This window comes from Hemiscyllium ocellatum, chromosome 37, assembly GCF_020745735.1.
Source record: "Hemiscyllium ocellatum isolate sHemOce1 chromosome 37, sHemOce1.pat.X.cur, whole genome shotgun sequence".
In the NCBI taxonomy this organism is placed as follows: domain Eukaryota; kingdom Metazoa; phylum Chordata; class Chondrichthyes; order Orectolobiformes; family Hemiscylliidae; genus Hemiscyllium; species Hemiscyllium ocellatum.
The window spans coordinates 46,436,093-46,580,271 of NC_083437.1; the positions used below are offsets into that span (position 1 = coordinate 46,436,093).

General features: G+C 42.8%; 2 protein-coding genes across 3 annotated transcripts; one reads left to right on the forward strand and one right to left on the reverse strand.

The window, feature by feature from the left end:
* The first annotated feature begins 875 nt into the window (after window positions 1–875).
* On the forward strand, window positions 876–91,583 carry ddx19a (DEAD-box helicase 19a). The gene is made up of 12 exons (XM_060851854.1): window positions 876–973; window positions 1,709–1,760; window positions 5,749–5,847; window positions 38,234–38,369; window positions 63,014–63,106; window positions 63,205–63,307; window positions 64,970–65,084; window positions 71,404–71,581; window positions 72,012–72,249; window positions 74,775–74,937; window positions 79,403–79,594; window positions 89,021–91,583. The coding sequence occupies exons 1-12, from the start codon at window positions 917–919 to the stop codon at window positions 89,080–89,082; spliced, it is 1,488 nt and encodes a 495-aa protein (XP_060707837.1). The 5' UTR covers window positions 876–916; the 3' UTR covers window positions 89,083–91,583.
* Window positions 91,584–103,218: 11,635 nt separating this feature from the next.
* ubxn10 (UBX domain protein 10) lies at window positions 103,219–132,156 on the reverse strand. 2 transcript variants are annotated; one of them, XM_060851855.1, is made up of 2 exons: window positions 132,075–132,156; window positions 103,219–104,037 (listed from the first exon to the last, which is right to left on the reverse strand). In XM_060851855.1, the coding sequence occupies exon 2, from the start codon at window positions 104,020–104,022 to the stop codon at window positions 103,219–103,221; it is 804 nt and encodes a 267-aa protein (XP_060707838.1). In that variant the 5' UTR covers window positions 104,023–104,037; window positions 132,075–132,156. The 2 variants fall into 2 exon arrangements, with proteins under 2 accessions (XP_060707838.1, XP_060707839.1); XM_060851856.1 differs by lacking the exon at window positions 132,075–132,156 and adding an exon at window positions 131,406–131,495.
* Window positions 132,157–144,179: the final 12,023 nt, after the last annotated feature.

The window sequence follows — 144,179 nt, forward strand, 5'->3', positions numbered from 1 at the left end:
TAATTTCAGAGAAAGGGTCACTCGTTTAAGATAGAGTTAAAAATCACACAAAACCAAGGTATAGTCCAACGGGTTTAATCGGAAGCACACTAACTTTTGGAGGGATGCTCCTTCGTCAGGTGATAGTGGAGGGCTCAATCATAACACATCACACTGTAAATTTTTGCTATAAATTCTGTGTTACGATTGAGCCCTCCGCTGCCACCTGATGAAGGAGCATCGCTCAAAAGCTAGTGTACTTCCAGTTCAACCTGTTGGACTATAACCTGGTGTTGTGTGATTTTTAACTTTGTACACCCCAGTCCAACACAGGCACCTCCAAATCAAGTTTAAGATAGAGGAATTCTTTCCTTTCTCAAAGTGTAGTGAACCTCTGGAATTCTTTACTACTGTTGAGTCTGGGTTAGGTATATTCAAGTTAAAATGGACAAAATTTTAATCAGTAAGCGAAAACTCGGGATTATAAGGATAAGTCAGGATAGCAGTGTTGACGATCTCGTTGGATGTTAGTCCAGAGTCGATGGGCTGAATGGCCTCCTTCTGTTCCTGAGCCTTACGTTCTAATGCTCCCACTCCTTAACAAGGTGACTGAGGGCAGCGTTTAATTCCAGATGTAATAATTAATTGAGCTTACATTTCACCAGCTGCCTGTCTGGGCTACACTAGGACATGGAAATACTTTGGATTTCTAGACCAGTAACAATTCTATTCGAACCCCATCCTTACGGTTAATGTTTGGTTGGGATCGGTCTCGGTTTGTGTGAATGTTGTTAAGACTCAGTTAATTTTTTTAATGGTATCATGTTCCGTTGAGAATCGGAACGGAAATCGCGGACAGCGGCGGCAGCCCGGAGCTGCTAAAGGTCGGACCGCAGTCCGCGCCTGCGCGTTTCGGCCTTCACCTTGGCGGATAATCATGGCGACGGACTCGTGGGCGCTGGCGGTGGATCTGCAGGAGTCGGCGGCCGAGTCGGTGAGTGTCCCCCCTGCCCAGAGCAGAGAGGCTGGCTGCTGGGTGATTGGAGCCGGGCACTCGCCCCCTCCCTCAGTTAGTTTTGACCGAGCGTTAAGGGGCTCGAATTAAAGTGGGAGTGAGGCCTCAGTCAGATTAACCTGGTTTTATTCATCAGTGGCGCAGCCTCAGCGGGCCGAATGGCCTACAGTTTTCTTTTGAAGATCTTGACAAAGTGTTTAAAAGAGGAAAAGAAAGTAACTTTTTTACAGATGAAATTTCACTATGTTATTGTCTTTGGATCAGAAATAACAGGAACCCAAAACAAACATTGCTGGAAAAACTCAGATCAGGCAGCATCTGTGGAGAGAGAATCCGGGTTAATGTTTCCACTCTGATATGATTCTTCAGAATTGGTCATATAGGGATTAAAATATTCATTTCATTTGTCTCTAAACAAATGCTGCCAGAATTGCTGAATTCCTCCAGCATTTTCTGGATTTTTGTTTGTTTTCCACACTTGCAGTATTTTGCTTTAAGCAAGAGTCCAAACATTGATTGTGGTCCTTCACATTTTACTCCCCTCCATCTTGTCTATTAGCTGGATTTGTAACTTCATGAATATCTCTCTTTCATAGAACAAAAAAGGCACAGCGCAGAAGAGGCCCTTTGGCCCATGATGTTGTCGTTTGCACTTATAAGACTGAGGAAATTATCCAAATGTTCTTTAAAGAAGGTCTATTTTTCTTATTGCAGCTGAGCAACCTAAAGCTGAAAGAAGAAACTTCAAATGCTGAACCTAAAGAAGGTATGAAATTTTCTCGTGGTGTAAACATGCACTCCTGGTCAGTCAAATTTAGCAAGTGGCTATTAACTTAAACTTGTTAAACAATAAGATATTGTTCTAAATCTTTTAGTCTGGTTGCATGTTGTTTGCTTTTTTAATATTCCCACTGTTGGAAATTGAAAGTAAAATTATTAAAAGCATATATCAAGGTGCAGCACTTGATTTGTCATGCAAGTTTTCCAACTAAAATAACCCAGAAATCTGGTGTCTCTGGTTCCCAAGCGCAATTTGTTTCTTTATTCATTCATTGGCTGTGGCTTCACTGGCCAGGCCAGCATTTGTGCATCTCTAAGTATCCTTTATTGACTGATTTGCTAGACCATTTAAGGCAGTTAAGAGTTAACCACACTGCTGTTGGCCTGGAGTACGTGTAGGCCTGCTTGGGTAGAATAGATGTCCTTTCCTGAAGTGCTTTTACAAAAACCAGTGATAATTTCATAGCCACCATTACTGACACTGTTTTCCAGATTTATTAATTGAATTTAACTTCAGCTAGCTGCTGAGGAAGGATTTGAACCCATGTTCCTGAAGCCTGTGAATTAATACTGCCACTATCTTTTTGCCATAATAATGGATTATTAATGCAAAAAACAAAATGAGAATTGATAAACTAACGTATTCACATTTGTCCAGAATGGCTGACAGCTGCTTATGCAATTTCGGTGGTAGCTATTGTTACACTCCTTTGTCTGTTGGAAAGGTGGAAATTGGCCTGCTGTATGCAGAAATCAAATAGTTGTATAAGGATTTAACTATTAGGTGAAGAGAAGTTTGGGCAGAGAAGTTATCATTTAGAGGGTAGGAAATTGTACGTAGCAGTTATTGAGTGCTGAGAGATAAAAAGGCAATAGAAAGATTGTAAAGAATTTGTTGAGAAGTTTGAAATGGATGCCGAAGAGCTTGAAGCAGATGGAGGGTACTGTATATACAGCTTGATTGTAATTTGGATGACCATGGATTAAACAAAATAGAACTGTCAACTGGAAAAGGGCTAGGTATACAAGAGGGGAAATACTAGTATAGCAGTGAATTGCACGTTTTTTCAAGATAAATTAACAGAGAAGAATATAACTTTTTTTTAATGCAGTGTTTATCAGACTACAGCTGCGGGCTTTACAAATTATTTGTCACATTTTGTTAACTGTCATTGCAAAGGAAGGGCAAGAGGTTACTTAAGGGGAAAATAGTAATTTGGCAAGGAATGAAAGAGCTTTTTGATTTATTATTGTCACGTGTACAGTGGGAAGTACTATTTTGCATGTTAACGAGACACATCATACCTTGCATTATTACATCAGTTAATAGAACAGTGACAGCGAACATGTAGTGAAAGATCAACTCGAATATGAGGAGTCTGTTTGTAAGTCTGAACTTGTATAAATATATAAAAAGAAAAGGATGTCTGTAAACAAATATATAAGCCCTTTACAATCTGAAAGGGGGAGAATTGATAATGGAGAATAAAGGAATGGCAAAGCAATGAAAGAATTATTTTTGTTCTGTCTTCACTGAAGATACAAATTGATTTCCCAGAATTGGTCAAGTAGAAGCCTTTTGGAAAGGAGGAATATAAGGAAATTAATATTAATGAAAAGATAATGCTCAATAAATAAATAGAATTGAAAGATGATGAATTGTCAGAGCCTGATAATGTATTCCTCTTATACAGAAGGTGGTTATGGAATTAGTGGATGAGTTGATTGTTAACTTCCCAAATTCTGTAGATTGTGGAACAATCCCAACAGATTGGAGGATGGCAAGTGTAACTAGAGTATGTTTTTAAAAAAAAATGTAAACCGGGAACTGTGGACTGTTTGATCTATTATCAGAAGTATGAAAAATGCTGGAATGTGTTTTTAAAGGATGTGATAACAGGTCACAAAAAATACCAACCATAATACACAGTTATCATGAATTTATAAAAGGGAAATTGTGTTTAGCAACCTACTCAGTTTTTTTTAGTGTAATTGGAGAACCAGTGCATATGATCTATTTGGACATTGTTTTGTTTGTGGTAAAGTCCACATGAGAAGTTATGCACAATCAAAGGACATGAGATTAGTGATTAATTTGATTAGTAGACAGGGAATAGTAGGATTAGAAAATTCTTGTGGTGCACAATATCTCTAACTTTGAGCCAGGAGGCCTGTTCCAAGTCTATCTGTTCCAGGGGTGTGTGAGATAACATCTCTGAACAGGTTGACTGGAAAATAGTAAAAAAAAGTCATTTTCTGAATGGAAGGCAATGACAGGTGAGATACCTGAGGATTCACAATATATATCAATGATTGAATGAGGGAATCAAGTATATTTATTTCAAAGATTGATGACACAAACTAGGGAGTGAGAGAAGTAAGGAGGATGTAAAGAAGCTTCAGGGTGCTTTTGAAAAGGTGAATAAAGGGGTAAATATGTAGCAACTGCTGCCTAATGTGGTTACATTGTTTTCTACAGAGCTAGACAACAATGGCATAGTGATTGGGGAAAGGTACATCAGTCACTGAAAGTAGGCAGGCAGGTGCAGCAAGAAGCTGCTAAAGTAAATGGTGGGCTGTCCTTCATTGCAGGAGGATTTGAGGACAGGAGCAAGGAAGTCTTACTACAGCTATACAGGCCTTGGTGTGACCACAGCTGGAGTATTACATGCAATTTTCATCTATCGTAAGAGGAGGTAAACTTTCCACGGGAGTGGAGTGAAAGTTCACCAGACTGGAGAGGCAGATGTTTTGTATGAGGAGAGTGAGCCAACTTGGCCTGTACTGACTGGAATTCAGATGAATGAGTCAGTCAGAAGAATTGAAACATGTAGAAGTCTGACACAGAATACGGATATTTCACCTGGTTGGGAGTCACAAAGCAAGGTTACTTAGAGTATGTGACAAAATATTTTAGATTAAGATGGATAAAGTTCTTGCAAAGCAGTGAATCTGTGAAATTCTGTATCACAAAGCTGAGGCAGAGTCTTTGAATATATCGAAGAAATAGGTTCCTAAAACTCAAGGTGTCCTGGGATATATGGAGTGGTTGGGCTTAGTGTTGAGATAGAGGATTAACAATGATCAAAAGGAATAGCGAAATGGGCTTGAGGTCTAATGGCCGCCTTTTTGTTTTTTTAGAAACAAACAGCTGGAAAAACTCAACAGGTTTAGTGGCATATGTGGAGAGTAGGTAGAGTTAATGTTTGGGTTCAGAGTGACCCTTCTTAAGAACTGATGGTAGTTTGAAAAAGGTTGGTATTTATAGAAAATGGGGTTAGGGGAAGGAGTAGACAGTAGGTGGAAATAGAGTCCAATGAGAGAGAAAAACAGTTTGACAGAAGGCTGGAGAGGCTGTCAGGCTTGCTGCAGTTCTCCAGCAAAGCTCAGCGCAAGCTGGAAGAAAAGCATCTCATTTCCTATTTGTGAACTTTACAGCCTTCTGGACTCAATATAGAGTTCAACAATTTTAGGGCTTGAGCACCTTCCACAAAGTCCTTAACCCATCCCCCACACTTAGGCTGCTAACATGCATAACCCACTGTCAGCTACTGATAGTCCCCATTAGCTACTATTCATTCTCCCAAGCTGATCTTTATCCAGCCGTTTGTCCAACTGTTTTGTCTCTTCAGGCTCTATGTCCAACTATTGTTTACTCCTTCCCCTGTCCTCCCACCCCATATTCTGCATAAATACCAACCTTTCCCAAAACTACCATAAGTTTTGAAGAAGGGTCACTGAACCCAAAACGTAATTTGATTTTCTCTCCACAGGTACTGCCAGACCTGCTGAGTTTGTTCAGCAATTTGTCTGTTTGATTTCCAGCATCCGTAGTTCTTTCATTTTTTTTTGTTTGATGTCTTTCTGTTTCTCAGTAACTTATTACTGAGTTACTTGGATCATCATATAGAGCATATAAATTATTTGAGTCAGTATGAAAGCATCTGCCTTCACTTTAATTAATTCCATTTCAGCAACGGTAAAGCACGATCCATCTGACAAACTGGACAAAACTGCTAAACTCGACAAAAGTGGTGATAATTTGGAAGTCAAGCAAGAAGATGATGATAAAGGTACATCCTTAATTTAAGTTTTAAAGCTAAAGTTTTTTAAATATAAACCTGGAGTAATTGAGCAGTACTAGCTTTCTTTTTGTATGGCCAAAACACATTTTGAACCATTTGGATGTTAAAACATTTAAGATGCAAAACCAAATACCTGGGTCACACAGCTAACCTTTCTGCTGAGATTGATACAGTGGAAAGTATGTGAAAGCAACAATGTCTTTTTTTTTTCACTTCAGATTTCTTTTGTGGAAAGTCTCAATAATGTTGTCCCTCATTGGAAGTTTGGATCATATTCAGAAGAGAATTTCAATCACGATTCATACCTGTAGTCATTCAGCATAGAAGTAGGTCCTTCGATCCACCATGTCTATGCTGACCAAAAAATAGCAAACTGTGCTCATCCTGTTTAACCTGCACTTGATTCAGAGCCTAACCGTGTCCTGGCATTTTCAGTGCTCATCCAGATGCTGATTAAATGTTGCAAGAATACCTGCCTCATCCATCACACTCGGGCAGTGCATTCCATATTTCTACCACCCTCTGGGTGAAAAAAACTTTTCTTTAGATCTTCTGTAAACCACTTATTCCTTACTTTAAATTTGTGCCTTTTAGTCTTAGCCATAGGGAACATATTCTCACTATCTATGCTGCCTGTGCCCCTCATCATTTTGTATACCTTATCAGATCCCCTACTTAGCCTCCTCTGGGTTTGAGATGCTTGGAACAGTAGTCTCTCATAACTGAGACTTTTCATCCCAGGCAACATCCTGATAGATCACCTTTACATGCTGTCCAGTGCAAACACACCCTTCTGATAGTGTGGTGACCAGAGCTGCGTACTTAGCATTCCACAGTACTACTTTGCTCATTCGTTCTACGCTTCAGCTAATGAAGGTAACCATCCTGTACAACATCATCACCGTCCTGTCTACCTGCATTGGCACAGTCAAGGATCTCTGGAGTTATAGACCTTTGTTCCTCAGTACTCCATAGGGACCTACCATTGTGTATATTCTTCCCTTATTAGACTTTCCAAACTGCTTCACCTCACTTAACAGGATTAAATTCCATCTGCCATTTTCTGCTCAGTTTGCCAACTGATCAATGTTGGATTGTAATCTGAGACCATCCTCCTCCTCACTGACAGCATCATCAATGTTTGATTCATCTGCAAATTTTGTAATATACCTTTTACATTCTTGTCCACGTCTTCAATGTACACAACAGACAGCAAGGGTCTCAGCACTGATCCCTGTGGTACACTGTTGGTTACAAGCTTCCAATCTCTAAAGCAGCTCTCCAGAAACCTTTTGCCTCCTATTTGTAAGCCAATTTTGTATCCAACCTGTCAATTTGCTTTGAATTTAATAGGCTCTTACCTTTTGGATCAATCTTCCGTGTAGGACCTTGTCAAAGACTGTACTGAAGTCCATGCAAACCACATTAACTGCAATATCATCTTCAATATATTTAGTCACCGTTTTGAAAATGTCAATTAGACTGGATCTCCCTCAAAAAAAACTGTTCTGACTTGTCCTGTTCTTTTAACAGTAAAGCTCCTTTGGCATTGTCTCAATCGAACACTCCTCAGGAATGGGACTGCGTGGGCTTAGAAACAGTAATGTTTCTACTATTCTTTTAAGCTGCAAGTAAAGATGCCAAGACATTATCCCCATCAGATGCTCCCAAGACAGTCACAGTGCAGGGTAAATTATAGAGTAAATTTCCCTCTGCTCTTAAACTGAAAGTGAAGCTATCTTGACGCCGTTTCCATCAGACACGACTAGACAGGTAGAATAGATTAACCGGTTAGATGCTGATTAAAGAACGAAGAACTCTAGATAACTGGAGGTCATATGTTGAAGGTGAGGGGGGAAAGATTAAAAGGGACAACTTCTTCACGCAAGAGGAGGTGTGTGTATGGAATGAGCTGCCGGAAGAAGTGGTGGAGGCTGATACAATTGGAACAATCTGGATGGGTATATGAATAGGAACGGTTTAGAGGGATATGGGCCAAGTGCTGGCAAATGTGACTAGATTAGGTTGGGATATCTGGTCGGCATGGATGAGTTGGAATGAACGGTCTGTTTCTGTGCTGTACATCTGACTCGATAATGAGTAGGCTATTTGGCCCACCAAGACTGTACTGTCATGTAATGCTTTTCTCAACTGAAAACTTTGTCTCTATGTGGTCCATATACCTCTGTTCACTGCCTGCTTCTTGCTATTGTATACTCTTACCTCCATCTGGCAGCGCATTCCAGGCATTTACCAATTTGTGTATTTTTTTTAAAATTCCCTTCAAATCTCCTTTAAACTTGCACCCTTCTATCTTAAACCTATGCCCCTGAATAATTTACATTCCTACCCTGGGAAAAGGACTCTGACTATCCATTATATCCATGCCTTTTATTTTGTAAACTTTAATCAGATTGCCCCTCATCTACTGATGTTCAAATGAAGGCAACCAAGTTTGTCCAATCTCTCGTGATACCCTCCAAACCAGGCAACATCCTGGTAACAGTTTCTAAACCCTCAAAAGCCTCCATATCCTTCTAAAACTGCACATCATGTCCCAAATGTGGCCTAGCTAAAGTTCTACAGTTGCAACGTGACTTGCCAATTTTTATATGCTACGCCCTGACTGATGAAGGCAAGCATCCTATATGCCTTCTTAACCACCTCATCCCCTTCCATTGCCACTTTCTGGGAACTGTGGAACTGGACCAAGGTCCCTCCATATGTTGATGCAGCTAAGGGTTTTGCCATTTACTATATACTTCCATTCTACATTAGACCTTCCAAAATGCACACTCATGTTTGTCCGGATTAAACTCCATCTGTCATTTCTCTGCCCAAGTCTCCAGCCTATCTATCCCGGTTTTGTTTCACTTCTCTACCCACCTTACCAGCTCAGCAGGGGTCCCATGTCACTTACCTTTTTGTATCTGGCTGCCAAGAGCGGCCTTGGTAAAGTTCATCAATTCTCCTTTTTCACTTCATCGAAAACCTCAATCAAGTTTGAGATACAGCCTTCTCCACACAAAGCCATGCTGCCTACTGGTAATTAATCCATGTTTTCCCAAGGAATCTTCTCCATTAATTTCCTTACCACTGACGTAAGACCCACCAGTCTGGAACTACCCAGATTATGCCTATTGTTGTGGTTTTGTTCATCGAGCTGGGAATTTGTGTTGCAGACGTTTCGTCCCCTGTCTAGGTGACATCCTCAGTGGTTGGGAGCCTCCTGTGAAGCGCTTCTGTGACGTTTCCTCCGGCATTTATAATAATTTGTACCTGCCGCTTCCGGTTGTCAATTCCAGCTGTCCGCTGCAGTGGTCGGTATATTGGGTCCAGGTTGATTGAATCTGTGGATGAGTGCCATGCCTCTAGGAATTCCCTGGCTGAACTCTGTTTGGCTTGTCCTATAATAGTAGTGTTGTCCCAGTCGAACTCCTGTTGCTTGTCATCTGAGTGTGTGGCTACTAAGGATAGCTGGTCATGTCGTTTCGTGGCTAGTTGGTGTTCATGGATGAAGACAGCTAACGGTCCGCCTGTTTATCCTATGTAGTGTTTTGTGCAGTCCTTGCATGGGATTTTGTACACTACGTTGGTTTTGCTCCTGCTGGGTATCGGGTCCTTCGTCCTGGTGAGTTGTTGTCTGAGAGTGACTGTTGGTTTGTGTGTTGTTATGAGTCCTAATGGTCGCAGTAGTCTGGCTGTCAGTTCAGAAATGTTTTTGATGTATGGACGTGTGGCTAGTCCTTTGGGTTGTGGCATTTCCTCATTTTGTTATCTTTCCCTTCGGCATCTGTTGATGAAATTGCGGTGGTATCTGTTTTTGGCGAATACATTGTATAGGTGTTCTTCTTCCTCTTTTTGAAGTTTTGGTGTACTGCAGTGTGTTGTGGCCCTTTTTGAATAGTATCTTGATGCAACTTCTTTTGTGTGTGTGGGGTGGTTGCCTTCATAGTTTAGGACTTGGCTGTGTATGTGGTTTTCCTGTATACCTTTGTGGTGAATTCTCCGTTTGGTGTTCTCTGTACCATCATGTCTAGGAATGGGAGTTGGTTGTCCTTTTCTTCCTCTCTAGTGAATCTAGACAGCTCACAGACACGGAAAGAACAATACTGGCCAAGGGACTCAACTACAACCACAGGGACGCCAAGACAGCAGACTTACTAGTAGCACTAGAATGCACACTCAGGAACAATGGACTGACAGAAGAGACACAACAAACAGTGAGACAAAGTATCGTACCCCTGATAACAAGGAAAAGACAAACACATAACCTCAACACCAAGGAGAGGGAAGCACTAAAAGCACTAAGAATCAATAAGAACATAATCATTCTACCAGCAGACAAAGGCAGAATGACGGTCATCCTGAACAAAGCAGAGTATATCCAAAAAGCACAACAACTACTTGCAGATACCAACACCTACCAAAAGAGTGAGGTTGACCCCACCCCACAGCTCACCAATAGGATAAACAACACACTGAGGAACCTACAAAAATAGCGAACAGATAACCCCAGGTCTGACCTACAAAGATTGAAAGCAACAACTCCCCCAGATTCTATGGACTACTTAAAGTGCACAAACCAAACATGCCACCCAGACCCATAGTATCACTGCCAGGGACACCATCACACAAACTGGCTAAAGAATTACAACAGAAACTGAAACACCTGATCAGTGGATCCAGACAATCTTATACAATCAACACAGGAATTCTTGGACATCATCAGAAATATACACATAGACAAGGAAGAAACTATAGTCTCATTCGATGCAATGGCACTGTTCACCTCTATCGACAAAACCCTAGCCAGAGAAACAATAGCCAACCTGCTGGACGTACAGAACAGACAACAAGACGGGGGCCTATCAACAAAGACTGCATACTCAAACTATGGGACCTGTGCCTCACAACACACTTCACATTCAACAACCAAATATATGAACAAATCAATGGCACACCCATGGGCTCACCCATCTCTGGACTCATAGCAGAAGCAGTAATGCAAAGGTTAGAACAAACAGTCTTACTGCAAATTCAACCCAAACTCTGGGTCAGATATGTAGATGATACCTTTGTAATCATTAAAAACACAGAAATAGAGAACACACACCAGATCATCAACGCCACACTCACAGGATCTGATTCACTACAAAGGAAGAAAAGGACAACCAACTCCCATTCCTAGACGTGATGGTACAGAGAATACCAAACGGAGAATTCACCACAAAGGTATACAGAAAAACCGCACACACAGACCAAGTCCTGAACTACGAAAGCAACCACCCCAACACACACACAAGAAGTTGCATCAAGACACTATTCAAAAGGGCCACAACACACTGTAATACACCAGAACTGCAAAAAGCGGAAGAAGAACACCTCTACAATGTATTCGCCAAAAATGGATACCCGCGCAATTTCATCAACAGATGCCGAAGGGAAAGATAACGTAATGAGGACGTGCCACAACCCAAAGGACTAGCCACGTTACCATACATCAAAAACATTTCTGAACTGACAGCCAGACTACTGCGACCACTAGGACTCATAACAGCGCACAAACCAACAGCACTCTCAGACAATAACTCACCAGAACGAAGGACCCGATACCCAGCATAAGCAAAACCAATGTCGTGTACAAAATCCCATGCAAGGACTGCACAAAACATACATAGGACAAACAGGAAAACAGCTAATGATCTGTATCCATGAACACCAACTAGCCACGAAACGACATGACCAGCTATCCTTAGTAGCCACACACTCAGATGACAAGCAACATGAGTTCGACTGGGACAACACTACTATTATAGGACAAGCCAAATCAGAGAACAGCCAGGGAATTCCTAGAGGCATGGCACTCATCCACAGATTCAATCAATAAGCACATCGACCTGGACCCAATATACCGGCCACTGCAGCGGACAGCTGGAACTGACAACTGGAAGCGGCAGGTACAAATCATTATAAATGCCGGAGGAAACGTCACAGAAGCGCTTCACAGGGGGCTCCCAACCACTGAGAATGTCACCTAGACAGGGGACGAAACGTCTGCAACACAAATTCCCAGCTTGGCGAACAGAAACACAACAACGAGCACCCGAGCTACAAATCGTCTCCCAAACATTGAATTATGCCTATTGCCCTCCTTAAACAAAGGAACAAGGTTGGTTATTCTCAGGTCCTCTGGGGCCTCTGCTGTGATTAGAGGACACCGATTTCATACAAGACCCTGCAGTTTCCTCATCTGCCACCATCTGCATTCTGGGAGAGACCTGATCAGGTCTTTGAGACTTGTCTACTTTAATGCTTTTTAAAATAGCCAACACCGCTGGCTTTTGTTTAAATATTGACATGCCCCAGAATATCATCAAGAACCTCCCGAGGCTCACCACCCATTGTTCCCTTCTGCAGAGAATCCGTAGAATCTCTACAGTGTGGAAACCGGTCATTTGGCTAAACAAGTCCACACTGACTCTGAAGAGCATCCTACCAGACTCGCCCCCGATCCTTTCTCTGTAGCTCTGCATTTCCCATGGCTAATGCACCTAACCTATCCATCCCTGGATACTATAGGAAATTTAACATGGCCAATCCACATAACCTGAACTACTTTGGACTGTGGGAGGAAACCCACCACAGAGAATTGTGTAAAGTCCATGTCGCCAGAGTCTGGAATTGAACCTGGGTCCCTGGCACTGAGAGGCACAGTGCTAACCATCGTGCTGCCCTTCTCCTTTGTGAATACTGGCGCAAAGTATTGAAGGACCTGAGCCATTACCTGCAGCTCCACACACACATTCCCTCATTTGTCCTTGAGTGGATCTATATTTTCCAGAACTACCCTCAGCTCCTTGTATAATACACAGTTAGAATTCCCCTACTCCAAATTGTCAAAGTCATTTCATGGCCACATAATCACCCTCTTTATTCCTTGTTCAAGTTCTTTCCTGCTATCTTCGTACCATCTCTGGCTTTAGTTTCCCAAATCATTTATGCTTCCTTTTTCTTAATTAAGTTCTCAATTTCTTTTGTCATCCAAGATTCCCAAATCTTGCTATGCTCATCCTTTATTTTCACAGAAGTGTGCTCGTCCTGTACTGGCCTTTTAAAAAATTCCCATGTGCCAGATGTGGAGTTGCCTTCAAACAGTACCCCCAGTTCCTGCCTAATATTGTAGAGTTAGCCTTTCCCAGTTTAGTACTTTTACACGAGTACCATTCTTTATCCTTATCCATGAGGAACTAAAACTTATAGAATTAAGTCACTTCTCAGTATGCTTCCCCACTGAAGCTTGGATCACTTGGCTGGGCTCATTTCCCAATACCATGTCTAGTATGGCTCCTTCCCAAGCTGGATTACTTAATATATTGTTTCTTAAAAACTGTCCTGGGGACACAAACAAATTCCATCCCCCATCCAAGTCCCTGTGACTAAAGGAGTGCCACTCAATATAGGGGGAGTTCAAAGTTTGGGAGAAGATTTGTAGCTCGGGTGCTCGTTGTTGTGGTTCTGTCTGCCGAGCTGGGAGGTTTTGTTGCAAATGTTTCGTCTCCTTTCTAGGTGACATCCTCAGTGCTTGGGAGCCTCCTGTGAAGCGCTTCTGTGACGTTTCCTCCGGCATATATAGTGCCACTATAAATGCCGGAGGAAACATCACAGAAGCGCTTCACAGGAGGCTCCCAAGCACTGAGGATGTCACCTAGAAAGGAGACGAAACATTTGCAACAAAACCTCCCAGCTCAGCGGACAGAACCACAACATAGGGGGAGTTAAAATCACCTGTTACAACAACCTGCTTCACTTTTTCCATAATCTGGCAATCTGTCTCTTCCTCTATCAGGTGCTGACAATTGGGAGGCCTGTAGTGCAATCCCATCAAAGTAATTGCATTCTTCCTATCCCTGAGCTCGACACATTTGGCTTCACTAGATGAACCCTCCACAGTGTCCTCCCTCATTACAGCTGTGATATTTTCCCTTCTGGGTGATGTTGCTCCCCACCTCTGTTACATCCTATTGTATCATGCATAAACATTTTAAAATTTGGAACATTATGCTGCCACTCTTGACCCCCTCTCAACCAACTCTCTGTAATAGTGGCAACATCATAGTTCTATTTATTCATCCAAGCTCAAATTTATCTGCCGAACCTGACGTTGCATTAAAACCAATGCATTTCCGTCCTCAGTCCTGCTGTGATCAGTAACCTGTCCCTGTTCTTCCTCTTAGTATAAGATCATAATACATAGGAGTGGAAGTAAGGCCATTTGGCCCATCTAGTCCAATCTACCATTTAGTTATGGCTGATGGGCATTTCAACTCCGCTTACCCGCACTATCCCCATAGCTCTCAATTCCTTGCGAGATCAAGAATTTGTCACTCTCTGCCTTGAAGATATTTAATGTCCCGGCCTCCACTGTGCTCCGTGGCAATGAATTCCACAGGCCCACCACTTTCTGGCTGAAGAAGTGTCTCATTTCCGTTCTAAATTGACCCCCTCTAATTCTAAGACTATGCTCACTGGTCGTAGTCTCCCTGCCTAACAGAAACAACCTCCCAGCATCCATACTTTCTAAGACATGCATTATCTTGTAAGTTCCTGTTAGATCTCCCCTCAACCTTCTAAACTCTAAAGAAGACAAGCCCAGGATCCTCAGCTGTTCATTGGATGTTAGGTCTACCGTTCCAGGATCATTTGTGTGAATCTCTGCTGGACATGCTCCAGTGCCAGTTTGTCCTTCCTGAGGTGTGGGGCCCAAAACTGGACATAATATTCTATTATAAACTAGAGTTTTATAAAGTCTCAGAAGCACATCGCTGATTTTACATTCCTACCTTCTTGAGATAAATGACAACATTACATTTGCTTTCTTAATCACTGACTCAACCTGCAAGTTAACCTTTAGAGAATCCTGGACCAGCACTCCCAGATACCTTTGTACTTTAGCTTTGTGAATTTTCTCACTGTTTAGAAAATAGCCCATGTCTGTATTCTTTTTTCCAAAGTGCAACACCTCACATTTGCTCACATTGAATTTCATCAGCCATTTCCTGGACCACTATCTAAATCTTTCTGTATTCTGCCCACCACCTCCGTACTACCTGCCTGTCTACCTAGTTTTGTATCATCGGCAAATTTCACCAGAATGCCCTCCGTTCCTTCATCCAGATCATTAATAGATAAAGTGAACAGCTGTGGCCCCAATACTGAACCCTGCTGGACACCACTTGTCACCAGCCACCATTCCGATAAACGAATCTTTTATCCCAACACTCTGCCTTCTGTCAGACAGCCAATCCTCAATCCATGCCAGTAGCTCACTTCGAACACCATAAGCCCTCACCTTACTCAGCAGCCTCCTGCAAGGGACCTTATCAAAGGCCTTTTGGAAGTCTAGACAGATAACATCCACAGGGCTTCCGGCCTAATCATCTTGTTATCTCTTCAAAGAATGTAACAGATTTGTCAGGCACAACCTGGGTGGCATAGTGGCTCAGGGGTTAGCACTGCTGCCTCACAGCACCATGGACCCTGGTTCAATTCCAGCCTCTGGCGACTGTCTGCGTGGAGTTTGCACAACCTCCCCATGTCTGCATGGGCTTCCTCCCACAGTCCAAAGATGTGCAGGTCAGGTGAATTGGCCATGCTAAACTGCCCATAGTGATAGGTGCATAAGTAGGGGTTTGGGTCTGTGTGGGTTACTCTTCGGATGGTTGGTATGGCCTTGTTGGGCCGAAAGGCCTGTTTCCGCCCTATAGGGAATCTAATCTAGGAGGTAAAAACAATGACTGCCGATGCTGGAAACCAGATTCTGGAGTAGTGGTGCTGGAAGAGAATAGCAGTTCAGGCAGCATCCAAGGTGCAGCGAAATGGATGTTTCGGGCAAAAGCCCTTCATCAGGAATAAAGGCAGAGAGCCTGAAGCGTGGAGAGATAAGCTAGAGGAAGGTGGGGGTGGGAGAGTACAATGGGTGAGTGGGGGAGGGGATGAAGGTGATAGGTCAGGGAGGAGTGGGTGGAAAAGGAGGTAGGCAGGTAGGACAAGATGTGGACAGTGCTGAGCTGGAAGTTTGGAACTAGGATGAGGTGGGGGAAGGGGAAATGAGGAAACTGTTGAAGTCCACAATGATGCCCTGGGGTTGAAATGTTCCAAGGCGGAAGATGAGGCGTTCTTCCTCCAGGCCTCTGGTGGTGAGGGAGCGGCGGTGAAGAAGGCCCAGGACCTCCATGTCCTTGGCAGAGTGGGAGGGGGAGTTGAAATGTTGGGCTAAGGGGCGGTGTAGTTGATTGGTACGGGTGTCCCGGAGATGTTCCCTAAAGCGCTCTGCTAGGAGGTGCCTAGTCTCCCCAATGTAGAGGAGACCACATCGGGAGCAACGGATACAATAAATAATATTAGTGGATGTGGAGGTAAAACTTTGGATGTGGAAGGCTCCTTTTGGGCCTTGGATAGAGGTCAGGGAGGAGGCGTGGGTACAGGTTTTGCAGTTCCTGCGGTGGAAGGGGAAAGTGCCAGGATGGGAGGGTGGGTTGTAGGGGGGCGTGGACCTGACCAGGTAGTCACAGAGGGAACGGTCTTTGCGGAAGACGGAAAGAGATGGGGATGGAAATATATCCCTGGTGGTGGGATCTTTTTGGAGGTGGCGGAAATGTCGGCGGATGATTTGGTTTATGCGAAGGTTTGTAGGGTGGAAGGTGAGCACCAAGGGCGTTCTGTCCTTGTTACGGTTTGAGGGGTGGGGTCGGAGGGCGGAGGTGCGGGATGTGGACGAGATGCATTGGAGGGCATCTTTAACCATGTGGAAAGGAAAATTGTGGTCTCTAAAGAAGGAGGCCATCTGGTGTGTTTTATGGTGGAACTGTTCCTCCTGGGAGCAGATATGGCGGAGGAGTTGGGAATACGGGATGGCATTTTTGCAAGAGGTAGGGTGGGAAGAGGTGTAATCCAGGTAGCTGTGAGAGTCGGTGGGTTTGTAAAAAATGTCACTGTCAAGTCGGTCGTCATTAATGGAGATGGAGAGGCCCAGGAAGGGGAGGGAGGTGTCAGAGATGGTCCAGATAAATTTAAGGTCAGGGTGAAATGTGTTGGTGAAGTTGATGAATTGCTCAACCTCCTCGCGGGGAGGTGGCGCCAATGCAGTCATCATTGCAGCGGAGGAAGAGGTGGAGAGTGGTGCCGGTGTAATTACGTAAGATCAATTGTTCTATGTAGCCAACAAAGAGACAGGCATAGCTGGGGCCTATATGTGTGCCCATGGCTACCCCTTTGGTCTGGAGGAAGTGGGAGGATTCAAAGGTGAAATTGTTAAGGGTGAGGACCAGTTCGGCCAAACAAATGAGCGTGTCGGTGGAAGGGTACTGTTGGCGACATCTGGAGAGGAAAAAATGGAGGGCTTGGAGGCCCTGGTCATGGCGGATGGAGGTGTAGAGGGATTGGATATCCATGGTGAAGATGAGGCGTTGGGGGCCGGGGAAACGGAAGTCTTGGAGGATGTGGAGGTGTCTCGAGCGTATGTGGGGAGTTCCTGGACTAGGGGGAATAGGACAGTTTCGAGGTAGGAACAGATGAGTTCAGTGGGGCAGGAGCATGCTGAGACAATGGGTCGGCCAGGGTGGTCAGGCCTGTGGATCTTGGGAAGGAGGTAGGACCGGGCAGTGCGGGGTTCCCAGACTGAGGTTGGAAGCTGTGGGTGGGAGATCTCCTGAGGTGATGACGTTCTGAATGGTCTGGAAGATGATGGTTTGGTGACGGGGGGGGGGGTCATGGTTGAGGGGGCAGTAGGAAGAGGTGTCCGCGAGTTGACGTTTGGCTTCAGCGGTGTAGAGGTCAGTGTGCCAGACTATCACTGCGCCCCCTTTATCCGCTGGCTTGATGGTGTGGTTGGGATTGGAGCAGAGGGATTGGAGGGCTGCGCATTGTGAGGGTGAGAGGTTAGAGTGGGGGATGGGGGGGTAGACTGGTTGAGGTGGTTAATGTCCCGACGGCACTTGGAAATGAGGTCGAGGGCAGGTAATCGGCCAACGCGGGGTGTCCAGGTGGATGCAGTGTGTTGGAGGTGGGTGGAGGGGTCCTCGGAAGGTGGATGGGAATCCTGATTGTGAAAGTAAGCTCAGAGGTGGAGGCGACGGAAGAATTGTTCGACGTCACGGCGTATATTAAATTCATTGATGTGTGGACAGAGGGGGATGAAGGTGAGTCCTTTGCTGAGGACTGATCGTTTGTCCTCAGTGAGGGGGAGGTCTGGGGGGATGGTGAAAACTCGGCAGGGCTGGGAGCTGGGATCTGGTGTGGGTGTGGAGCTGGGAGTGGGCGCGGAACCTGTAAGTGGAGTGGGTGTGATGGTGGGGGGAATGGGGGTGGAGTCATGAGCAGGGGTAGTGTTCCCCTCGGGGTTCTGGGGGGTGGGGATAGTGACAGTGGGGTCTGTGGGGGCATGTCAGCAGAATGCAGGTGAGTGGCGCTGGTGGGGGTGGAAGTGGTGGCATTAGGGATGACAGAAGTCACTGAGCGTGTAGCATCAGCGATGGTGTGAGGGGTGGAAGTGATGTCACATGTGATGCATGAGGAATTGTGAGGGGCGGAAGTGGTTGTGGGAGTGGCCGTGATGGGGGTGGAAGTGACATGAGGGTAGTAGCTGCATCAGCCGCATGGCTAATGGTGTCTGAGTCATATCCGAGGCCAGGGGAATCTTCTGGAATGTTTGAGGAGCACTGGTTATGGAGGCGGGTAGATATAAGTTTGTTGTACTTAGTTTTTGATGTTTGAGATGGAATTGAAATACTGTTTGTTGAGAGAATGAATTCTCCTGAGGATGTGGGTCCTTTGCAATTCTGAGAGAGTGTGGCCCTCAGCTGAGGCAGGGCTGACTGTAGAGAGGTTAGGTGCCGGCGCATTGCTGCAAGCGTGGTGCGGAGGATCTTGAAGGAGAACTGTTGCTGGTGTTTTTGAATCTGTAGTCTGTACTGTTTGTCCTGTTCAGGTCCGAACTCTGCTGGTTTAAAGGTGGTCTGGAGTCCGTGTGGGATGAGTTGGTTACGGAGGCAGGCACTGAGGAAGCAAATGTGGCTGTGGTAGTGAGTTTGTTTCATGACATGGTTGAAGAGCTTCAGGGCAGAGGAAATGACCTGGGAGTTGCAGTGGGAGAGGGACTCCAAGATTCTTGTAGAGAGAGGAGGAAAACTTCTTCAAGGCAGGCATCCTTGCAAGAGGATTCACGGTAGAGTTAAAATCGACAAGGTAAAAACAATGACTGGAGATGCTGGAAACCAGATTCTGGATTAGTGGTTCTGGAAGAGCACAGCAGTTCAGGCAGCATCCAAAGTGCAGCGAAATCGACGTTTCGGGCAAAAGCCCTTCATCAGGAATAAAGGCAGTGAGCCTGAAGCGTGGAGAGATAAGCTAGAGGAGGGTCGGGGTGGGGAGAAAGTAGCATAGAGTACAATGGGTGAGTGGGGGAAGGGTTGAAGGTGATAGGTCAGGGAGGAGAGGGTGGAGTGGATAGGTGGAAAAGGAGATAGGCAGGTCGGACAAGTCCAGACAACTCATGGGGACAGTGCTGAGCTGGAAGTTTGGAAATAGGGTGAGGTGGGGGAAGGGGAAATGAGGAAGCCCTGGGGTTGAAGTGTTCCGAGGCAGAAGATGAGGCATTCTTCCTCCAGACGTCTGGTGAGGGAGCGGCGGTGAAGGAGGCCCAGGACCTCCATGTCCATGGCAGAGTGGGAGGGGGAGTTGAAATGTTGGGCCATGGGGCGGTGTGGTTGATTGGTACGGGTGTCCCGGAGATCAAACCTCCCCTTAAGTAAATCCATGCTGACTTGTTCTAATCCGATCCTGCACTTCCAAGAATTTAGAAATGAGATTTCATCCTTACTGATAGATTCCAGAATTTTACCAACGACCGAGGTTAGGCTAATCGGCCTATAATTTTCCATCTTTTGGCTTGATCCTTTCTTGAACAAGGGGGTTACAGCAACGATTTCCCAAACACCTGGGACTTTCCCTGACTCCAATGACTTTTGAAAGATCACAACCAACGCCTCCGCTTTTTCCTCAACTACCTCCCCCAGAATCCAAGGATGTAGCCCATCGGGGCCAGGAGATTTGTCAATTTTTAGACCTTTTAGCTTTTCTAGCACTTTCTTTTTTGTTATGGCTACCGTATTCAAACCAGCCCTTAACTCTTCTTAATTGTTGGGTATTACTTGTTTTCCACTTTGAAGACTGACACAAAGTATTTCATCTATTTCCTTATCTCCCAGCACTAGCCTTCCTGCATCAAATTGGAGCAGCCCAATGTCTACTTTTGCCTCTTGTTTGTTTCTTATGTATTGAAAGAAACTTTTACTATCATTTCTAATATTACTGGCTAGCCTACCTTCGCATTTGATCCTCTCTTTCCTTATTTCTCTCTTTGTTATTCTGTTTGTTTTTGTAGTCTTCCCAATCTTCTGATTTCCCAGTGCTCGTGACCATTTTATAGGCTCTCTTTTTCTATGATACATTTCTTCACTTCCTTTGTCAGCCATGGCTGTCTAATTCCCCCACCCCACCCCCGGATAATTTTTCTTTTCTTTAGGATGAACCTCTATACTGTGTCCTCAATTACACCCAGAAAGTTATGTCATTGTGGCCCTACTACCTTCCCTGCTAGGCTCTGCTTCTAGTCGATTTTTGTCAGATCTGCTCTGATGACCCTGTAATTATCTTTTATTTAACTTGAACATCATTACATCCGATTTTGCCTTCTCTTTCAAAACTGCAGACTGAATTTTATCATATTATGACCGCTGCCTCCTAAGTGTTCCCTTACTTTAAGATCTTTTATGAAGTCTAGCTCATTATGTAGCACTAAGGCCAGAATAGCCTGCTCCCATGTGGGCTCCATCACAAGCTGTTCCAAAAAGCTATCCTGTAAGCATTCCAAGAATTCCCTTTCTTTGGGTCCACTGGCCACATTATTCACCCAGTCCATTGCATATTGAAGTCCCCCATGATCACCGTGACCTTGCCTCTCTGACATGCCCTATCTATTTCCTGGTACATTTGTGCCCCTGGTCCTGACCACTGTAAGGAGGTCTGTACCTAACTCCCATTTTTTTTTTGCCTTTAGTTCCTCAACTCCACCCACACAGACTTCACATCCTCTGGCCCTATGTCATTCAGTGCCATACATTTAATTTCATTCTTAACTAACAAGGCAACCCTGCCCCCTCTGCCCACCTCCCTGTCTTTTCGATAAGTTGTAAATCCTTGGATGTTTAACTGCCAGTCCTGAAGCTTCTGCAATCACTTATGGTGCTTACCACATCATAATCATTCACAATGATTTATGCCTGTTAATTCACTATTTTGTAATGAATATTACGAGCATTCTGGTAAAGTGCCTTAATGCTAATTTTCTTATCCTCATGATTTCCAGCATCTGTAGTGATATGTCCTAAGTCATCCATCCTTTTTGCTTCATTCCTAATCTGTCTTGAACTTGAACCATGCATACATGCTGACCTGCTGCTTATCCTTCTACTTGACTCCATACTCCATGTTGCTTTCCCTTTCCCTTCCCCCGACTCAGAAATTTAAAGTCCTAGTGACCACCCTATTTATCCATTTCTCTAGAACACTGGATCCAGATTGGTTCAGGTGGATACCATCCTAAAAGTACAGATCCCCCCGGTTCCAAAACTGGTGCCAATGCCCCATGGAATGGAATCCCTCCTTCCCACACCAATCTCTTAGCCACATGTTAACTTCCCTAATTTTCTTATCCCTATGCCAATTAGCATGTGGCTTGGGCAGTAATCCAGAGATTATGACCCTCAAGGACCTGTTCTTCAGTTGCATTCCTAGTACTTGATAATCCCTACACACGTCCTCCTTCAAAGTTTGGGAGAAGATTTGTAGCTCGGGTGCTCGTTGTTGTGGTTATGTTCCCCGAGCTGGGAATTTGTGTTGCAAACGTCTCGTCCCCTGTCACGGTGACATCCTCAGTGCTTGGGAGCCTCCTGTGAAGGCTTCACAGCCGTGCCTATGTTTTTAGTCCCAACATGAACCACAACAACTGAATCTTCTCCTTCTGGCTCCAATATCCTGCACCTTGGCACTGGGAGGCAACACACCATGTGGGACTGCTGATCCAGCTCGCAAAGAATATTATCTATCTCCCTAATTATAGAATCCCTTATAACAACTACTTGTCTTTTTGTTCCCCCCTCTTGAATGATCTTCTGCACCATGGCGCCGTGGTCAGCTGGCTTATCCTTTCCACAGCCCTTTCCCCTCATCCATACAGGGAGCAAGAATCTCATATATGTTGGACAAGGTCAAGATTCCTCCACTCCTGAACTCAGAATTCCCCTACCTGCCTCACAGAGTCATACCCTGTTGTCCCTGATCACTAACTGAATTGAATTCTTAACCTACTGGGTGTGACTGCCTCCTGAAACAGAGTCCAGGTAACTCTTTCCCCCTCCCAGATGTGCCGCAGTGTTTGAAGCTCAGATTCCAGATCATCAATTCTGATCCGGAGATCTTCCAGCAACCGATGCTTGCTGCAGTGTGGTCACAGCCTTTCACTGGCCCTAGAGGAAGATGGCCCAGTGATAATATCACTGGACTGTTAATCCAGAGGCCCCATTTTGATTCCTGCTATGGTAGGTGGTGGAATTTAAATACAATAAAAAATCTGGAATTAAGAGTCTAATTATGACTATGAATTCATTGTAGATTGTCAGGAAAACCCCATTTGGACTAATACCCTGTAGGGAGGGAAACTGCCATCCTTAACTGGTCAGGCCTACCTGTCACTCCAGGCCCCACAATTCAATGTGGTTGACTTTTAACTGCCCATATTGAGAATAGATGCAGGTCTAGCCAGTGGTGTCCTCTTGCCATGAATGATTTTTTAAAGAAGTCCCTGACTCCTCTTCAGACATTTCACTTGCTGACTGACTGCTGTTGTTCATGCCCCCCTGCCACACTAGTTTGAACCTTCCTGAGTGACACTAGCAAACCTCCCTGTCAGGATGTTGGTGCCCCTCCAGTTTAAGTGCAACCTGTCTTTTTTTGTACGGGTGTTCCCTTTCCTGAAAGGCATCCTAATGATCCACATACCTGAAATCCTCCCTCATCTCCATTCTTTAGCTATGTATTTAACTTCTATTCTGAGCTGTGTTGTCATGTGACCCAGGAAGTAATTCTGCGATTACAACTCTAAAGGTCTTGCTTTTCAATTTACTACCTAACTCCCTGTGCAAGACCTTATCTCTCTTTTTAACTATGCCAACCAATATGGACTACAGTCTCCAGCTGGTCTCTACTAACTTGAATAAAGTAAAGTTGACTCAATCTTCATCCTGATCAGTACCCACCTTTCTAAGTGTTGATTAATCTTGTCCCTCGACATTTTTTCCAATAATTTCCCTAACACTGATGGCAGGCATACTGCTCTGTAATTAATTGGCCTATCCCTATTGCCCTTCTTGAACAAACGAACTACATAAGCTATCCCCCAGTATCTGGTGTGTCACATGTGGCCAGTGAAATGTTAAATAATCTCTGCCAGGACTCGGCAGTCTCTTCAGTTTCCTTCCCTAGCCTGGGAACATCTCATCAGGCCCTGGGGATTTTTGCACTTTTATTCCGATAAAACATCTGACACCACATCCTTCTATAACTTAACATTGTTTTAGAACCTCCAACTGAAATCTCTGGGTACAGTGTTTTCCTCCTTTGTGACTTTGGGTAATGTCTAAAAAGAATATTTCTCATGTCCTCTGGTTCCTTGCAAAAATCCCCCCCCCACCAAAATCTCTAACAGGCCCTATTCTCCCTGCTAATCCTCTTAATGTACTCAAACTGTCGTGGAGTTGCTTCATTCTGTCTACCTGAAGTATTGGTGGCTCCTCTCTGACTTTTTTTAAAACCAACCCCATCACGCATTCTATACTTTTGACAGGCTTCCCGATTTTTAATGCACTATACCTGACATATGCTTCCTTTTCCTTTATCAACTTTATATTCCTTGACATGCAGGGTTCTCTGGACTTGTCCTTGCCTCTTAGAGGAACGTACTGGCCCTGAATTCTCACCATACTACCGTTAAAACCTCTCACTATCCAAATGTAGATTTCCCTGCAAGTAGCTGCGCCCAGTCTGTTTTCCAGATGCTGTCTAATCTTATTGAAATTGGCTCTTCGCCCAATTTTACACACTTTTGTGTTGTCCTTCTCCCTTTTCATAATGACTTTGAAACTTACCGTTATGGTCACTATCCCCAAAATGCTGACTCACCGATACTTAACTGCTTGACAGTATATTCCCTTGGATTAGGTCGAGCAATGACCTATCTCTCGTAGAACTACACATACATACTGGCACAAAAAAGCTTCCTGGATGTACTTTAAAAATTCCACTATGTCTAATCCTTTCAGACTAAGGCGATCACAGTTAATGTTAGCAAAGTCAAAACTCCCTGCAGCTATAACCCTATTTCTCTTGTACCTTTTGTGTTTTGCCTACATATCTGCTTCTGTCTCCTGTCTGGCTGCTGGGGAACCCATAGTATAATCCCAGCAAGGTGATCACCCCTTTTATTTCTCAGCTCTATCCAAATGCTCTCATATGTACAGCCTTCCAGGGAATCCTCCATCATTACTGCAGTGATGATTTAATTTGTCAATAATGCAATAGCCACACCACTCTTGGATTTCTTCTCGTGCTTCCCTCCCACCCCTCCTTGTCTGTGCTTCTACTAATCCATTCCCAAGTGTTGATTGATGCTTTTAAGCTCTTAGCTTCATCTGTTTTGCCGGTCAGCTCCTTGTATTAAAATATACGCACTTTAGCTTTGCAGACCTTCTGTATGCCTTATCTTGCCTATGTCTTCTCCACTGCCTGAATTGTCCTATTAACCCTCCTATGTCTGAATGGACCTTGCTCCTGAATTTTCTCTTTGCCTATCCCCTTTCAAATTAGTTTAAAACCTCCCTGACAGCACAAGTAAAACTCTCAGCAAAGTTCAGGTACAATCCATCGAGCTTACATAGGTCCTCCTAGCCCAAATGTCCCAGTGATCCAGAAATCCAAAGCCCCTATCTTTTGAGCTGACCTTTTAGCAATCTGTGTTCATCTGACCTGTCTTTGTATTCCTGTGCTCAGCATATGGCACTGAAGGTAATCCAGGGATTACAACCTTAATAGCCTTATCAAGGTTATGTTGTTTTCCTTAATTTGCATTTGGCCTTTCATGTTTCGACTTTTGGAATTTTTTTTAATACAATTCAGTTGAATTTAATCAATTTTTATTTCTTAATCTGAAATTGTTTTTAGCACCTTTTTCAAACAAAAACATTTCTTTGTTTCTAGGGGCAAACTTGTTTTCAAAGTCATTACCACTACCATCTGAGAAGCCTTCAGCTGTTTAGCCTGATCAGTTGCATTCTGCTGCTTTTATTTAAAATATTTTAATTGCAGACATTTGTCTTGTACCCTTAAGCATGCCTTCATTTTGCAGCATATATGTTTAATGGCTGATATCTAGAAGAATAATTTGTGATGACTCCTGGGATTAAGCTGATAACTTATTGCTGTATTTTGCTCTCCTATGTTTTCTCCAATTTGGAAGTCAATAAAGGACACGCTACGTAAGACTGCGGCTTGGTTTTTAGGATGTCAAGTGAACTTTACTGACTCAATTGTTGCATTTCCTCCTGTAGGAGAACAATACAATATCATGCTTTATTTTAGAGTCATCGTGTACGAAAACAGGCCCTTCGGCCCAGCTCGTCCATGCTGGCCACATATGCTTGGTGCATATCCCTCTAACCCCTTCTTGTTCTGTACCCATGTGGTTGCCTTTTAAATTTTGTAATTGTACCAGTCTCCTCCACTTCCACTGGAAGCTTATTCCATATATTTACCACCCTTTCGTGAAAAAGTTGCCCTTTAAGTTCCTTTTTAAATTTTTCCCCCCTTTACCTAAACCTATGCCCATTAGTTCTGGAGTCGCCCAACCCAGGGGAAAGATCTTGTTTATTTACCCGATCCATAACCCCTTCGGATTTTATCAACCTCTGTAAGGTCACCCATTAGCTCCCGACACACCAGGGAAAATAACCCCAGTTTATTCAGCCTCTGTAACTCAAACCCTACTCAATCCTGGCAACATCCTTGTAAACCTTTTCTGAACCCTTTCAAGTTTCACAACATCCTTCCAATGGGAAGAAAACCATATTTGCACACAATATTCCAAAAGTGGCCTAACCACAATCCTGTATAGCCACAACATGACCTCCCAACTCTAAAACTCATTTTTCTATCTGCCATATCCTACTCCACAGTAAACACTATACCTCCAATTTTGGTGTCATCTGCCAACTTACTAACTATGTTCAAATCCAATTTGTTTATATAAATGACAAGTAGAGGACCCAGCACCGATCCTTGTGGCACTCCACCGGTCACAGGCCTCCAGTCTGAAGAACAACCCTCCACCACCACCCTCTGTTTTCTACCAGTGAGCCAGTTCTGTATCCAAATGGCTAGTTCTGCCTGTCTTCCGTGTGATCTAACCTTGCTCACCAGTCTACAATGAGGATTCTTATGGATCACTTCTGCTGTTCTGCTCTCATCAATCCTGTTTGTTACTACTTCAAAAACTCAATCAAGTTATTGAGACACTGTTTCCCACGTCCAAAGCCGTATTGACTATCCCAAATGAGTTCCTGCCTTTCCAGGTACATGTAAATCCTGTCCTTCAGGATTCCCTCCAACATCTTGCCCACCTCCAATATCAGGCTCACTGGTATACAGTTCCTTGACTTTTCATTACCTCTTTTATTAAATAGTGGCACCAAGTTAGCCGGTGTCTCTTTGGGCACCTCACCTGTAGCTATCAGTGAAACAAATATCTCAGAAATGGGCCCAGCAATAACTTCCCTAGCTTCTGATAGAGTTCTAGGATATGACTGATCTGGTCCTGGGAATTTATCCACCTTTGTGTTTTAAGATGTACAACATCGTCACCTCTTTAATATGGATATGTTTCAAGATTTTATTATTTATTTCCCTATTTTTTCTATCTGCCATATCCTACTCCACAGTAAACACTGATGCACAATACTCATTTATTATCTACCCCATCTCTTGCAGTTCCATGCATAGGCAGCAGTCTTGCTGACCTTTAAAGGGGCCCTATTCGATCTCTAGTTACTCTTGTTCTTAATGTATTTGTACAGTCTCTTTTGGATTCTCTTTAACCCTAATGGTCAAAGTTTTTTTATGTGCCCTTTTTGCCCTCCTGATTCCGTTTTGAAGTATACTCCCATTGCCTTTATACTCTTCTCGGGATTCATACGATCTCTGCTGTCTATACTTTACATATGGTTCCTTCTTATTCTTGACCAAAACCTCAATTTCTCTAGTCATACAATATTCCCTATACCTATCATCCAACAGGAACATACCATCTCTGGATTTATTTTATCTCACTTTTTAAAGGCTTCCCATTTTCCAGCTGTCCCTTTACTAGTAAACTTTTATTGTCAATCAAGTTTTGAAAGTTCTTCCCTAATGCTTTCAAAATTGGCCTTCCTCCAATTTAATCTTTAACTTTTATATCCAGTCTATCTTTTCCATCACCATATTTTAAAACTAATGTGATCACTGGCCCTAAGTGCACCCCCACTGACACCTCAGTCACCTGCCCTCTCATTTCTGAAGAATGGGTCAAGTTTTGTACCATCTCTAGTATGTACATGCACATACTGAATCTCAATTTTCTTGTGCACAGTTAACAAATTTCTCTCCATCCAAACCCATAACATTGTGTCTTTGGAAAGTTAAAATCCCTTAGTATAACCACTCTTATTTTTACAGATAACTGTGATCTCCTTACAAATTTGTTTCTCAATTACCTGCTGACTACTGGGAGGTCTATAGTACAATCCCAATAAGGTGATCAACCCTTTCTTATTTCTCCGTTCCACCCAAATACCTTCTCTGGATGTATTCCCAGGAAAATACTCCCCAAGTACCTCCATAATATTGGCATTGATCCCGTGTGGCTTGAGGGTCCCAAGGTAGAAGATGAGGCGTTCTTCCTCCAGGTATTGGATGGCTAGAGTTTGGCGGTGGAGGGGACCCAGGACTTGCTTGTCCTTGGCGTGAGAGGTAGAGTTGAAGTGTTTGGCCACAGGACAGTGGGATTGTTTAGTTTTCGACTGTAGTATCTACACCCTGGGACATGAAGCTGCAAGTCCTGTCCATTCCTGAGCCTTATCTCAGTAATTGTTATGATATCCCAGTCCTGTGCTCCCAACCATGCCCTTAGTTTGTCTGCCTTACATATAGGCCTCTTAAATTAAACTGCATTTATTTCAATCTATCAATCCTGCCTTGTTCTTTGCTTCGTTGTGTACATTATATACCTCTGGTCTTCCTGCAGTAGTGAGAGTGATACTTTAATTAGGGACTGCCATAGTTTTAAGGGCTTAGGTAGAGAGGAATTTAAGTGTGAACAAGAAAATTTTGAGTCAGTGTGTGGATGTACTGAGTAGAGAGAGTGCAAAACCTGACCTACTGTTGGGAAATAAGGCAGGCTAGGTGACTGAGGTGTCAGTGGGCGAACACTTGGGGGCCAGTGGCAATAAATCTGTTAATTTTAAAATAGTAATGAAAAAGATAGATCGGATTTAAAAGTTGAATTTCTAAATTGGAGGAACGCCAATTTTGAAGGTGTTAGGCAAGAACTTTCAAAAGGATATTATTAAATTGGAGAGGTTCAGAAAAGATTTAAGGATGTTGCTTGGACTGGAGGGTTTGAATTGTAAGGAGAGGCTGAATAGGCTGGGACTTTTTTCAGTGGAGCAGAGGAGGTTGTGGGATGACCTTATTGAGGTTTATAAAATCATGAGGGACATAGATAAATCGCAAAGGTCTTTTCCCTAGAGTTGGGGAGTTCAAAACCAAGGGACTTATTTTTAAGCTGAGAGGAGAAAGATTTAAAAGGTAACTGAGGAGTAACTTTTTCATACATAGGGTGGTTCATATTTGGAACTGCCTGAGGAAGTGTCAATGCAGCTACAGTTACAACATTTAAAAGGCATTTGGATAGGTAAATGAAGTGTAAGGATTTATAGGAATATAAACCAAATGGGGCTAGTTTAGTTTGGGAGACTTGGTTGGCATGGACAAGTTGGACTGAAGGTGCTGTATGAGTCCATGACTGTAAGGACTGAGAAGAATGAAATGCCCGTAGTTACCAAAGGCAGTTAAGGGTAGCCAATTGAAAAAGGAAGGGAAGCAAAATGTTGGAAACTAGTGATATGACAGATGATTAGGAATTTTGAGAACCAGCAGCAGATGACCTAAAAGCTAATAAAGAGGGAGTAATAGATTATGAAAATAAATTGGTAAGAAATATAAAAACAAAGAGCTTCTATGAATTTGTAAAGAGAGTACTACACATAGTTGCACACCTTTTTATACGGTTTCATGGATCCGGACTATTTCCTAGGGCAGAAATGGTTAACACGAGAGGTCATAGTTTTAAGCTGGTTGGAGGAAAGTATAGAAGGGATGTCAGAGGCGGGTTCTTTACGCAGAGTTGAGAGCATGGAATGCATTGCCAGCAGCAGTTGTGGAAGCAAGGTCATTGGGGACATTTAAGAGACTGCTGGACATGCAAATGGCCACAGAAATTTGAGAGTACATACATGAGGATCAATGGCCAGCACAATGTGGGCTGAAGGGCCTGTTCTGTGCTGTACTGTTCTGTTATATGTTCTCTATGTTCAGGCATGTTAAGCCCTTGGTATCTGCTTATAAGCCTGAGTTTGACTTGGCGCACATACTTAAGAGTTAACAAAGCAAGTGTTGATCCTACAGAAAACAATCTGGAGAATTACTGTTGAGAATAGTGAGATGGCAGATGAATGGAAATTTTGCATCGGTCTTCCATAGTGAGGATATAAGAAGCATGCTGGAAATACTGTTAAATCAGGACTTGAAAAAGTGGGAGGGCCTCAAGTCTAGTTACCAGTGAAGTAGTACTGAGTAAATGAATTTCATCAGTGTTTTTTCTTTTTAAAAAAAAGTACTGTGATAGTGTATTTTACTTTTCCAAAACTTAAGTTTAAGGAAGGTTCTGTTTAGATTGGAAAATAATTCTTGTAACTTTATTATTCAAAAAGGGAGACAAATCTGGAAACTACAGGCCTCCTTGAATTGGCTACCCCATGATGCCCTGAGGGAGGGAATTCTAGGATTATGGTCCAGTGACCATGAAGGAACAGGGATATATTTCCAAGTCAGGTTGGTGAGTGTCTTGGAAGGCAATTTGCAGGTCATGATGTTCCCATGTATCTTCAGCCCTTGTCTTGCTAGATGGAGTAACCGTGTGTTTGGAAGGTGGTGAATTTCTGCAATGCATCTTGTAGGCAATACACACTGCTGCTGATTGGCCGTGATTGAAGGGGGTTGGGCGCAAATGCGAGTCATGTGGATTGCTTTATCATGGATGGTGTCAAACTTTGTGTTGTTGGAGTATTTGCCCAGCTAAGTGGGGGTATTCCATCACTGGTGACTTGTGCCTTGTAGGTGATGGAAAGGTTTTGGGGAGTTGAGGTGGGTTACTTGCCACAGAGTTCTGAGCCTCTAACCTACTCTTGAAGTCACTAATTATATGGCTAGTCAAGTTGAATTTCTTGTCAATAGTAAACCCCAATGATGTTGTTGATTGTTAGATTTGGTGATAGTAACACCATTGAATGTCAAGGTGCAGAATCTGGACTCAATGAGTTAAACTATAGGCAAGGAAACAATCTGTTATTAACCTAGTACCAGCCTCATTCAGTATCAGTACTCCTTGTTGTGCAACACTTGAAGAAAACAGAGGCTGGCATGGGTGCAAAATTCCCTCTGGGAGAGGGATTTCATTGTTGTTAAGTGTGACTTGACAGTAGCGTTACTGATTGAGTTGGTCAGGTCCTAAAAGATATAGCAAAGGGCAGACAACATTTATCTGGATGCCTGATATTTGCTGCAGACATGTGTCAACCCCCATCTGTATACTGTCCCACTGAATTCCTTATTACATCCCAACTTTGAGAAGCCTTCCTGTATGATGGTGTCATGATCCACCATCTCACATCTGTCCTTAAGCCTATCCACCACAAATCTCTGTTGGAAAGTTGCAAAAGCTGAGACTTCTGCACTTGCAGTCACAATTTGCTGCCCCCAAGCACTGCCCAAATCAGATTATCCAGTGCGAAGAGGTATGATTGCTTCCCCTCTCTCTGCATCACAATGTTTCTTGTTCAGCATCCAGCTCATTATGGGCTAGATGGGTGCTTGCTAATATTTTTTTCAACTGTTGCAAAACATCAGTTTTTATATTCCAATCCCCTTGCAAAAACAAAATTACAGTTCTTAATCACTTGCTATATAGTGGTTCAGTGGTTAGCACTGCTGCCTCACAACACCAGGGAGCCGGGTTAGATTCCCGCCTTGGATCTGTGTGGAGTTTGCACATTCTCCCGGTGTCTGCGTGGGTTTCCTCCGGGTGCTCCGGTTTCCTCCCACAATCTAAAGATGTGCAGGTTAGGTGAATTGGCCATGCTAAGTTGCCCATAGTGTTAGGTGTGCTAGTCAGGGTAATTATGGGGTAGGGGAATGTGGCTGTGTGGGTTACCCTTTGCAAGGTTGGTGTGGACTTGTTGGGCTGAAGGGCTTGTTTCCATACTGTAGGGAATCTAATCTAATCTATACTTTGAATCATGCATCACGCCATTCCTATCTCTTCGTAATTCAGTTCTATAATCACTCCAGTTATGGACCCCTTACTTAAGGAAAGATGTTGTTTAATTCAAGGCAGTTCAGAGAAAGTTCACTAGAATTATCCTTTGTATGGAGGGATTGCCTTATGAGTAAAGGCTGGACAAATTTGGACTCTACTCACTAGGATTTAGAAGAATGAGAGGTGGTCTCATGGAAACATTTACCACCTATCAAATTTTTACCCACGCGTTTACCTATCTTTGCTTCACAATTTACATTCCTCCCTATTTTTAATCAGCAAATTTACCACTTACACCTTCTCTTCATCCAACACATTTATACAAATTGCAAATTTGAGATCCTAAAATTGTGACATACCATTTGTCATATTCTGCTAGCCTGAACCATAACATGTCCATGCACACCATATCTGATTCCAATTGGCCATGTTAGTATCTTATCTTACATGTGAGCTTTTATTTCCTGGAGTTACGATTGATTTCGCACCTTAAGTACATTTTGGCAGTCCCGAATGTCTGCCTTTGTCTTGCTTAATTAACAGTGCTGCTTTCCACCATTTTTTCGAGCTTTGTATCCTTCCTAAATGTAGTGTGAACTTTGTCGTCTTGTAGCTACATTTCTAATGGATGCCAGTTTATGCATGTTAATTTCTACTTGCGCTGTTGATTTGTGCACTGTTACAAATGTTGCATACATTCAAATGAAGAGGCTTTATTTCTGTCTTTTTATGTAATTTCCAACCACCTTCATGGTGCACTTTTTAAAAGTTTTCATACTCTTGTTCTTTCTTAGCATACTCTAATCATCACTTCTCTCCCCTCCTTTCTCTCAGAAATAGATGTTGCATGCATTATTGACATCATTGGTATTAAACATCGCAATGATTCAGGGGTTTATTTTCTCTGAACAGACTTCTGTGTCAGGTCAATTTCTAGACTTTCTGAATAGCTATCTTGCACTTTACATATTTATCAATGGGAATTCATCTTCATAAGGAAATGTTTTAAAAACTTTGTTAATGGGTCTGCAAACCTGAAATTTATTCTTTGGTGTCACGTACTTAATTCCATGGAGTAGCAAGCAAACATTGTACTTGACCTTATTTTGGTATAGCTTAATACACTTTATTTGTATAAGAACTGTATGCGATCACTTATGAGGCAGTAATGCAAGTGTAAAAGACATGGATAAATATTGTAACAAAAGGTAAAGATGCCGTTAGTCCCAGAGGACCATAGCCTTGTGCTCTCATTGGAGAGAGATGATTAGTGGTCAGTTTAACCTGATGGTCACATCGTCTCAGGCAAGACTGAGGAGGCAGGACCTTCATAATAACCTCGGCTGGTGCAGGAATTCAACCTGTGTTCTTGGCATCACTATGTATTGCAAATCAGCCATTCAACCAATAGAGCTAATTGACAAAGCAAACACATGACGCACCTTAAACAAAAACACAATTTCTGGAGAAACTCAATGTAAGCATCTATGGTGAGAAAATAGAGTTAATATTTTAGGTCCAGAGACCCTAAACAGCACAGCCACGTGATGCGTATTCTGCATTTTTCTCTTCCTCCATTTTGTGTACTACTGCAGAAGATAGCTCTTATTTGGGTACAGTTCCACATGTGCTGATGTTTTCCAGTATCTCAGCAGATGGATGAGCCTTGAGTATCAGTAAATTACATCGCAACCCCGTCCTGTTCAGTTTTCTTGTAATATTCTTATGAGAGTCATTAAAGACATTATGTTTTTGTCCCTTTCCACAAAATGAGGGAATGTTTGTTGTCTGCAGGACAATTTTGGGCATTACAGTTGCTCGTTGGCTAGCACTGCTGCCTCACAGCGCCAGGAACCCAGGTTTGATTCCAAGCTTGGGCAACTGCCTGTGTGGAGTTTGCATATGTTCCCAGTGGGTTTCCGTTGGGCGTTCTGGTTTCCTCCCACTTTCCAGAAATGTGCAGGTTAGGTGGATTGGCCATGCTAAATTGTCCTTGATTGATAAAGTCTGTAGCCTTAGAACTTGTCCTTATACATTTAGACTAAAATGTAATACTGAATTGTAGAACACATTTGCTGCACACCAAAAAAAAAGCCAACAGGCAGGGAGGGTTAGGCCACAAAAAGGGATAACCCAAGTTATGCAGAAGATAAAAACATCAGTTCTCATCAAGTGATAACCGATGCTGTAAGGCAATTAAGAAGTTTTGCCTTAACATCAATGAATCTATGTAAACAGGACACAGCAATAACATTCACAGCTGTTTAATTCTGACCTCAACACGAAACTCTGTATCATCAAAAGCCTTGTAATTAATGGTCAGGTCCTAACAATTATAATGGATTCTTATTACTTGTTTGTAGGTTTGCTCGCTGAGCTGGAAGGTTAATTTTCAGACCTTTCGTCACCATACTAGGTAACATCTTCAGTGAGCCTCCAGCTGAAGCACTGGTGGTGTAGCCCACTTTCTATTTATATGTTTGGTTTTCCTTCGGTTGGTGATGTCATTTCCTGTGGTGACGTTATTCCCTATGGTGATGTGATTTCCTGTTCTTTTTCTCAGTGGGTGGTAAAAGAGATCCAAATCGATGTGTTTGTTGTTAGAGTTCCAGTTGGAATGCCTTGCTTCTCGGAATTCTTGTGCATGTCTCTGTTTGGCTTGTCCTAGGATGGATGTGGTTATCCCAGTCGAAGTGGTGTCCTTCCTCATCTGTATGAGGATACTAGTGAGAGTGGGTCATGTCATTTTGTGGCTAGTTGGTGTTCATGTATCCTGGTGGCTAGGTTTCTGCCTATTTGTCCAATTTAGTGTTTGTTGCAGTCATTGCAAGGAATTTTGTAAATGACATTAGTTTTGCTTGTTGCCTGTATAAGGTTTTTCACATTCATTAGCTACTGTTTTAGTGTGTTGGTGGGTTTGTGGGCTACCATGATGTCAAGGGGTCTGAGTAGTTTGGCAGTCATTTCTGAAATGCCTTTGATGTAGGGGAGAGTGGCTAGGGTTTCTGGGATGTGTTTTGTCTGCTTGATTGGGTTTGTTACTGAGAAATAGGACTGTGTTCATTGTGTACCTTTTTTTTTGCATATACTGTATAGGTGATTTTTCTCTGCTCTGCATAGTTCCTCTGCAGTGCAGTGTGTGGTGGCTCGTTGAAATAATTTTGTAATGCAGCTTAATTTGTGGATTTTGGGATGATTGCTTCTGTAGTTCAATATTTGGTCCGTACGTGTTGTTTTCTTGTAGATGCTAGTTTGAAATTCCCCATTGGCTGTTTGCGCTACTGCGACATCTAGGAATGGTAGTTTGTTGTTGTTTTCCTCCTCTTTAGTGAATTTTATGCCAGTAAGGATATTATTAATGGTCTTGAAAGTTTCCTCTAATTTGTTTCGTTTCGTGATGACAAATATGTCACCCACGTAGCGGACCCAAAGTTTGGCCTGGAGGGTTGGCAGAGCTGTTTGTTAGAGTCTCTTCATTTCTGCCTCTGCTGAAAACCCTGATATCAGAGATCCCATGGGTATTCCGTTGGTTTGTTTATAGGTTCTGTTGTTCAATGTGAAGTGGGTGGTAAAGCATAGGCCCACTAGCTTAACGATACTGTCCTTGCTGATGAAGTTGGTGGTGTTTGGTGTATGTGTCTTTGGTTCTTCTAATAGTGTAGTCAGTGTTCCTTTGGCCAGGTTGATGTTGATGGATGTGGGCAGGGCTGTTACATCAAAGGAGACCATTATTTCATTCTCTTCTATCTTGGTGTCTTTGGTCTTCAGAAATTCTTGGGCGGAGTGGATGGAGTGGCGTGAGTCTTCTACTAAGTGTTTTAGTCTTTGGTGTAGCTCCTTGGCCAATTTGTAAGTAGGTGTTCCAGGTAGCCAGACTATGGATCTGAGTGAGGGTGGGGGGCTCCTGGTTTATGAATTTTTGGTAATCCGTAGAAGCATGGTGTGTTGGATCTGCCTGGTTTCATTTTTAGGACATCGGGCTTATTTATTTCTCCAGATTTTTGAAGTTTTTTTTGAGTAGGGCTGCGATTCAGTTCTCTCATTGTGGGGTCAGGTCTATTGCTACTTGGTTTCTGCAAGTAGCGCATTCGCTTTCTCAATGTAGTCTTTGATTTAAAATGACTGTCAAGCATCCTTTGTCTGCAGGTAGGATCACAGTGTTTTTATTTTTTTTAGTCTTTCTAGAACTTTCCTTTCTTGTGTATTGTGTGCTTCCTTCCTTTTTCCTGCTTAATGTTGGTCTGACTGTCTGTCTGATGGTTTGCTGGGTTTCTTCTGTGATTTGAGTGTCTTTCAGTGTGGTTTCTAATGCTGCTAAGAAATCTTTCTTGTCCGCATCCTGGAAGTTGTAATTTAATCCTCTTTCAGTGGCTGTTAAGGGTTGGTCAGATGATTTTGTTTTTAAATCCATGCTACTGTGTTGTCGGTGTTTGTTATTTTGTGTAAGTTTGTGTAGTTTTTTTCTGCAGGTCAGGCTTTTTCATTTTCTGTGTTTGTTGCTGTCTAAATCTATGACTTTTTGTATTGTCTGTCTATTCATGGTCTGTTGCAGTACTGAGTGCTTCATCTGGAGGCCCACTGAAGATGTTACCTAGTATGGTGAGGAAATGTCTGAAAATGAACCTTCCAGCTCAGCGAGCAAACCTAAACCTGAGCTACAAATCTTCTTAAAACTCACTAATTGTTATTACCCTTGCAAGCTAGGCAGAAGCAGAGGGACAAATATTTTTCTGTTAAAAGTTGCTGACTTGAGAGTTCAAAAGGACATGAGAGAGAGACCATTTTAGTGCTGAGACTGCGGAAGCCAGTAGAAAATTTACTCTTTGTGCTTGCTTGCTATGGATTGAATTTAGTCGAATTTTGAGACTTTATGATGGTTTTGAGTTGCCATTACTGGTTATGAAATGCAAACTCTGTGAAAAGTAATATTGATGGAGCTTTAACTTGCTGTTCTTGTTTAACCATGACTGCCCCACTGTCAATTCTAACTAATCAGATCTTGTGTCTTATTTGAATTGGAATTGCAACTCTGAAAAGAAAGTATGTTTAATTCGAGACTAATGGATCAGTTTAAATACAACCTTACAGTAAAATCTCAGCCTCAGGTACAGAATGCTTCTGTACTTAAGATTAAAAGCAGGAGTCTGTTTCTAGCTTAAAATTATTCTAAACCTAGCATTGAAGAGATTCTGATACAATCTGTCGGGAAGCCATTTTATGGTCAAAAGTTTGCCTCCTTGCTAAGAAGTCATTTTGTTAAAAAAAACGGTATCTGACATGCAAGCTGTGCAAGGTTACCATATGAACTCTTCCAATTAATTCAGACTGGCACCTCTTTATGATAGGATCTTGCCAGTAGACACCTAACTCAGCTGGATTTGTTTTTCCCACCTGATGAATGGCTCACAGCCTGTAGGAATGATCAGCCAAGCATGCACAGACCTGTCTATTAACTTCTTTATGAATTATCTTTCACTGTTATCTGTCTAATTAAGAACATGTAGTGTTTTTGCAAACCTTTTGTATAAAGGAAGCCATTTTATGTCAGAACAGCAGAGTAGCCTGCTAGGGCTTTTGAAGAGCTGATATCCTACTCTCCTGGGTTATTAGAACCTAGTTAGCCTGGCGTATAGGTATCAGTGTTATGTTGTAACAGTGGTGTTATTGGTAAATAAAGGGGAAGACCAAAATTAAACTAAACTGTCTATAAAAGGTTTTATTATTCCCGACTGCCAAAGAGTATGATTTCTGGGACAAACCAAGACAGGCTTACATGTTGAGTCTTTTAGGTGGATTAGCAATTGTAAATGCAGGCTTATGGAGATAAGTTAAGGGTTTGGGTGGGATGCTACTTGGAGGGTCTGTGCAAACTCTGGCCACATGGCTTGCTTCCTACGTTACAGGGATTTTGTGATTCTAATTTTGGGAAACTTCATTATCTCCCCTTTTATTTCACACACCTCTAGAAGCATTCTGCACTTTCCTGACATTTGGCTTGTCAAAATCTAGGTTGAGTTAGCTCGAGTTGTACTGCAATAATAATGATTTACTCAATTTTCTTTGTAAGTATAAATGCTAAGATGGATTAGAAAAATTATGTGCAACTGATTTTGGTGTGTATTCAACTCATCACTGGAATAGGCAGATTTATAACAGTGTCCCCAGGCAGTAGCAGTGGTAATGTAACTGGAGTAGCAATCCAGAGGCTTGGACTGGTGCCCTGATGATGAGTTGAAATCCCTGCATATCAAGTTGAGGAATTCAGTTAGCTAATAAATCTGGAATGAATGCTGGTCTCATTAGTAATGATTCATCTGCTTCAGTCATATTTGTTGGGGGAACCAATCATTTACCTTTAACCGGTCTAGTCTTCATGTGACTCCTGTCTCAGAGTAACATGGTTGACACTTAACTGGCCAAGTAAACCACTCCATAGTAATTGTGTTTCCCATAGCGTTTAGAAAACTGTGCTTAAGTTTTCAATTTCTTTTCTGATGTGAGAAAACATTAACTTTTGTAATAATTGTGCTCCAAATTGACGATGTAGTGATTGATATGTTTTTATTTCTGTAGAAGATAAGGCTGCCCAGTCTCTGTTGAATAAGCTAATCCGCAGTAATCTGGTTCAATCGACGCATCAAGTTGAAGTACTCCAGAGAGATCCAAATTCCCCTCTCTACTCTGTGAAGTCATTTGAAGAACTACATTTGTAAGCATTTTTTTCTCTTGTATTACTGTTTAGGTTTATGTTATGCCAGTACAGTCCATTCCAGATATAAATATCTATATCTAATTCAAGTTACCAAAAACATCCTATATACTGTTACAAAAATACTAAAAGCATTGCTTGGACGATTTAAGGTTTGAAGGATTGTGATTAAATTGTATTTCAAGTTTTATAGACATGTCTGGAGTGGTATCTGTGCTGTAATGTTCTGCATTCATTTAGTAGGGTTCTGGTGGATTGTGTGGGAATTTTTACTGGAAGTGAGAACATCAGAGACATGAGGCTCTCCCCTTCTGAGAACAATCACTGCAAGTGTAGTGGAAGAAAAATTAATCCAGTTCTTCACTTTATGAATTACTGCTGGTGATCCAATTGGTTGAAGGTTCCAACTTTCTGTCTAAACTATTCAAGAAGTTGAGTGGTCTGCAGCCTGCCATCCACTGATGTGAGCTTCAGAAAGATTCCATCAAACCTTCAAAACAATGATCAGCGCATAGCATCAAAAATATCTTTATCAGAGGAAGGTTACATGAATGATCTCTGGGGTGAAGAGCTTGCTGTATGGGTCCATACTTGATGGATATTGAAAGGATGAGGGGGTATCTGACAGAAACTTGCAGAATACTGAGGGACCTGGATGGAGTGGACATAGAGATGTTTCTCAGTAATAGGGACTAGGACCTGAGAGCACATTCTCCAAGTGAAGGGATGACTCTCTTAGAACTCGGAGGAGGAGGAGGAATTTCTCCAGAAGCAGTAATTAATCTATGGAGCTCATATCCACAGAGGGCTGTAGAGGCAGAGTCATTGAGTGTATTTAAATGAAAAGTTCTTGATTAGTATGGGAATCAAGGATTGCGAGACAATGGGGTTGAGAAACACATCAGCCGTGATTGATCAGCAGAGACAAAATAAACTGCAGATGCTGGAATCCAAAGTAGTTAGGCAGGAGGGTGGAAGAACGCAGCAAGCCAGGCAGCATCAGGAAGTGCAGAAGTTGATGTTTGGGGTGTAACCATTCTTCAGGACTGGGGGTTGGGTGTGGGGGAGTTGTAGATACAGGGGTGGGGCAGGCGCAGGGTAGTGAAGTAGGTATAGGTGAGGACAGGTAGAGGGTATGACCTGTTTGGTCACTGGGAGGAATGAATCTGGTTGGTGGCAGGGAACAGTGGAAGAGATTCAGGGAGAGAGGTTATTTGAAATTGGAGAATTCAGTGTTGACGCCTCTGGGCTGCAGGGTGCCCAGGCGGAATAGGAGTTGTGGTGTGTTTTAACAATGGAGGAGGTCAAGGATGGTCATGTCAGAAAGGGAATGGTTGGGGAAATTGAAATGGGCAGTGGCTGGGAGGTCTGGTTGGCCACTGTGGACACGGCTGCTATACTCGGTGAGCCGTCCCTTAAGATTACGCTCGGTCTCCCCAGTGTGGTCTTCTCTACATCGTGAGTATCTGATACGGGAAACTAGGTTGGAAGAGAGGCAGGTGAGTGTCCTTCTCACCTGTTTGGCGCCCTGGATGGGCGTGAGGAGCATGACTTCCTGGCAGGTTTTGCATGTTTTCTGATTGCAGGGGAAGGTACCTGGGGGTTCGATGACCGGGGTGGCATGAACCAAGGACTATCTGAGGGAATGGTCCTTGTAGAAGGCAGAGAGAGGTGGGGAGGGGGAAATGTTATTGCTGGTGGGGTCTATTTTAAGTTGGCTGAAGTGTTTGAGGGTGATATATTGGATGTGGAGATTGGTGGGTTGGTAAGTGAGGGCAAGGGGGACTCTGTCTTTATTGTATCTGGGGGGTTTAGAGCAGTGGAATGGGGAATGGAAGTGGTGCAGTGGAGAGCCGTCTGGATGACGGCAGGTGGGAAAGCACATTGTTCAAAACGGGTGGATATCCCTCCTGTCGTCATCCAGACAGTTCTCTGCCACACCACCTCAATTCCCCATTCCACTGCTCTAAACCTCCCCTCCCCCAAGTGCAATAAAGCGAGTCTCCCTTGTCTTCACCTACCACCCCACCAGTCTCCGCATTCAACACATCATCCTCAAATACTTCTGCCAACTCAAAATAGACCCCACCATAAGAACATCTTCCCCTCCCCACCCCCCTCTGCCTTCTGCAAGGACGCTTCTCTCCAACAGTCTTTTATTCACATTACCTCTGCCACCGAACCCCCAGGTACCTCCTGCAACCGGAAAAGATGCAAAACCTGCCAGTATACCACCCCACTTGCCTCCAAATCATCCTTCCATGTGAGACAGAGATTCACTGCCTCTCTTCCAACCGAGTTTGCTGCATCAGGTGCTCCTGATATAGTCTTCTGTACATTGGGGAGACTGAATGTAAACTTACAGAACGGCTCACTGAGCGTTGCAGCTGGGTCCACAGGGGCAGACCGGACTGCTTAGTCACCGCTCATTTTGATTCCCCTTCCCATTGTCCTTTTCTGCCATGACTATCCTCGGCCTCCTCCATTGCCAAAACAAACCACAGCTCCTACTGGAGGAACAACATCTTATCTTCTGCCTGGGCATCCTACAGCCTGGAGGACTCAACATTGAGTTCTCCTCCAATTGCAAATAACCTCCCTCCCAATGTCCGACTCCCTTCCCAGCCCATCCCTCTCCCTTCCACTGCTCGCTGTCACCAACAGGATTAATTCCTCCGATTGAAGGACGCTCACCTGCCTCTCTTCCAGCTCTTACCCTCTACCTGTCTTCACCTATCCCCACTTCATCACCCTGTGCCCAACACCCCCTTTTTCTGCAGCTCCCCACACACCATACCCCAGTCCTGAAGAAGGGTTACACCTGAAACGTCGACTTCTGCATCACAACATCCCTGGTCATCTAAAGTTCACTTAACTTGCCATACCTATTCATCATTCCCGCAGGAATGTGCCACTTCTGAACTCTTATTAGCGGTTGTTTGAAATACTCGCACATGTCCGATGTAGATTTGCCCTGAAACTGCAGCCTCCAATCAAAGTTCTCCAGTTTTAAATATAATTGTAGTATGCCTTCCACCAATTAAACACCTTAACCCAAGGACTGCTGTTATCCCTATCCATGAGTATCTTAAAACTCAGTTATGTGGTCACTACCTCTGAAATGCCACAACTCCACTTACCTGGCTGGGCTCATTTCTCAAAACCAAGTCCAGTATAACCCCTTCCTTGGGATGACTGTTTACATACTGTTAAGAATCCCTCCTGAATGCTCCTTAGAAATTCTGCTCCATCCAATCCCCTAGCACAGTGGGTCCTAGTCAATATAGTGGAAGTTTAAAATCACCCACCACAACAACCGCAGGGTGTTTTTATATCTTTGCAAAATCTGTCTACGTATTCTCCTCTATCTCCCACTGGCTGTTGGGGGGCCTATAGTATGCCCAGCATTGTGATTTCATGTTTCCTATTCCTGAGTTCTCGCTGCACAAGCCCTCTAATGTATCCTCCCTCAACTCAGCCATGAGATTCTCCTTTAATAGTATTGCAACTCCCCTACCCCTTTTACCTCCCTTTCTATCACACCTAAAACATCTAAATCCTGGGATATTCACCTGCCAATCCTGTCCCTCTTTAACCAAGTCTCATAATTGCAATAATGTCATAGTTCCACGTACTCTCAAAAGCTGTAAGTTGATCCAGCTTGCCTGTAATGCTGTTTGTGTTGAAACATATACATTTCAGACCTCTTTTTTTTCGGAGGCATTTCCCCACCTGTTCTCGTTCTTAGTAATATTTGCCTTGTTTTCTACTTCTCCCTCAATTCCTGCATCTATTACCCTACTCCTCTGGTTCTCATCTCCTTGCTTCACTAGTTTAAACACTCCTCAACCACATTACTAAATTCCCCCCCCCCCCCCCCCCCAAAAGGCATCAGTCCCACTCCTGTCCGGGTGTAACCCATGCAGTTTGTACAGATCCCACCTTTCCCAGACTTGATCCCAATCTCCCATGAATCTGAAACCCTCCCCCTCGAGCCATATTTTCAGCCACATGTTTATCCTATATATCCGGCTGTTTTTACTCCGGCTCTTGACACTGGTAATTATCCTGAGATAACTACCTTTTGAGGCCCTGCATTTCAGCACTTTCCTAGTTCTGTTTGTTCTGCTTTTAGGGTCTCATAGGTTTCTTAAAAAAAAGAGATATCATTAGTACCAATGTGTACCACAACCACTGGCTGTTCACCCTTCTCTTCCAGAAGTCCTACAACAGCTCAGAGATATCAAGGACCCGAGTACCAGGGATGCAACACACCATCCTGGACTCTTGTTTGCACCGCAGAAAAACCTATATGTTACCCTTACAGTTGAATTCCCTAAAACTATGGTATTTCTATGCCTATTTCTTCCTCCCTCTGTAGCAGAGCCAACCATGGTGCCATCAAATTGTTTGAAGAGATCACTTCAATTTAAGTTTGGTTGCATCAGTGAGAAAGCGCAGGCGGATTGGTGTAGAGTGAATGAAAAGGCTGGATTAATGTTGAAATGTTTTACTGATTGCTTTTCCTTTTTAATCAATATTGTTAAAGGAAAGCAGTTTTGAAGGAGAAGCTCTGGAGTTATTATCAGGTCACTCTTGTCTGAAATGTGTCATATTATATTTGCAACATAAACAGGAATTGCTGAGGAACTCAGCAAATCTGGCCACATTGTTGAGTTTTTTTCAGTCTTTACAGATTTTGTCTCAAATTTCCAGCATTTGCAGATCTTTATTTTGTTATGTTTGCATTTTTTTTATGGAAGTTTGTTAGCATTGTTGGTTCTTTACTGCCATGATTCTGGGCTGCCTTTCCAAAGCATTAATCATTGCCTAATTTGTGAATCAGCACTTCTCTAACAGTTTCTAAATGTCCCTATTTCTTCATATACACACATGATTGGATTATTACAGATCAGTCATGAAAACTACATAAATGTCTGTTTCTCCAATCAGTATAGTGTATTCATACTGTGTTCTGTCTCCTCAACGTTGGAAAGATTTGATGTAGGAAATGAAGTAGGCCGTTCAACCTGTCTAACCTGATCTGTCATTCATTGAGGGAAAGGCTGATTTTATAATCTTCAACTCCACTTTACCTACCTTACCCCCACAACGTTTGATTCCCTTGCTGATTAAAAATGTCTGTCTCATCCTTGAATGTACTTAACAAACTAGCCTCAAAAGCTCTCTACACTAAAGAATTCCACAGATTGATTGACTATCCTCTGAGACTATGCCCTCTCCTCCTAGACACTCTCACATAGGGAAGCAACCCCTCAGTATCTTCTCTGATAAGCACTCTAAGAATTTTGTCACAATAAAGCTTCCCCTCATTCTTCTAAACTCCATGACCAAACTACTCAACCTCACCTCATTAGTCAGTTTTTAATCCTGAAATCAACCTAGTGAACCTTCTCCAGACAACCTCTAATGCCATGACATCTTTCATCAGCTAAAGCGATCAAAACTGTTCATAGTATTCTAGGTATGGTTTGACCAGTACCTTGTATAATTTTACCAGAATCTTCCTAATTTTATACTCTCTTTCCTTTGATTATAAAGATCAACGGTCCATTTGCCTTTCCTATAGCCCACTGAACTTGAATGGCAGCTTTGTGATTTTTGCATATGGATCTCAGTCCATTCATGCTGCAGGTTTCGACAGCCTTTCTCCATTTATATTTCCTTCAGCTCTCCTATTCCTTCTGCTAAAGTTACATTACATTTCCTTACATTATATTCCATATGCCAAGTTTTTGCCCATGCTCTGAAGCTGTCTGTATCCCTCTGCAGATTCATTGTATTACCTTCATTACTTGCCTTCCTTTTTTTTTGTCATTCACAAACTTGGCAATAGTACATTCAATTCCATCATCCAATTCATCAATATATTGTAAATAATTATACTCTCAGCACGTCCTTGTGGCCCTTGAGTAATTGCAGGTTGCTGTGCTGAGAATACTCCCGTATCCCAGTTCTGTATTCCTGTTCGCCAATCCTCTATCCTTGCTAATATACTGCCACCCACACCATGACCTTTAATGTTGTGGTTCTGTTCGCCGAGCTGGGAGTTTTAGTATGCAACAAAAACTCCCAGCTCGGCGAACAGAACCACAACAATGAGCACCCGAGCTACAAATCTTCTCACAAACTTTGATGACCTTTAATCTTAAGTAGCCTTATAGGCAATACCTTATTGAAAAACCTTTGGAAAGCGAAGTAGATCGTATCAGCTGCTTCCTCTTTATCCTGGGTGTTAACTCAAAGAATTGTGATAAAATTTTAAGGCATGATTTTTCCCTTCATGAAGCCATGCTGATCACTTTGTTTTAGTATTTTAAATCCTTTGTCTTTATGACCTTTTTATAAAAGACTCCATATTTTCCCAGTGACAGTTGTTAAGGTCACTGGCCCATAGTTAAGTATTTTTGTCTCCTTTTTAATAAGGGCACATGTTTGGACTTGAAGGGTCACTCAACCCGAAATGTTAGTTATGATTTTTCTCCATGGATGCTGCCAGACTCACTGAGCTTTCCCAGCAATTTCTATTTTTGTTGCACTATATTGGCAGTTTTTCAATTCAATGCATCCACTATCACTGGGGCTACTTTGTTAACAGTTCTTGGATGCAGCCCATCAGGTTCAGGGACTTTTTAGCCTTAAGCTCCATTAGTTTCCCCCATACTTTTTCTTTAGTGATATTTATTATGTTTATTACCACCTGCCTTTTTGAGCCCTGTGATTATTTAATATTTTTGGTATGCTATTAATGTCCTCTACCATGAAAACTGATGAAAAGTATTTATTCACATCCCCTTAATATTTCTCCAGCCTTGTTCTGTTGGGGGTCTAAGTTCGCTTTGGCCGCTTTATTATATACAGACAGCCCCCAGATTGTGTGAACGGGTTCCATTCTTCAGTCAGTTCAAGGGTTAACTTGTACCCAAGTCAGAACATGTAGGACAGCGTAATATAGCCATTTGTAAGTATAAGGAACCTTTTGTATTTTGAATCTTTAAAATTAATATACTCCTGTGTGGGATTACATTCCAAAATGAGTTTTGTAAGTCAGATGTCCATAAATTATAAAGAGCCCCTGTATTTAAAGAAGCTTTTAGAACTGTGTTTATAATGTTACTCAGTAGTTTACCTTCATAGTTTATTTCTTTCCTTTTTTAATCATCTTTGGATTTAAAAAATTCTCAAAATTCTGCCTTACCGCTCATTTCTGCCACATTGTTTTTTCCTCTTTCAATTTGAAACTATCCTTAAGTTAATCACAGTTGGTTTATCGCCCCTTTAGAATACTACTCCCTCATTTATATAAAAGATTTGGACATGAACATAAAAGATATAATTTTGTAGATGCGACCAAAATTGGAGATGTGGTGGACAGCAAAGAAGGTTGCTCTGAATACAATAGAATCTTGATCAGATGGGCCAATGGGCTCAGAATTGGTAGATGGAGTTTAATTTACATAAATATGAGGTGCTGCATTTTGGAAAGACAGATCAAAATGAAAATATGTGTAGGGTATAAGCAGGCAGTGAAAGAGTTAAGTTCTGAGTTTTGTGAAAAAAATTCAGCTGAGCATGACTCATCAAATAAGAACATAGTCAACAGTGGAGTGATGGAGGCAAGGATAATAGGTTAACAAGATGGAAAGGCAGTCATTATGTAGAGCCATTTAACAATATTGGAAGCATTCAGTATGCAAGGTCAGCTAATGAGGAAAAGTATCCATTGTATGAATCTAGTTAACAAGGTTAAGAACACTCACTGTGTAACAGTAAAAGGTTTGGTCTCTGCTATTGATACTGGTTGATTGTAATGGTCACCCACTTAATATGTATGTTACCTTATCTGCATGCTCCCCCCTGTAAAATGACTATAAAGTGCGTTGAGAAACTGCTGTTCCAGAAAAGACCATGAACTACTCCTTCTGTGCACATGGGCGATTGCGTGCTGTCTCCCTCTCTCCCTGTCTCCCCCTCTCCCTCCTTGGGAGGTAAAACTATTCTGAGTTTTGCTTCAATTAAGGGGTGAATGGGACGACACGAGACCTTGGAGTGCAGTTTCATAATTCCTTGAAAATGGTGTCATAGGTAGATAGGATAGGGAAGGTGTTTGGTATGCTTTCCTTTAGATTAGATTAGATTAGATTACTTAGTGTGGAAACAGGCCCTTCGGCCCAACAAGTCCACACCGACCCGCCGAAGCACAACCTACCCATATCCCTAAATTTACTCTTTACCTAACACTAGGGGCAATTTAGCTTGGCCAATTCACCTGACCTGCACATCTTTAGACTGTGGGAGGAAACCAGAGCACCCGGAGGAAACCCACGCAGACACGGGGAGAACGTGCAAACTCCACACAGTCAGTCGCCTGAGGCGGGAATTGAACCCAGGTCTCTGGTGCTGTGAGGCAGCAGTGCTAACCACTGTGCCACCGTGCCGCCCATTGGTTATGGGAGTTTGGAGGTTATGTTGCAGCCTTATGGGACATTGATTAGGCCACTGTTGGAAAATTGTGTAATTCTGTTCTCCTTCCTATAGGGAGGATGTTGTGAAACTTGAAAGGAAAGATTTATAAGAATGTTGCCAGGGTTGGAGGATTTGAGCTATAGGGAGAGTTTGAATAGGCTGGGGCTTTTTTTCCGTGGAGTGTCAGAGGCTGAGGGGTGACCTTATCGATGTTTACAAAATCATGAGATGCATGGATAGGGTAATAGATGAGGTCTTTTCCCTGGGTAGGGAGAATCCAGAACGTGAGGGCATAGGTTTAGGGTGAAAGGAAAAATTTAAAAGGACCTAAGGGGCAACCTTTTTACTCGGGTGGCGCGTGTATAGAATGAGCTGCCAGAGGCTAGTACAATTACAACATTTAAAAGGCATCTGGATGGATCTGTAATTAGGAAGGGTTTAGAAGGATATAGGCCAAATACTGACAAATGGGATTAGATTAGGTTAGGAATCTGATCAGCACGGGTGAGTTGGACATCTGTGACTGAATCACTACAAAAATTTCTGAGAATTTCCAGCTGTTTTCTTAAATGTCTGTCATTGTTAGTGAGGAAAGAGATCAATCTGGGACTGGTACAATTGGGAAAAGGGAGCCAGTCAAACAGTCAGGGCAAGTAGGAACAAAGCAGAAAACAAGGTAGGACTGATAAATTAAACTGTACTTACTTCTGTGTAAAAGGCCTAACAGGGAAAGCAGATGAACTCAGCATGGTTAGGAACATGGGACTGGGATAACATAGCACTTTACAGAAACATGACTCAGGCATGGACAGGACGTGGCAGCTTAATGTTCCAGGATTCAAATGCTACCGGAAGGAGAGCAAGAGAGGAGGGGGAGTGGCGTTTTTGGTAAGGGACAGCATTACTGCTGTACTTAGGGAGGGTATTCCTGGGAATATATCCAGGGAAGTTATTTGGATGGCACAGGGAAATAAGAAAGAGAGATCACCTTATTGGGATTGTATTGTAGTCCCCCCATAATCAGTGGGAAATTGAGGAATTTGTAAGGAGATTTCAGTTATCTGTTCAACTAATAGGGTGGTTATGGTAGCAGATTTTAACATTCCAAACATAGACTGAGATGCCATAGTGTTGACCTACTCTTGGGAAATAAGGCAGGGCAGGTGACTGAGGTGTCAGTGGGGTAGCACTTTGGGACCAGCAACCATAATTCTATTAGTTTTAAAATAGTGATGGAAAAGGATAAGTCGCATCTAAAAGTCGAAGTTCTAAATTGTAGAAAAGCTCATTTTGACGGTATTCGGCAAGAACTTTCTAAGCTGATTGGTGGCAGATGCTGTCAGGTAAAGGGATGGCTGGAAAATAGGAAGCCTTCAAAAATGAAATAACGAGAATCTAGAGACAGTATATTTCCGTTAGGGTGAAAGGAAAGGCTGTTAGGTGTAGGGAATGCTAGATGACTAGAAAAATTGAAGGTTTGGTTAAGAAGCAGCATATGTCAGGTATAGGTGGGAGAGATGGAGTGAATCCTTAGAATATAAATGAACCCTTAAGAGGGAAATCAGGAGAGCAAAAGGGGGACATGAGATAGCTTTGACAAATAAGGTTAAGGAGAATCCATAGGGTTTTTACAAATTCATTAAAGACAAAAGGCTAACTAGGTAGAGAATGCGGCCCCTCAAAGACGAACAAGGCAGCCTCTGTGTGGAGACGCAGGAGATGTGCAAGATACTAAATGAGTATTTTGCATCAGTGTTTACTGTGGAGAAGGACATAGAAGATATAGAATGAAGGGAAATAGTTGGTGACATCTTGAAAAATGTCCATATTACAGAGGAGGTGGTGCTGAATGTCGAAACGCATAAAGGTGGATAAATCCCCAGGATCTGATGGGTGTACCTGAGAACTCTAGGAAGCTAGGGAAGTGGTTGCTGACACCCTTGCTGAGATGTTTGGATATCGATAGTCACAGGTGAGGCACTGGAAGACTGGAGGTTGGCTAATGTGCTACTATTTAAGAAATGTGGTCAGGAAAAGCCAGGGAACTATAGACTAGTGAGCTCTTCAACCATGTCCTGAAACAAACCCACTACCACAGCCACATTTGTGGAACATTTCAACCCCAGGGCATCAATATGGACTTCAACAGTTTCCTCGTTTCCCCTTCCTCCACCTCACCCTAGCTCCAAACTTCCAGCTCAGCACTGTCCCCATGACTTGTCCTACCTGCCTATCTTCTTTTCCACCTATCCACTCCACCCTCCTCCCTGACCTATCATCTTCATCCCCTCCCTCACTCATCTATTGTACTCTATGGTACTTTCTCCCCACCCCCACCCTCCTCTAGCTTATCTCTCCACCATTCAGGTTCTCTACTTTTATTCCTGATGAAGGGCTTTGGCCCGAAACGTCGATTTTACTGCTCCTCGATGCTACCTGAACTGCTGTGCTCTTCCAGCACAACTAATCCAGAGCCTGACATTGATGGTGGGCAAGTTATTGGAGGGAATCCGGAGGGATAGGATGTACATGTATTTGGAAGGGCAAGGACTGATTTGGGATAGTCACTGTGGCTGTGTGTGGGCGAATTCATGTCTCATGAACTTGATTGAGCTTTTTGAAGAAGTGACAAAGAGGATTGATAAGGGAGAGTGGTGGATGTGATCTGTATGGACTTCACTAAGGCATTTGACAAAGTTCCTTATGGGAGACTGGTTGACAAGGTTTATGGAATTCAGGGAGGAGTAACCACTTGGATACAGGTCTGGCTCAAAGGGAGAAGACAGAGTGGTGGTAGTGGATTGCTTTTCAGACTGGAATCCTGTGACCAGTCGTGTGCCACAAGGATCAGTGCTGGGTCTGCTACTTTTTGTCATTTATATAAATGATTTGGCTGTGAACATAGGAGGTATAGTTAGTAAGTTTGCAGTTGGCACCAAAATTGGAGGTGTAGTGGACAGTGAAGAAGGTTCCCTCAGTACAACGAGATCTTGATCAGATTGGCCAATGGCCTGAGGAGTGGAAGATGGAGCTTAATTTCAAGAAATGCGAGGTGCTACATTTTGGAAAAGCAAATCTTAGAGGGATTGTACACTTAACAGTAAGGTCCTGGGATGTGTTGCTGAATGAAGAGACCTTGGAGTTCACATTCATAGTTCCTTGAAAGTAGAGTTGCAGGTAGATAGGAATCTTTGGCCTGTAACCCGTGTCACGTGATAGCGAGGCAAGGAATAGGGAGAGATGTCAGCTAAACATGTGGCTGCAGGGATCGTGCAGGAGGGAGGGTTTCAGGTACTTGGATAATTGGGGCTCATGCTGGGAAAGATGGGACCTCTACAAACAGGATGGTCTTCACTTGAACTTGAGGGGTACGAATATCCTGGTTGGGAAGTTTGTTGGCGCTATTCGGGTGGGTTTAAACCAGCTCAGCAGAGGGATGGGAACCTGAGGTGTAGTTCCAGTGCACAGGAGAATGAGAGTAGGGAGGGCATGGACTGGATTTCACAATCACAGGAATGTCCTGGCAGACAGCAAGCTGATTTGGTCTGTCTACTTAAATGCCAGAAGTATTCAAAATAAGGTCGGTGAGCTTGCAGCATGGATAGGTACCTGGGACTTCGATGGCGTGGCCATTTTGGAGACATGGATAGAGCAGGGTGAGGAATGGATGTTGCAGGTTCCAGGGTTTAGTTCTTTCATTAAGAACAGGGGCGGTGGTAAAAAGAGGGGGCAGTGTGGCCTTGTTAGTCAAGGATAGTACAATGGTGGCTGCAAGAACGTTTGATGAGGATTTGTCTGCTGAGGTTAGAAACAGAAGAGGAGAGGTCACACTGCTGGGAGTTTTTTTTATAGGCCTCGACAGAGTTCCAGGGAGGTGGAGGAGAGGATTGGTAACATGATTCTAAGTGGGAGTGAAAGGAACAGGGTGATCATTATGGGGGATTTTAACTTCCCCAGCATTGACTGGAAATGCTAAAACTCTTGTATGTTGGATGGATCAGGAGGGTTTTCTGACACAGTATGTCGAAGGGCCAACAAGAGGGGAGGCCATACTGGATCTGGTGTTTGTTAATGAACCAGGCCAGATTTTGATTTTAGTGGTAGGTGAGCCCCTTGGAGAGAGTGACCATAATTCAGTTGCAAAATGCAAACAGATGGGGACACTTAAAATGTGAAGCTGGTTTAAGGAACAGATATTAACAATTTAGATTAGATTACTTAGTGTGGAAACAGGCCCTTCGGCCCAACAAGTCCACACCGACCCTCTGAAGAGCAACCCACCTAGACCCATTCCCCTACATTTACCCCCTCACCTAACACTACGGGCAATTTAGCATGACCAGTTCACCTGACTTGCACATTTTTGGACTGTGGGAGGAAACCAGAGCACCCAGATAAAACCCAAGCAGACACTGGAGAATGTGCAAGCTCCACACAGACAGTTGCCTGAGGAAGGAATTGAACCCAGGTCTCTGGTGCTGTGAGGCAGCAGTGCCAACTACTGTGCCACCGTACTGCTGTGTGTCCTTCATTGGTATGTCCCTGTCAGGAAGGGAGGAAGCGATAAGGTAGGGGGATAGTGGTGTACTACAGAAATTGCATCTCTAGTCAAGCAGAAGAAGGAGCTTTGTGTAACATTGAGACGAGATGGTTCAGACGAGGCAATGGAGAGTTACAGATTAGCTAGGAAGGATTTAAAGAGAGTCAAGAAGAGCATTGAGGGGACATGAGCAGTCTTTAGCAGGTAGAATAAAGGAGAACCCTAAAGCTTTCTATAGGTAAGTGAGGAATAAAAGGATGACAAGGGTAGGAATAGGGCCAGTCAAAAACAGAGTGGGAGTTGTGTGTGGGCCCTGTGGAGATCGGAGAGGTGCTAAACGAATATTTCTCAACAGTTTTCACTCTGGGAAAAGGAGAATCTCTGAGTCATCATTGTCTACAGGTTTAGTACCAGAGGACCAGAAGATTGCAATGCTGTGTCCTTGTTCAAGAAGGGCAGTAGAGATGACCAGTGAGCCTTACGTCTGTTGTAGGAAAAGTTTGGAAAGGATTGTAAGCGATAGGATTTATAATTGTCTAGCAGACAACAATTTGATTTCAGATAGTCAACCTGGTTTTGACAAAAGCAGGTCATGTTTCACAAACCTTAGAGTTTTTTGGGAAGGTGACCAAGCATGTGAATGAGGGTAGGGCAGTTGACATGGTATACATGGACTTCAGTAAAACCTTTGATAAGATTCCACATGGTAGGCTGTTGGAGAAAATGCAGGGGCATGGGACTGAGGTGATTTTTCGATTTTGGATTAGAAACTGGCTTTCTGAGAGAAGGCAGTGAGTGCTGGTTGATGGAAAATATTCAGCCTGGAGTCCAGTTACTAGTGGTATGCCACAAGGATCTGTTTTGGGACCACCGCTGTTTGTCATTTTTATAAATGACTTAGACACGGGCATAGGTGGATGGACTAGCAAGTTTGGAGATGACGCTAATGATGAAGTAGTGGACAGTTTGGAAGAATGTTACAGGTTGCAGGGGGACTTGGATAAACTGCAGAATTGGGCTGAGAGTTGGCAAATGGAGTTCAGTGCAGCTAAATGTGAGGTGATTCACTTTGTGAAGAATAACAGGAAGGCAGAATACTGGGCCAATGGAAAGATTCTTGGTAGTGTGGATGTGCAGAGGGATTTTGGAGTCCATGTACATAGATCCCTAAAAGTTGCCACCCAGGTTGATAGTGCTGTTAAGAAGGCATATGGTGTGATGGTGTGTTAGGTTCCATTGGGAGAGAGATTGAGTTCCGGAGCCGCCTTGTCATGCTGCAAAAATACAAACCCCTACTGTGGCTACACTTGGAATATTGTGTATAGTTCTGGTCAGTCGAGTAAAAAATGAGGTCTGCAGATGCTGGAGATCACAGCTGCAAATGTGTTGCTGGTCAAAGCACAGCAGGTTAGGCAGCATCTCAGGAATAGAGAATTCGATGTTTCGAGCATGAGCCCTTCATCAGGAATACTCTATTCGAGCATCTCTATTCCTGAGATGCTGCCTAACCTGCTGTGCTTTGACCAGCAACACATTTGCAGCTATAGTTCTGGTCGTCATATTTCGGGAAGGGTGTGGAAGCATTGGAAAAGTTGCAGTGGAAATTTACCAGGATGGTGCTTGGTCTTGAGGGAAGGTTTTATGAGGAAAGGCTGAGGGACTTGGGTCTGTTCTCATTTGAAGAGAAGAAGGCTAAGAGGGGATTTGATAGAGGCATACAAGATGATCAGAGGATTAGATAGGATAGACAGTGAAAGTCTTTTTCCTAGGATGACGACTTCAGCTTGTACTAGGGGGCATAACTACAAATTGAGGAGTAATAGATTTAAGACAGATGTCAGAGGCAGGTTCTTTACTCAGTGTAAAGGCTTGGAATGCCTGCCTGCCAATGTAGTTAACTCAACCACATTAGGAAGATTTAAACAATCTTTGGATAAGCACATGGATGATGATGGGATAGTGTAGGGGGGATGTGCTTAGATGAGTTCAAAAGTCGGAGCAACATAGAGGGCCACAGGCCTGTTCTGCGCTGTATTGTTCTATGTTCTATCGTGCTAGTGTTTGGTATACTTTCCTTTATTGGTCCGAGCATTGAGTATAGGAGTTGGGAGGTCATATTGTGGCTGTACAGGACATTGGTTAGGCCATTTTTGGAATATTTTGTGAAATTCTGGTCTCCTTCCTATTGGAAGGATGTTGTGAAACTCGAAAGGGTTCAGAAAAGATTTTGAGAACGTCACCAGGATTGGTGGATTTGAGCTACAAGGAGAGGCTGAATAACCTGGGGCTATTTTCTCTGGAGCGCCAGAAGCTGAGGTATGACCTTACAGAGGTATACAAAATCGTGAGGGGCATGGATAAGATAAATAGACAAGTATTTTCCCTGGGGTGGGGGAGTCCAGAGCTAGAGGGCATAGATTTAGGGTGAGGGGGAAAGATATAAAAGAGACCTAAGGAGCAACCTTTTCACGTAGAGGTTAGTGCATACGTGGAATGAGCTACCAGAGGAAGTGATGAAGGCTGGTACAATTACAGCATTTAAAAGGCATTAGGGTGGGTATATGAATAGGAGGGGTTTAGAGGGATATGGGACTAAGTTAGGTTGGGATATCTGGTCGGAATGGATGAGTTGGACCGAAGGGTCTGTTTCTGTGCTGTACATCCATTCATATCCTTTTCCATAGTAAATACTGAGGCAAAATACTCATTTAGTATCTCCCGCATTTTCTGCGGCTCCATACAAAGGCCACCTTGCTGATCTTTGAGGGGCCCTATTCTTTCCTTAGTTACCCTTTTGTCCTTAATGCATTTGTAAAAACCCTTTGGATTCTCCTTAATTCTATTTGCCAAAGCTATCTCATGTCCCCTTTTTGCCCTCCTGATTTCCCTCAAGTATACTCCTACAGCCCTTGTACTCTTCTAAGAATTGACTCGATCTATCCTGTCCATACCTGACATATGCTTCCTTCTTTTTCTTAACCAAACCCTCAATTTTTTTAAGTCATCCAACATTCCCCTTACCTACCAGCCTTTTCTTTCACCCTAACAGGAATATACTTTCTCAGGATTCTTTTTATCTCATTGCTAGAGGCTTCCCATTTTCTAACCGTCCCTTTACCTGCTCCCAATCAGCTTTTGAAAGTTCTTGCATAATATGGATTACTGGGCTAATGGTAGGCTACTTGGCAGTGTGGATGAGCAGAGGGATCTTGGTGTCCATGTACACAGATCTCTGAAAGTTGCCACCCAGGTAAATAGTGCTGTGAGGAAGGCATATGGTGTACTGGGCTTTATTGGTAGAGGAATTGAGTTCCGGAGTCCTGAGGTCATGTTGCAACTGTATAAGACTCTGGTGCGGCCTCATCTGGAGTATTGTGTGCAGTTTTGGTCGCCATACTATAGGAAGGACGTGGAGGCATTGGAACGAGTGCAGAGGAGGTTTACCAGGATGTTGCCTGGAATGGTAGGAAAATCTTATGAGGAAAGGCTGAGGCACTTGGGGCTGTTCTCATTGGAGAAGAGAAGGTTTAGGGGAGATTTGATAGAGGTGTATAAGATGATTAGGGGTTTAGATAGGGTCGACACTGAGAACCTTTTACCGCTAATGGAGTCAGGTGTTACTAGGGGACACAGCTTTAAATTAAGGGGTGGTAGGTATAGGACAGATGTTAGGGGTAGATTCTTTACACAGCGGGTTGTGAGTTCATGGAATGCCCTGCCAGTAGCAGTGGTGAACTCTCCTTCTTTATGGTCATTTAAGCGGGCATTGGATAGGCATTTGGAAGTTATTGGGCTAGTGTAGGTTAGGTAGGATTCGATCGGCGTAACATCGAGGGCCGAAGGGCCTGTACTGCGCTGTATCTTTCTATGTTCTATGTTCTATAATACTGTCAAAATTGGTCTTTCTCTAATTTAAACTTCAATATTTTTTGATCTGGTCTATCCTTTTCCATCACTATTTTAAATCTCATAGAATTATGGTTGCTGGTCCCAAATTGCTCCCCCACTGACCCTCAGTCACCTGTCCTGCCTTATTTCCCAAGAGTAGGTCAAGTTTTGTACCTTCTCTCGTAGGTACATCCACGTATTGAATCAGAAAAAATTCTTGTAAACACTTAACAAATTCCTCTCCATTTAAACCCTCAACACTATGGCAGTCTCCAGTCTATGTTTGGAAAGTTAAAATCCCCTACCATAACCACCCTATTATTCTTACAGATAGCTGAGATTTCCTTACAAGTTTCTTTTTCAATTTCCCTTTGACTATTAGGGGGTATAAAATACAATCCCAATAAAGTGATCATCCCTTTCTTATTTCTCCGTTCCACCCAGATAACTTCCCTGGGAATATCCTCCCTCAGTACAACTGTAATGGTATCCCTTATCAAAAACGCCACTGCCCCTCCTCTCTCACCTCCCTTTCTATCCTTTCTGTAGCATTTGTATCCTGTAACATTAAACTGCCAGTCTTGCCCATCCCTGAGCCATGTTTCTGTAATTACTGTGATATCCCAGTGCCATGTTCCGAACCATGCCCTGAGTTCATCTGCCTTCCCTGTTTAGGCCCCTTGCATTAAAATAAATGCAGTTTAATTTATTAGTCTTACCTTGTCCCTGCCTGCCCTGACTGTTTGATTTGCTTCTGTTCTCAACTGTACCAGTCTCAGATTGATCTCTTTCCCCATATCTCCATGGATCCCGCACTCCCACCTTACTAGTTTAAATTCGCCCGAGCAGCTCTAGCAAATCTCCCTGCCAGTATATTAATCCCCTTGCAATTTAGGTGCAATCCGTCCTCTTTGTACAGTCACTTCTACCCCAAAGGAGATTCCAGTGGTCCAAAAATGTGAATCCTTCTCCCATACACCAGCTCCTCAGCCATGCATTCATCTGCTCTATCCTCCTATTCCTGCCCTCACTAGCTCGTGGCAGTGGGAGTAGATTACTTTTTTTTAGATTACTTAGTGTGGAAACAGACCCTTCGGCCCAACAAGTCCACACCAACCCGCCGACGCATACCCACCTAGACCCATTCCCATATGTTTACCCCTGCACCTAACACTACGGGCAATTTAGCATGGCCAATTCACCTAACCTGCACATTTTTGGATTATGGGAGGAAACCGGAGCACCTGGTGGAAACCTACGTGGACACGGGGAGAATGTGCAAACTCCACACTGTCAGTCACCTGAGGTCGGGTCTCTGGCGCTGTGAGGCAGCAGTGCTAGTCACTGTGCCACCGTGCCACCTGTAATCCAGATATTATGACTGGGAAGTTGTGTGTGGAGGCGGAGGAGATTGGAGAGACACTAAATCAATACTTTTCATCAGTATTCACTCAGGAACAGGACACTGTTGCTGATGTGAATATGGAGTCACAAATGATTAGAATGGATGGCCTGGAAATATGCAGGGAAGTGGTTCTGGGAATATTGGAGAGGATGAAAATAGATAAGTCTCCTGGGCCTGATGGCATTTACCCTAGGATTCTATGGGAAGCTAGGGAGGAGATAGCAGAGCCATTGGCCTGGATTTTTATGTCGTCATTGTCAACGGGAATAGTACCAGAGGACTGGAGGATAGCGAATGTGGTCCCCTTGTTCAAGAAAGGGAGTAGGGATAGCCCTAGTAACTATAGGCCAGTGAGTCTGACTTCAGTGGTGGGCAAAGTCTTAGAGAGAATGGTAAGGGATAAGATTTATGAACATCTGGATAGGAATAACGTGATCAAGGATAGCCAGCATGGTTTTGTGAAGGGCAGGTCGTGCCTCACAAAACTTATTGAGTTCTTTGAGAAGGTGACTAAGGAAGTGGACGAGGGTAAAGCAGTAGATGTTGTGTATATGGATTTTAGTAAGGCGTTCGATAAGGTTCCCCATGGTAGGCTAATGCTAAAACTACGGAGGTATGGCATTGAGGATACATTAGAGGTTTGGATTAGGAATTGGCTGGCTGGAAGGAGACAGAGGGTAGTAGTTGATGGACTATGTTCATCTTGGAGTGCAGTTACTAGCGGTGTACCACAAGGATCTGTTTTGGGACCATTGCTTTTTGTTATCTTTATAAATGATCTAGAGGAAGGGCTTGAAAGCTGGGTAAGCAAGTTTGCGGATGACACAAAAGTCGGTGGAGTTGTGGATAGTGAGGAAGGAAGTGGTAGGTTACAGTGGGATATAGATAAGTTGCAGAGCTAGGCAGAAATGTGGCAAATGGAATTCAATGTAGCTAAGTGTGAAGTCATTCACTTTGGTAGGAGTAACAAGAAGATGGATTACTGGGCTAATGGTAGGCTACTTGGTAGTGTGGATGAGCAGAGGGATCTTGGTGTCCATGTACACAGATCTCTGAAAGTTGCCACCCAGGTAAATAGTGCTGTGAGGAAGGCATATGGTGTACTGGGCTTTATTGGTAGAGGAATTGAGTTCTGGAGTCCTGAGGTCATGTTGCAACTGTATAAGACTCTGGTGCGGCCTCATCTGGAGTATTGTGTGCAGTTTTGGTCGCCATACTATAGGAAGGATGTGGAGGCATTGGAACGAGTGCAGAGGAGGTTTACCAGGATGTTGCCTGGAATGGTAGGAAAATCTTATGAGGAAAGGCTGAGGCACTTGGGGCTGTTCTCATTGGAGAAGAGAAGGTTTAGGGGAGATTTGATAGAGGTGTATAAGATGATTAGGGGTTTAGATAGGGTCGACACTGAGAACCTTTTACCGCTAATGGAGTCAGGTGTTACTAGGGGACACAGCTTTAAATTAAGGGGTGGTAGGTATAGGACAGATGTTAGGGGTAGATTCTTTACACAGCGGGTTGTGAGTTCATGGAATGCCCTGCCAGTAGCAGTGGTGAACTCTCCTTCTTTATGGTCATTTAAGCGGGCATTGGATAGGCATTTGGAAGTTATTGGGCTAGTGTAGGTTAGGTAGGATTCGGTCGGCGCAACATCGAGGGCCGAAGGGCCTGTACTGCGCTGTATCTTTCTATGTTCTATCTTTCTATGACTCTCGAGGACCTCCTTTTTCTAATTCCTTGCCTAACTATCTGTAATCTCCCTTCAGAATCTCAATCTTTTCCCTTCCTATGTCACTGGTTTCACTGTGGACAACGACCTCTTGCTTGCCCTTCTCCCCCGTGAGAACACCCTCTCTGAGACGTCCTTGATCCTGGCACCAGGGAAACAACACACCATTCTGGTTTTTCGCTGATGGCCTCAGAAATGTCTGTCTGTACCTTGAACACAGTTGATCTCTTGGAACTAGAAGTACCCCTCATTGCATTAGAGCCAGTCTCAATACCAGAAACTTGGCTGTTCGTGCTACGTTCCCCTGTGAATCAATCACCCTCTACACTTTGCAAAACAGCATACTTGTTTGAAATGGGGATAGCCACAGAAGACTCTTGCTGACCTCTCTTACCTTTTTTTGGAGTTAACCCATCTATGTGACTGTGTCTGAGACCCCCACCCCCCCCTTCGTATCACTGCCATCCATCACATACCGTTGCTGTTGCAAATTCCTCATTGCTTCAAACTGTCTCTCCAATCGATCCATTCGATTTGATAGAATTCGCAACCATCAGCATTTATTGCAGATCTAATCTGCAGTAACCCTTAAACTCTCTTTAAATTCCCACATCTGAGAAAAAGCGCATATCACTCTACTAAAGGCCAGTTTTGCTCCTTCACAATCTACAGACCCAGAAAATAACACGTCTTATTCCTCTACAAAACACTGCCCCGGGTTAAATTAATAGTTATGACTTATATTTCAAGTTTAATCAAGAGACATATCTCAAAAAACATAATCAAGAAAGAAACCACTTTAATCACTACTGCAGACTTTCTGTAGGCCACACTTAAAACAATCCACTTATCTGTTTCTGTGCTGTGACTTTGTCCAAACAGTTTCTCCAAGATCAATTGTGAATTTCACTGTTTGTTAATATTCCCAAACACACTCCAATGTCCAGCGATGCATGAATTCAAACAGCAACGGCAGTAACTGTGCAGTCTCATTGTCGTGTCAGTTTCTTTCTCCCCCCCTCCCCCCTTCCCTCTCCCTCACCCCTGCAGTGACCTCACCATGTGCTTCCTTTGTTTTTCCCCTTTTAAAACTGCTGTTGTTTTGACTTTTTCCCAAAGTTCCCAGCTTTTATTTTCTTGTGACCATATGTCTCTCATTAGGTGATCACTTTATCAAATACCTTTGTTTTGTCCACATTGTTCAGCGTATTGCTCTGAATCACTTGGAGTGTTTTTGTTTTGTAGTGCTACTTTTACTCATATGTTGTGAGCCCTGAAAGGCTGCCAGGTTTTTGATACATCTGGCTAGAGACCAATAAGTTTTGTATCGAGTAGAGAACATTTAAGTTCGTAAGTACTTAGAGAATAAAGCCACACAATTCCAGTTTTGAGCAAAGAAAATACAGTTTCAAAACTAAAAATTAAAGATTAGTGATATAAGGTAGACATGGAAGAAGTTAAAAAGGAAATTCAGGAGTAACTAAATTTCCCCATATGAGTCATGATTATGTGGAACACTCTACTTTGAGCTCAATAATATAGATGCAGAACAAGCTGGGAGGGGAAGAGGGACTAGAGTTAGGTGAAGAAGGAAAGGAAGAAGTTGGAGTGAATCATACTCCCTAGTAGGGGGATATAATTTAACTGATCTGTTCTGTGCTGTGTATTCTATGAAAATATTTTTTATTGATTTCAAAAACAACAGCTGTAGAACTGAACACTTGTATTACTTACTTAGAACAGCCTTTCATTGTTGTTGCAGATATGTGTAACAGTATCTTCTCTATCTGTGATGTGTATAAGTATTTGGTCTCTCACATAAACATAATTAGCAGAATTCATCAATATCCTCAATATTGAATGGTGGAACAAGTTGAAGGACCTGAATTGCTTGCAGGTGGTCCTATAAAAGCAGTCCCCATTCCCAACCTCATTTAAAAGTGGCCCCTGCTCGTAGCCTTGGCTAAAAGTCATCCCTCAATGCAATCTCTCTCTCGCCCCCTCTCTCTCTCGCCCCCTCTCTCTCTCGCCCCCTCTCTCGCTCGTGTTGTTATTAGGTTGTGCTTGTCCAGCAGTTGCTTCACTGTCCCTAATGTCTCTGACTCAACTACCACCGCTGGCACCACCACACACTGCGGAAGAAACCTACATCTGACATCCTTCTCTCTCTCTCTTCTCTCTCCTTTCTCTCTCTTTTCTCTTCTCTCTCTCCTCTCTCTCCTTACCCCCCAGCCTCCATCCCATACCCCCTCCAATGACCTTAAAGTTATGACTTCTTGTGATAGCCCTGGGAAAAGTCTCTGGCTATTTACTCTCTATGCCTCTCATTGACTTGTACACCTCTTATCAAATCACTTCTCTTCCTCCTATCCAGTGTGAAATGCCTGAGCTCACTCGATCTCTCTTCATAATACAAGCCCTCCAATCAAGGCAGCATCCTGGTAAATCTCCTCTGCACCCTCTCTAAAGCATCCTTTGTATAATGAGGTTACCAGAACTGGACTCAATATTCCAGGTGTGGCCTAATCAGGGTTTTATAGAGCTGCAGCAAAACCTCAGGGCTCTTAAACTCCTGCCCCCAGTTAATGAAAGGCAAAACACCATAACCCTCCTTAACAACCCTATCAACTTGGGTGGCAACTTTGAGGGATCTATGTATGTGGACCCCAAGATACTACTGTTCCTCCACATTGCCAAGAATCTTATCTTTAACCCTGTCTTCAGCATTCAGATTTGACCTTCCAAAGTATTTGAGGTCATGCACTTTGGTAGCAAGAATAGAAGCATGGACTATTCTCTAAATGGGTGAAAAATCAGAAGTCTGAAGAGCAGAGAGACTTGAGCATTCTTGACCAGGATTCTCTCAAGGTAAACTTGCAGGTTGAGTCAGTAGTTAGGAAAGCAGATGCAATAATGGCATTTATTTTGAGAGGACATGAATATAAAAGCAGGTTTGTATGTCTGACGCTATATAAAGCTCTGGTCATACCACATTTGGAGTATTGTGTACAATTTTGGGCCCCATATCTCAGGAAGGATTTACTGGGCCTGGAGTGTGCAGAGGACGTTCATGAGAATGGTTCCAGGAATGAAAAGCTTCACATATGAGCAACGTTTGAGGACTCTGGGTTTATGTTTAATGGAGTTTAGAAGGATGAGGGAGGATCTAATTGAAACATTAAGAATACTGAATGGCTGGACAGAGAGCATGTTGGGAAGATGTTTCCAATTGTAGGAGAGACTAGGACCCAAGGGCACAGCTTTAAAGTAAAGGGAAGACCTTTTAGAATAGAGATAAGGAGAAACTTCTTCGGCCAGAGAGTGGTGAATCTATAGAATTCATTGCCACAGAAGGTCGTGGAGACTAGGTCATTAAGTATATAGATAGGTTCTTGAGTATCAAGGATAACTGGGAGAAAGTGGGAGAATGGGTTTGAGAAACTTGTTAGCCATGATTGAGTCTGCTCCACCATTCAATGGGCTGAATCACCTAATTTCTGCTCCTATGTCTTATGGTCTTAAAATGATGCTGTCAAATTACCAACTCAGTCACTAGGAAGTTTTCCTTATTTATGTTGTGAAAGTATTTAAATAACTTTGAACACCTATATTACGTACAGCTTGGACATAAGCTCCAGTTTCTTAATAAAGCAATCTTTACCTTCAGGTCTTAGTGAGTTTTGAGAAGGTTTGTAGCTCACGTTGAGGTTTTGGATGTAGGTTTGCTCATTGAGCTTGGAGGTTCATTTCCAGACATTTCATTACCTTACTCGGTAACATCTTCAGTGGGCCTCATGTGAAGCAATGCTGAAAATTCCTTCTTTCTATTTATATGTTTGGGTTTCTTTGGGTTGGTGATGTAATTTCCTGTGGTGAAGTCACTTCCTGTTCCTTTCTCAGGGGGTGGTAGATGGGGTTTAACTCGATGTGTTTGTTGAAAAAGTTCCGGTTGGAATGCCATGCTTCAAGGAATTCTCGTGCGTGCCTTTGTTTGGCTTGCCCTAGGATGGATGTGTTGTCCCAGTGGTGTCCTTCCTTGTCCGTATGTGAGGGTACTAGTGAGAGAGGGTCATGAGGCCCACTGAAGATGTTACCTAGTAAGGTAACGAAACGTCTGGAAATGAATCTCCAAGCTTAGCAAGCAAACCTACATCCATTACCTTTAGGTATATAACATTTGGAGCACTATTATCCCAAGGCAGAAAGCAATTTGTATATCGTGATTGAGACTTAGTTAACTAAATACTGAATTAATTAGCTTTGTGTTTTTGTTAAAGTTATGTACCTTCATCTGATGCCATTGAATGGATCTTTTTACTTGGCATAAGTAGTTGTACATACTTGAAGTCGTATTCATTTTAAAAACTACAAATTAGAAGTAAAACGTGATATGAACGTTAGCGTTGAAGGTATGCAAAAACATTTATTGGACAAATATTAATTGGAATTCGAGAAAGTGGAAATTGGTGCCTTTTTTCCATATGAAAGGAGGATAATTGGTAGGATCATCTGATCATCCATTTATCAGCTAATTAATTTAAGTGAGGTGCAGTAGTAGATTTCCTAAATAAGCTGGAATTATTTCTCCTAATTTCTAGGAAAAAAGATCTTCTGCAAGGAGTCTATGGAATGGGATTTAACAGGCCTTCAAAGATTCAGGAGACAGCGTTACCCATGATGCTTGCAGAACCGTATGTTTCTCATACTTGATATTAGTGGCCAGATGTGCCATATATTTTTCCCAGTGTGTTTTTTCTACATGACATTCTGTGTATAAATTTCTTTCCAGCCCTCAGAATCTGATTGCACAGTCTCAGTCGGGTACTGGTAAGACAGCTGCCTTTGTTCTGGCCATGCTCAGTCGTGTAGATCTCTCCCAAAGGCACCCACAGGTAAAGTGGTCCAATTTTGCAAAATAATTGATTTGTGGAAAACTGTGGAATTAGATTGCAAGATCTGATTATTTCAAAATAACCAAGAATTTAAAATATAATTCAGTTTTTTCTTTATATAAAAAAATGTGCTCTTATTGAGTATGTTCCATGATTTTTCCCGGGTCACTAAAGTACTTTGTGGCTATTCAATTTTCCCACATATTAAAATTGATTTCCCCGTTACCAGTATCAAACAATTTCGCTCATCAGTTTTCTAAATTGTATTGATACTTTTATGGGTAAGAGTAATTTATGGTTGTTTTACTAACTGCTACGATGGACCTGGCCGAGTTGTTTCACAACTAGATATGGCTGAAGTGTTCTACCCTACATCGAGTGGAATTAAGCATTTGTCTCCAGAGAGGACTCGGTGGGGGTCCTGTATCTGCTTCGATTAAGCCCAATCCGCTACCAATTGAGGCCACTAAGTGGACAGTTAATGGTATCATCTTGCTGCTGATGGTATTCACCTCATGACATATGGGACAGTTGCTTTTTGGAAGCCCAAAAGGCAAACTTTAGGAACTCTGGTGCATTGCTAGTGTTCTACTCCTGAGCTAGGAGGTCTGGGTTCAAATCCCACCTGCTCAAGGTGTCTTAACATCCTTGAACAGGTTGATTGGCGAGGCTGATGCTGGACTTTTGGGTGGTGTTGTTCAAATGTTGAATTGGAGGTGGGGATGACTGTTTTGAGATCCAAATGCTGTCCTTGCTGCTGATGCTACTCCACACACCTGTCATACTACCTATGACCAAGGTACCTGTGTCTCTGGCAAGTGCATTTCCACATCACCCTTCAGTGCCACTGCCAAGTAATGCATAGTCATTGACTAGAAATGCTCAGAGAATGGGATTTTCCATGCTTTGACCCCATTTAATCCTGGGTTAGACTTACTGCTATCTAGAAGTACCTTGATTGGCAATTAATTTGGGCCTTGCAAAAAGGTGATACAGGGCTCTTAACTCCATGGCTGGTAGGTGAGACACATCACCTCCTACAAATCTTCTCAAAACTTGCTCACTTCCATTAAATTCTAGGTGAAAGTGAAGACTGCAGATTCTGGAGATCAGAGTAAAGATTAGAGTGGTGCTGGAAAAGAACAGCAGGTCAGGCAGCATCCGAGGAGCAGGAAAATCAAGCTTTTGGGCAAAAGCACTTCGTCAGGATTCCTGATTAAGGGCTTTTGATAGAAACGTTGATTTGCCTGTTCCTCGGATGCTGTCTGACCTGTGCTTTTCCAGTACCACTATAATCTTAACTCCATTAAATTCTAGCCCACTGATTGTGGTTATGTGTAAACATGGCATGATTGACCCGTGAGAGTGACCAGTTTACGTTTAGCTATATCCTTCCGAATGGAGATTGGTAATGGGAATTGCTCTTAGTACAAAAGAATAGCGGCAGGTAATGTACACTTCGGGCTGGTGGGAATACTGTCCTGTCCTATTACATAAATCAATGAAATGTGCCTCTTGTTGTCATGGACCTATTAATCTTTGCATCCAGTTTGAACGCAGTGTAGGATATGCAGTTCGTAACTGAGAGTATTACTATTTAAATGTGATTGCTGAAAAACCTGGTAATGATTCTTAATCATTAGTTGACCTTTTCTCCCCCAGTGTTTATGCCTTTCTCCAACCTATGAACTGGCTTTGCAGACTGGGCAGGTTATTGAACAAATGGGAAAGTACTGTCCTGATATCAAGCTAGCTTATGCAGTTCGAGGCAACAGACGTAAGTATAACGTGTTAGTGTATAATTTTAATCATATATACAGGCTAGATGCACTGAAAGCTAGCTGTTCCTGATGGGGCCCTGCTAAGTGCCATCCACTTGTTTCTTCTGACACCCATCCTGCTAGCTCTCACTTGTGGCCTGGGACCCTCTGTAATTCAGAGCCTTCGGCAAGTATGTTGCCAGGGGCTTCCACCCCTCAGTAGTGCTGCAGAGCATTGCCAACTGCTACCCTCTGACTAGAGTGTTTCAGCAATGTAATTCCAGTGCTCAGGAACTCGAATGCTGGGGAAGGCAGCAATTCATCATATCTTCAAGATCTCAGAATGATAATCTTTCTCCTTTCTTTCTTTTGCTGGATGTGAGTATAACTGGCAAGGTCAGTGTTTGTTGCATATTCCTAAATGTACTTGAAACGAGTGGCTGGGCCATCTTGGAAGATGGATAAGAATCAACCACATTACTGTAGATTTGGAGCTGCAGCAGACTAGCCTGGTTCAGGATCAATGATATCCTTATTTAAAGGATATTAGTGAAACATATGGAATTTTACAACAATGATGATAATTTAATGATTAAGCTACTGAAACTAGGCTTGTCTTTTTAGAATTGCATTTAAATTGCTGCTTTGTTGGCGTTTGAACCTGCCCTCAAAGTATTTACGGGCATCTGTACATTTTGTATTTTCTAATCAGCCTGTTCAGTGATGTTGTCACATCTGGAGTAGGTCTTTTGGATTAGAGGTCTAAGACTCTACCACTGCATTACAGTCACCTTCAATAAGCTCCTCATTAGTGTCGTCTTCAATATATAAGGCATGCTAGTGATCTATAAAAGAATCCAATCATCCCATTCACCTGTTTTCTCCTATTTTCCTTGTAAGTTTCTCTCTCAAGTATTCATTCAGTCTGTTGTAAATTGAAAAGTATACTGGGAGCTATAATTAGATTATTCTTTTGCTGTTAGACCAGATGTATATATCAAAAGTTTTTTTTTTAACTGGATGTATTGAAAGAGTTGAAGTTAATTTTTTTTAAAAACTTATTTCATTCGCTAAGGATATTCAAGATCGTAATGGCTGGTACTGAAAGAGCAATTATCCAGTTAAGAGATTAGTAGTGTAAATTACTAGGGCAAAATGTGATTGGTGCTTCTTGATCCAGTAATGGCTCAAACTTAAAATTCTCATCTTTTTGTGTTCAAATTCCTCCATGGTCAAGCTTCTCCCCATCTCTGTAGCCCATTTTAGTCCTGTGTGTTTGAGACCTCTTCGGCATGCTTGGGTAATATGCTTTCTTTGGTTAGTTTACAAAAGGCTGTTGCATTTTATATCTGATTTATTCTAAATACGAGTGGAATGGTGCTGTAGCTTTTATACTTTTTGATTAAAGGTATGTTTTGGATGTATTACAAATATATCACTGCATACATAGTTAAATGCACAATAGTCATTTTTAAATGTACATGGAAACCTTGATTGTTCGAATACCAATTATCCGAAAATCGGATTATCCAAAGGAGATCTCGAGACCCTGACAGAAACATTACATCAAAAGACACTGATTGCATCTTTTGTTTACAGTGATTAAAAGTGCTGCCGAGAACAGTCCTGGATTGATGGAAGCGCAGGCACCGTCTCTTAAATGACTGACCTCTCACCCCTTCTCTCACTTCCCACACTTTCCCTGGAGTTCTACAGAGGCGTGTATCCTAAACCCTGCTTCCCAAGATAATCTCCTTAACATTGTCCTGTACAGGGAAAGGTGGAACCTTATCAATAAGTTGCAGTACAAAGTTTGTGTGTGTGTGTGCGCGCGCTATTTGGACCCGCCCTCCCCTCCCCCCACCAAAAAAAAGCAGTGGTCTTGTCTGGCTGACCGGGGACGGAAGCTGGCTGCGCTGGGGTGGGCGGACGGGGTTTGGGAGTCAGGAGGGGGTGGGCGAGGACTCTCGCGCGCTGTGCTGTTGCTCGTCTCCTGAACAGAGAGCAAACTTAATAGCAAACTCCAAATCCCAGAGGAAAGGTATTGAATTGATTAACCAAATAATCAATTCTCCGAATGAAATAGTCCCCGCCCATCTAGTTCACATAATTGAAGTACCTCTGTATTTTAATCAACCAGTTCATAGATGTCACAGCACACCCTTGGAACAGTTGGGACTTGAACAGACAAAGAAAAGTGTGAGCTTGAGCTGATTCTGACAACATGATGATTTGAAATTTTCTTGACGAAACGCGTAATCTCTAAGTGACCTGAACTTGTATTTATTCAAAGGAATATAGAAGACTTGAAGCTGAAGGCAAGGCTGCCAATGATGGGAGGTGAAGCAAAATGAGTATACTGAGATATCTTGAAACCTTGTAGGACTAAAATGGGTTGCTTGGCTGCAAAGAGACTTAGCCATGGAGGGACTCAAACACCAGGACAAGAAGCTTAAGTTTGAGGCGTTGCTGGACCAGGAGGCACCAATCACTTTTTTTCTCCTGCACTTGATATCTTATCAAATGTGTTCTGCTAAAGCAGTTATCTAGCTATCATTTCCTTTAGCATTTTCAGCACTGAACAGAGGAATGATCGGAAAACAAAATGGAGCTGTTTGCCAAAAAAAAAGTGCCCGGAGGTCGTATTCCGTGGACCATCAACAAACCAGTAGAAAAAGGCGAGGAGAAAGACGCGCAGGATAATTTCAGACGTATAGGAACAACAGAATAGAGACTTTGTTGGGGAAGGATGCAGAGGGGGCTCAAGTAACTTGAAAATAGCAAAATACTGCAATTTTGGAAGTTTGAAGCAAAGCAGCGTGAGCTGGAAAAGATTGACAATCTATGAAGAGAGGAGGAGTTAATGCTTTGAGTCCAATATGACCGGAGTCATGTTCAGTTTTAGGCTTTAACTTTATTTCCCTTTCCGCAGGTGCTAGTCCTGCTAAGTTTCTCTGCATTCTGTTTTCAGGACATAGGGACAAAAGTAGGCAATTCAGCCCTTTGAGCCTGCCCTGCCATTCAGTACACTCCTGGCTGATCGAATGTTTCAATGTCTTTTGTCCACCTCAACCCATAACCCTGTATGCCACAGATAATCAGCAATTTATCAATCTCCACCTTAAAACCGACTCAGACTGAACTTCCACATCTTTCTCCTGGGAGAACAGACTTCCAAAGGTTCACACCCTTCAAAGAATTTCTCCTCATCTTGGTACTAAGTGACTTACCTTTTTAAAATTATGCCGTAGTTCTTAACTGCCCAACGAGGAAAAACATTTATGTATTTGTCTATCCCTTTATGTATTTTGTAAGTTTCAGTCAGATCATTTTCCGATCTTTGAAGCTTGAGAATGCAAGCCCAGTTTGCCCCGAAACATGTGTTGCATTTCAGCCATTATGAATGATAGATTGGGAAAAGGGGTGGTGCGATGAGACTTGGGTGTCCTTGTATACTAGTTGCTGAAGGTAAGCATGCTGGTGAAGCAGGTAAATGGCCTTTATAATGAGAGGATTGGAGTACAGGAACAGGGATGTCTTGCTACAATTGTACAAGGCCTTGCTAAAAGTGGAGAATACAGGTGTGTTAGTTTGTTCCCTACAGAGGAAATGGGGGAATCTTTAATAAATTATGTGATGATTGAACATTTAGAATAGAATAGAAAAAAAGTGTCAGTATTAACTTAATGGAAACTTTTTGGGAAACTTATTGAGTGTTTGAGGCTGTTATTTGAAGCACAGCCAAATGAGAAAATGTGAATACGTGTCTTTGGATCTTTGGAAGGTGCTTGATGAGGCTGTATTCAGAAGGATAGTAAATAAAATTGGAGTATGTGAGGTGTGTGGGGATGTGACCGTATGTTTTGAAAATTAGTTAATAAACAGAAAGCAAAGAATAGGATTAAATGGATTATCCTCCTGAGTTGTAAGCTGTTCCTAATGTCAGTGCTGACTTCACAGTTGTTCTCAATCTATAGAAATGTTTTGGATGTGAAGACCAATTATATTATTTCCAGATTTGCTGATGACACCAAATTGGGTAAGTTGTAAGAATGCTGAAAAGAGGACTTGAATAGGACGAAAACAGGTGCAGCAGGTAATTTAAAAGGCAGATGGTCTTTTGGCATTCATTGCAATGAGGATTTGAGACCAGCTGCAAAATATCTTGTTACATGTGTATAGAGCTTTGGTTTGACGACAGCTCGAGTATTGTGTACAGTTTTCGTCTCTTTATCCATGGAAGATGTGGACTTTTAAAATGCTAGTATCCAAGTTCAGCAGATACTGGGAAGGCAAAAGAACTGTTGACCTTTACTTAAAAGGGAATGGAATATAAAAGAAAGGAAGTCATACTAAAACTATACAAGGTACTAACTCGTTAGACCCCACACACCGCATGTTGGGCAGTTTTGGTTGCCTTATCTAGACATTGGAGACACTCCAAAGAAGATTAACTAGGTTGATTCCAGCTATTGAGGAGTTTCTTAGGAGAGGTTGTGTTGTTCATATTTGTACTAATTGGAGTTTAAAAGACTGAGAGGAGTACTTACTGAAATAAACAAGATTCTTAGAGGACTTGACAGTGTAGATGCTAAGGTTCTTGCCCCTGTTAGAAGAATTTCGTCAGAGGTTGCTCATTGAAGACAATAGTAAGGAATTTCATGGAATCCCTACAAGTGTGGAAGCAGGCCACCTGGCCCAATGAGCATCCCAACCGCACCTACCCTGTCCCTGCATTTCCCAAGGCTAAGCTACCTAGTCAACACATCCCTGGCCATTATGGGCAATTTAGCACGACCAATCCACCTAACTTGCACTTTTAGATTGAGGGAAAAACTGGAGTACCCAGAGGAAATCCACATATACACGAGCAGGTGGGCGGGGCGGGGGCTGTGGTGAGGGGAAATGGTCTGCCGAGGGTGGAATCGGACTTGGCGCTGTGAGGCAGCAATGCAAACCACTGAGCCACCGTGTCACCCGTAAATTTCTTTCAGGATGGTAAGTCTGTGCAGTTCTTCACTGAGAGCTATTGAAGCTGGATCGTTAAGTATATTTAAAGCTGAGAAAGACAGAATTTTACCAGCAATAGAATTATGGGTTATGGAGATGAGGCAGGGAAGTGGAATTGAGGATTATCAAATCGGCTATAATTTTGATGGAGCAGACTCTGGGCTGAATTGCCTTCTTCTGCTCCTGCATCTATGATCTTGTGGCAGAATTGTCTTATAAGGGCACATTGAAGAAAGTGGATCCGTATTCCTTTGAACTTTTGAAAAATGAGAGGTGACCTCATTGAAACTTTAAAAATTCTGACAGGGTATGGCAAGGTGGATAGAGATGAGATGTTTCCCTTTACTGGTGACTCTGGAATGGCTGGACATAATCTGAGGACAAGGGACAGGCTTTTGAAGGCTCAGCTGACGAGGAATTTCTCTACTGAGAACAGTGACTCTTTGGCATTCTGTCTCTCTCATTGAGCAGGTTCAAGGCAGGAACTAACAAGGTTATAGAGGCTAACATTCTCAAAGTATATAAAGCACAGAATAGTGTGGGAAAATGGCTTATAGGAGATGATCGACTATCAAATAATGGAGTAGGTGTGAGAAGCTGAATGGCCTACTCATCTTCATGAGGCTGTTGATAGAGGAGATGGTGTAAATAAAAGGGCATAGATTGACATAGAAGGTATGACAAGCCATGAGATGGGTTGGAGCATAAGATGGGAGGCATCTGAGGATAAGGACCAGGAAGTGTATTTTTGTTAATCTTTGACAAAGCGCTGGAGCACTGAGGCTGGCCTTTTACCCAATGGTGTCTGTACCAACCAGTCTCGAACTCTTTTTTTTCAGGATTGCCTGTTATGATATCCATTTTCACTTGCTTTCTCCAAAATAAAAATCAGTTTCCTGAGCATATTTTTCCAGGTTAAATTTGCACTGCCATCCTGATGTTGAAAGTTCAGACCTTGGTATCCTTATGTAGTCTGAACTATGCAAGATTTAGCCCCATACCAATTTGGTTTTCTCAGTAATAGCCATTCAGTACAAACAATTGCAAACACAAGAGCAATGTTGCCTTCTCAAGGAGTGAGCAATAAGTAGGGCATTGTCAATGATGCCTACATCTGTGAAATTAACTGAAACATTTTTGTAGTCCTTGGAGTTTGACTGATGTGGATTTAAAATTTAACATAATCACCTATTTTTGTTTAAATGTATTTTTCCTTCAGAAGTTCTATTCCTTTCCAAATTATTGATGAATAGTTCATGAATGGAGTACACTTTTATTAATTTGATTATTTTAGATTGTGTAACATAATATATTTTGTGCTTTCAGTTGAGAAGGGTCAGAAGATTTCAGAACAAATTGTTATTGGCACACCCGGGACAGTAATGGATTGGTGCACAAAACTGAGATTCATAGATACCAAGAAAATTAAAGTTTTTGTCCTAGATGAGGCTGATGTCATGATTGCAACTCAAGGCCACCAAGACCAGAGCATTAGAATTCAGAGGTGGGATCACCAATCTATGGGACTAAAACATTCTTGGTGTAATTTTAGCAGAAAAACTAGTGTTATTTATATAATTCAGTAACTTGCAATTATTTCCACTTTCTACTGCTGCAGTAACCAAGTTTGCTGGCATATTTGAGTACCTACTCATTGCATAACTTTATGAATTTCCATAACGACTTTCGTTACAACCTTAAGTTAGTGATTTAATTATGCTACTCTTGTAGAATTGTACTCAATATAAATTGGGATAAGGTTGTCCAATATATCTTTGTTTGTGTATCGTATTCTATTGACATTTAAATTTCCTCTGCTACTGCTGGGTTTGAACTGTGCTAAAGGTGGTGTACGTTCTGAGGATAATCTTGCACATTTATCGGCAATTAAAATTGTCCGATTTGGTAATAATTTCTTGCCTTCTAATTTTCAGGATGTTGCCAAAAGACTGTCAGATGCTACTATTCTCAGCTACATTTGAAGAGTCTGTGTGGAAATTTGCCCAAAAGGTTGTTCCAGAGCCTAATATTATCAAGTTGAGGCGGGAGGAAGAAACCTTGGATACAATTAAACAATATTATGTCCTTTGTGACAACAAAGAGGAGAAATACCATGCTCTGTGCAATATTTATGGAGCTATTACCATAGCACAGGCCATGATCTTCTGTCATGTGAGTAATCTTTATACTACTCGTCAAAGTGGCTTACCAGTCCTCCATTTTCTCTTCCTAGAACAGCTGAATTTCTAAACCTAACGTACATATTCTAATCACAAGTGTCCATTTGATATTATGACACGGCGGTGAATCCTTCTGCTAATTAAACCAGACACCCAGAAAAGTTCATCTCATCTTGTAATCCATTAAAGTGAGAGATAGAGAACTCCCAACTTCCACTATTTAAAGAAAAAAATGGCAATTTATTATTTAACTCTAAAAGTGAACACGAGACAACAACTATTTACAATTCTAACCCTCGCCCTTTGTTATCTATCTCCAACTCTGTAAAAATATACTGATCCAGTAAAAGTCCCTATTAAAATTGCATCAACTTAATTTCAACATTAGTCTGGTGTCGTCCTTCCTCTGACTGTAGGTCTCCCTGGGTCGTCTTTGGTCTTTTGGTGCAAAGGTGTTTCATTTGAAAAAGTTACCTTTAATAGAGAATGTTTTGCTGGCAGTTACTCTGGCGATGACAGTTGGTCGTGCTGTGACTAACTCTCAAAATGCTGGCTTCTTTATACCCCAAACATCAAATTGTCTCAGGTTTGATGTTGTCAAAACAGTAAATTCAAAGTCAGTTGGGTTTTAGTATCCTGGGGCATAATTTAAACTGATTAAATTTGAATGGTTGTCAACATAGGAACCAAAAGTCACAGCCAAATGTTGCATATTTTCAATTTTCTAGTACGTTCTGAGACTGCTAGTCAGTTACATGACAGGTGCCTGCAAGTGCTCAGTGCAAAACAGCTTTCGCCTCTCTCTCAAAGGGACAGTACACTCCTTCGCCTTATTACCTTTTGGGACATGTACCACTGCCTGGGCCCGATTTATTGCACATCTCTAGTTGTCCCTTGAAGATGAAGGTGAGATGCCTTCTTGAATTGTTGAAATTCATATATACTATAGGTTGACCACAATCTGTCGAAGGGGGTGTTCTAGGACTTCGACCCAGTTACAGTAAAAGGACAGTGATGTGTTTCCAAGTCAGCATGGTGAGTGGCTTGGTGGTGAGTTGATGGTGGTAGTCCCAAGTATCTGTTGCCCTTGTCTATCTATATGGTTGTGATTGTGGGTTTGGAAAGTGCTGCCTAAGGATCTTTGACAAACTTCTGCATTGCTTTGTGTAGACATTGCTGCTACTTAGTTTCAGTGGTGAAGAAACTGTTTGGGGATGTCATGCCAGTCAGCGCGCTTTGCTTGGATAGTGTCAGTCTTTTTGAGTAATTTTGGAGCTGAAGTCATCCAGGCAAGTGGGGAGTATTCTGTCACACTGCTGACCTATAGATGATTGACGAGCTTTGGAGAGTCAGGAGATGAGTTACTACAAGATTTTCAGACCTGCAGCCTGTGTATTCACATAGGTAATCCAGTTCAGTCTTGGGCCAATGATTACCTCAGAATATTGGTAGTGGGGAATTCAGTGGTGGTAATGTTATTGATTATCAAATGGCGATGGTTGGATTGTCTGTTATTGGAGATAATCATTGCCTGGCATTTGTGTGATGTGAATGTTGCTTGCTCAAGCCTGGATTTTGTCCAGATCTTGTTAATCTGCATATGGACTGCTTCAGTACCTAAGGAGTCTCACATGATGCTGAACATTGCGCAATCATCGCGAATGTCCCCACTTCTGACCTTATGATGGAAGGGACATCATTGATGAACCAGCTGGTTGGGACTAGAATATAACCCTGAGGAACTCCTGAAATGATTGACATCCAGTAACTAGAAAACAACCATCTTCCTATGTGACAGATATGACTTCTACCTGAGAGAACTTTCCCACTCAATTCCTATTGACTCAATGGTTCCTTGATGCCTCATACGGTCAGATGCAGCCTTGATGTCAAGGGCAATCACTTTTAGCTCGCCTCTGGAATTTGGCTGTTGTGTCCATGTTTGAATCAAGGCTGTAACAATGTTAGGAGCAAGGTGGCCTGGCGGACCCAAACTGGGCATTACTGAGCAAGTGCTCTATTAAAAGTTTTGTTGGTGACTCCTTCCATCACTTTACTGACGATTCAAATAGATTAATGGAGTGGTTAATGGCTGGGTTGGATTTGTTTTGTTTTTTGTGTACTAGGATATACCTGGGCAATTTTTCACATTGTTGGGTTGATATCAATGTTATACCTGTACTTGAACAGTTTGGATAGAGGTGATTGCTTCTGGAGCACAAGCCTTCAATACTATTGCTGGAATGTTTTCAGGGCCCATAGCAATTGTACTGTCCAGTGGCTCCACTGTTTGTTGATATCAGAGGAGTGAATTGATTTAGCTGAAGACTGGGATTTATGATGCTGGGAAGGCTAAGATGTATCATCCACTCAACACTTCTGTCTGAAAAATGTTTCAAATGTTTAAGCCTTATTTTTTGCACTGTTATGCTGGGCTAATATTTCTATCCAAGCGATAGTTTACATTTAGGTGTTTTCTTGATTTCTGCACAAATTAATTAGTTGTTTTGGCTGCAGACTCGCAAGACTGCTGGTTGGCTGGCAGCTGAATTGTCTAAAGAGGGTCATCAAGTAGCACTGCTAAGTGGAGAGATGATGGTAGAGCAACGAGCAGCTGTGATCCAGCGCTTCCGGGATGGCAAAGAGAAAGTACTTGTCACAACTAATGTCTGTGCAAGAGGTAAGTGATTAAACTTTGCTGACACAAAATTTGAAATTGGGATATAAATGTATAGGAAATTTTGGAAAAGAGTTTCTGTTACTTGCGGGTGTCCTCGGACAAAACTTGTTTGACAGACTTTGTTTTGGTTGGGTAAAATTGAGTCTGGGCAACATCTGAAGCAGGTAGCTCTGATCCCCGTGGTGAGGCCTGTGGACCAACTTCTGATCCCAGAGATCTTTGGATTAGAGGGAGCTTGGACATGCCTTGGGGATTTCCCGATGTCGCTGGTTAGGACAGCATCTATTGCCAATCCCTAATTGCCCAGAGGACAGTTAAGCATTAACCACATTGCTGTGGGTCTGGAGTCATATTTAGGCCATACTTGGTAAGGGTGGCAGTTTCCTTTCCTAAAGGTCTGCAGTGAACCAGATGGGTTTTTCCTGATAATTGACAATGGATTTATGGTCATCGTTAGACTCCTAATTCTAGAGTTTTTTTTATTGAATTCACCTGGCAGGAGTCGTGCTGGGTTCCCAGACCGTAAGCTGGATCTTTGTATTAACTGTTCAGTGATAATACCACTAGGCCATTGCCTCTCCTGAAATCAACTTCCACCTCCATTTAGCTTTTTTTCCGAAAGCATGAGAGAGCTGACAGCCCACCTAAACTTGAAGACAGGGCAATTCCTAGATCTGTTGCATTAAAATACTTAAATTACAATCACGCCCCTTGGCTTGACTGACTGACCTTTGCCCTGCTTCCATTTCAACCCAAAAATGAACAGATTGAAATCTGGTTGAGTTAGGGTTCAAATAACAATGATAGCATTGATCTAACCCTATCTAACTTGTTTTTGTCACCCAAAACCCTAATTAAACCACATGATAGATTGTTAATTCCATGGAAAACAAGTAGAGAACATGTCTCAAAGCATGAATGTGGTGTTTGGTTGCACACTTACCTTCTGTTTCCATGTCATGTTCCAGGAATTTGTTTTTCCATTACTATTCATCTGAGCCTTAACATAACCAAAGTTTGTGGCAAAAAGTATTAAATTATCAATGCCTATGGCTAAGTGAGCAAAAGAGACATTAAGATTGAGCAATCAAATGGATAGCAAAGTATCCAGGAGCTAGCTTAAGGAATATTCTGATTTTACTTCCTGGGTAACTCTGGGAGAAGCAATAAAGCCATTGTTTTCTGTGCTAGCTTTAAATCTGCTTCAAGAGCAGTAATCCCATCATTCTTCTGAACCACTTGCTCAGGCTCAGTTAGATCCTTGGCATCCTGTTGAAGTTAGAGCCTAGCTTCAAACATCACACTACTCATATCAAGATATTTTGTCCACCTGCAGTCTCTGCCCTGAAGACTCTTGCATTTGAAATTCTGGCTCCATTTTACTGGACACGTCTAAGTGCCATCCAAAATAAAAGTTTCCCGGAAGCAGCTGTCCATAACTACTCTGCACTAACTTACATCACCTTCTCCTTCAATTAGGAGAAAGTGAGGACTGCAAATGCTGGAGATTAGAGCTTAAAAATGTGTTGCTGGAAAAGCGCAGCAGGTCAGGCGCCTACTTCTTCAACCAGGACTCGTGCCCACCCTCTGACGACCCCTTCTCCTGCCTCCAACACACCCCATCCACCTGGACACCCCGTGCTGGCCTCTTACCTGCCCTTGATCTCTTCATAGCCAACTGCCACTGCAACATTGACCGCCTCAACCTGTCCAACCCCCTTACCCACTCCAACCTCTCACCCTCGCAACGTGCAGCTCTTCACTCCCTCCGCTCCAACCCCAACCTCACCATCAAACTGGCAGACAAGGGAGGCACGGTGGTAGTTTGGTGCACCGATCTTTATATTGCTGAGGCTAAATGCCAGCTCACGGACACCTCCTCCTACTGCTCCCTTGACCATGACCCCACCTCCCACCACCAAACCATCATCTCCCAGACCATCCATAACCTCATCACCTCAGGGGATCTCCCATCCACCGCCTCCAACCTCATAGTCCCACAACCCCGCACTGCCCGTTTCTACCTCCTGCCCAAAATCCACAAACCTGACTGCCCCAGCCGACCCATTGTCTCAGCCTGCTCCTGCCCCACCAAACTAATTTCTGCATACCTTGACACGGTCCTGTCCCCCTTAGTCCAAGAACTCCCCACCTACGTTCGGGACACCATCCATGCCCTCCACCTCCTCCATGATTTTCGCTTCCCTGGCCCCCAATGCCTTATCTTCACCATGGACATCCAGTCCCTATTATACCTCCATCCCCCAACACGAAGACCTCAAAGCCCTCCGCTTCTTCCTTTCCTGCTGAACCAACCAGTACCCTTCTACTGACACCCTCCTTTGACTGATTGAACTGGTCCTCACTCTGAACAACTTCTCTTTCCAATCCTTCCACTTCCTCCAAACCAAAGGAGTAGCCATGGGCACCCGCATGGGCCCCAGCTATGCCTGCTACTTAGTTGGATATGTGGAACAGTCCATCTTCCGCAGCGACACTGGCACCACCCCACACCTTTTCCTCCGCTACATCGATGACTGTATCGGTACTACCTCGTGCTCCCATGAGGAGGTTGAACAGTTCATCCACTTTACTAATACCTTCCACCCCGACTTCAAATTTACCTGGACCGTCTCAGACTTCCTCCTCTCCTTTCTAGACCTCTCCATTTCTATCTCGAATGACCGACTCAACACCGGACGTTTACTGTAAACTGACTGACTCCCACAGCTACCAAGATTACACCTCCTCCCACCATGCCTCCTGTAAAAACGCCATCCCATATTCCCAATTCCTTTCCCTTCGCCGCATCTGCTCCCAGGAGGACCAATTCCAATACCGAACAGCCCAGATGGCTTCCTTCTTCAAAGACTGCAATTTCCCCTCAGACGTGGTTGACAATGCTCTCCACTGCATCTCCTCCACTTCCTGCTCCTCCGCCCTTGAATCACCACCAGGACAGAACCCCACCGGTCCTCACCTACCATCCCACCAACCTGCTGATACATCGTATCATCCTTTGTCATTTCCACTACCTCCAAACAGACCCCACCACCAAGGATATATTTCCCTCCCCACCCCTATCAGCGTTCCAGAAAGACCACTCCCTCCGTGACTCCCTCGTCAGATCCACACCCCCCACCAACTCAACCTCCACTCCCGGCACCTTCCCCTGCAACCACAAGAAATGCAAAACTTGCGCCCACACCTCTCCCCTCACTTCCCTCCAAGGCCCCATGGGATCCTTCCATATCCACACCTCCACACACGTCATTTACTGCATCCGCTGCACCCGATGTGGCCTCCTCTATATTGGGGAGACAGGCCGTCTACTTGCGGAACGTTTCAGAGAACATCTCTGGGACACCTGGACCAACCAACCCAACCGCCCCGTGGCTGAACACTTTAACTCCCCCTCCCACTCCGCCAAGGACATGCAGGTCCTTGGCCTCCTCCATCACCAGATCATGGCAACAAGACACCTGGAGGAAGAGCACCTCATCTTCCGCCTAGGAACCCTCCAACCACAAGGGATGAATGCAGATTTCTCCAGCTTTCTCATTTCCCCCCCCCCCCCCCCCCCCCCCCCCTTTTTCTCAGTCCCAACCCTCAGATTCAGCACCGCTTTCTTGACCTGCAATCTTCTTCCCGACCTCTCCACCCCCACCCCCTCTCCGGCCTATCACCCTCACTTTAAGCACCTTCCACCTATCATATTCCCAACGCCCCTCCCCCAAGTCCCTCCTCCCTACCTTTTATCTTGGCCTGCTTGGCACACCCTCCTCATTCCTGAAGAAGGGCTTATGCCCGAAATGTCGATTCTCCTGCTCCTTGGATGCTGCCTGACTTGCTGCGCTTTTCCTGCAACACATTTTTAAGCTCTTCTCTCCTTCAATGCCTATTTGTGTTCTATATCCCCTTCAGTAATGTGTACTTTGACAGTCCTGAAAATCATGCTGCTCCATGTCTCTTTATTTGTTATTTTTAAAAAAATCTTAAGACCAATTATTTCATGACCATGTCGTTAAATCACTCCTTCACAATTTCTCGAGAGTTTAGTGTCCATTTCTTTAACTTTTGCCAAGGTCTTTAGAATTTTATTTCAAACGTGAAGGTATTGTACAAGTGCAGTTTGTTGTACGGAAGCTGGTGAAGATGAGTTCTCGTTTATTGTTCTTTTCCCATGCACAATCAGTTCAGTAGTTTGGTATCAAGACTTATTTGAGGAAGTAAAATAGCCATAATAAGGCAAAGGCATGGAAAATTGCCAGCATCTAAAAGAGAATTTAGAGAGGAAATGCATGTTTTCAGCCTTGTATATTTTGATATGTTGATCTAAAAGCTGTTATGTGGGTAAATACTTGACAGTGTATGTATGAATTTGTTTATCCCCTCACCGCTTAACATTTTATTACATTACATTACCTCTGGCTGTTTGGTGAAACTTTGATTAATTTCAAACCAGGAATTGATGTTGAGCAGGTCTCCGTCGTCATAAACTTTGACCTTCCAGTGGATAAAGATGGTAATCCAGATTGCGAAACATACCTTCACAGAATTGGACGAACAGGTCGTTTTGGCAAACGTGGCTTGGCTATTAACATGGTGGACAGTAAATACAGCATGAATATCCTCAACCGAATCCAAGATCATTTCAGTACGTCATTTAGTCTTTTAATTTGTGGGATTTCTATCATTAAAGTACTGCCGAGACTGATTTTCGTAGTGAGGAAAATTTGCATTTAGTGGAAAATTATCTAATTGAACTGGAAAAAATTCCAATTTAACCATGTAGATTAACTTTGAATTGTTCTAACTGTTTAGTTTAAATTCTGCATTTGTATCATATGTGTTTAAACTATTAGACCTTTCAGCTATGCATTATATTATATAATGTAGAGGGAACAGTATTCATTCAAATGTGCTATGTTACTGATCAACCAAAATGTCTTCTGAATGTTTTTGATTTTCAAGGAGTCAACTTGTGTGCAAATTTCAGCTGCTTGGAGTTTTTTACTATGTACCCATTATATCTTGAGGTAAATGATAGAATTTTAAACTGCAAAAGGAAACCATTTAACATTGTGTTTTACTGGCTCCCTAAAGATCTCCCCCACTTTAGTTTCATTTTCTATCCCTACGTCTACAGCTTCCCTTTTAAATGTATATAATCCAGTTCTCATTTGAATCTGTCTTCACCTTCCTCCCAGACAGCGCATTCTAAATTCTAACAACTAAGTAAAGGGGTTTCTCCTCCTCTCACTCCTAGTTCTCTTGCTGACCATCCTGAAATTGTGATGCGTAGTTACTGACATACTAGTGAAAATAGAATATCATTCTTTTCCCCTGTTTTTGTTTTTAAAAAAAATCATAACTTTGAACATCTTAATAAAGTCATCTCTCTTAATCTGGTCTGCTCCAAGGCAAATAAGCCTAATTTCTTTAATCTTGCTGGTAAGATTCCTCATTCCCAGTATCATTCTAGTAAATCTCCTTTGCATTCTCTCCAGGGTTTCAACATCCTCCCTTAAATAAGATGCCCAGAATTGAACACAGTACTGATCTGACCAATGATTTGTAAAGGTGTAACATCGCTTCCTTACTTCTATACTGCAATCTCTACTTATAAACTCCAGGATCCTGTAAGCCACCTGAACTGTTTCAACTTGCCTGGCCACCTTTTAGAGAATTTTGCATGTGAACCTGGAGGTCACTGTGCTCCTGTACTCCCCTCAGTGCTACCATTTAAATGTATATTATTTTGTTTTTCTTCTACGAAAGTGTATTACTTCATATTTCTCTGCACCAAAATTTGTCTGCCTTTCTGGCCAGCCTGTCAGTGTCCCTATGAAGTTTCTCAACATCCTCGTCACAATTCACTACTCTCCCCAACTGCATATTTATAAATGTTTGTCCTAATAAGCACTTAGAAGATTGGTGTTATAAATCAGGAAAGATGAGGCCCAACACCGATCCCTGGGGATCACCGCTTTCAACTCATCTCTGATCTGAAAAATACCCATCTATATACCCTCTGTTTACATAGCAGATGTTATCTATATGTCACATCACATTTCTATATATAAAATCTAACAGAAACATTTGAGAGTTACTATCGCAATTTGAAAAAGTCAATTATTGGCAATACTTGGAGAAAATTCCTCTAACTTGAGTTAGTTTTCTAATTAGATGTACACTGATGTTATAACAGCAGTAACCACTAAAACTGGACAGTAATGTATGTAGATGATTACTTAAAAATATACATTTTCATCTTGAATTCCAACATCCAGCCAGAATAATTAAACTCTTGATGAATTTGAGATTTCACTTGCATAATTATGTCCTCGTGGCTTTGAAGCATAAGAGTTCCAACTTAGGATCAGTCACTTATAAAGCATTACCCTACTCACTCAACTCCTGAGTTCATATTCATAATAAACCATAAACTAGAACTGCATTTGTATGTACAAATCTAAAAACAAACCTCTGAAAACTGCCAATCAGTGCTCAAAATACGAGGTGGCTAATGACTGAAATACTTTTAGCATTCCAAACATTTGAGCTAATATCTGAATTTGTTATCCCACCAGAACGTTTACAGTAAATACGTAATACGTAATATTTTCTAAATAAAATACTGTGCATGAAGTTCTGACATTATCATGCCTTAGTTGGAGTGAACTTTTTGTGACTTTCATGTGGGTGTGCTCATGCTGACATTGCTGATCTAGACCCGATACATTGTTCCAGTAAAGGTCCAATGAAAGCCAGAAGAACACATTAGTTTTCTGCTTGAGCACTTTGTAGCTTTCAAGACTCAACATTTGAGTTCCAGAAGCATTGGTAAGGCCTGTTCTGGAATATTGTGAGAGTTCTGGTTGCCCTGTTTTGGAACATAACATTACAGGCTCTTCAGCCCTCGATGTTGCACCAACCTGTGAAACCAATCTGAAGCCCATCCAACCTAAACTATTCCATTTTTATCCATATGTTTATCCAAAGACCATTTAAATGCCCTTAAAGTTGGCATGTTTACTACTGTTGCAAGCAGGGTATTCCACGCCCCTACTACTGAGGAAAGAAACTACTTCTGACATCTGTCCTATAATCTCTCACCCCTCAATTTAAAGCTATGTCAGCTCATGCTAGACATCACCATCTGAGGAAAAAGGTTCTCACTGTCTATCCTACCCAACCCTCTAATTACCTTCTCTCTAATGAAAACAGCCTGAAATCCCTTAGCCTTTCCTCATAAGACTACCTACATATCAGGCAACATTGATTAGATTACTTACAGTGTGGAAACAGGCACTCCGGCCCAACAAGTCCACACCGACCCTCCGAAGTGCAATCCACCCAGACCCCTACATTTGCCCCTTACCTAACACTACGGGCAATTTAGCATGGCCAATTCACCTGACTTGCACATTTTTGGACTGTGGGAGGAAACCGGAGCACCCGGAGGAAACCCACGCAGACACGGGGAGAACGTGCAAACTCCACACAGTCAGTTGCCCGAGTCGGGAATTGAACCCGGGTCTCTGGCGCTGTGAGGCAGCAGTGCTAACCACTGTGCCACCATGCCGCCCAATTTAACATTCTAGTAAATCTCCTGTGAACCCTTTCCAGGGCTTTCAAATCCTTCCAGAACTGCACACGATACCCCAAGTGCGTCCGCACCAGAGTTTTGTACAACTGCAGCATGACCTCATGGCTCTGAAACTCAATCCCTCTACCAATAAAAGCCAATACGCCATATGCTTTCTTAACCCGATCAACCTGGGTGACAACTTTCAGGCATCTATGCACATGAACCAGGATCTCTCTGCTCACGTACACTACCAAGAATCTTACTATTACCCCAGTACTCCGTATTCCTGTTGCTCCTTCCAAAGTGAATCACCTCACACTCTTCCACATTAAACTCTATTTGCCACCCCTCAGCCCAGCTCTGCAGTGTATCTATGACCCCCTGTAACCTGCAACATCCTTTGGCACTGTCCACAACTCCTCCAACCTTAGTGTCATCAGCAAATTTACTAACCCATCCTTCTACACCACATCCAGATCGTTTATAAAAATGGCGAGCAACAGTGGCCCCAAATCAGGTCCTTGCCGTACATCACTAGTAACTGATCTCCAAGATGAACATCTCGGATCAACCACCACACTGTCTTTCAGCTAGCCCATTTCTGATCCAAACCACTAAATCTCCCTCAATCCCATGCCTCCGTATCTTGTGCAATAGCCACCATGGGGAACCTTATCAAATGCCTTTCTGAAATTCATATACATTTCACCTCTGGTTCAGGTATAGACCATCCTGTTTGTAGAAGTCTACCAGAATCACCCCCAATTATCCAGGTGTCCGAATCCCTCCCTCCCCTGCAACATCGCTGTTGCCACCTGTTCAACTCCTCGCTCTCGCTCTCGCTCGCTCTCTCTCACACTATTCCTTGCCTCATGAGCACATGGCATGGGTAACAAACAGAGATGATAACTTTGTTGTAGGGTGGGTATTTTTAAATTGGAGAGGGTTCCGAAAAGGTTTACGAGGATGTTACCAGGAATGGAGGGTTTGAGTTATAAAATTAGGCTGGGATTTTTTCATTGGAGCATAGGAGGTTGGTGGGTGACCTTTACAAAATTTATAAAATCAAAAGAGGCATAGTTAAGGTGAGCAGCCAAGGTTTTTTTTCCTAAGGTGGGGGAGTTCAAAACTTAGGACCATATTTTTAAGGTGAGAGGAAAAAGATTTCAAAACAACATGAGGGGCAACTTTTTTTTTAAACATTGTATGAATAAACTTCTGGAGGAAGTAGTGGATGCAGGTACAGTTACAACATTTAAAAGATATTTGCATATGTACATGAAAACGAAAGATTTTGAGGGATATGGGCCAAATTCAGACAGATTAGTTTAGTTTGGGACTGTGGTCTATGTGGACTAGTCTCACCGAAGGCTGTATGACTGCATGGCTCTATAATTTAAAACCATGTTGTCCTCCATTTCATTTAGTCACACTCTCACTCCCTCTCTCTTCTCCCACTCCACCCTCCCGATCCCGTCCCCATCCTCTGTCAGGCTGGTGCTTGACTAGTCTGAGACAAAAGAACTGCAGATGCTGGAATCCAAAATAGGCAGGAGGCTGGAAGAACACAGCAAGCCAGGCGGCATCAGGAGGTACACAAGTCAATGTTTTGGTTGCAACCTTTCTTCAAGACTAGGGGGTGAGCTTAGAGGGGTTGGTGGGGAAGTGGGGATAGGGAGACAGAGAAGTGGCCGTCCTTTGAAGCGGCTTCGCGGTAGAACAATTCCCCCCCCCCCCCCCCCCCCCCACCAAAAAAAACACAATAAACAAAGAGTCCCCCTTGTCCTCATCTACCACCCACCCATTTCTGCATCCAACATGTCATCTTTAAACACTTATACCAACTCAAACCAGACCCCACCACCAAGAATCTTCCTCCTCCCCACCCCTCTCTGCCTTCTGTAAGGATCATTCCCTCTGATAGTCCTTGGTTCGCAACACTCTCCCCATCAAACCCCCAATACCTTCCCCTGCAACTGGAAAAAATGCAATTTCTGGCAGTACACCTCCCCACTCACCTCCATCCAGGGCCCCAAAGAGTCCTTCCAGGTGAGACAGCGGTTCACCTGCTTCTCTTCCAACCTAGTTCACTGCATAAGGTGCTCCCGGTTTGATCTTCTCTCCATCAGGGAAACCGAATGTAAGCTTTATTAAAAATATTTTAATGCCCCTTCCCATTGTCCCTTTTCCAATGTAACCATCCTTGGCTGCCTTCATTGCCAAAATAAACCACACTGCAAATCGGAGGAACGACGCATCATCTTCTGCCTGGGCACTCTACATCCCGGAGTTCACCAATTTCAAATAACTTCCCTTCCCATTCCCTGACTCCCCTCCCTGTCTCTTCCACACCTTCCTGCCACCAACCGGATTCATTCCTTCCATTGACCAACCAAGTGGTATCCTCTACCTATCCTCACCTATCCCCACTTCACCAGCCGGCCCCCACCTCCCCCTTTGTCTGCAGCTCCCCCTATACCCAAACCCTGTTCTGAAGAAGGCTTACATCTGAAACGTCGACTTCTGTACCTGTTGATGCTGCCTGGCTTGCTGTGTTCTTCCAGCTTACTGCTTGTCTATTTTGACTAGTCCATGAGACAGCTCTCCCACTTTTGGCACTAGCTGCCCTAAGATGTTAGGAGGACCACCCTACTGAGATTGTATTATAGACTCCCTAATAGTCAGCAGGAAATTGAGAAACAAATTTGTAAGGAGATCCCAGTTAAGGGATAATAGGGTGGTAATGGTAGGAGATTTTAACTTTCCAAATGTAGACTGGGACTGCCATACTGTTAAGGGTTTAGATGGAGAGTAATTTGTTAAATATGTACAAGAAAAGTTTGACTCATTATGTGGATGTGCCTACTAGAGAAGGTGCAAACCCTGACCTACTCTTGGGAAATAAGGCGGGGCAGGTGACTGAGGTGTCAGTGGCAGAGCACTTTGGGGTCAGCGACCATAATTCTATTAGTTTTAGAATAGTGATGGAAAAGGATAGGCTGGATCTAACGGTTTACAAAATCATGAGGGGCATGGATTGGATAAATAGACAATTCTTTTCCCTGGGGTGGCGGTGTCCAGAAATAGAGGGCATAGGTTTAGGGTGAGAGGGGAAAGATATAAAAGAGACTTAAGGGGCAACTTTTTCACGCAGAGAATGGTACATGTATGGAATGAATTGCCAGAGGAAGTATTGGAGGCTGATACAATTGCAACACTTAAAAGGCATTTGGAATGGGTATATGAATAGGAAGGGTTTGGGAGGATATGGGCCAGGTGCTGGCAGGTGGGACTAGTTGGGACATCTGGTTAGAAGGACTAGTTGGACCGAAGGGTCTGTTTCCGTGCTGTACATCTCTATGGTTCTATGACTGTATCTAAAAGTTGAAGTTCTAAGTTGGAGGAAAGCCAATTTTTACGGTATTCAGCAAGAACTTTCAAAAGCTGATTGGGGGCAGATATCCACAGGTAAAGGGTGGCTGGAAATTAGGGAATTTTCACAAATGATATAATGAGATCAAGAGATATCCTGTTTGGGTGAAAGGAAGGCTGATAGGTGCAGGGAATGCTGGTTGACTAAAAAAATTGAGGGTTTGGTTAAGAAAAAGAAGCAAGTATATGTCAGGTATAGACAGGAGAGATCGAGTGAATCCTTAGAGTATAAAGGCAGTAGGAGTATACTGGAGAGGGAAATCAGGAGGGCAAAAAGGGGACATGAAGTAGCTTTGGCAAATAGGGCTAAGGACAATCCAAAGGGTTTTTACAAATGCATTAAGGACAAAAGGGTAACTAGGGAGAGAATAGGGCCCCTCAAAGATTAACAAGGCAGCCTTTGTGTGGAGCCACAGGAGATGGGGAGATACTAAATATGTATTTTGCATCCATGTTTATTGTGAAGATGACATGGAAGATATAGAATGTTGGGAAATAGATGGTGACATCTTGAAAAATGTCCATATTACAGAGGAGGAGGTACTGAATGTCTTGAAATGCATAAAAGTGGATAAATCCCCAGGACCTTTTGAGGTGTACCCTCGAACTCTGTGGGAAGCTGGGGAAGTGGTTGCTGGGCCCCTTGCTGAGATATTTGTATCATCAATAGCCTGTGAGGTGCTGGAAGACTGGTGGATGGCTAATGTGGTATGGGCAAGCCAAGGAACTGTAGACCGGTGAGCCTGACCTTGTAGTGGGCAAGTTGTTGGAGGGAATCCTGAGGGACAGGATGTACATGTATTTGGAAAGGCAAGAAATGATTAGGGATAGTCACCATGGCTTTGTGTGTGAGAAATCATGTCTCAGGAACTTGATTGAGCTTTTTGAAGAAGTAACAAAGAGAATTGATGAGGACAGAGTGGTGGACATGATATAAATGGAAGTAATGCGTTTGACAAGGTTCCTCATGAGAGACTGGTTAGCAAGGTGAGATCTCATGGAATACAGGGAGAACTAGCCATTTGGGTACAGAACTGACTCCAAGGTAGAACAGAGGGTGGTGGTGGAGGTGCTTTTCAGACTAGAGGCCTGTGGCCAGTGAAGTGCCAAAAGGATCACTGCTGGGTCCACTACTTAATATCATTTATATAAATGATTTGGATGTGAGCGTAGGAGGCATAGTAAGCAAGTTTGCTGATAACGCCAAAATTGGAGGTATGGTAAACAGTGAAGGAGGTTACCTAATATGACAATGGGATCTTGATCAGATGGGCCACTTAATGGTAAGGTCCTCAGGTGTGTTGCTGAACAAAGAGACCTTGGAGTGCAGGTTCATAGCTACTTGAAAGTAGAGTCGCAGGTAGATAGGTAGGATAGGGAAGGTGTTTGGTATGCTTTCCTTTATTGGTCAGAGTATTGAATACAGGAATTGGGAGGTCATGTTTCAGCTATACAGGACATCGGTTAGACTACTGTTGGAATATCGCATGCAGTTCTGATCTCCTTCCTATCGGAAGGATGTTGTGAAACTTGAAAGGGTTCAGAAAAGATTTACAAGGATGTTGCCAGGGTTACAGGATTTGAGCCATAGGGAGAGGCTGAATAGACTGCGTTGTTTTCCCTGGAGTGTCAGAGGTTATGGGGTGACCTTATAAAGATTTATAAAATTGAGGGGCATGGATAGGATAAATAGACAGTCTTTTTCCTGGGTTGGGTGAGTCGAGAACTAGAGGGCATAGATTTGGGGTGAGGGGAAAGATAGCAAAGAAACATATGGCGCAACTTTTTCACGCAGAGGCTTGTGTGTGTAAGGAATGAGCTACCAAAGGAAGTGATGGAGGCTAGTACAATTGCAACATTTAAAAGTCATCTGGTTGGGTATATGAATAGGAAGCTGAAAATGTGTTGCTGGAAAAGCGCAGCAGGTCAGGCAGCATCCAAGGAACAGGAGATTCGACGTTTTGGGCATAAGCCCTTCTTCAGGGCTTATGCCCGAAACGTCGAATCTCCTGTTCCTTGGATGCTGCCTGACCTGCTGCGCTTTTCCAGCAACACATTTTCAGCTCTGATCTCCAGCATCTGCAGACCTCACTTTCTCCTCCTATATGAATAGGAAGGCAACTAAGTGGGTTGTTGGATCACTTGTAGAGCAGTGTGGATTCAACAACATTGGTTTAGTTCTGGAGTGAAATGTAAGTGAGACTAGATGAGGAGAGGAGATGTACTTCTCTAAAGGATATGAGTATTTACATTCCTTCAACTTAATAAAGCTTTCTAACAGTCGTTTAGTTTAAATGCACAACCCCTTATAACAATAAGCAATGAAATTCATAGTTCCACTTCAAAGAGTCTGTAATAACTTGTCATTATGAATCAAACAGTGAAGTTAACACCCAACTGTGACCATGGATGGTTATGAAAACAGTCATGCAGTATCCCTCCAGTTTGTGATCAGAGATAGAAAACAAAAATTTATTTTTCAACCATGTCAGACTTTCTAAATGCCTCAATGGATCCTTTTGACAGTTCCTTTCAACAATTCCAGTGAACTCAAAGTTGGAGTTTATGCACTTTGATTGTTCATGCCTACTCTTAACAATTCAAGCAGTCATCTTATCTCTTCTCTTTAGCACTAACTTCCCCCACCTCAGATTGGGAAGCCTGGTTGGCTCAGACAAGTTGAACCAAAGAGTCTGTTTCTTTGCTCTCGGAACCTATTTGAAAAATACCTGAGTAGGTAAATATAAATGGAGGGTCTTGTGGTGCAGTGATTGTGGACAGGTAGATTAAATTTCAAATTCCTCCTATCCCTGAACAATATGATCACAGATCTGAACAAGTTGAATAAAGGATTGTATATTTGGAAGTATTTCTTTCATAAAAGGCAGCTAAACATTGCTTGATAAGCTAGTGGATGGATATCACACATGTTTGTCCCAATTATACTGAGAAAATTCCATTTTCAATATTTGGCTTGTGATTTCAACATTAGTACTTCAGTGTTGACAGAAGATGCTTGGCAAGAATTTACTTCTAACTGATATATTTTTGTTTCAGACAAGAGAATTGAAAAGCTTGATACAGATGACCTTGATGAGATTGAAAGGATTGCTAACTGAAGTGCAACAGGCTGAACTAGTTTAAACCCTTCTCAACCCTGTGACAACGTGCACTGCCCAGCTGCAATTGGACTTTTGGACTTGGAATCCATTGGGTTATTCTGCAGCCAATTTTAAGAATAGACTGACAGAATCAAATTATGTTGAATTTACCTCATTTAAAACTTTGCAGTTGGACTGTAAAATTTTATACTTTTCCTTCAAGTGAATAAAACATGCCAGGAAAATGTTTACATTTGAAATGTTCAACATGCTTTATAAAGTTTGTCTTAGTTAACCTTCAAAACAAAAAATAGAAATAAAATTTAAATTGCCAAACTGAAAAAGTAGGAGTTGTAACAATGTTAAGGAAAAATGGCCTTTTCCAATAGGTGGACTGCATTTTAATGGGTTACAAGCATAGATATAAAAATGATACTTAAATTAATTGAAAAAATTGGTCTAACACAAAAATGCCATGACACTCTAACACTTCATGATTATCCTTCATTATTTTGCATACAAATTAGAGAATGTATCAGGTTTTTACTGTCACTTCAGCTGTGACGAATTGTTAATTTAGCTTTATTTCAGATGTGATTTACTCAAGACTAGCTTTCTCCTAGATCAGTGAAATTATTTTTGATTGTTATTAAGCCCATACCTTTTATTCAGAAGTATCTTCAGTTATCCTCAGCCTAAAGTTACTGCAGACTGAAAATAAACATTCTTGTCATAGTGCCACATCAAAACTTCCAGAACTTCTTGATCATAACTTGCTTTATTGTTAGGTATTCAAAAAATAAATAATTAAAGCTAATAATGACATTTAAAAATTCCCAGTACCTTAAATAAGAAAAGTAATTGTTTAACTATAGTTCCTTTAATATTGAAATGCTCAAAGGAAATTTAAGTTCTTGATATGAATTGCGAATCTGGTTTGATTTTTACTTAATGTTTGAAAGTTTGGGGAAGAGTAGCATTGCTGGGCTGAAATAATTTATGTTGAACAGTGAAACTTTAGACACAAATCAAAATAAAAATGCTCTTCAAAAAGTAATGTTACATAAGCATGTAAAGTGCTTTGCTCAATTTAAGAGCTAGCAGGTGATTTTTTTTTTTAGATTGCTGCACTGAATGAACCTATTCTATATAATGAGCTCTGAATGTCATCTTATGTAAGTTATAGCTGCACAAATAATCTGTACCTTTGTCAGCCTTTAGATTTGTATCCATTTTATGCTGAAAATGCTTGTGTGCGCTGCAATGAGTATAAACCGGAAATTATTCACTGAATTTTAGAATTGGGATAGCTTTGTAGACATATGTACCCTTCCGTTAAACATGACTCTTTTATATTGAGTGCTTATGTTTGAATTGACTTGTGAAAGTATCTTTGCCATACAATATTCTACTGTATAAGGCAGGTGGCTAGAAAAACCAATGAATTCGAGGTTTGACACAAGTCTAGTCAGACTTCTGCAGTATGTGAACATCAATTCACCAGTGCATTGTTTATCACTGATACAAGGTCCACATTTATTGAATGGTTAACATTCCTATCAATTAAATTTCTACATAGGCCAACTATTTTTAAACCATTTCACAAAAAAAAGTATTCCTTAAATATGAGTTTGGAAGTCCACATTTTTATATTTCTGTTGGAAAGCAGAGATTGGATCACTACTTCTGCTTGTGAATGGAGTCCCTGCTTGAACCTTTATTCTTTGTGTGTCTTGGATATGTTCAACAGTTACTTTGAGGTAACTGTCATTGCAGTATACCAGCTTTACTGGCACATTCTTTTAAAAAAATTAGTGTTAAGAGACAAGTAATTTGAAGAGCATAGCAATTTTATTTAAAAAGGGAATTCCTGGTTTGGCAAAAGATTATTTGCAATTTATGGCCAGCTGTTGAAAATCTTACTGTTTATATTTCTCAAGTAATGTCTTCAATTGGTGACTGTTGCAGCTTTACATACTGAAAACTGGTTAAAGATCACACCCCACATTGGAAGTGTTTAAAAATTTGGGGTAAAGAACTAAAAATACAGTCTGAGAAAATAAAATACTTATTCTTATGCAATATATTGGCTGTATAATTCTGTTCAAATACAGGAACAAATTAAACTTTTACCAAGTAAAATTGAAACTAATTTGAGATTGTACCTAAAGTTTTAGGAAAATTTGACAAAATGCCCTCTCTTCAAATATTTGTATATGAACTTTACCTTGAAATGACTGTGCAGCTTAAATTACTGTATTGAATTTTGTATGATAGGGTGTATGCATTTGTACGCAATGCATTTTTATTTGGTTGTGAGCTGGATTGTAATTGGAAATATTGAAACTGCAGAAATGAATGAGTGCTTTGAGTGTCATAATGAATTTGAGATTGAAATGCCTCTAATTTTACAAACTATAAAAGATCTTTGGAAGCCCTTACAACAAAGGAAACTAATTTTGCTGATTGGTTTCCGTATTACTCTTATGTACTATTTGGAATAAAGAGTAAGTACGTCACCTATTTTGAAATTTTAACTTATTCGTTTGGTAGAACAGAGCTTGAGTATTGTTTTCAAAAGGCTTTGAAGGTTTGCATCTTGCGCTTTTCAGGGTAATTTGCAGTACGAGTGTAAAGGGAAAGCAGCATGTTTTATGAGAAATGTGCTGATTGGTCAATAAGTGAACTCTGGCAGTAGTGTTGCTATGGAGAATGAAGTAGTTAAAGTGGTGATTGACAGTGAATTGTCAAGCTTTTTTAAAATAGTCATAACTGCCTGGTTTAATATGTCACTCCACTGCTGTGAGAAACCAACCAGAGGATGACTCCCCTATTAGTTTGTTGAAACAGGTGTTGTATATGCTTGCATGTTTTTTATACTAAAGTATGGTGTACTGAATTTTACAATGTGTACCACACTGCAAGCTCAGTTGGCATTCCTAAATTGACTATCAGCTTAATTCTTTGTTTTCAGCATTTTGTTTTCACAAACATCCAGTTGTGGAATCACATTTAATGTTGAACACTTTTGTGTTTTGCAAGGGCGTGTCACTTGAATACAGTCAGCACCATTTTGTGAATAGCAGAAGGAATATTCTGTTTGATACAATCCACTAGTTTTTGTGCTATAGGACCTACACACCTAACATCTCACTGGCACTGAAAGTCATATGTCACAATAATGTAAAACCACTGCAGATGCTGAAGATCAAGGAAAAAAAATCAAATTGCTGGAGAGATTTGGGTCTGGCCACAACATGGACTGCTTTCTTTCTACACATGCTGCCTGACCTGAGTTTCTCCAGCAATTTCTATTTTTGTATACCACAATTTATTAGTGTGATGGACAGAGCATATCTTAGTGGTGAAAACCATTTCTATTATTATTGTGCAGCAATAGTGCATGCAGTAAGCATTACCAATTGCTGAAAACGGAGGTATTTACTCTTCTAGAGTAATCTTCTAGAGTAATCTGAGATAGATGGTGCACTTTTCTGGACCAAAAATGATTACCTTTAGTCTGTTCATGAGTTTGTGTGCAGAGGCATTATTCTGCAGGATAGATTGGATGTGCCCCTATTTCAATATCAAGTGTGTAAAGTGAACAAATTGCTCTGGTGTTACAAGGTTGCTGATGAGGCTGATTTATAACATGTCACCCCCTGGCTGATTTCTAAACCAGGACATCGAGACAAAGGCGATCATTTGACTGCTTCACTTCAAAGTTGCATGCAGGATGCAGCCAGTGTGGAATTCTTACCATCCATGTAAATACAGTGGCTACAAGAGCAGGTCAGATGTAGTTATTCAGCAGTGAATAACCCTCTTGTCTCCTGGCAGATCCAAAGAATGCAAATTTGGATCCATCATTAAGAATTATATGTACTTTGTGGATGTAATTACACTTCAAGGATGACTATTCTATTTGTCCTAGTGGGTTCACTGATATCGGTGTCTGGGTTGCTTTTGAGACCTCACCATGTAGCCAAACATGCACATTGTATGTGAAAATCAGTCAAGCCATATGGAATCCTGCAATATACCATCCTCTACCAGCTAAGCATTCAAAAAGCTGACTTGTTGTTCTTACCTGTAGATCAAACTTGTATCTTTAATTAGGGTTTGTACCTCCATAAATAGATGATATTAGGGACTTTGATGATGGTAACACCATTGAATGTCTTGGATTGTATAAGATATAAATAGTCATTTACCCCATTTACCACTCTCTGAGAAAAAAAACAGGAAATGACATCACCAAGCCTAGGAAACCCAACTATATAAATAGAAAGCAGGAAATACCAGCAGTGCTTTGTCTGGAGGCTCACTGAGGATGTTACCTAGTATGCTGATGAAACATCTGAAAATGAACCTTCCAGCTCAGCGAGCAAACCTACATCCAGAATCTCAACCTGAGCTACAAATCTTGCAAACTTGAGGTTTTTGTTAGAGAAGAAGATTGAGAGGTGACTTGCTTGAGATATATAAGGTTATCAGAGGGTTAGATAGACTGGACAGAGCCTTTTACCTCTGATGGCAATAGCTAGCACAAGGACACATAGTTTTAAGTTGAGGGGTGAGTTGATATAGGACAGATGTCAAGATCGTTTCTTTACTCAGAGTAGTAGAGGTGTGGAACATTGCCTGCAATAGTCATAGACCGGCCAACTTTAAGGGCATCTAAATGGTCATTCCATAAACACGGACGAGAATGGAATAGTGTAGGTTAGATGGGCTTCAGATTAGTTTCACAGGTCAGCACAACATCGAGGGCTGAAGGGCCTGTACTGCACTGTTATATTCTATGTAGGTAGATATTAAATGGGGAAATGATTTTATGGAAATTCACAAAGAAAGTGGAGGAACAGAAAATCTGCAAATGAAGTACCACCAATTTTGGACAGCAGGCAGGAGGATGTCAAAGTAATAAAGAAAGAAGGCTGGAACAGAAGTGTCAGAAATTAGCATGCTTTCATTGCATATTAATAAGATTAGACATAGTACAACAACATTGCTGAAATTTAAATGGAAGAACAATTTTGTTATTCACTGATGGGATCCAGGTTTTACCAGCAGAGCCAGCATGTATTGCCTGTCCGTGGTTGCCCTTGAGAAGCTAATAGTGAGCTGTCGTCTTGAATCACTGCAGTCGTTATGTTATAGATAGACCCACAATCCTGGTAGGGAAGGAATTCCATGATTTTGACCCAGTGCCAGTGAAAGAATTCTGATATATTCCTAGTTAGGATGGTGAGTTGCTTGTGGGAACTTGCAGGTGGTGATGTTTCCATATTTGCTGCTCTTCTATCTTTTAGAGGTAGTGGTCATCGGTTTGGAACAACTGAAGGAGACTTGGTGATTTTCTGCAGTGCATCTTGCTGCTGGTACACATTGCTGCTGAGTATTGGTGGTGGAGGGTGTGGATGCTTGTGAATGTGGTGCCAATCAAGCAGGCTGTTATGTGCCAGATGGTTGATATGACCTGATTTATTATTGTCACATATCAAGGAACACTGAAAAGTTTTGTTTTGTGTGCAGTACAGGCAGATCAAACCATACAAACTACATTAGGGTGTTAGAACAAAGCAGAATACAATGTTACAGCTGCAGAGAAGGTGCATGGAGAGTGAGGTCAATTTTAAATTAAAAATTTGAGGTCTATTCAGAAGTTTAATAACCATGGAAAAGTTGTTCTGGATCTCGTCATACGTGTGTATGAACTTTTACTCTTTTGCCCAACAGAAGAGGGTGGCAGAGAGTATAACTAGGGTTGGAGGGGTCTTGATTATTTTGATTGCTATGCTTAGGTAGCAGGAAATATAGTTGGGAGGGTGGTTTGCGTGACGGACTGGACTGGACTGGACTGGACTGGGCTGTGTTCACAACTGTGTAGTTTCTTGAAATGCAGTTGCCAAACCACACCACGATGAATCCAGATTGAATGCTTTCTATGGTGTATGTAAAAATTAGAAAGAGTCCTTGTGAACATGCCAAACCTCCTTGGCCTCCTGAGGAAATAAAGACATTGTTATGCTTTCTCGACCACTGGTTTGGCATGGGTGGACTAAGACAGATTGTTGGATATCACTCCCAGTAACTCCCTGATAAGGGATATGGGACAGGAGTAGGCAGGTAGAACTAGTTTTGTTTGGGATTATGTTTGGCATGGACTGGTTGGACTGAAGGATCTGTTTTTATGCTGTATGACTTTGACTGGTGCCCCCCCCCACCATCCCCAAGGATGGGTTCTCAGCCCCCTTGCTTTGCACCCTGAATACCCACAATTGTGTAGCCAAACTCCACATGAATGCCATCTACAAGTTTGCTGATGACACCATCATGGGAGGACAGATATCAAACAACGATGAGTCAGACTACAGAAAGCAGATGGGGGGTTTGGTGGCATGGTGCAATGACAACAATCTCTGTCTCAATGTCAGCAAAACAAAAGAACTGATCATTGACTTCAGGAAGAAAAGATGAGGACACATTCCTACCTACAGCAACAGAGTTGAGGTGGAGAAGATCAAGGAGTCTTGTTCCTAGGAGTAACAATAATAACCCATCCTGGACTTACAGGATGCGATGGTCAACAAGGCACAACAAAGCCACCTCTTCCTCAGGTGGCTTAGGAAATCTTGCATTTCCATAAGGAGCGTCATCAGCGTTTACAGATATACCATAGAAAGCATTCTATGTGGGTGCATGATGACCTGGTACGATGACGGTTCTGCCTAGGACTGTAAGAAACTACAGTTGTGTGCACAGCCAGGCTACCACAGAAGTCAACATCCCATCCACTGATTCCATTTACACTTCACATTGCCACAGTAAGGCTGCCAACATCATCAAAAACCCCTCCCACCCCTGATAATGCTCTCTTCCATCTCTTCTGCCAGACTGGAGATAATAGAAGCTTGAACAAGTTCTAGGACAGCTTCTTCACTACTATTATTAGACTGCTGAAATGATTTTTCTAACTTCAAATAATGTTTATCTTGCTTTGTGCACTTCCTGTGCAGCCATATCCTTGCATGCCTCACTCTGTCTAAGCATCCTATGATCTGTATGTCCATGTTTCCCTTGATCTGCCTGTATTGTTCCCAGAATAAAACTTTTCCCTCTACTCAGGTATATGTGACTACAATAAATCAAATTGAAACTTAATGCACTTCAGCACCATTGATGCAGACACAGGGGCATGCTCTCTACACTGCTTCCTTAAGTCAATGACTAGCTCCTTTGTTTTTGTTGATGTTGATGGAGAGATTGTCATCTTGACACCATGCCACTAAGCACTCTATCTATTTCTGGTGTTCTGCCTCGCCACTGATTGAGGTTTGTCTTAAAATGATGGTATCATCAGCAAAATTGTAAATTGTGTCGAGTTTCTTGTGTGTTCTTGGAGCTGCACACATCCAACAAGTGTGGAGTATTCCAACATAATTCCGGAACTGGCTTTGAAGAGTCAGAATGTAAGGTAATCACTGCAGGATTCTGAACCTCCTTTTGCTTTGATAGGCACTATTTATATGGTTAGTCTGGTTCTGATCAGTGGTAACCCCAAAATGTTGACAGTGGTGGCAACGTTTAGTGCTAGTGAGATAGTGACAGCAATTTAGGGGACATACTGCAATAAAAATCTTTGATTATGTTGGCTGCTTTCCTGAGGCAGCAGAAAGTGTAGATGGAGTCAGTGGAAGGAAGGCTGGGTTTTACAAGGACTGAGCTGAATTTTCACAACTCTAATTTCTTGTGGTCTTGGGCAGAGCAGTTATAGAATCATTGAGTCATAGAGATGTACAGTGCAGAAACAGACCCTTTGGTCCAACTCGTCCACCTGACCAGATATCCTAACCTAATATAGTCCCATTTTGCAACACTTGGCCCATATCCCTCTAAACCCTTCCTATTTATATACCCATCCAGATACCTTTTAAATGTTGTAATTGTACTGGCCTCCATGACTTCCTCTGGCAACTCATTCTATACATGTACCACCCTCTGCATGAAAAAGTTGCCCCTTAGGTCCCTTTTATACCTTTCCCTTTGCACCCTAAACCTACTCCCTCTAGTTCTGGACTTCACCACTCCAGGGAAAAATCTTTGTCTATTCTCCCAATCCATGCCCCTCCTGATTTTATAGACCTCTATAAGATCATCACTCAGCCTCTCATGGTCCAAGGAAAACAGCCTGTTCAGCCTCTCCCTACAGCTCAAATCCTCCAACTTGCCAATATCCTTGAAAGGCTTCAGAAAAGATTTACAAGTTTCACAATATCCTTCCGATAGGAAGGAGATGAGAATTGCTATCCAGAACTATGATGGATCGGATGCTTTCTATGGTGCAGCAAGAAAAATTGTCAAGCGTCATTGTGAACTTGCTGAATTTCCTTAGCTTTCTGAGAAAATAGACATGGATTATAGCATAGATGGGCTAGGATAGATTGGTGATCTTGAAGCTCTCAACCACTTCTTACCTCACACCATTGATACAGACAGTGACATGTCAGCCACTCCATTTCCTGAAATCAATGATAGGCTCCTTCATTTACTGACATTGAGGGAGAGACTGTTGTTGCCTTTACACCCTGCCAGTAAGCTGTCTATCTCATTCCTGTACACATTCTCGTTGTTTGAAATGCAACCCACTATGGACGTTATCAACAAATTTGTCAATGGAGTTAGAGCTGAATTTGGCCACATGGTCACGAATGTATACGAAATATAGTAAGGAACTGAGCATGCACTTTGTGGGGCACCAGTGTTGAAGATAATTGTGGAGAAGGTGTGGAGAAGGCCTATCCTTACTGATTTGCAGTCTGTAGTTCAAGAAGTCCAGGATCCACTATCCAGAGGGGAACAGAGTCCTAGATCTGAGTTTGGAGGTGTGTTTTGTTGGAATAATGATGTTGAAGACAGAGCTAAAGTCAATGTAGTCTGATGCAAGTGTCCTTGTTCAGATGAGTAGGGATGAGTAGGGCAAGGGCGACTGTGTCTGCTATGAAACTGTTGTAACTGTAGATGAATTGCAGTGATCAAGGCCATCTGGGAGGCTGGAGTTGGTGTGCTATTCCTAATCTCTCAAAACACATCATAATAATGGATACCAGAGCCACTGGCATGTTAGCTGTTTTATTCTTTGGCACTGGGATGATAGTGGTCATCTTAAAGCAGGTGGAAATCTTGCATAGTAAGGAGAGGTTTAAGATTTCTTCAAATATTCCCACCAGTTGATCTATGTGCAAAGAAAGACATTCCATCTGGATCAGTCACTTTCTGTGAGTTCATCCTGGGGTGTCATATTCTTGCTGGCCCTGGGGGAGTGAGGAAGCTCCACCATTGAAGCACCCTATTTAGCAAGATTTCCAGGAACCTGCCCATAAAGCATACATTGATTTACCAGTCTGTCGTGTTCACATCAAGTATTGGGACCCGTGCAGGACAGCTCTGGATTTATGGTGCTTGTCAAGGTCCACAGTTTTAAAGATTGGGTGGGTACAAAGAATGCCAGTGAATTCTGGGAAATCTGCTGACTAATGGGGTGTTCTGGAAATGGTGTGATAAGGGGTGGAAATCAGATGTGCGAGGCATCATGGGGTGGGACAAGTAATTTAAGAGATGAGATCAGGCAAGTCAATAAGCCTCATTGACAAATCCTCAATATTTGATACAAGTAGGACTTAGCCAAAAAAAAAGTATTTCAAGTCCAAAGACTCTCCAGAATAAGTCTCAACAGTTACGGGAAGTTTGCTTTGCGAGCTGTCCTTCTGCTTGATTTTTATTGTCTATGTGCCACTGGGCGGAGGAATGGCAGATGAAGTTTGATTTAGATAAATAGAAGGTGTTGGATTTTGATGAGACAATTTAGGGCAGGACTTACACAGTTAATGGGGTCATGGGGTATGTTGTTGAATAGAGGCCTTGGGGTTTAGGTATATAGTTTCTTGATAACGGTGTTACGGGTAGACAGGGTGGTGAAGAAGGCATTTAGCATACTTGGCTTTGTTGCTCAGAGCATTGATTATAGGAGTTGGGGCAACATTCTATGGCTGTTCAGGACATTAGTGAGGCCACTTTTGGAGTACTGCATACAGTTCTGATCACCCTGCTATAATAACAATGTTATAAAATTGAAAAGGCTTCAGAAAAAATTTACAAGGATGAAGGCTGACACTGGAGGGTTTGAGTGATAAGGATAGGCTGAGACATTTTCCCCTGTAGCATAGGAGTTTTAAGAAGTGACCTTATAGAGGTTTATAAAATCATGAGGCATAGATTAGGTGAATAGCAAAGATTCAAATCTAGAGGGCACAGACTTAAGGTGAGAGACGAGACATTAAAAAGGGACCTGAGGGGGTAACCTTTTCAAAGAGAGGGTGGTGCGTATATGGAATGAATTGGCAGAGGAAGTGGTAGACACTTAAAAGACATTTAGACAGGTACATGAATAGGAAAAGTTGAAAGGCATATAGGCCAAATACAAGCAAATGAGACTAGTTCAGTTTGGAAAATCTGGTCAGCATGGAAGAGTTTGACCAAAGGGTCTGTTTCCATGCTGTATAGCTCTATGACTCTAAATCTCAAACTGTTAACTCTGTTTTTCTCTCTGCACAAGAGTTGCCAACTTTTTGTCAAGTTTGTCCAGAATTTTCTGTTTTTATTTCAATTTTTAAAGTCATTGTCTCAGTCAAAACTAAATTATCAAGTGAATTTCTGATTGAAATTGTCACAATTTGACAAAAAGAAAGTCTGGTATGTTTGCCTGTTGTACCATTCAGTGACCCACCGTCTTTTGTATTGTTTTAGAAATTTTATCCCTTTATTCTTTATTATTGTTTTAGAAATTTTATCCCTTTATTCTTTATCTCTGGATAATACATTGTAACAGATCCCAATAATGAAGTTAAAATATTACTGCATTTTGTAATACATTGTTCCTGAATGGTGAATTTTAAAGGCAAGACAGGAAAACAAATCAAATCATGTGCGATTTTATTTTTGAAAAGTGATTAATTAAATGACAAACAATTAAAACACTAGAAAAATAGCTGTACCATTTAAAAATATTAGTTGAAAAATGCTTAGTTCCTAGTAACTTTGGTTAGATCTCAAAATTTAATTATTACAGAAGTGTTTACAGATAATAGTAAATAGCAGATAATAAATTCTTCTTGTCTTAATAAATAAACAATATCATGTAAATATACAAAGAAGGCAAGTGAAATTAAATGCAAAGCAAGAAATTCTGGTCTGTTCACTCATAATTTGCACTCTGAATATGGTATTGTGCTAATCTTCCTGCCAAATCCTAATAAATGTTTGTACCACAAATCTCAGCAGCAGATGTGTTAAATTGTAAAACCAACCTATGTGTTCCAACATGCTTGCTTTGTTAAAGTCTTATGATAGAAATGGAATATACAAGTGTACTAGAAGATGATGCTAGATGTACATATGGCTAAACAATTGTTTTTTTCTCTCTATGGTTAATTACCCTTAACAAGAAAACAAGGTAGTGCATTCATAACCACCCCTAATTATTCAACAGCCATTAAATATTCTGTTACCATTTATGGTTCCTCTGGATCCATGTTCTTTATTTGTCCCTTCCCTTTACAACTCCTTCTACCCACTCCCCTTTTCTTTAACATGATGAAAGTAGTTACATAGTACTTTAGATGTATACATCATGCTATATCACTTTCCAAACTCGTATTTTGAATGGATCAACATTTTCTGCATTATCTATTTGCTTGAGATAATATAAAAAGTTCTAAAATACAACAAAAAACATATTGAATTTAATTTTGAATTCAGTCAGGGGCATAAGGGAAAGCTTAATGGAAGTCTTCAAATTCAGAAAAAAAACAGGGTCAAAACCCCACTTGGAAAAATATACATTTCACTGTGCCAATGATAGATTTCAAAATGATTATGGTTTTGAAAAAGCATTCCATATAAATTAACACAAATAGAATTGTTCATGTACAGCCATTTTCCTAGTTCTATTTTATGTAAATTGCAGTGCAATAAGTAATGCAAGCCATGTAAACAAAATGCAAAGTCATAGTCAAAATATCATCATATAATCCTATTGTCATTGTATGATGAGTAGATTCAAATGTAATATTTCCTTTACACATACATTGTAAAATGCTATAAACCTTTAATTTGAAAGAATTAGAAGTATTATTCTTTGATTACCCACTGTTATCATTTGAAAACATTATAAATACTCATTTGTCCATCTATGTATTATAAGGCCATACTGAGGCAGAAGCACATATCTACACTATATTTATAGTTCAATAGTGTTGCTTTTAAATAGTAATGAGAACTAGGAGTTAGGATGAGGAGGTCCTGACTGGTGGAGAGAGAAAAAAAAAGTCAATCCATCCCAAAGTTTAAATAGCTGTTTTGGTCACAGACTCTTCCTGCATCTGATCAAGTCAAACATAGTGTTCTGTTTACTATTTTATCAACACCAGTATTACAGTCAGAATTACTTTGACTACAATGTATTATGCTTATAGCAAATATCAAAAATAACAAAAAAAAGTAGCTGACCTTTGATTAGACTAGGGCATTAAGATGAGGAAACAAGAAATAAGCAGAGATTTTGAACAAGAATTTTTTTGCCTTCATGGAAGGCACTTAAACCTATCCTATTAATACTAGAAAATGAAGGGTCAAAAGAGGGAACTTCAAACAATCACAATCATTGGAGAAAAACAAATGGAATTCGAGTCTGATAAGTCCCCTGGACCTGACAGACTGTTTGCTCAGACCCAAAGAAATGTCTGCAGAAAGAGCGGACGCATCGGTTACAACCATCAAATATTCCATAGATTCTAAAAATATTTAAGATTTTTTTAAAAACTCAAATTTAATGATTACTTTCAAGAATGGAGGCACAGAGAAAGCAAGTCACTGGTGGCTGTTAGCCTAACATCTGTCATTGGGAAAATACAGGAATTCATTAGTTTGGAAGTAGCAGCACTAGCCGGACATTTAGAAAATCATGACAATCAGGGAGAGTCAGCATGGTTTGTAGAAGGGAAATCATGTTTGACAAATTTATTGGAGTTCTTTGAGGATGCAAAGGCCATTTGATAAGATGTCATGAGAAAGATTATTATATAAGTTAAAACTCATCTTGTTGAGCTTATATTGTATATTAGCATGGGTGGAGGATCAGCTAACTCCTAACTTCTTGATTGAAGATATCCATTTTGGTAGGAAAAATAGAAAAACAAAATATTAGGTAAAAGGAGAGAAACAACAGCATGCTGTGGTGCAGAGAGATGAGAGTTACAAAATGTTAGCATGCAGATACAAATAATTAGGAAGGTAAATGGAAGATTGCTTTTAATTGCAAGGAGGTGGTGTATTAGAGAAGCCTTGTTGCAACTGTATAGGACATTCGTGAGGCTGAATATAGAGTATTATGTGCAGTTTTAGTCTCTGGTATAAGGATGAAGGGGTTGTTTTATGAGGAAAGTTTTAGCAAGTTTAGCCTGTGCTCATTGACGTTTAGAACATTGAGAGATGGTCTTATTGAAACATAAGATTGTCAAATGGCTTAACAAGGGACTAGGTGAGATCTTTCCAAGCATGAGTAATCTACAACCTGGGAGTATTGTTTCTGAATAGCCATTTAAAATGTTTGAGGAAGAATTTTTCACAAAGGGTTATGTATTTTTGGATTATTTTTACTGTAAAGGACTGTGAAAGCTGTGCAGATAAGATATTTAACATCTTGAATATAAAGAAGGCCAAGTTAGATAGGTTTTTGAACTGAAAGACAGCCAAGAGCCTGCATGAAAAATCTTTGTTCTGCATTTGAAATTGTAATCAACCCGAGTTTTTTTTAAATTGGATTTCTCACTGCCTCAATGAATGCATAATCACTGTACACCATTATACCTGAAGAAAAGTCCCTAGAAAAGATTCAGATTGCAAAGTCATTCATTGTGTAACTTTTAACCATCCTTTTCATTAAAATGTGAGAAAAAACTATTCAAATCATAGAATGTGCTCTCTCAATTAAGTTCATGCTCAGGAATCTTTAGCAACTAAATGCAAACTGGACTTTGTTTCTATATCCTTCTTCATCTTGAATAGAAGGACGCAGTTTACATATGTTAAGTACTAATCGCCCTCATCTTGTAAGATACAAAGAACTGATTTATTTTGAATTCCACATTCCTCCAGTGTCTTTGACAGGTCACTAAAACTTCTCCTAGGTACGTCCATGGTTTCAACCACAGAGTTAGTATAGTTATTATTACTCTTCCATTCAGCCACAGATAGGATTGATTGTAATGTATCTGAAGGCCTGAAGCAGCGTTCAAATCTCTGGCCCGATGGGTATCTCACAGCAAGTCGCAATCTTGGCTCAGATTCTGATGGTTCATCAGGCAAAGTGACTAATGCATTCTGAGATACCTGTGTCTTTGAGGTTGCAGTGTCAGATTTAGAGAGTGGCTTCTTTTCTCTGCTTGATCTTAATTTTTGTTCAAGATCTGCATGCAGATCAAGTTTATTGGTTTGTTGTGCTATAGTTCTTATTCCACTGTCACTGGACTCTCTCCTTCCAATGGATGGTAAAACTCTGTACCTATTTAAGGATGAGGATGGCCGAGATGGAATTTGATGGAGAAGATTTGGAACATCCTCGTTGGTCACTTGAGTAATCCTGCTGGGAGGATGTAAAATCGAAGATGGAGGACTATTGCTTAGGTCACCAAAAGCAGACGGAACTGGAATGGGATATGAACAAGTTTCTGGACTCTGAATATAAGCAGAGCTGGGGCGACTACGACCTTTGGCAGATTTGGGCCTTGGAATATTCATGGTATTTGTGTTGGGTTTTAAAATTGGGTGTACAGGAAGATCAAAAGAAGAAATACGTTTGGACCCTGAGGGTGGCCTAGTTGGTTCCGCAGCTGCCATTTCATTCTTGGGTAACTGTAAAACAAAATACAAGAACATACTATGGATAATACAACTATTTAGTTCTTTACAATATTTAAATAGTCACATAGATGAAATTCAAAGCAAATGTACATTTTTGTAGGAGGGTGTGGCTGTGAGTGAGGCAGGTAGAGTTGCAACTGGTTCATGAGTATTGCTCCCTATGTGGATGGGAATGGGGAGTGCAGGGAGGATAAGCCAATTGACCGCAGCACTGTGGTGCAGGGAGCCATTCAAGTAGGGGGAGAAAAGAGAAATGTTGTAATTGGGGACAGTACAGTTAACGCATAAATACTGTTCTCTGCGATCAGGATTGAGAATCCCGAAGACTGGTGCTCGGGTTTGGGATATCTCATTTGGACTGCAGAGGAACCTGGACTGAAAGGGTAAAGATCCAGTGAACGTGGTCCACGTAAGTACCAATGACATAGATAAAACAAAGGAAAGGTTCTGCTAAGGAAGTATAAACAGCTGGAAGCCAAATTATAAAGCAGAACCAAAAAGGTAACAATACTGGATTATTACCTGAACCACGAGCTAGTTGGCACAGGGTCAATAAGGTTAAACAGGTAAACGCGTGGCTCAAAGATTGGTGTGGGGGAAATGGGTTTGAATTCATGGGACATTGGCAACAGTTACTGGGGAACAAGGGATCTGTTCCAATGGGACAGTCTTTATCTCCACCATGCTGGAACCAGAGTCCTAGCAAATCACATAAATAGGGCTGTAGACAGTGTTCCAAACTAAATGGCGGGGGGAGGTTTCAGTTATAGGGGAAATTAGAAAACCGGAATTAAAGGAGGAGATGAGATTGCAGAACTCAAGAGAGGTTATTAAAATCTCCAGCTCAGATGCAAATAGGACAGAGTGTATGGAAAGGGTTAGCAATCAAACTTCAAGCACACTGGGCAAACGAATGACGATGAGAAGAGGGACAATTAATACAGGACTGAAGGTGTTAAATCTGAATGCACGCAGTACAATGAACTTGTGATGTAGATCAAAACTGGCAGGCATGGCATGGTAGGCATCACGGAGATTTGACTGCAGGGGGATCAGGATTCGGAGCTGAATATTCAAGGATATACATCCCATTGAAAAGATTGGCAGGTGTTGGGGGGGGGGGGGTAACTTATTAGTAAGGTATAAAATGTAATCAATAGTAAGAAATAAAGTAGGGTCAGATGGTGCAGAATCTGTGTGGGTAGAATTAAGGAACCACAAAGGCGAAAAAACCATAGTTGAAGTTGCGTACAGGCCTCCAAATAGTAGTCAGGCGTTGGGGCATAAGATACACCAGGAAATAGAAAAAATGTGTAGGAAAGGCAAAGTTACAGTGAACATGAGGGATTTCAATATGCAGGTGGACTGGGAAAATCAGGTTGGTGGTGAATTGAAAGGAAAGGAAAGGAATTTTTGGAATGTCCCCGAGATGGCTTTTTGGAGTAGCTTGTGGTGAAGCTCACTAGGGAACAGGCAATACTGGGATTTAGTGTTGTGCAATGAGGCAGACTTGATAAGAACAAAGAAAATTACAGCACAGGAACAGATGCTTTGGCCTTCCAAACCTGTCACCTATTTTCCAAGGATCTATATCCCTCTGCTCCCTGCCCATTCAAGTATCTGTCTAGATACATCTTAAATGACGCTAAAGTGCCTGCCTCAACCACCTCCATTAGCAATGTGTTCCAGGCACCAACCACTCTCTGTGTAAAGAACTTTACATGCATATTTTCCTTAAACTTTTCCCCTCTCACCTTGAACCTGTGACCCCTAGTAATTGGAAAAAAGCTTCTTGCTCTCCATCCTGTCTATATCTCTCATGATTTTGTAGACATCAATCAGGTCCTCCCTCAACCTCCGTCTTTCTAATGAAAATATTCCCAATCTACTCAACCTCTCCTCACAGCTAGCGCCCTCCTATAGGACAATATCCTGTGAACCTCCTGTGCACCCTCTCCAAAGCATCCACATTCTTCTGGTAATTTGCAACCAGAACTCTATGCAGTAGTGGCTGAACCAAACTTCTATACAGCTGTCACATGATCTACTAACTCCTGTACTCAATATCCTGTCCGGTGAAGGAAAGCATGCTGTATGTCTTCTTGACCACGTTATTGACCTGCATTGCCATCTTCAGGGTACAATAAACCCGAACACCCAGATATCTCTGTACATCAATTTTCCCCAGAGCTTTTCATTTACTGTATAGTTCGCTCTAGAATTGGATCTTCCAAAATGCATTGCCCCGCATTTGCCTGGATTGAATGCCATCTGCCACTTCTCCACCCAACTCTCCAATCTATCTATCTTCTGCTGCATTCTCTGACAGTCCTTTCACTATGTGCTATTCCATCAATCTTAGTGTAAACTGCACTCTTGCTACTCAGACCATCTGTACCTTCCTCCAGATCATTTATGTGTATCATAAACAACAGTGGTCCCAGCACAAATCCTTGTGGAACAAATCACTGGTCACAGTTCTCCATTTTGAGAAACTCCCTTCCTCTATTACTGTTTCCTGTTGCCCAGCCATCTAGCTAGTACACCCTGGACTCCATGCGACTTCACTTTCTCCATCAGCCTACTATGGGAATCTTATCAAACGCCTTATTGAAGTCCATGTACATAACATCAAAACCCTACCCTCATCAATCAGCTTTGTCACTTCCTCAAAGGGAAGCTTAAGGTGAAGGAACCCTTAGGAAGCAGTGATCATAATATGATTGAATTTGTTCTGCAATTTGAGAGGGAGAAGATAGAATCAGAGATAACGGTATTACAGCTGAACAAAGGCAACTAGAGCAGCATGAGGGAGGAGCTGGATAGAGTTGACTGGGAGAGTAGCCCAGCAGGAAAGACAGTGGAACAGCAATGGCAGGAGTTTCTGGGAGTAATTCAGGAGATACAGCAGAGATACATCCTGAGGAAAAAGAAGCATGGTACAGGGAGGATGAGGCAACCATGGCTGACTATGAAAGTCAGGGATAGCATCAAAGCAAAACAGAAAGCATATAATGTGGCAAAGGGCAGTGACAAACCAAAGATTGGGAAGTTTACAAAGACCCACCAGAGGGCAACAAAAAAAAGAGTGAGAAGATGAAATATGAAGGTGAGCTAGCCAGTAATATAAATAAACGAAGAGTGTAAGAGTTTCTTTAGATATACAAAGTGCAAAACAGGCAAAAGAGGACATTGGGCAACTGGAAAATGACGCTGGAGAGATAGTAATGGAGGAGAGTGAGGACTGCAGATGCTGGAGATCAGAGCTGAAAAATGTGTTGCTGGTAAAGCGCAGCAGGTCAGACAGCGTCAAAGGAGCAGGAGAATTGACGTTTTGGGCATAAGCCCTTCTTCAGGTAGAAGTGGGGAACAAGGAAATGGCTGAGGAACTGAATAATTTCTTCATGTCAGTTTTCACAGTGGAAGATTTGGGTAATATCCCAAAAATTCAAGAGAGTGAGATGGCAGAGCATATTTGGTAGCCACCACCAAGCAGAAGGTGCTAGAAAAACTGAATGGCCTTAATGTGGATAAATCACCTGGACCAGATGGACTACATCCCAGAATTCTAAGGAAGATAGCTGAAGAGATTGCTAAGGTGTTAATGGGGATCTTTCAGGAATTGCTAGAATCCGGAGGAGTCCCAGAGGACTGGAAAATTGCCAAAGTCACATCCCTGTTTAAAAAGGGAGTAAGACAAAAGACAGAAAACTACAAACCGATTAGCCTAATCTCGGTCATGGGTAAGATCCTGGAATCCATTGTGAAGGATGAGATTTCTGAATACTTGGAAGTGTACAAATTCAGGGCAAATTCAGCATAGTTTCATTAAGGAAAGGTCATGCCTTACGAATCTGTTAGAAGTCATTGAGGAAATAACAAGCAGGTTCACTCAGGAGAGCCAATGGATGTTATCTACCTGGACTTCAAGTAGGCCTTTGACATGGTGCTGCACAGGAGGCTACTGCGTAAGATAAGGGTACATGGTGTCAGAGTCGAACAGTGTGGAGTTGGAAAAGCACAGCTGGTCAGGCAGCTTCCGAGTAGCAGGAGAAACAATGTTTCGGGCATAAGCCCCTCATCAGGGATGAGGCTTAGGAGCCAAGAGGGCTGAGAGATAAATGGGAGAGGGTGGGGCTAAGGGGAAGGTAGCTGTGAAAAATGGGAGAGGGGTGGGGCTGAAAATGATAGGTCAGAAAGGAGATTGGAGCAGATAGGTGGGAAGGAAGATGGACAAGTAGGACCATTCAAGAGGGTGGTGCCAAGTTGGAAGGTTGGGACTGAGATAAAGTAGAGGAGGGGAAATGGGGAAACTGGTGAAATCCACATTGATCTAGTGTGGTTGGAAGGTCCCAAGGTGGAAGATGAGATATTCTTCTTCCAGACAGCAGGAATGGAGAAGGGTTTGGCAATGGAGAAGGCCCAGGACCTGCATGTCCTTGGCAGAGTGGAAAGGGGAGTTAATGTGTTAGCCACAAGGCGGTGGGGTTGGTTAGTGCAGGAGTCCCAGAGCTGTCCTCTAAGATGATCCACAAGTTAGCGTCTGTCTCCCCAATACCAAGGAGACCACATCGAGTGCAATGGAGGCAGTAGATGATGTGTGTGGAAGTACAGGTAAATTTCTGACAGATGTGGAATGATCCTTTGAGGCCTTGTATGGAAGTGAGGCTGGAGATGCAGTCTTTGAAGAAGGAGGTCATCTGGAATGTTCTATGGTGGAACCATTCCTCCTGGGAGCAAATGCTTGGGAGGTGGAGGAATTGGCAATAAGGGATATTGTCTTTACGGGGGTGGGGTGGGAGGAGATGTAGTCCAGGTAGCTATGGGAGTCTGTGATTTGTAGTGGATGTCTATGTTGAGTCAGTCGCTGGAAATGGAGATGGAGAGGTCGAGGAAGGAGAGGAAGGTGTCTGAGATGGTTCAGGTGAAGTTGAAGTTGGGGTAGAAAGTGTTAATGAAGTTGATGAACTGTTCAACTTCCTTTTGGGAGCACGAGGTAGCACTGATACAATCATTGATGTAGCAGAGGAAAAGGTGGGAAATGGTACCGGTGTAGTTGTGGAAGATGAACTGTTCCACGTACCTGACGAAGAAGCAGGCATAGCTGGGGCCCATGCAAATGCCCATGGCTAACCCTTTGGTCTGGAGGTAGTGGGAGGATTGGAAGGAGAAGTTGTTGAGGGTGAGGACCAGTTCAGCCAGTCGAATGAGCATGTCAGTGGAAGGGTACTGGTTGGGTCAGCGGGAGAGGAAGAAATGGATGGCTTGGAGGCCTTCATCATGGTAGACAGACATGTACAGGGACTAGATGTCCATGGTGAAGATAAGGCATTGGGGGCTGGAGAAACAAAAATCATGAAGGGGATGGAGGGCTTGGGTGGTGTCCCAAATGTAGGTTGGGAGTTCCTGTACTAAGAGGACAAGAAAGTGTCAAGGTATGCAGAGATGAGTTCGAAAGGGCAAGAGTAGGCTGAAACAATGGGTCAGTCAGGTTTGTGGATTTTGGGTAGGACATAGAATCAGGTAGTACAGGGTTCCCGGACTATGAGGTTGGAGTCTGTGGAAGGAGATCCTCAGAGATGAGGAGGTTATGAATGGTCTGGGAGTTGATGGTTTGGTGATGGGAGATGAGGTCATGGTTGAGGGAGGTGGCAGGAGGAAGTGACCGTAGATTGGTGCCTGGCTTTAGTGGTATAGAGGTCTGTGCGCCAAATTACCACTGTACTCCAAAAAGCTTAACATATGAGAAACATTGGGTTTATACTCTATGGAGTTCAGAAGGATGAGAGAGGAACTAATTGAAACATAGTAGATGTTAGGAAGATGTTTCCATTGGTAGGAGAGATTAGGATCCAGGGCATAGCCTGAGAGTAAATGGAAGACCTTTTAGAACAGATATACGGAGAAACTTCTTCAGCCAGAGAGTGGTGAATCTGGGGAATTCATTGCCACAGAAGGCTGTGGAGGCCAGGTCATTGAGTATATTTAAGACAGAGATAGGTAGGTTCTTGAGTATCATGGGGATCAAAGGTTACGGTGAGAAAGCAGGAGAATGGGGATGAGCAACTTATAGCCACGATTGAATGGCGGAGCAGACTCAGTGGGATGAATGGCTTAATTTCTGCTCCTATGTCTTATGGTCTTAGAATTTACCATGTTATATTGCATATCATTTTAAAGGGAAGTAAAACTAGACAGACCCAGGGGTGTTCAATCAAAAGCTTTTGAAATGGCAGCACTAGATAAAAAAAGATGGAATTCCATCAAAAGAAGTTTTGCAAATAGAGGCAAAGATTTGATGGGCTTAATGGTCTCCACTTTTGCTGAACCATTCTATAATTCTATGATTGCAATGTACTTAATTCAAATCAATTATGTTTAAAATATTGACTATTGTATACAGGGATATTAAGGTTCTGAAATTGTTAAATTGAAATTCGTAATTCATATTTGAAGACTAGCATTTCTAGCTATAAGATACTCATTATTGAGACTAAACGGTTTCAACGATTGTGTCATGCTTGATCTTGCAATGAGGTTCTAACCACCTATCTGTCATCACTAAGTCTGCTTATTTCCACCTTGCTAACGTTGTTTGGCTCCAACTCTGCCTCAGCTAATCAACTCCTGAGACAATCATCCACATTTCTTGTTTTGATAATTCCAATGAACTCCTGGTCAGCATCCTAACTTCCACCGTCAACAAAATAAAGCTCATCCAAACCTCTGACCTCAATATCCAAACTCACACTAAATTTTATTGACTCATCACTCTTTCCCAGCTAATGTACACACTGGCTCAGAGTTAAGGAATGCCTCAATTTTAATATTTACATTCCTGTTTCAAATTTTTTCATGATCCTTCCCTATCTCTATAAACTTCTCGAGCCCAAAACTCTTCCAGATCGGAAGATGGATCATTGGACCCGAAATATTAATTCTGCTTTCTCTCCACAGATGCTACCAGAACTACTGAGCTTTTCTAGCAATCTCTGTTGTTGTTTCTGCAACCCGAAGAAACCTCACACCCAAAGATTAAGTGAAATATCTGTTAGGTTATTGTATAATATGTGGTTAGAATTTAGTATGGTTTTGGACAAGCAACTTAGAGCTTCAATTTTAACATAGTGATTTATAAATTGGAATAAAAATAACTGTGAAAGTCACTGAATTATCACAAATGTGACTAGTTTACTAATAACTGTCAGGAATAGGAAGCAATGCTGGTCTATGTGACTCTAGAGCTACACTACATGATTGATTCTCATTATCATTTATAACAACATGTTCCAAATTGCCTGTTTCTATCTTGTACCCGGAGAAAAATAAAACAATTGCATACTTCTTTGGAAGGGGAGGTGATGACCTGGTAGCATTATCTCAGTACCAAAGAAAGACATGCAACATGCCTTAATCAAGGGGATCAAGGGTTATGGGGAGAAAGCAGGAGAATGGGGTTGAGAAGTTTATTGGCCATGATTGAATGGCAGAGCAGACTCGATGGGCTGATTGGCCGAAATTATGCTTCTATGTCTTATGGTCTTAATGACTACTGCCCATTGACTCTGACCCCCATAATCATAAAGTGCTTCAAGAGGCTGGTCATGGCCTACATATACTCTAACCTCCCAGCATGCCTTGATCTCCTGCAGTTTGCTGACCGATGTAATGGGTCTGCAGCGGATGCCATTTCCCTCACCCTGTGCTTTTCCCTGGAACATTTGGATAACAAGGAAACCTACATCAGACTCCTTTTCATTGACTACAACTCTGTCTTCAATGTCATAATCCCCTACAGACTAATCTCAAAATTCTGAGACCTTAATCTTGGCTCTACTCTATGCAACTAGATTCTCAACTTCCTGACCCACAGATCGCAATCATTGAAGACAGAAAACTACATCTCCTCCACGATAACCCTAACACTGGAACCCCCTGCCCAAAGATGCATCCTCATCCCCCTTACTGCACACTCTGCACACCCACGGCTATGTAGCCAAACTCTGAACGAACGTCATTTACAAGTTTGCTGACAATACCAACTGTGGTCGGACGAACATCAAACAATAATGAGTCAGAATACAGAAAGCAGATGGAGGGATTGGTGTCATGATGCAATGATAACAAACTCTCTCTCAATGTCATCAAAATAAAAAAGCTGATCATTGACTTCAGGGAGAAAGGAGGAGGACACACTCCTATCTACATCAACAGAGCTGAGGTGGAGAGGGTTGATAGGATGATGATAAACAACAACCTGTCCTGGATTTATCATGTAGATGCAACAATCAAGAAGGCACAACCAAGCCTCATCTTTCTCAGGTGGCTTAGGAAATCTTGCATTTCCATAAGGCCTCCGAAAGGTCCAGAGATGTAGACGAAAGGATTGAAAAGCTGATTCTGGATAAGAGCGAAAGTAATAGGATAGTTGTTATGGGGAACTTTTAACTTTCCAAATGTTGACTGGAAACACTATAATTCGAGTACTTTACTTGGGTCAGTTTTTGTCCAATGTGTGCAGGAGGATTTCCTGACACAGTATGTGGACAGGCCAACAAGAGGCAAAGCCACATTCAATTTGATACTGGATAATGAACTAGGCAGCTGTTAGATTTGGAAGTAGGTGAGCACTTTGGTGATAGTGACCACAGTTTGGTTACATTTAATTTAGCGATGGAAAGGAATAGGTATATACTGCAGGGGCAAGAGTTACAACTGGGGGAAATGCAATTATGTGCCAATTGAGCTCATTAACCTTTAGGGTTTTCTTTGATCCTACCTGCCAAGACTCTAACTATTAGCCCAGTTCTAATCTCATTAGTCAGAAGGAAATAGGTCTGGGTGGGTTATTCTTCGAAGGGTCGGTGTGGACTGGTTGGGCTGAAGGGCCTGTTTCCACACTGTAGGGAATCTAGTCTAATCTACTTTGCATTCCTGTTACTCCTTCCAAATCGAATCACCTCATACTTTTCCCCATTAAACTCCATTTGTCACCTTTCAGCCCAGCTCTGAAGTTTACCTGTAACCTACAACAACCTTCGGCACTATCCACAATTCTACCAACCTTTGTGTCATCCATAAATTTACCACCCCATCCTTCTTCACCCTCATCCAGGTTTTATAAAAAATGGCATTTATAAAAATGACCCAAAAGCAGTGGCCCCAAAACAGATCCTTGTGGGACAACACTAGTAAATGAACTCCAGGATGAACATTTCCCATCAACCACCGCCCTCTGTCTTCTTTCAGCTAGCCAATTGCTTATCCAAACTGCTAAATCAGTCACAATCCCATATCTCCATATTTTGTGCAATAGCCTACCATGGGGAACCTTGTCAAACGCCTTACTGAAGTCCACTTTATCCACATTCATCTTCTCAAAGAACTCAATAAAGTTTGTGAGGCTTAACCTACCCATCACAAACCCGTGTTGAAAATCCCTAATCTCTTATTACCTTTTCCAACACCTTACCCACAACCGAACTAAAGCTCACTGGTCTATAATTACCAGGGTTGTCTCTACTCCCCTTCTTGAACAAGGGAACAACATTTGCAATCCTCCAGTCTTCTGGCACTATTCCTATAGATAATGACGACATAAAGATCAAAGCCAAAGGCTTTGTAATCTCCTCCCAAACTTCCCAGAGAATCCTGTGGTTAAATCCCATCCAGTCATAGAGTCATTGATATGTACAACACAAAACACAGACCCTTCTGTCCAACTTATCCATGCCAACCAGCCATCCTAACTCAATCTAATCCCACCTGCCAGCACCTCCAAACCCTTCCTATTCGTATACCCATCCAGATGCCTTTTAAATCTTGCAATTGTACTGGCCTCCACCACTTCCTCTGGCAGCTTATTCCATACATGTACCACTCTCTGCGTGAAAAAGTTGCCCCTTAAGTCTCTTTTATATCTTTCCTCTCTCACCCTAAACCTAAGCCCTCTCGCCTAGACTCCCTCTATGCCAGGCAAAAAACTTTATCTATTTATCCTATCCATGCCCCTCATGATTTTATAAACCTGTACAAAGTCACCCCTCAGCCTCCGACGTTCCAGAGAAGACAGCCCCAGCCTATTTTACTTATCCTTATAGCTCAAATCCTCCAACCCTGGCAACAATATTGTCAATCTTTTCTGAACCCTTTCAAGTTTCACAACATCTTTCCGATAGGATGGAGACCAAAACTGCATGTATTGTTCCAAAAGTAGCCTAACCAATGTCCTATATAGCCACAACATGACCTCCCAACTCCAGTACTCAATACCTTGACCAATTAAGGAAAGCATACCAAACGCCTCTTTCACTATCCTATCAACCTGCGACTCTACTTTCAAGGTGCTATGAACCTGCACTACAAGGTCTCTTTGTTCAGCCCAGAGAAAAATAGAAAAATCTATTTTCACATTTTCCAGTATTTCTAACACCTTCTCCTCGTGAACCTCAATCTTATCTAGTCTAGTAACCTGTACCTCAGTATTTCATCGACAATATTTTCTTTTTCCAATGTGAATGCTGGCAAAAGATATTCATTTAGCGCTTCCCTATATCCTCTGACTCCACGCACAATTTCCCACTGCTACTCTTGGTTGGCCCTAATTTTACTCTAGTCATTCTTTTATTCCTGATATACTGATATACTGGTTTTCTTTGATTCTATCTGCCAATGACATCATGTCCCCTCCTGGTTGTTCTTAGCTCTCTCTTTAGGTCTTTCCTGGCCAACTTGTAACTCTCAACTGCCCTAACTGAGATTTCACGTCTCATCCTAACATACGCCTTCTTCTTCCTCTTGACAAGAGATTCAATTCTCCAGTAAACCACGGATCCCTCGGTTGAAAACTTTCTCCCTGCCTGACAGGTACACACTTATCATGGACACGCAGCTGTTCCTTGAACAAGCGCTACGTTTCAATTGCGCCCATCCCGTGCAGTTTCCTTCCTCGTCCTATGCATCCTAAATCTTGCCGAATGGCATCATAATTGCCTTTCCCCCAGCTATAACACCTGCCCTGCAGTATATACCTATCCCTTTCCATCGCTAAAGTAAACATAATGGAATTGTGGTAACTATCATCAAAGTGCTCACCTACCTCCAAATCAAATACCTGGCCCGGTTCATCACCCAGTACCAAATCCAATGTGGCCTCTCCTAAATAAAGAAGAACAAAGCCTTGGGTGACTGTCTGTGTGGAGTTTGCACATTCTCCCCGTTTCTGCGTGGGGTTCCTCCCACAGTCCAAAGATGTGCAGGTCAAGTGAATTGGCCATGCTAAATTGTCCATAGTGTTAGGTGCTTTAGTCAGAAGGAAAATCAGTCTGGGTGGGTTTCTCTTTGGAGGGTCAGCGTGAAGTTGTTGGGCCGAAGGGCCTGTTTCCACACTGTAGGTAATCTAATCTAAAAAAAATAAAATTTACAGCCCAGGAACAGGCCCTTCGGCCCTCCAAGCCTGAGCAGATCCAAATCCACTGTCTAAACCCATCACCCAATTCCTAAGCATTTGTATCCCTCTACTCCCCACCTACTCATGCACCTGTCCAGATGTATCTTAAATGAATCTACCATGCCTACCTCTACTACCACTGCTGGCAACGCATTCCAGGCACCTACCACCCTCTGTGTGAAGTACTTGCCGCGTGTATCCCCCTTAAACTGTTCACCTCTCACCTTGAACACATGACCTCTCATTATTAAATCCTTCATCCTGGGAAATAGCTTATCTCTATCTACCTCGTCTATACCCTTCATGATTTTATAGACCTCAATCAGGCCCCCCATCAATCTCCTTTTTTCTAATGAAAACAATTCTAACCTACTCAACCTCTCTTCATAGCTAGCATCTTCTATACCAGGCAAAATCCTCATAAACCTTCTCTGCAACCTCTTCAAAGTGTGGTGACCAGAACCGTACACAGTATTCTAAATGCAGCCAAACCAATGTCTTGTACAAGTTTAACATGACCTGCCAGTTCATATTCTCAATATCCCTTCCGATGAAGGCAAGCATACCATATGCCTTCTTGATCACTCTATCCACCTGTGCAGCAACCTTCAGGGTATAATGGACCTGATCTCCCAGATCTCTCAGCTCACCAGCCCAAGGCTCTTCCGTTTACTGTATAATTCGCTCTAGAATTAGACTTCCCAAAATGCGTCACCTCACATTTGCCTGGATTGAACTCCTTTCTGTCACTTCTCCGCTCAACTCTCCAGTCTATCTATATTCTCCTGTATTCTCTGATAGTTCCTTATGCTTTCTGCTACTCCACCAACCTTTGTGTCATCTGCAAACTTGCTGATCATACCATAGAACATAGAACATAGAACATAGAAGGATACAGCGCAGTACAGGCCCTTCGGCCCTCGATGTTGCGCCGACCGAGTCCTACCTAACCTATACTAGCCCAATAACTTCCAAATGCCTATCCAATGCCCGCTTAAATGAACATAAAGAAGGAGAGTTCACCACTGATACGGGCAGGGCATTCCATGAACTCACAACCCGCTGTGTGAAGAATCTACCCCTAACATCTGTCCTATACCTACCACCCCTTAATTTAAAGCTATGTCCCCTAGTAACACCTGACTCCATTAGCGGTAAAAGGTTCTTAGTATCTACCCTATCTAAACCCCTAATCATCTTATACACTTCTATCAGATCTCCCCTAAACCTTCTCTTCTCCAATGAGAACAGCCCCAAGTGCCTCAGCCTTTCCTCATACGATCTTCCTACCATTCCAGGCAACATCCTGGTAAACCTCCTCTGCACTCGTTCTAAAGCTTCCACATCCTTCCTATAGTATGGCGACCAAAACTGCACACAATACTCCAAATGAGGCCTCACCAGAGTCTTATACAACTGCAACATGACCTCAGGACTCCGGAACTCAATTCCTCTGCCAATAAAGCCCAGTACACCATATGCCTTCCTCACAGCACTATTTACCTGGGTGGCAACTTTCAGAGATCTGTGTACATAGACACCAAGATCCCTCTGCTCATCCACACTACCAAGTAGCCTACCATTAGCCCAGTAATCCATCATCTTGTTATTCCTACCAAAGTGAACGACTTCGCACTTAGCTACATTGAATTCCATTTGCCACATTTCCGCCCAGCTCTGCAACTTATCTATATCCCGCTGTAACCTACCACTTCCTTCCTCACTATCCACAACTCCACCGACTTTCGTGTCATCCGCAAACTTGCTTACCCAGCTTTCAAGTCCTTCCTCTAGATCATTTATAAAGATAACAAAAAGCAATGGTCCCAAAACAGATCCTTGTGGTACACCGCTAGTAACTGCGCTCCAAGATGAACATAATCCATCAACTACTACCCTCTGTCTCCTTCCAGCCAGCCAATTCCTAATCCAAACCTCTAATGTATCCTCAATGCCATACCTCCGAAGTTTTAGCATTAGCCTACCATGGGGAACCTTATCGAACGCCTTACTAAAATCCATATACACAACATCTACTGCTTTACCCTCATCCACTTCCTTAGTCACCTTCTCAAAGAACTCAATAAGGTTTGTGAGGCACGACCTGCCCTTCACAAAACCATGCTGGCTATCCCTGATCACGTTATTCCTACCCAGATGTTCATAAATCTTATCCCTTACCATTCTCTCTAAGACTTTGCCCACCACTGAAGTCAGACTCACTGGCCTATAGTTACTAGGGCTATCCCTACTCCCTTTCTTGAACAATGGGACCACATTCGCAATCCTCCAGTCCTCTGGTACTATTCCCGTTGACAATGACCAACAGTGCACTCTTCCAGATCATTTATATCACAAACAACAGTGGCCCCAGCATTGATCCCTGTGGAACACCACTGGTCACCTTTTTCCATTTCGAGAAATTCCCTTCAACTGCTAGTCTCTGTGACCTATTACTCAACCAGTTCTTTATCCACCTAGCCAGAACATCCTGCACACCATGTGACTTCACTTTCTCCATTAGTTTACCATGGGGAATCTTATCAAGGTGACATCTCCTGTCCTGTATTTATCCTCAGCCCTCAGTAAATGAGTCCTCAAACATTCTTTCTGCCACTGTAATACTGTCTTTGATTAACAATGCCCCCCTCCCCACACCTTTTACCATCTTCTCTGTTCTTACTGAAACATCTAAATCTCAGGAACTGCAACAACCATTCCTGTCCCTGCTCTACCCGTGTCTCTATTCCACCCATTTCTCCAAAATGGTCACAACATGGAAATTCATCCACCTTATCCCCACCGACCTGATACAAGTTCATCCACACCGACCTGTCAAAGTGCAACCCACCCAAACCCATTCCCCTACATTTACCCCTTCACCTAACACTACAGGCAATTTAGCATGGCCAACTTACCAGTTGGACTGTGGAAGGAAACCGGAGCACCCGTTGAAAACCCATGCAGACACGGGGAGAATGTGCAAGCTCCACACAGACAGTCACCTGAGGTGGGAATTGAACCCGGGTCTCTGGTGCTGTGAGGCAGTAGTGCTAACCACTGTACCATCGTGCCGCCCCAGATGCTTTTGGTGTTGAAGTTGACACATTTCAAACAAACCTCTTGCGATCTTAAATCTTATTTCTGACCTCACTATTCAACTTTCTGTTTACTAGAACTACAATTTAGGTTCCCATCCCCCTGCTGGATGCTCAAAATCTCTGGATTACTACCAGTGGCATGTACTAGTGAGGCAAATAATAGAAAAGTAGGACAGATTCATGTGTAGCTAAGGAACTTGCACAGGCAGCAGGCTTTCAGGTTCTTGGATCATTGGGACTTCTTCTGAGACACAGTTGATCTGTATAAGAGGAACAGGTTTCAGCTAAACTGGAGGGAAACCAATATCCTCACAAGGAGATTCACCAGTGCTACTTGAGAGGGTTTAAACTAGAGTGGCAGGGTCCTGGAACAAGAACAGCAGATCAGCCAGTGGAGGGATTGAGATGAAGGTAGACATTAGAACCAGTAACTCTGAAAGGAAGGACATACAAACACAGGTAAATGAACACGATGGGACTGATGAGCTGAAGTGTGTTTAGAACATAGAACATAGAAAAGTACAATACAGAACAGGCCCTTTGGCCCACGATGTTGTGCCGAAATTTAATCCTAATGTAAAATATGGTAACTTAACCTACGCACCCCTCAACTCAGTGCTATCCATGTGCATGTCTAGCAATCACTTAAATGTCCCTAATGACTCTGCTTCCACCATCACAGCTGGCAACGCATTCCATGCATTCACAACTCTCTGCATAAAAAACCTACCTCTGACGTCTCCTTTATACCTTCCTCCTAATATCTTCAAACTATGGCTCCTCGTACCAGTCAATCCTGTCCGGGGAAAAGTCTCTGGCTATTGACTCTATCTATTCCTCTCATTATTTTGTACACCATGATCAGGTTTCCCCCCTTCCTCCTTCTCTCCAGAGAGAAAGGTCCGAGCTTATTCAACCTTTCTTCATAAGACAAGCCCTCCAGTCCAGGCAGTATCCTGGTAAACCTTCTTTGTACCCTCTCCAAAGCCTCTGTATCTTTCCAACAGTAGGGTGACCAGAACTGGACACAATATTCCAAGTGTGGTCTCACCAGGGATTTGTAGAGCTGTAGTAAAACCTCACAGCTCATGAACTCGATCCCTCTGTTAATGAAAGCCAAAACACCATATGCTTTCTTAACAACCCTATCCAGTTGGGTGGCAACTTTGAGGGATCTATGTACTTGCGCACCCAGATCCCTCTGTTCCTCCACACTGCCAAGATTCTAGCCTTTAATCCTATATTCAGCATTCGAGTTCGCATCACTTTGCATTTATCCAGGTTGAACTCCATCTGCCATTTCTCAGCCCAGCTCTGCATCCTGTCTATGTTACGCTACAGCTTGCAGTAGCCCTCTATACTATCGATGACACCTCCAACCTTTGTAATCGTCTGCAAATTTACTAACCCACCCCTCAACCTCCTCATCAAAGTCATTTATAAAAACTACAAAGAGCAAAGGCCCAAGAACAGAGCCCTGCGGTACCCCACTCAACACTGACCTCCAGGCAGAATACTTTCCATCCACAACCACTCTCTGCCTTCTGTCAGCCAGTCAATTCTGAATCCAGATAGCCAAATATCATTGAATCCCATACTTCCTGACTTTATGAATGAGTCTACCATGGGGAACCTTATCAAATGTCTTGCTGAGGTCCATATACACCACATCCACTGCTCAACCTTCATTGACCTGTCTTGACACCTCCTAAAAGAACTCAATAAGATTTGTGAGGCATGACCTGCCCCTCACAAAGCCATGCTGACTGCCTTTAATTACACTATGCTTTGCCAAATAGTCATAAATCCTATCCCTCAGAATTCTTTCCAAAACTCTGTTGGCCACAGACGTAAGACTGACTGGTCTGTAATTACCAGGGATTTCCCTATTCCCCTACTTAAAAAGAGGAACAACATTCGTCTCTTTCCAATCCTCCGGTATGAATCCTGTGGAGAGGGAGGAGGCAAATATCCTCGCCAGCGGCTTAGCAACCTCCTTTCTCGCTTCCCGGAGCAGCCTAGAATAAATCAGGTCTGGCCCTGGGGACTTATCAATCTTAATGTTTTCCAAAATTTCTACCACATCAACTTCATCAATCTTGATCTGGTCAAGACTGTATCCCAGCTCCTCTAAGTTTTCATTTATAACAAGTTCCCTTTCCTTGGTTAAAAACCAAAGCAAAAAACTCATTTAGAGCTTCCCCTATCTGCTCAGACTCCATGCACAAGTTCCCTCCACTATCCCTGATCGGCCCTACCTTCTTCCTAATCATTCTCTTATTCCTCACGTGTGAGTAAAATGCCTTTGGGTTCTCCCTAATCCTTCTTGCCAACCCTTTTTCATGCCTCCTCCTGGCTCTCCTCAGTCCATTTCTGAGGTCCTTTTTAGCAAGCCTGTAGTCCTCTAAAGCTGTGCTATATCTTTGCTTCCTCCACCTTACGTAAGCTGCATTTTTCTTTTTGATGAGAAGTTCCTCTGTTCTCATCATCCAAGGTTCCTTAATCTTACCCCTTCTTACCTGTCTCAGAGGAACAAATTTGTGCATCACTCGCAACAACTGCTCCTTAAATAGCCCTTTCTGTGGAACAATTGCTCCCAGTCTATACTTCCCAACTCCTGTCTGATTGCATCATGATTTCCTTTTCTCCAATTAAATATCTTTCCTCGGTAACTGCTCCTTTCCTTTTCTAAGGCTATGCTAAATGTAAGGCAGTTGTGATCACTTTCTCCACCGCGAGATCTGACACCTATCCTGGTTCGTTGCCGAACACCAAATCCAAAGGCCTCTCCCCTCGTCAATCTGTCTACATACTGAGTAAGGAACCCCTCCTGAACACACCTGACAAAAACAGCTCCATTCAAACCATCTACACTCAGGAGGTTCCAGTTGATATTGGGAAAGTTGAAATCACCTATAACAACAACACTGCTACTTCTGCATTTTTCCAGAATCTGCCTGCCTATGAGATCTTCAATCTCTCTACTGCTATTAGGTGGTCTTTAGAAAACCTCCAATGTGGTGGCTGTTCCCTTGCTGTTCCTAACTTCCACCCATACTGACTCAGCAGACAAACCTTCCTCAACAACCTTTGTTTCTGTAGCTGTGATGCACCCTCTGATTAATAATAAACCCCCTCCTCTTTTTCCACCCTCCCTGTTCTTTTTAAACATTCTAAACCCTGGAACATCAAGAAACTATTCCTGCCCCTGTAGAACCCATGCCTCCGTTATGGCCACAGCATCATAGCCCCAAGTACTGATCCATGCTCTCAGCTCATCACTCTTATTTTGGACACTCCTTGCATTAAAGCAGACACATTTTAACCGATCCCTTTGTTTCATCGCGTGAGAAACCTTGCTGATAGATTTAATACATCCTGTCACTGCCCCGTCTGCAACTGACCCCCTCTCAGGTATGTGGCTTTGATTCCCACCCCCCTGTCAAACTAGTTTAAACCCTCCCAAATCACACAAACAAATCTCCCAACCAGGACATTTGTGCCCTTCCAGTTCAGGTGCAACCCGTCCTTCATGTACAGGTCCCACCTTCCCCAGAACAACACAGAATATAATGAGTAAGGCTGATGAATTAAAGCCTGGATCAGTAAAATGTTGTTGTGGCCATTTCAGAGACTTGGTTGAGGGACAGACAGGACTGGCTGCTGAATGTTCCAGGGTTTTGTTGTTTTAGACGAGACAGAGTGAGAGGTAAAAGAGATGGAGGAGTTGCATTACTAATAAGAAAAAAATGTCCTATTTGTACTCAGAGCAGACATACTGGAAGGCTTATCTGAAGGTAACATGAGTATAGCTTAAAAGTAAAAACAGTGCAATTTTTTAGATTCAGCCCAACAAGTCCACACCAACCCGTCGAAGTACAACCCATCCAGACGCAGGCCCCTACATTTACCCCTTCACTTAACACTACGGGCAATTTAGCATGGCCAATTCACCTAACCTGCACATTTTTGGACTGTGGGAGAAAACCGGAGCACCCGAAGGAAACCCACACAGACTCAGGGAGAATGTGCAACCTCCACACAGACTGTTGCCTGAGGCAGGAATTGAACCCATGCCTCTGGTGTTGCGAGGCAGCATTGCTAACCACTGTGCCACCATGCCAACCACAAATCCTTCTGATGTAATTATACTATAGGCCCCCCAACAGCCACAGAGACATTGAGGAAAAATGTATAGTCAGATTATGGAAAGATGTAATAACAACAAGGTTGTCATAGTGGGTGACTTTAATTTCCTCAATATTGACTGGAACTTCCTTAGAGTAAGAGGATTAGATGGGGAAGAATTGGTTAGGTGCATCCAAGAGGGTTTCTTGAAACAGTATGTGAATTGTCTGATGAGAGGAGGTCCATACTGGAACCTTTTACTGGTAGATGAGCTTGGCAGGTGACTGACCTTTCAATAGGAGTGCATTTTGGAAATAGTAACAACAACTTCTTATGTTTTAAGATAGCTATGAATAAGGACTTTGCAGGAAGATACTAAATAGGGAAGAACAAAAATGACAGTATTAGGCAGGAGCTAGGGAGTGTTTATTGGGAGCAGCTGTTATCGGGCTGTTGTCAGCTGATATGTGGGAGGGTTCTGAGGAAATGTCACTCAACCTGAAATGTTAACTCTGATTTCTCTCCATAGATGCCAACAGACATGTTGAACTTTTCCAGCAATTTCTGTTTCTGTTTCTGATTTACAGCATCTCCAGTTCTTTCGAATTTTATTTGACATGTGGGAGTTGTTTAAAAACATACTCATCAGAGTTCAGGACCAGCATGTTCCAGTAAGAAGGATGGACAAGGATGGCAAGGTAAGGGATCCTTGGATAATGAGAGAGGTTGTGAATTTAGTCAAATGGAGAAAAGAAGCAGATGTAATGTTTAGGAAGCTAAAATTGGACAGGGCCTATAAGGAAAATGAAGAAAGCAGGCAAGAACTCAAGCAGGAAATGGAGGGCAGGGAGGGGCCATGAAATGACCTTGGCAAATATGATTAAAGGGAATCTCAAGACATTATACACATACATTAAAAATGAAAGGATAACTAAAGAGAAGGTAGGACCACTCAAGGATAAAGGAAAGAACTTGTGCTTAGAGGCAGTGGATGTCGACGAGATCCTGAATGAGTACTTTGTGTTGGCATTCACCCAGGAGAAGGACATAGAGGATAATGAGATTAACACGCTAATATGTGAAGGCATTTTGAGGTCATGAAATAGGTAGTGTTGGGTCTCTTGAAGACATTAAAGTGGATAAGTCCCCTGGAAGTTTCCCCAGGTTATTGAGAGAGGTAAGAGAGGAGATTGCTGAGGCCTTGACCATGATTTTTGTATCCTTGCTAGGCAGTGGAGAGGTCCTGGAGAACTGGCAAGTAGCTAATGGTGTTCCTCTGTTCAAGAAGGGCAATAGGGATAATCCAAGAAACTATAGACCGGTGAGTCTCACATCAGTGGTTTGGAAGCTATTGGAGAGAATTCTTAGAGTTAGGATTAACACGCATTTAGGAAAGCATGGTCTAATTACAGGCAGTCAGCATGTTTTTGTGTGCAGCAGGCCATGTCTCACTAACTTGATTGAATTTTTTGAAGAGGTGACAAAGGTGATTGATCAGGATAGAGCAGTGGATGTTGTTGGATTTAAGTAAGGCTTTCAACAAGGTCCCTCATGGTAGATTCATTCAGAAAACTAAGCTGCCTGGTAACTTGGAAACTTCAGAATTGGCTTGCCTCTTTAAGCTAGAGGGTAGTGGTGGAAGGGTGCTTTTCTGGTTGGAGGTCAATGACTAGTAGTGTTCTGCAGAGATCTGTACTCAGACCACTGCTGTATGATATATAAAAATGACTTGGATGAAAACTAGATGGGTGGTTTAGTAAGATTGCATACGACACAAAGATCAGTGAACTTGCAGACAGTGTAGAAGGTTGTCAAAGGATACAGCGGGATATAGACCAGTTGCAGATGTGGGCAGAGAAATAGTAGATGGAGTTTAATCTGGGTAAGTGTGAGGTGCTACACTTTGGGAAATCAAATGTTAAGGAAAAGTATACAGTTACTGGCAGGACCCTGAACAGCATTGATGTGCGAAGGGATCTTGGGGTTCAGGTCCGTAGCGATCTGAAAGCGGCCACATAAGTAGATATCAGTCTAAAGAAGGCATGTGGCATACTTGCCTTTATTGACAAGAGTCAGGATATCATGTTGCAGCTTTATAAGACTTTGGTTAGTCTGTATTTAAAGAGTATTTGTGTTCAATTCTGTTTGCCACATTACAGGAAGGATGTGAAGGTTTTGGTGAGGGTGCAGAAGAGGTTTACCAGGATGCTGCCTGGATTAGAGGGTATGAACTATAAAGAGAGGCGAGAAAAACTAGGTTGTTTTTTCCTGGAGCGGCAGAGGCTTAGGGGAGATTTGACAGAAATCTATAAGATTATGAGATGCATAGATAGGGTTGACAGTCAGAATCTTTTTCCAAGCATTGAAATATCTAATATTAAGGGGATGCATTTAAGGTGAGAAGGGAGAAGTTCATACGAGATGTGAAGGGCAAGGTTTTTTGCACAGAGTGGTAGGAGTCTGGAACATGCTGCCAGGGGTGGTGGTGGAGGCGGAGACAGAAACGATAGGGGCATTTAAGGGGCTTTTAGATAAGTGCATGAATAATCAAGGAATGGAGAGATATAGATAAAGCAGGCAGAAAGGATTAGTTTAATTTGGCATCATGTTCAGTACAATATCATGGCCTAAAGGGCCCATTCCTGTGATGATACAAAGCTGTGCTATTTTTTCTGCCCCACTGGCAAATAGCAAAGTCTATATTCTGTCATTAAACATTCTTTCATGTCATCAATGATTGAGGACAGCTCGCTTAGTGCTTTAAATATATTACAGCATGCACCACTTAGTTTTAAACTATATGATGGATTTTTTATTATTCCAATACAGTGTGTTGTTTCACTTGGAGCTGGTGTACTTGGTCTCTGCCTTTGTACCCTCTGACACCCTCATGCAGCAGCAGGCACACAGCAGAATGGATTGTTTGGGAGCCAATGGTGCTGCATTTATTGTTATGGACCAAACAGGAAGTTCCTCCACAAAGTACTCAAAAATATCGTCGACAAACGAGTTCATGATGCTCATGGGGTTGGAGGAAATACCAGTGTTGGGGTGAACTTCTTCATCACTTTATAGATGTCAATGGAATAACTTTCTTACCTTGACTTTCTCCTCTTCTTGCCACATTTCATTTGCTGTCTCTTCACTGCTTTCTTAGCACTCTTCTTGATAACTTAGAATCACAGTCATAGTGTCATGGAGACAGGCCCTTTGGCCCAAACTGATCCATTCAGACCAAAGTGTCCATCCACACTAACCTCATTTCTCTGTACTTTGCCCATATCCCTCTAAGCCTTTCCTATCCTTGTGTTTGTCCAAATGTCTTTTAAATATTATAATGTACATGCTTCAAACACTTGCTCTGGCAGTAATGCACTTAGAGCATGGATCAGTACCTGGTGCTATGATGTTGTGGCCATAACAGAGGCAGGAATGGCTGCTGGATGTTCCAGGGTTTAGAGCATTTAAAAAGAATGGGGGGGGGGGGGGGGGAAGAGAGGAGGGTGTGTAGCACTACTAATCAGAGAGGGTATCACAGCTACAGAAGCTTCCATTGTCAAAGAAGATCTGCCTACCAAGTCAGTATGGGTGGAAATTAGGAACACCTCGTTAGGGGCTTACTACAGGCCCCCCCAATAGCAGCAGGGAGATGGAAGAAAGCATAAGTCGGCAGATTTTGGAAAAGTGTGGACGTAGTAAGGTTGTTGCAATGGGTGACTTTAACTTTCCCATCTACATCCTTCGAGCAGAAGATTGAGTGGAGCTGTTTTTGTAAGGTGTGTTCAGAAGGGTTTCCTAACTCAGTACGCTGACAGGCCGATGAGGGGAGAGGCCATTCTAGACTTGGAAACGAGCCGGGGCAGGTATCAGATCTTGTGGTGGGAGAGCATTTTGGTGATAGTGACCACAACTGCCTCACATTCTACACAGCTATGGAGAAGGAGATGATTAGGCAAGATGGGAGGATATTTAATTGGGGAAGAGGAAACTATGGTGCGATTAGACATGAGTTAGGAAGCATGGACTGGGAGCAATTGTTCCATGGTAAAGGCACTATAGACATGTGGAGACTGTTTAAGGAACAGTTGTTGCGAGTGAAGAATAAATATGCCCCTCTGAGTAAGGCAAGAAGTGGTAAGATAAAGGAACCTTGGATGACGAGGCTTCTCGTCAAAAGGAAGAAGGTAGCTTACATAAGGTGGAGGAAGCTAGGGTCGAGCTCAGCTCTAGAGGATTACAGGCAGGCGAGGAAGGAACTCAAAATTGGTCTGAGGAGAGCCAGGAGGGGGCACAAGACAGGTTTGGCAGAACGGATTAGGGAGAACACAAAGGCATTTTACACTTATGTGAGGAATAAGAGAATGGTCAAAGAAAGAGTAGGGGCGATCAGGGATAGCATAGGGAATTTGTGTGTGGAGTCTGAGGAGGTAGGGGAAGCCCTAAATGAGTTTTTTGCTTCTGTCTTTACAAAATAAACTAACTTTGTAGTGAATGAAACCTTTGAAGAACAGGTGTGCATGCTGGAATGGATAGAGATAGAAGAAGCTGATGTGCTGAAAATTTTGTCAAACATTAAAATTGACAAGTCGCCAGGCCCGGATCAGATTTGTCCTCGGCTACTTTGGGAAACGAGAAATGCAATTGCTTCACCACTTGCAGAGATCTTTGCATCCTCGCTCTCCACTGGAGGTGTACCTGAGGACTGGAGAGAGGCAAATGTAATTCCTCTCTTCAAGAAAGGAAATAGGGAAATCCCCGGCAATTACAGACCAGTAAGTCTCACTCTGTTATCTGCAAGGTGTCAGAAAGGATTCTGAGGGATAGGATTTATGACCATCTGGAAGAGCATGGCGTGATTAAATGCAGTCAACACGGCTTTGTGATAGGCAGGTCATGCCTCACAAACCTTATCGAGTTCTTTGAGGATGTGACTAGAAAGGTTGGTGAGGGTCGAGCTGTGAATGTGGTGTATATGGACTTCAGCAAGGCATTTGATAAGGTTCCCCATGGTAGGCTCATTCAGAAGGTCAGGAGGAATGGGATACAGGGGAACTTAGCTGTCTGAATACAGAATTGGCTGGCCAACAGAAAACAGTGAGTGATAGTAGAAGGAAAATATTCTGCCTGGAAGTCTGTGGTGAGTGGTGTTCCACAGGGCTCTGTCCTTGGGCCTCTACTGTTTGTAATTTTTATTAATGACTTGGATGAGGGGATTGAAGGATGGGTCAGCAAGTTTGCAGATGACACAAAGGTTGGAGGTGTTGTTCACAGTATAGAGGGCTGTTGTAGGCTGCAGGGGAACATTGACAGGATGCAGAGATGGGCTGAGAGGTGGCAGATGGAGTTCAACCTGGATAAATGCGAAGTGATGCATTTTGGAAGGTCAAATTTGAAAGCTGAGTACAGGATTAAGGATAGGATTCTTGGCAGTGTGGAGGAACAGAGGGATCTTGGTGTGCAGGTACATAGATCCATTAAAATGGCCACCCAAGTGGACAGGGTTGTTCAGAAAGCATATGGTGTTTTGGCTTTCATTAACAGGGGGATTGAGTGTAAGAGTCATGAGATCTTGTTGCAGCTCTATAAAACTTTGGTTAGACCGCACTTGGAATACTGCGTCCAGTTCTGGTTGCCCTATTATAGGGAAGGTGTAGATGCTTTGAAGAGGGTTCAGAGGAGGTTTACCAGGATGCTGCCTGGACTGGAGGGTTGACTGAGCTCGGACTTTTCTCATTGGAGAAAAGGAGGAGGAGAGGGGACCTAATTGAGGTATACAAGATAATGAGAGCATAGATAGAGTCGATAGCCAGAGACTATTTCCTAGGGCAGAAATGGCTAACACGAGGGGTCATAGTTTTAAGCTGGTTGGAGGTAAGTATAGAGGGGATGTCAGAGGCAGATTCTTTACACAGAGTTGTGAGAGCATGGAATGCATTGTCAGCAGCAGTTGTGGAAGCAAGGTCATTGAGGACATTTAAGAGACTACTGGACATGCATATGGTCACAGAAATTTGAGGGTGCATACATGAGGATCAGTGGTCGGCACAACATCGTGGGCTGAAGGGCCTGTTCTGTGCTGTACTGTTCTATGTTCTATGCGTAACACCCTCGTGCAAAAGGTTTGTCCCTCAGGTTCCCTTTTATTCTTTCTCCTCTAAACATTCCCCAACCCTGGGAAAAGGTGCATTCACTCTCTCCATGCCTCTCATGATGTTAGACACTTCTATAAAATCCTCTCTCAGTCTTCTAAACTTTAAAGAAAAATGTCTTTGCTTGTCTGATCTCTCCCTATAACTCAGACTCTTGAGTCCTGGCAACATTCTTGTAAGTTTCTTCTGCATTCTTTCCAGTTTAATAACATCCTTCCTACAGCAAAGTGGCCAAAACTGAACACAATATTTTAAGTGTGGCCTCACCAAAGTCCTGTACAATTGCAACATAACTTCCCAACTTCTATAAACAATGCCCTGACTGATGAAGGCCAGCTTGCCAAAACCCTTCTTTGCTGCCTTGTCTACCTGTTACTCCAATTTCAGAGAACCTTGCACCTGAACTCCAAGGTCCCTCTGCTCCACAACACTACTTATGACTCTACCATTCACTATGAAAATCCTACCTTGATTTGACTTTCCAAAATGCAAGACCTCACACTTATCTATATTAAGCTCCATTTGCCATTTCTCGGCACACCTCCCCAGCTGATCAACATCCTGCTGCAATTTCTGATTACCTTCCTCACATTCCATGATATTGCATATTTTAGTGTCATCTGCAAACTTAATAATCATGCCTTGTCCACTCCCATCTACATCATTGATATAGATAACAAACAGTAGGGGGTCCAGCACTGAAGCATACCACTAGTCACAGGCCTCCAGTCTGACAAGCATCCTTCCACTATTTCCCTCTACATCTTACCATCAAGCCAATTGTGCATCCAATTTGCCAGCTCTCCCTGGGTACCATGTGATCTAACCTTCCAGAGCAGCCTACCATGTGGAACGTTAACAAAGGCTTTACTGAAATCCATATAGCTTGAGTCTAATGCCCTGCCTTCATCAATCCTCCTGGTCACTTCATCAAAGAATTCTAACAAATTTGTGAGGCATGATCTTCCACGCACAAAGCTATGCTGACTATTCATAATAAAACCCTGTTTTTCCAAATGCAAGTATACCTTATCCCTCAGAATCTTCTCAAATAATTTACCTACCACCTAGTTCCCAGGTTTTTCTTTGCAGCCCTTCTTAAATATTCACTACCTTCCAGTCTTCTGAGACTTCACCCATGGCTAATGATGATGCAAATACAGAAGAACCTCGATTATCCGAAGGATACGGACGAGAAGTATTTCGTTAGTCGAATTCCGGATAATCGAATGCGGATAACATAATTTAGCCAAGCGTCAGGACCTTTCAATCTTGTCAGATAATCCAATATTCGGATAATCGAATGCCGGATAATCAAGGTTCCTCTGTATATCAGCCAGGGACGCTGCAATTTCTTCTCCAGACCTTTACATGATTCTTGGATATATCTGGTCAGGACCAGGAATTTTATCCACCTTCATACATTCTAAAACATCCAATACCTATTCCATTTTGATATGGACTATCCACAAGATATCATCACTAACTTCCCCAAGTTCCCAAGTTTTCATGTCTTTCTCCACAGTCAACACAGAGAAGAAATATTCCTTGAGGACCTTGCCAATCTGCTGCAGTTCCACACATACACGTCCATTTTGGTCCTTGAAGGGTCCTATTCTCTCTCTAGTTATTCTTTTTCCTTTAATATACTTTAAAAATCTCTTTGGATTCCCCCTAACCTTCTCAGCCAGAGAAAATGGATTTGTGGTCATCATTGAACTCCTAATTCCAAAGTTTTATTGAATTTAAATGCCAGGTGGAATTTGAACCTGGGTCCCCAGAAGAGTACCTGAATCTGTATATTAACAGTCAGTGCTAATAGCTCCAGGCCATCATCTCTCCATTCCTCCCACCTCAAGTTGATAAGACAGAAAGATGACAGGAATTTATAGTTTTATTCATGGTTTTCATGCAGTCCACTTCTGTGTGGTCAATAAATAATATGTTTGCATACTTCAGGATGAATCTTATTCTTCCTTTTGCCATTTCTAAGTTAAGAGTCAAAGGTCCTCCATTTCGTACTGTACTTACAAACTGACAAAAAAACTCCTACAAAAAATGTTAGAAGCTACATAAAGCAAGGCTGCATGTCAGATCATGTAGTCCTATACCCCAATGCTACTGCATCATCACGAACTTCTAAAAATATTATTGGTTATTGATTATGATTTATTGAAGTTAGTTTGAAGAAATTCTGCATATGAACAGTTTCTCAAATTAGGAAAGGATCAATCAATGTGTTCTTTTCTGACTCTAAATCCGAAGTCCTCTGCTTCTGAAGGATGACATTAATTCTTCTTTCTCTCCACAGACGCTACCAGACCTGCTAAGTTTCATAATTCCCATCAAAAGATCTGCTATCGTGTGGTTGCCTTTTTTGCACCACCCTCAAATCTATTTTAGCTCGTGTGTGACCGCTCTCTGACATATTACATCAACCCATAACTAAGTTGACCCCTTCTTTCTGCTGCTCTCCACTTTGCCTTCTGGAACACATTAACACAATAAGTTTTAATAGAGTACTCCGCAAACCTGCTACTTGTTGTGCAACAACATTCTGCTCCTCATTATGTTTAAATCCTCTCCAGTCAGCAGACAGGAGTCCTTTAGTATTTGAATCCAGGAGGTTGCACTGTGCCTGTCACTTCAGTGATCATTTACACAATTCAAATTGGGGATGGCTGGGGGCGGGAAGGACAACCGTCACCCCGAGACACCACACATCCCGCCCCGCCCCTGGGGCTGATGGGACTGGGGGCCCCGCCCCTGGGACAGAGGAAACCGGCCCCACCCCGCCCCTGGGGGCTGGGGGCTGAGGGAACCCGCCCCGCCTCCCCGGGGAAGAGGTAACCCGCCCGTGGGGGGAGGAAACCGGCCCCGCCCTGTCCCTGGGGCTGATGGGACTGGCCCCGCCCTGTCCCTGGGGCTGATGGGACTGGCCCCGCCCCGCCCTGACTCTCGGGCTGAGGGAACCGACCCCGCCACTCCCGGTGCTGAGGGGACAGGACCCGCTCCGCCCCAGGGGCTGAGGGACATGTTCTCCCCAAGCTCCACCTACCCGCAGGCACCTGACTTGTGAATGGTGAAAGGTGCCGTTCGTCACCCGCTGATTCGTCCGTAACGCTGTCAGTCATTGTTCAGCATCAGGTTTGGTTGAGCAACAGCGTAAAAGTTTTTTATAATTGACATTGCCCCGCTCACCTCTTAGTTAGATTCCGGTGCGGCTCCCCTCTTTAGAAAAGGTGACATGTTAAGCGTCTATCCCATGAACTTGAATTTATTTTCAAAACGGTCAGAGTCCAGAGCGTCGCCAGCAGCAGCGCTGTTTCCAAGGCGACGAATGACGCTAGATGCAGCGTTTAGTCACGTGAGAGCGAAACCGGGTCGTGCATGCGCACTTTCGGACAGAACCAGGTCTGTCGAATCACGTGAGTGTTAGTGACTAGCTCGCGTTGTCATGGTAACGTCACAACGAATACAAGATGGCGTGAACTTTTAAATTAGGCTAAAAGCGCAGGTGGACAAGATGTCAGGGAGGGAGTATACCCTCAGAGAGAGGCGAGGATGTGTTTGGAGGTATCCTGGTCCATTTTCCAAGGACATTCCTGGGTCCTACTGTGAAAAACAGAACTCACAAATCAATCAGCCTGAGACAAAGCCTTGGAAACAAGAACAATTTATTACAGTCTTGCAAGAACTGGATGCCTCTGCAATCAAGCAGAAATGTGCACAAAAACAGAGCCTGTTAGCATTCTTATTTAATTTACAAGTTGCGGAATCATGCCTTCGTTTTCCCATTCTATCAGAAGCCGATTTCCTCACTTGGTAGTTATTTTCTTATCTGGCCATCCTGCTGTCCTTGTCTGCATTCTTTGTTCCTTGTTTGTTACAGCTTGTTCTTTTATCCAGTTTCTCTTATACTGTAAGCTTTATTGTGAAATGCTCTTGCTGCTTCTTTTTTGTGGTCAGCTACAACCCTTTAATTTCCTAGCTTAAAACTATTGTCTTTAAAAGACCCTCTAAATTCATAAAAGTCTTAGCCTTAAGTATGCTACATGCTACAAGAATTAACATCCCACCCCCCCACCTGCAAAAACAACATTTCTAATCTCCCACAATTCTCCCTTTTTCTTTCTCTCTAATTGTTGTTTTTGCACTTATTAAGTCTCCTTTAATTCATTTTCTTATGTTCTTCCCCCGTACGCCTTTTGGCGATGAAGTTCGCAATCTTACATTTTACATTTGTGTTGTTCATCCCTCGAACTCTAGAAGCATTCTTTGACTTTCTGTTTGTTGCATATTACCTGCTGATCTATTTGGGTTCCTTCCCCAAGGGATGTCATCAGTCGGCTCTACCCATTTTAGGACATTGAACCCTATCACCAGACCCACTAATATCAATAATCCATAGATAGCCAGATTGAGTAACCACCTTCCCAACCAGTCAATCCCCAATTCCCCCATTCCCATCCTTTTTCGTTCCGGTACCAATTACCGGCCTCCCTTATCTTGGCGATTTTGTTTCGCACATGTTTGGAGATATCAGTAATGTTAGAGGAGACCTCAGGTATGTACGTACAACATTCCTCTCCAATTAGTGCACAGGTACTACCCTTCTCTGCTAGAATATAATCCAGAGCCATCCTGTTCTGAAGGGTTGTTAGCTTAGTGGCAATCATTTCGGTCGTTATGGCTGCTACTTGGGATTGGGTTTCGGCCAACGCAGCAGCAGTATTGTTGGCCAACTCTTCCAGGGAAGCCGCCAACTTTTGTATTTCTACTCCTGCTCGAGCAGTCCCATACATAGGTATCAAAGTCCAGAGGAGGCGATCTCCTTCAGTTACTTTCCGGGTTACTCGCCTTCCTCCCTGTTTATTCCAAGGTTTTTTTTTATTGGCTGTCTTTAACAGCCTCAAGTGGGGAATTATATAGGCAAGGTAGCAGCAGCCACTCCAGCCTTTCTGGCTTTGAGACAGTGTTTGATCAACATCATAACATGCATGCATGCATTCCTATACATTCAGTCACGCGAATGTATTTCTCCCTGGGAATAAATGGATAGGCCTTCAGGCCGCATACCCAATGTGTTCCGTTTAATATTTGGGGAATGGTCGTGGCAGTGGCTTGGCTGATTTTACTAATTGGAAGGGTGCGATATCATTCTGATTACAGAAACAAGTGGTATTTACTGCTCGTTTTGGGGGGGGACTCTAAGGCCATCGATAGCACCCAGAGTTTTCGGGGCTGGTCAGGGGAACCATCCTGCAAAGTTATAATTACCCCTTTCAGATCTCCAAGTTGTATCATTTGAGCCCGAGTCAAATTGCTGTACATCGTACACTTCTCTTTTGGTATTACCGTGAGAGGAATTCCGGATTCCCCATGGTATAGGATCTCAGCACATACCCAACAGTCGGTATAATTCTGACATAAAGCGGTAAAATGATTTTCCACCCCCCCCCCCCCCACTGGCAGCTGGCGCCAATATTATCATGACAATATAAAGCTGACCATTCATTTCAGCTCACAACCCTATCTGTCTATTCCCTAACCCTTTAAATACCAGGGAGGAGTGAGTCTATGCAACACTTACAATTGTTTTGGGATACAGTTTTTTAACCAATACTTGATAGTCTCTTATCTCAGTCCATTCTTTTTGCTCAGCTTGATTTTCTGAGGGTTGTCTGTAGGATGTGCTTGCCACTCTGCCGAAGGGGAAGGAGCGTCCTCCGGGCCCTTAACACGAGTGTGATGACTCCACCCTTTTTCAGCAGTTCAGATGGCTGTTTCAGTAGTCAGGAAGGTTAGGAATGGTCCCTCCCAGCTTGGGTGCAGTTTGGTATCTTTCCAGATCTTTATCAGGCCCAATCACCCAGTTGTATTCGATGTACGGTGAACTCAAGTGGAGGTATCTGGGTCAACAGACCCTTCTTCCTAAGGACAGACAAAGAAGAGCTGAGCGCCACAATATAGTTCTTTAAAAACTTATCATTGAACTCTACAGTTGGTAATTCCCCTCTTCCACCCAAGAAAGGGAATCCAAACATCATCTCATAAGGAGAGAGGCCAATATCACGTCTAGGTACAGTCCTGATGTGTAGCAACGCGATAGGTAAACACTTTGTCCATGGTAATTGAGTCTCTAGTTCTAGCTTAGACAATTGGTTCTTTAAGGCTTGATTCATTCGTTGCACCCATCCTGAGGAAGGCGGGTGCCAAGAGATTGCTAATCCCGCCATTACTCCTTGTAGGATCTTAGAGGTAGAATGGCTACCTTGGTCTGAATCTATACTTTCCACCACTCCATATCGAGGAATTGTATGTTCTAAAAGAGTTTTCACTACTCCCTTCGAGGTAGCTGAGGACATTGGAAATGCCTCCACCCACCCAATTAGGTTTTAGATTAGATTAGATTATTTACAGTGTGGAAACAGGCCCTTCGGCCCAACAAGTCCACACCGACCCGCCGAAGCGCAACCCACCCATACCCCTACATTTGCCCCTTACCTAACACTACGGGCAATTTAGCATGGCCAATTCACCTGACCCGCACATCTTTGGACTGTGGGAGGAAACCGGAGCACCCAGAGGAAACCCACGCAGACACTGGGAGAACGTGCAAACTCCACACAGACTGTTGCCTGAGGCAGGAATTGAACCCGGGTCTCAGGCGCTGTGAGGCAGCAGTGCTAACTGCTGTGCCACCGTGCCGCCCACTAGATCCATTAGGACTAATAAGGTACTTTTGTTTCCCTCCTGGGGGTAATTCTGTGTAATCTATCTGTATTCTTTGAAAAGGTCTTACCCCAGGGTTTCTTCCACCTCTTGGCCCCCCTCTCGTTTCTTATTAATCTTTTGGCAAGTCGGGCATCCTGCACATACCTGCTTGGCTAATGTGTATATCCGAGCTGAAAATGTGTTGCTGGTTAAAGCACAGCAGGTCAGGCAGCATCCAAAGAACAGAAAATTCGATGTTTCGGGCCAGAGCCCTTCATCAGGAAATGTGTATATCCCTTTGCATCCGTACTTCCTTAATACTATGTCACACATAGCTTGGGAGCCCCAATGACTGCCTTGGTGCAAGGTGGTTAGGATGTTTCTCATGACTGGTTTACTTAATAACTCTCTTCCATCTGGGAGGATCCATCTTCCTTGGGTTGTCTTAGCCATCGTTACAGTTACTGCACTATCCTCCACCCCAATTTTTAAGCCCAGCAATATAATCAAATCCCTACCTAATAGATTACTTCCAATGTCAGGACTATATAGTAATTGTCTTATCACTTCCTCATCATTTCTTCTAATTAGGGTTGGTTCAAAAATAGGCATCAAGAATTCTTCGCCTTTTGCTCCAGAAGCCTTAAGATACTCCTTAGTCAATTTAACAACAGTAGGTCTAAAACTTAGGGATGACCGTGCCACTCCCATGTCCACCAAAAATACTGCCTCCTCCCCTTCAGGTCCCACCTTTAAATTTATCAAGGGTTCCCAGTGGGTCTCAGGAGGAAGGAACCCCTGACTCCCCTAATCTTCATCTAAGGTCATTAGGGAAACGGCTTCCCTTTCTCGTGCTAATTCCAGGCATTCCCATTTAAAATGCCCCACTTTCCCACAATGGTAACACCCTGCCTGTTGCCTCCTTTCCCGGATGCCTGACCTTTGTCTTTCGTGTCCTCCCCTACCCTTCCTGTTATCCCCTAATCCCATTCTCCTTTTTGTTATTTCTTCTACTGCCTCCACCATCATTTTGGCTTTCTGTTCCTGCTTCTCATCTTCCCTTTTCATATACACTTTCTCTGCCTCATATAACAGTTCTTCCATCTATCTTTCACTCCATCCATCTAATTTCTGTAATTTCTTTTGTATGTCCGGCCATGATTTAGTTACAAACTGGACCTTTCAGAGTCCCTGTGCTATCTGATTATTGGGATCCATTCCCGAATACTTCCTTGTGGCCTCCTTGAGCCTTTTAAGAAATGCAGAAGGGGTTTCATCCTTCTCTTGTCGTACTTCAAAGGCCTTAACAAAGTTTTGTGATCTAGGTGCCGCCTCTTTAATTCCTAATATTACCATTTCGCGTAGATCCTGCATTGACTCCCTATCTTCTCTGTCATTATTTTCCCAATGAGGGTCAACATTTGGGAATTTCTGTTCTGCTGGGGCCCCTTCTTCCCCAACTGGGTGCTTCTTTTCCCATTCCTATAAAGCCGCTCTCCTAATCATACCTCGTTCTTCCCCTGAAAATAACCTTCCTAAAATTGCCATCAGTTCTCCCCAGATATATAAATTAGGCCCTAGGAATTGCTCTAATTGTTTGGCTAGTCCAACCGGATCCTCTATTAGACTTTTCATTTCCCTTTTAAAGGCCCTAACTTCACTGCTAGTTGAGGGAGCGTTTACATATCCATTTGTACCTTCCCCAATCGGAATCTCTCGTAAGGGACATAATTTTACATTTTCCATTATCTCTGCCCCTCCTTTATGTGTGGTGGCTCGAGTGATTCTGGGCATCCCCCCCCCCCCCCCCCCAAACCCCGGGTTCTGTATCTTTTAGTTCAGAGTCCATTCCCCCTTCTGTGTCCGGATTCGGTTCTACTTTGGGAGCTGTAGGCTCGTTCCGGGGAGTAGTATATGGGGGCGGCAACATGTTAAGGGATTCCATTGTGGCTTCCCTTCTTCATTCTTATTTTTGATTCCTCCGTATTCATGGGACATAATTTTACTCCTGTGCTCCCTATTCAACAAGCCGCATATTCTGACTCTTCTTGACTGTATGTTTCTTTCCGATTGACATATATATTAAGATCTTGACACAGCCAATCCTCATCGGACCCATATTTGGGCCAAAAAAAATACCAGGTGCCTTAATACTTTCTCTAGTCCAAATGAAACAACAATAGTTTATCATTTCTCCCGCGTCCGGGAGTTGTGTTCCCAATTACCCAACATTCTCCCCAAAGAACTGTTGGGCGGGATATATCCCCTTTAACGTTATTTACAGATCTATCGTTAAACAGGCAACTCCCCATGCCTCCCATTGTTGCTAATTTAACTAATCTTTACGAGGTCCGGTGTCACCTTCTTCCACACCCCCTTCAGGGTCCTGACTAGACACCTTACTCGTCCGATTAATCTGATCAATTATATGCTTTTTTTTGAGACTTCAACTGTTCTCCATAAATCACTTTTATGTAAAGATAAAAGAGGTTAGTTAGAAACTGATAGTAAGGCAGTCATGACCTGTAAAAAGAACAGGAGTTAACATTTTATTTCATAATCTGTAAAATCCTTAACCTTAAAAGAAATCATGTTAAAATTTCCATAGGAGAAATCAGATTCAAAATAGTCCCGGATCTCAAGCTCCAGGGAACAAAGCACAAACATTCAATCACCAACAAACAAATGTGCATTCAAACCCAATCACAAAGGGTTAAATTTTCAACTTGCTGTACAGCTCTTTTCTCTCTCTCTCTCTCTCTCTCTCTCTCTCATACACACATAGACACCTTGTCTCACAGACACTTTGAGCTTCCCGTAACAACTCCTCTAGCTTTTGAATATTTTTCTGGATGTCTGGCCATAAGTTAGTTACGAAGTGCACCCTCAGTAGCCCTTCAGCTACTAGCCCTTCTGACACGGGCTGTTTTCCATTGACATATGCTTAATTTTATATATCGCCAATTCCCTGTACTTTCGTACACCCGACCATCAAGGCAATACTTAAAGGTCTCTTTTCTTACCTTGGTCTGTGCACAAAGTTACCTGGTCGTTTCGGTGCACCCTGTCCCACGGCAATTCCTGCAGAAAATACCGCTGCCCCCGGTTGCCCGGATATATCCTTTAAGACCTTTCCTTACTCGGGTCTTGTGCACAAGAGTTACCCAACCGAACCCGCTGCATCAGCCTGCTTTGTTTCCAGGGTCTCCCAGTCCGGATTGTACTCACCCAAACCACAAACAACAAGGAAGGGAGTCGGAGATCACCAAAATCGACGAGGTGCATCTCCCCCGTCGTCCCAAGAGTGTCGAGCAGTCGGAGTTTTGGATCCCGAACAAGGCCCCCAAATTACGAGAAACAGAACTCACTCACAAATCAATCAGCCTGAGACAAAGCCTTGGAAATAAGAACAATTTATTACAGTCTTGCAAGAACTGGACGCCTCTGCAATCAAGCAGAAATGCGTGCGAAAACAGAGCCTGTTAGCATTCTTATTTAATTTACAAGTTGTGGAATCATGCCTCCCTTTTCCCATCCTATCGTAAGCCGATTACCTCACTTGTTAGTTATTTTCTTATCTGGCCATCCTGCTGTCCTTGTCTGCATTCTTTGTTCCTTGTTTGTTACAGCTTGTTCTTTTAACCAGTTTCTCTTATCATACTGTAAGCTTTATTGTGAAATGCACTTGCTGCTTCTTTATTGTGGTCTGCTACAACCCTTTAAAGTTATTTCCTAGCTTAAACAATTTTCTTTAAAAGACCCTCTAAATTCATAAAAGTCTTAGCCTTAAGTATGCTACATGATACATGCTACGAGAATTAACACCCCACCCTTCACCTGCAAAAACAACAACATTTCTAATCTCCCACACTACTGCCTACCTGCAGCCCATCAGCACATCAGCTCTCCCTCCTCACCCATCCATTCCCACACTGTACCCTACCCCTCCACCTTTCTCCCTCATCCCCCTCCTTCACTCCTCTCCCTACACTCACTCCCCTTGGACCAGACACTTCTCACCTACATTTGTGACACTAATCACTCCCTCAACCTCTTCAGTAATCTCCAGTTCCCTGGTCCTCAGCGCTTTATCTACTCTATGGCTCTTATACACGTCCATACCCCACCAGGATGGACTTCAGGCCCTCAGCTTCCTCTTCTCTAACAGATCCATCCAGTATACCTTCACTAATTCCCTCCTCTGCCTTGCCGACCTAGTCCTAACTCTTCCTATAACACTTCCCATTTTCTCCAAATCGACAGTGTGGCCATTGAACTCGGATGGACCCTAGCTACGCCTATCTCTTTGTTGGCTACGTCGAAAAGTCCCTCTTCAGTCCTTACACAGGTACTGCGCCCTTACATCGATGACTGCATCAATGCTGCATTCTGCACCCAGATGAGCTGGAGCAGTTCATCGACTTCACCACAACTTCCACCTTGCCCCTAAATTCACTTGGCCCATCTCGGATACCTCCCTTCCCTTTCACGACCTCTTTGTTTCTATCTCCGGCGCAGACAGACATTTACTATAAGCTCACAGACTCCCACAACTACCTGGACCACACCTCCTCCCACTCAGTATCCTGCAAGAATTTCATCCTGTTTTCACAATTTCTCAGCCTCTGCTGCACCTGCTCGGATGAGGAGACATTCCACTCCCGAGCATCTCGGATGTCCATCTATTTTGAACAATGTGCTTTTCCCTCATCTGTCATCCAGGCAGCCTTTCACTGCACCTTCTCCATTCCCCGCTCCACGACACTAAACCCCCCCATCTCCAAACACAATAAAGACAAGGCCCCCTTTGACCTCACCTCCCACCCCACCAGTCTCCATATGCAACGTATCATCCTTAAACACTTCAGCTAACTCCAATTCAACCCACCACCAAGAACATCTTCCCTCTCCCCACCTCTCTCTGCCTTTTGCAAGGATCATTCTCTTCACCAGTCCTTGGTTCATGCCACCGTCCCCAGCAATCCCCTCAAACCCCCGGTTTCTTCCTCTGCAACCGTAAAAGATGCAAAACCTGCCGGCACACCACCTCAAATGGTCATCTCTACATCGGTGAGACCAAACGTAAACTCGGCATGTTTCACTGAGCTGACCTGACCTCCCAGTCACCATCCATTTTAATTTTCCTTCCCAATCCCTTTCGGACATGACCATCCTCAGCCTCCTCCATTGCCACATCAAATCAGACCATAAATTGGAGGAACAACATCTCATTGTTGGCCTGGGCGCCAACAACACAGAGAACTCAACATCAGGTTCTCCGGTTTCAAATAACCTCTCTTCCCATCTGTCAACCCCTTTTCCAGCCTTCCCCGTTCCTTCCATTCCACTTACTGTTTCTTCTTTCCAGCTACCAAACGGATTCATTCCTACTACTGTTGGGGAGGTTTTAAACTAATGTGGCAGGGGGATGGGAACCAGAAGAGAAAACAAGTAGGCAGTGAGGTGGAGACTGGAGACAATTAGAATTATGAAGATAGCATTAATAAAGGGAAGAGTAGGCAGAGAGCAGATGAGCGCAAAAAAACTGATGGCATGAAATGCATCTATTTTAATGCAAGGAGTATAGTGTGTAAGGCAGATGAACTTAGGGCTTGGATTGGTGCCTGGGAGTATGATGTTATTGCAATCACAGAGACTTGGCTGAAGGAAGGGCATAATGATTGGCAATTAAATGTTCCAGGACATAGACACTTCAGACAGGACAGGGAGGGAAGTAAAAGGGGAGGGGGAGTTGCATTGCTGGTCAATGACGATATCGCAGCAGTGCTAAAGGAGCACAGTATGGAGGTCTTGGGTAGTGAGGCATTATGAGTGGAGCTGAGGAATAAGAAGGGTGCAGTAGGCACACTGTTGGGGATGTATTACAGACCTCCTTACAGTGAGCGTGAGGTAGAAGAAACAGAGGTTAACAGATTATGAAAAGATGTAGAGGCAATAGGGCAGTGGTGATGGGAGATTTTAATTTTCCCAACCTTGACTGGGGTACACTTAATGTCAGAGGTCTGGATGGGGTAGAATTTGTAAGAAGCGTCCAGGAGAGTTTTCTAGAGCAGTATGTCAATAGTCCAAAGAGGGAAGGGGCCGTATTGGGCCTAGTACTGGGGAACGAGCCAGGACAGGTGGTAGAAGTTGCGGTGGGGCATTTCTTTGGGAACAGCGACCACAATTCTATAAGTTTTAGAATACTCGTGGATAAAGAAGAGAGTGGTCCCAAGGAAAGAGTTTTAAACTGGACCAAGGCCAATTATATCAAAATTAGGCAGGAGCTCAGAAATGTGGATTGGACACAGCTATTTGAAGGGAAGTCCACATTTTGATGTGTGGGAGGCTTTCAAAGATAGGTTAAAGATAGTGCAGGATAGACATGTCCCGTTGAAGGCAAAGGATAGGAAGGGCAAGATTCGTGAACCATGGATGACAGGAGAAATCATACAACTAGTCAAGAGGAAAAGGGAAGCATACATAAGGTCTAGGCAGCTAAGAACAGAATGGGCCCTGGAGGAATATTGGAAGAGTAGGACAAGTCTTAAACGAGGCATCAAGCGGGCTGAAAGGGGTCATGAAATAGCTTTAGTGAGCAGAATTAATGAGAATCCCAAAGAATTTTATTCTTCGATAAGAAGCAAACAGGTAATTAGAGACAAGATTGGTCCACTAAAGGATAAGGAAGGAAAGCTGTGTGTCGAACCTGAGAGAATGGGTGAGATTCTGAATTATTACTTTGCATCAGTGTTCACTGAGGAGAGGGTGATGATGAATGTTGAGATTAGAGATAGAAGTTCGATTACTCTGGATCACGTTGACATAGGTAGGGAAGATGTGTTGGGTAGGCTAGAGGTAAAAAATGAGGTCTGCAGATGCTGGAGATCACAGTTGAAAATGTGTTGTTGATTAAAGCACAGCAGGTTAGGCAGCAGGGTAGGCTAGAGGTTATTAAGGTGGACAAACACCCAGGACCAGATGGGATCCACACCCCCCACCAACCCAACCTCCACCCCCGGCACCTTCCCCTGCAACCGCAGGAAATGTAAAACTTGCGCCCACACCTCCACACTCACTTCCCTCCAAGGCCCCAAGGGATCCTTCCATATCTGCCACAAGTTCACCTGTACCTCCACACACATCATCTATTGCATCCGCTGCACCCGATGTGGCCTCCTCTATATTGGTGAGACAGGCCGCTTACTTGCGGAACGCTTCAGAGAACACCTCAGGGACGCCTGGACCAACCAACCCAACCACCCCGTGGCTCAACACTTTAACTCTCCCTCCCACTCCACCGAGGACATGCAGGTCCTTGGACTCCTCCACCGGCAGAACATAACAACACGACGGCTGGAGGAGGAGCGCCTCATCTTCCGCCTGGGAACCCTCCAACCACAAGGTATGAATTCAGATTTCTCCAGTTTCCTCATTTCCCCTCCCCCCACCTTGTCTCAGTCGGTTCCCTCAACTCAGCACCGCCCTCCTAACCTGCAATCTTCTTCCTGACCTCTCCGCCCCCACCCCACTCCGGCCTATCACCCTCACCTTGACCTCCTTCCACCTATCCCACCTCCATCGCCCCTCCCCCAAGTCCCTCCTCCCTACCTTTTATCTTAGCCTGCTTGGCTACTCTCTCTCATTCCTGATGAAGGGCTTATGCTCGAAACGTCGAATTCTCTATTCCTGAGATGCTGCCTGGCCTGCTGTGCTTTGACCAGCAACACATTTTCAGCTGTGATCTCCAGCATCTGCAGACCTCATTTTTTACTACCAGATGGGACCTATCCCAGGTTGCTGAGGGAGGCAGGAGAGGAAATAGCTGGGGCCCTGACAGGATACCTTTGTGGCATCCTTAAATACAGATGAGGTGCTGGAAGTCTGGAGGGTTGCTCATGTTGTCCCCCTGTACAAGAAGGATAGTAGGGATATTCCAGGTAACTACAGACCAGTGAGCCTGACGTCAGTGGTGGGAAAGTTGCTGGAGAAGGTACTGAGGGATAGGATCTATTTATATTTAGAAAAGAATGGGCTTATCAGTGATAGGCAACATGGTTTTGTGCAGGGGAGATCATGCTTTACTAACTTAATAGAGTTCTTCGAGGAAGTGACCAAGTTGATAGATGAAGGAAGGGTTGTTGATTACATATACGTGGACTTTAGTAAAGCATTTGATAAGGTTCCCCATGGTAGACTAATGGAGAAAGTGAAGTCATATCTTGTGCAGGATGTTCTAGCTAGGTGGATAAAGAACTGGTTGAGCAACAGGAGACAGAGAGTAGTAGTTGAAGGGAGTTTCTTGAAATGCAGAAAGGTAACCAGTGGTGTTCCACAGGGGTCAGTGTTGGGGCCACTCTTGTTTGTAATATACATAAATGATGTGGAAGAGGGCACTGTTGGTATGATCAGCAAATTTGCAATTGACACGAAGACTGGTTGAGTAACAGAAAGGATAAGGGACTGTAAGAGAATACAGGAGGATATAGATAGACTGGAGAGTTGGGTGGAAAAGTGGCAGATGGATTTCAGCCCAGACAAATGTGAGGTGATGCATTTAGGCAAGTCTAATTCTAGAGCGATTTATAC

Coding starts and splice junctions, on each gene's coding strand:
- ddx19a (XM_060851854.1), top strand. CDS start 917: ATGGCGACGGACTCGTGGGCGCTGGCGGTGGATCTGCAGGAGTCGGCG. Junction 974..1,708: donor AGGAGTCGGCGGCCGAGTCG/GTGAGTGTCCCC, acceptor TTCTTATTGCAG/CTGAGCAACCTAAAGCTGAA. Junction 63,107..63,204: donor CCCATGATGCTTGCAGAACC/GTATGTTTCTCA, acceptor ATTTCTTTCCAG/CCCTCAGAATCTGATTGCAC.
- ubxn10 (XM_060851855.1), bottom strand. CDS start 104,022: ATGGCAGCTGCGGAACCAACTAGGCCACCCTCAGGGTCCAAACGTATT.